General features: G+C 38.8%; 5 protein-coding genes, 4 long non-coding RNA genes and 2 pseudogenes across 13 annotated transcripts; 6 read left to right on the top strand and 5 right to left on the bottom strand.

The window, feature by feature from the left end:
* Nucleotides 1-215: 215 nt before the first annotated feature.
* Nucleotides 216-608, top strand: LOC147484812 (protein ALTERED PHOSPHATE STARVATION RESPONSE 1-like). Its single transcript, XM_086579823.1, has one exon. It carries the CDS (start codon nt 216-218, stop codon nt 606-608), a length of 393 nt encoding a protein of 130 aa, XP_086435949.1.
* A 31817-nt stretch (nt 609-32425) lies between these two features.
* LOC147484811 (uncharacterized) lies at nt 32426-33759 on the bottom strand. The gene is made up of 2 exons (XR_015204878.1): nt 33274-33759; nt 32426-33185 (listed from the first exon to the last, which is right to left on the bottom strand). It is a non-coding gene; the product is annotated as an uncharacterized LOC147484811 (long non-coding RNA).
* A 1697-nt stretch (nt 33760-35456) lies between these two features.
* Nucleotides 35457-134903, top strand: LOC147484804 (uncharacterized). 3 transcript variants are annotated; one of them, XR_015204893.1, is made up of 4 exons: nt 35457-35631; nt 35771-35909; nt 133880-134219; nt 134731-134903. It is a non-coding gene; the product is annotated as an uncharacterized LOC147484804 (long non-coding RNA). The 3 variants fall into 3 exon arrangements; XR_015204894.1 differs by lacking the exon at nt 133880-134219 and having other exon boundaries at nt 35472-35631; XR_015204895.1 differs by lacking the exons at nt 133880-134219; nt 134731-134903 and adding an exon at nt 36250-36401 and having other exon boundaries at nt 35472-35631.
* On the top strand, nt 61863-64540 carry LOC147484810 (protein DETOXIFICATION 25-like; annotated as a pseudogene). The gene is made up of 7 exons (XR_015203945.1): nt 61863-62380; nt 62539-62649; nt 62723-62779; nt 62902-63139; nt 63414-63525; nt 64199-64285; nt 64460-64540. The product of XR_015203945.1 is annotated as a protein DETOXIFICATION 25-like (transcript).
* Nucleotides 95754-98811, top strand: LOC147484809 (uncharacterized). 2 transcript variants are annotated; one of them, XM_086581043.1, is made up of 6 exons: nt 95754-96005; nt 96413-96528; nt 96612-96885; nt 97452-97513; nt 97832-97913; nt 98156-98811. In XM_086581043.1, exons 1-6 carry the CDS (start codon nt 95954-95956, stop codon nt 98269-98271), a joined length of 702 nt encoding a protein of 233 aa, XP_086437169.1. In that variant the 5' UTR covers nt 95754-95953; the 3' UTR covers nt 98272-98811. The 2 variants fall into 2 exon arrangements, with proteins under 2 accessions (XP_086437169.1, XP_086437170.1); XM_086581044.1 differs by lacking the exon at nt 98156-98811 and having other exon boundaries at nt 97452-97536; nt 97832-97915.
* On the top strand, nt 104026-111533 carry LOC147484808 (beta-glucosidase 13-like). Its single transcript, XM_086576392.1, has 13 exons — nt 104026-104289; nt 104408-104477; nt 106134-106192; nt 106309-106384; nt 107019-107096; nt 107187-107274; nt 108500-108752; nt 109124-109239; nt 109549-109766; nt 109885-109916; nt 110008-110110; nt 110243-110351; nt 111195-111533. The coding sequence occupies exons 1-13, from the start codon at nt 104134-104136 to the stop codon at nt 111382-111384; spliced, it is 1548 nt and encodes a 515-aa protein (XP_086432518.1). The 5' UTR covers nt 104026-104133; the 3' UTR covers nt 111385-111533.
* On the bottom strand, nt 111947-113818 carry LOC147484807 (uncharacterized; annotated as a pseudogene).
* Nucleotides 115300-117961, bottom strand: LOC147484806 (uncharacterized). Its single transcript, XR_015205023.1, has 3 exons — nt 117385-117961; nt 116754-116857; nt 115300-115958 (listed from the first exon to the last, which is right to left on the bottom strand). It is a non-coding gene; the product is annotated as an uncharacterized LOC147484806 (long non-coding RNA).
* LOC147484805 (clustered mitochondria protein-like) lies at nt 118007-120225 on the bottom strand. Its single transcript, XM_086576306.1, has 8 exons — nt 120125-120225; nt 119948-119987; nt 119508-119614; nt 119034-119204; nt 118721-118876; nt 118499-118630; nt 118339-118398; nt 118007-118243 (listed from the first exon to the last, which is right to left on the bottom strand). Exons 4-8 carry the CDS (start codon nt 119133-119135, stop codon nt 118007-118009), a joined length of 687 nt encoding a protein of 228 aa, XP_086432432.1. The 5' UTR covers nt 119136-119204; nt 119508-119614; nt 119948-119987; nt 120125-120225.
* A 3085-nt stretch (nt 134904-137988) lies between the features above and the next one.
* Nucleotides 137989-138519, bottom strand: LOC147484803 (uncharacterized). Its single transcript, XM_086579822.1, has one exon. The coding sequence runs from the start codon at nt 138517-138519 to the stop codon at nt 137989-137991; it is 531 nt and encodes a 176-aa protein (XP_086435948.1).
* Nucleotides 138520-138790: 271 nt separating this feature from the next.
* Nucleotides 138791-139476, top strand: LOC147484802 (uncharacterized). Its single transcript, XR_015203533.1, has 3 exons — nt 138791-138958; nt 139039-139095; nt 139255-139476. It is a non-coding gene; the product is annotated as an uncharacterized LOC147484802 (long non-coding RNA).
* The last annotated feature ends 4703 nt before the right edge of the window (nt 139477-144179 follow it).

Genomic DNA, 144179 nt, shown 5'->3' with positions numbered 1-144179 from the left:
CCACACTTTTAAGAAATGTCGCTGATGTTTTGATTTTCTCAAAATTTTCCAACCTGCTCAAAATTTCAGGCTATACTTGATAAGGTTTTATTAAGAGAAAAATTAAAAAAAGGCTATACAGTATACAATATGCAGCTCAGACAACCTAACTGAAAAAAATATTAAATCTGTCCCTTGCTCATGATTTCATTGAACTTGTCTGCCGATTAATAAGAATGTGGAAGTTCGTGCTGAAGTGCCATCAGAAACAGTTCCAAGCTATAATAGAAAGCAAAAGTTGCACTCTCATGGCCAGCACTGCTTCTCAAAGAGGTTCAAGCTCGAGGGCTACTGTGGAACTGGAGTTGGAGCTCTTGAAATGGTGCACCAATTTTAGCAATTGGATAGATACCCAGAAAGCTTATGTCGAGCCCTTAAAGGGGTGGCTTCTTAGGTGCTTGCTACAGGAGCCTGAAGTAATAGCCGACGGGATTGTGCCCTTCTCTCCAGGCAGGGTGGGAGCTCCTCCCATTTTTGTCGTTTGCAATGATTGGTACCATGCAATAGAGAGGCTTGCTGAAACCGAGGTTGAAACTAGTATTCAGGCTCGTAAGCAGCGGTTAATATAAATTTTGCTTATAGGGAACTGTCGAGGAAAGAATGGAAGCGGTACATGCTCGTAAGCAGCGGTTCATATCTAGTGCCCTAACTGATCAAGAAGTCTGTTCTGCACGCATAGAAGAACTGAAAATGCTTTTTAATTACTTAATCAATTAAGAGTGATGATACTTCTTTCTATCAAACACAAGAAGTGGAATGACACTTAGATGACCTCGTCAGTTCCTAAGGAGAATCCAATGGTTTGAGACTGAAGATTTTGAACTGCAGAGTTACCCTCAATATCTGATAACAAGCAAGCATAGCGCACTGAAAAGCACACCCAACTCCCTTCTTGAGAGAGGCCATGCAGAGAAGGCCAAGACCATGTTGCAGAAAGTCCGAGGCACACTTCAAACATGATGTACGGCTAAAATTATAAAGCCATAGGTAGAAGTTGCTTCTGTGTAGGATCATAATGTCTTCATTTGTACATGTAAAGATTATTTTGAGTTAATACAAAGTAAAGAATTTCACTATTTCTGACATACTTTTGAACGTACTTTTTTCAGACTTTGGTTGGACATACTTTTTTCAGACTTTCTAAAATGCATAGATAAAACTAGAGTTATAGTCTGCCACACCTAACAAAAAGGCCTGCAAACAACCCAACTTTTTCCAGACTTTCTAAAATGCATAGATAAAACTTGCTTGCCATTGCATAAAAATCACAAAAGCCAGCACAAAAAACTGAAAGGATATGCAAAATATTATCCATCACTTGCACTTTTTCGTTCCTGTCTGTCGAGGGAGTTTCATGGATAGCTTGTATCGATCTATCTTTTTTGGTTTTTGAAGTTTAAGAACACCACCTCTCTCACAAGTTAAAAGCACCCTAGGTCTTCGGCCACTTTCAACGCTATCTATAACAACCCCAATTTTTAAACAACATAAATTAAATTATTTGATTGAAAATAACAATTATATTATGAAGTCTAGCTTATTCTAGAATTTGTTTAGCTATTGTTGATTTTTAAAAAGAAAAGTTAATGTTTTTACTTGAATTGTTTGTTAGAACTTATGTGGGTATTTTATAATCATTTTGGGCTTGAAAAGATTGTTAAAATGTACCCATTCATATAGGTATGGACCTTGGGTGTTTTTAGACCCATTGGAGGCCCATAGGTTACCTTAAACAGACTTAAAACATGGAATAAAGAAGAGTCTGAATTTTCTTTCTCAGAAAAATATGATTATTCAAAATCAAAACCCTAGCCTCTAATAAAAAGAAGGGGAAGAGGAAGAAAAGAGAAAAAGGGGACGCAAAGTATTGGGCTCACCGCACTATTGATATTCATAGTTGTTTACATCTTGTAGACTTAATAAGGTGAGTTATATTTATTTCTTTTATTGTTTCCATAGAAATATGATATGTTGTTTGTTATGTGTGATCATATGGATTGTATATTAGGAGGATAAAGCCATTAATAAATTGTATAGAGTTTTGTGAAGAAGATGAACAGTTAACAGTAATCACCATTCTAGAAAAGTTGTCTGCGCAGTCTTTTAATTCTGTTCAGATGGAGATCTTTCCGCACGCGGATGTCTCTCAAATTTAATCCATAGTTTCCTGACACATTGTAGTCTGACATATTAAAATTTTAGACAGATCCAACGGTTGGATTTCTGTCGAGGCGCGCATAAGCGTGACACGTCGTAGTGTTTCTACACCAGAAAAACTGCAGTGTGCAGTCTTTTGTTTCTCCTTAGATGGTGTCGTTTCCATACTCGGATTTGTATGAAATTTAATCCATAGTTTCCTGACACATTGTAGTCTGACATATTAAAATTTTAGAAAGATCCAACGGTTGGATTTCTGTCGAGGTGCGCATAAGCATGACAGGTCCTAGTGTTTCTACACCAGAAAAACTGCAGTGTGCAGTCTTTTGTTTCTTCTTAGATGGTGACCTTTCCGTACTCGGATTTGTATGAAATTTAATCTATAGTTTCCTAACACATTTTAGTCTTCCATATTAGATTTTTAGATTTATCTAATGACTTGATATCTGTCGAGGCTTCCATTAGTGGGACTAGTCGTAGTAGAAACTACACCAGAAAACTGATGGGTGCAGTCCTTTGTTTCTGTTTAGATGGAGGTCAACCTATTATCGGATTGACCTCAAATTTAATCCATAGATTCTTGATATCCAGTTAAATGACATATACAAATTTTAGGCAGATCCAATGGTGGGTTGTCTGTCAAGGCACGAATTAACAAGGTTGTTAGAATTAGCTCAAGTTTAAAATAGATATAGTTGGGTGGTTACATGATGGCATTAGATGGTCAGTGGTTATTATACTTTTGATATATTCTTACTATCGTGAAAATATTGGTGTGGAATGAAAATATATCTATATGTTTTATTTTATCGCGTGATTATTAAAATATTTGGAGAATTGGTTAAGAGCTACGTAAGGCTTGATTCTAATCTTAAAAGATTGGATCGTGAGGACCTTATGTATAGGTGCAATCACTATATCTATAATATATATATATTAGTTTGTGTGATAACTATGTGATTGTGTTAGAAAGTACTTGTTGTTTTATACTACATAAATATATATGTGTGAGATAGAAGTTGTATATGAATATAGACTTTAGTATATGTAGATCCGTTTTGGACATTAGTGTGTGTGGACTTGAATTTGGGTTAATGAACTATTTGTTTACAATATTGTATATATGAGTGTGGTTATGTAAATTGTATTTGTTTGATTATAAGTCTGCTTTACATTAAATGATGCTTAAGTGCTTGATTTTGCCTTGACACGAAATGACTCTCTACATGTGTGTCCGTTTTGACATGAGTAATGCTAGTATAATTATAAGTGATAATAATGTTTTAAAAGTGTCACCCACATCTTTAGAACTCTCCATGCCTCGAGGATTTGGTAATGAGATATTATGACTTGTGATGTCATGTGATAGATGGGTATTCATTGAATGTGCCATGAATGACCCGTATTCATTGAATGTGCCATGAATGACCCAATAGTTTGGACTGCCTAGAGAGGAACTAAGGTATTAAGCCTTTGCGGGTTGGTTCGATTCCTTTGAATGTGCGGGAATGTAGGTTTGGGTATTCCTTGAATGTGGCGGGGAATGACTCGGGGCATTCATTGAATGTGCCATGAATGGCCCGTTAGTGTTATGATGGGTATTCCTTGAATGTGGCGGGGGAATGACCCAAGGTATTCATTGAATGTGCCATGAATGACCTCGATATTTTGTTATGCCCAAAGGAGGCTTTGTGATTATGTGTATGGAAAGCCCGTATGGCTATGACTCACAAGTTTCTGAGTTTACAAGATAAAAATATGTTTCTGAGAAGCGATATCCCGCTTGGGGCATATGTCTTGTAGTGGTACTTTCGGTGTGAGTGAGGCACACGGATATGTGTGATTTGGCAAATGTGTGTAGTGCAAATCGTGGAGTAGGAACTAAAGGTTGGGCTGGTCTTTGAATAAATGAGTCAACGAGATAATTAATAAGCAAAGTAAAATATTGATTTTACGTGTGATGGAGTTATTGCATATGATGTATATGATTTCTTATGATAAATGCTTACGTGGTTTGTATGAGTTGATACTCACAAGGGATGAATGTACTCCTTGGTTGTGACTTTTCCTCGCTCTCATAGGTAGGCGAAAGTGATACTAAAGTAAAAGTATATGAATTGTGTAATGTTATGGATATGAAGTGTAACGGTAAATAATATTAGTAAATGATTGTGATTTCTATATGACTGTGAAATGACTATAACTTGATATGTTATTACGAAACTATTAATGACTTGTGATAGTCCGAGATCTATGGTTATGCCTTGAAAACTTTATGACGTAATGATGTCATATGAATGACTACCCTTGATGAAGGTATTATGATAAGTGGTATTCCCCGAATATGCGGGACGAACCAGGTAATATCAATTAGACTTAATTGCCTTAAATGAGGTTTGGTTATGAATGGAATTTTGACTGGCTGAGATAAATCATTTTATTGTGATGTCTAACTCTTTTTTTGCGGGGAGGGTAGGATCTATTAATCTTTTCTGCAGGGACGTAAATATCCTACCCTAAGACGACGTGTTGGCTTAAAGGTAAGGTATACCAAACACATATTTAATTAGGTTGTCATATGTGCATTTAATAAATGGAATGTAAGTGGTATTGTATTGTGAGTTATTTTGGAAAGTTGGAATGACGAGTACTGTTATATGAGATTCTTGGAATTTGTATGTTGGGGGTGAAATCTTACTTGGGAAGAAACTACACGCCGTTTTTGGAAAACGGAACTATATTGTCTTCCAAGTTGAAATTGTTTGAAATGTTACATTTATTCATTTAAAAGATTATTATATATTTTGTTGTTAGTCTACTCATACCAAAAATTCAATTTCTTGACCCATGTTTGCTTTGTTTTGCAACGTGGGTGTGTTCTTAGGAACATAGATGGTGGAGTCTGATGGATAAGGAGACGTGATTTGGGTTGCTCTTGGAGTCTTCTTGTTTAAGATTTTTCAAGAGTGGGTTAGTTTCTTTATAGTTTAATAATGTAATTTAAGGATTTTTTTTCCTTTTCGTTTCTTTTTGATTTCAGTTTTGTATATATATCGTGTTTGATAACAGGGTTTTGGGTTTTGTTTCATCCCGGTTTCGGATAATTAAATATAATTGTTTTAAATATTGTCCGGAAATTTGGGGTGTGACACTATCCGACTTTACAATGATAACAACAAAACCAATTTCTTTCCCTACCTCTCTGCACCAATCAACAAGGTCTTTTTCGATTTTCAAATACACTGTAATCATTTTGTTATAGATTGTATTACATCACCATTCGAAAAAAGCGATATACTAAATTTATAAAAGTGTCTTCAAGTTCTTCTTGTTGCAGTTATGTAAATGTGTTGGTCGATCCGCATAAAACAAAATTAGAGTTTTCTCATTCAGGGCTTTCTTGCTCTTCATTTTTTCGACTCATAATTCAGTTGAAGCAAATACAATGTATTTGGAGATGCACTACTAATAGGATGAGGCTGTTCAAAGTAAAATTTTATCAAAAAAAAAAAAAAAAAAAAAAAATGGTTTAGGTTTCTTATACTCAAGATGCACCCAAAAAAAAATAGCACTTTGTTTAATATTGCAAACAAACTCACATTTTTGTTTGGTGTTTGTATCTGCTTCATTGTAGTAATCCAAAGTATAATAGTCTTCTCGTTCTCCCATTCAAAAAATTTTAAATTTTAAATTTTTTTCTTCATCCTCATTCGGTTGGTATTCATCTTCATTACTTTGGTATGATTGATTCAAATCAAAAGTGGGTGTTTATATGTTTATTGATTAGATAAAAGAATAAGAGGTTATTGGAAAAAAAAAAAAAAAAAAAACCGCGATCTTTTTATTCTGAATCACGTAGAGTAAGTGACTTGTTTTAGTCAATAAATATCTTGGGTACGCCTAATAAAAAAGAAGGGTAATTTAGGAAGCTAAATGTGTCTAAAATCATTTTATTTATTTATTTTAAATTTGGAGTACGGGAGTGTTTTGTTGGGTATGTCCAAGATCACCCATAAAGAAAGCCAAAAAATATAAAAGAAAAAAACCTAGTCTATTACGGCACTATCACACTCTCTCCCACTCTGAACCGCCTTTCTCCTCGTCTCCATCACCAACCACCCAATCACCTCCACCACTGAATCACCTTCCTCGACCGGAGAACCATTTTAGTTAAAGGTTCGATACAGTTTCTCCATCATTCTCTATTATCTTTTGGGGTTTCAACTTTGATTTTGGGCGGGGTTCCAAAACTTGATTAGCAAATGAAATTGGAGGTTTTTTACTTGCTTTATGGCTACACATTTTTCTTTTTCTCCTAACTTTTCCATCATGAGTATGTTTGCAAATTTCTTATAGTATTACTGCAAGGTCCGAATTTTCTTTTAATTTTTTCCCTTCATCCTTCACTTTTTGGGACCTCTAGGGAACTTCCACTTGTCCTGCTCATGTTTTAGCCGCTGATATCAGTATTCCACCCAGGGACGGAGCCAGAAATTTGGGTTGGGGGTATTTCCATCCAATCTAGGTAAGTCATATCAACAATCCGTTCAGTTTATTATTTTCTATACACTCACTTATTAGATTCATATATACTTACTGAATGTTAGTTGTTAATGAATCTTACTTTGGGAGCAATTGTTTGGGATTGCAATAACATCAAATAGGAAGGGAACCAATTATACAATTTAGAACAAGTACGAACCGTACGACACTTGAAGTTCCTATAGGCAGTAGCTTGTATATTTTCATTCAATTAGGGGTTTGTTTTCTGCAATATATCGCAAAGAATGACAGCTTTTGCTAATTAACTTAGTGATTTCCTTAATTGTGGCAGGAATGTGGGGCGATTGAAGGTTATCATTTTAGGTCCTCGTAAGAACCCCATTTTCCATTTAATTTTTTGAGGCTTGTAGATTTATAAATTAGTTGGGTGTTGTATAAGGAACCAAGGCGTAGTGTATGAAGATTGTCACTCCGGCAGTTGGTTTATTTATTGGTGTCCTTTTAGCTGGTAAATATCTTCTTATAGAAGATGATAGTTTCTAGGAGAAAATAAAATGAGTGTTATGCTGTTGATTGCCTTTTTCTGGGTTGATGTTTCCATGCAAATTCTTTGTTGTGACATGATTTAGTTAATTAGATGTCATTGAGTTTGGAACATTTTGTAAATTAAGCATATATATATATTTGTACAAGTACTCTCAATTCCCTTATAAGATTTGGTTGCATTGACATGACTTGCTATAGTTCTTTATAGAAGTCGTTTCATAACTTCTTCTCTTAGCATTTCTTCTTCCTGGATGCTAAGCTTACTTTAGGTGAGGACTCTTGCCACTTGTATTATTTTTTTTTTGAGGAGTTAATCTAGATTTCTAGTAGAAACACTAGGTTTTTATAGAGTTTAAGGTGGTATATATTGTTATGAAAATGATGTTAAATATGCCTTATAAACTTTCACTCAATCTAGACCTCTCCTACCCTTCATTTTGTTACCTACCTGATTACTAATTTTGTTTGGACTATAACATTGTTTCTTAATTTGTCCAATTAAGAGTCAAGAACCACCCAATTGAATGTGAGAGGACATGATGTCTTTAAGAACTTTATTTTTAGTTTGCTTGATGCTAGCAGAGGTTATAGGTGTTTGGGTTGCTAGAAATGTTACTACCACGAGACTATGGTACTAGCGAATCTGAGAGTGTATGGTAGTATATTTTTGTTATGTGGCTATATAAGAAAGCAAATAGGCCATGTGCGAGTCAGCTGGAAAGGAAAGAGAGCGTTGAACAATCAAAATTGAGAGTGAAGCGGTTTTGGAGGTATTCTTGTTTTAGGTTTTCTTCATACTTTCATAATTTTTCTCGTATCACTATATTTTGAATTTGAAAAAATGGTTGTTTTGTACTATGAACTTTGGTGCTTTTATCAATTTGGGCCAAAAACTTTTTTTTTGAGCAAATTGGGCCATGACCTTTCTTTTTTGTATCAGTTTGGGCCACTATCTACCATTCCATTACACATGCTTATGTGGCGTGCGGATGTACATATGTCGACCAAATGCTCATGTGCCACCAAATGCTCACCTAATCACCACATCAAATTTCAAAGTGTTTCAACCTGAAATTTCACCAAGTTTCACAAAAATTTCACCAAATTTCAAAGTGTTTCAAACCTGAAATTTCACAGAAGTTTCACAAAAATTTCACCGAAATTTCAAAGTGTTTCGAACCCAAAATTTCACATAAGTTTCACATAAATTTCACCAAAATTTTAAAGTGTTTCTCCAAATTCAGACAGAAATCCCGAATTCCCAAATTCCCAAATTCTTAAATTAAAAAACCTAATTAAACCCCCAATCCCCAATCCACCAAATGAGAGATAAGGCCCAAACTGTCTCAAGCAAACCTGTAGATGGGTCGCCGACATCTGGTAGTGGGGAAATTCCATCTTTGAGTGTACTGGAAATTCTAGAATACAGATTGCAGATAAGGAAGGACAGTGTGTAAATGATTTGTCTACTCCAGCATCTACATCTGAAGCAGTATTAAGAGCTCCAGATGTTGCTGGGTCTAGTAGAGTTAGAAGAATAATATTGAAGTTTAGCAAGAGCAAGAATTCTAACAATGGAGTGTCCTCTTCGACAACCCAGATTTCAAAAATGGAAGTTGACAATGGTTTTTCTGACGGCCATTTGCATGAGGAGCCCACGACAGATAAAGATTTCTTTGAGAGTTCATCTTCACTGCTTTCTTCTGATCTCACTATGTTATCTGACATCAAAGCCAACTTAATAATAAGTTTTAATGACAAAAGAGAAACGTGTTGTTGATTAAGGAAAGAGACCAGAAAGTGAAAAAGTAGTCTGCTTTGTTGTCACTTTGTTAGTACGAATCTATTTTCTGCCCTTAATAATGTGATTATTTGATTTTTTTTTTTTTTTTTTTTTTTTATTTTTTAAAACTACCAGTTTCCGATTGCATTAACAGATATCAAATAATTCATACAGACGTGACTGAACTTCAGAAAAACCAAGTCCCATAGGGATGGTTAGTACAAACAAAAGGACTATGAAGGGTTGCTGTAGCTGCCATGATATGGGCATGGCTAATCAACTCCCTCGGGCAAAAAACAATTTTGCAGAAACTGAAACTAGCTTTGAGATTAAGGATCTCAAGCAAAAGACCCGCACAACACCAAGACACTTTAGATGAAACTCCATTGAGCTCTTGAACAATGCCCATATTATCTGAACAAACCACCACCTTGCTAACACTTAGCTGACGAGCTTGTTCCAATCCGACTTTTACTGCTTGCAGCTCTACCTCTTCTGCTGATCCTGGCTGAGACGAAGTCTTCCCTACTGAACATAAGCCGGAAGCCCATTTATTTAAAGTGTAGCCTACAAGACGACCGCGGATGAACTAGGGTCGAAACTACCGTCACATGCTAGCATAAAAAGGTCGAAGATGAGAGTCGATATCAAGTATTTCAAACACACGGAGCATGAGCAGAATAAGACACCTTCGTGCTTGTTCCAAAGACCGATCTGGGTTAATGGCTTTATGGCCGGGGATCAAAACCAAAGAATTTCTATCTACCCAAATCATATAGGCGAGAGACGCTAGGATAGATAAGTTAACAATAGTATTATCCTTGGAGGTACATTGAGAGATAACCTTAGTGATCACATCATCATCAACTAAAACTGGCCGATTCGGGATCAAAACGCACGCAGCAAGGGGTGAGGCAAACCAAATTTTATCTAAATAAACACAACTGAAGAGGGCATGCTCAATGCTTTCAGTCGCATGGTGACAACGAGGACAGGTATACACAGGACAAACATGCCGATCAAATAACACTTTCCTAGTGGGCAAAATGCCATTAAGCATTTTCCACAAGAACAGTTTGACTCGATGTGGAATATGAAGTTTCCAAATATAGCACCAAGTATTTTTGGCAATAGATAAAGATCTAAGAGTCCTACCGACCTTAGATTGACTTAAAAACCAACTATATGTCGATGTGACAGTGAAAATACCATTTTTTTCTAAGGTCCAAATGATCTTCTGATCCAAATTTTGTGAAAAAATACGAGTTTTTAGAATCTCATCCCTAACATCTGTAGTGAACATCTCGTTTAACAAGCTAATGTTCCAAACATTTGTAATATTATCAATCAAGTCAGAAACATACCTCACAGCTCTCATAGGATCCGGTTTAGGTCCAAAAGGTTTCTTAAAAGGCATAGAAGGAATCCAATTATCCTCCCAAATATCAATGTTTTGTCCATCTGTTATCCTCCAACAGTGAAGAGAGGAGATGTCATTTCTTACCTTAATGATGTTTTTCCACCACTTCAGGCGAGTTACTTTTCTTGGCTTGCAAAAGGAACCATGTCGAAAAGTACTTATCCTTAATAATTTTAACCCATAACAAGTCCTTCTCGGTCAAAAGTTGCCAACACGAAATAGCTATAAGAGCTTTATTCGTCTACGTAGACCGCTTTAAAACCGACCCCACCCATGCTTTTCTTACTACAACATGCCGACCAATTTAACATATGCAACTTATTACTACCATGTTCATTATGCCCCCACCAAAAATTAGCATTTATCATATCCAGGTTGTGACAAAAAGACTTATTATACAAATTAGTTTGCATAGAGTAAATAGGGATAGCAAACGCGACACTTTTGATGAGAGTACTCCGCCCAGCCATAGACAGAAACTTTGTGTTCCAGTTTTGTATCCTAGATAACACGTTTTTCATAATCCTAGAAGTACTAATATGATTTGGTTTGGCAGGGTTAAAATCAATACCTAAATATGCATTGCTAGTATTTGTTAACGGAATTTTTAAAATCCTAGAGAGGAGCTTCTTATGCTTATGATGCAAGTTATGACTGAACAACAGAGAAGACTTGTTAAAGTTGACCGACTAACCAGACATAGCACAATACTGTTTGATGCCATTTAAAATATGGTGGGCTTCAGCTATGTTAGCACGCATGAAAATGAAACAGTCATCAGCAAACATGAGATGAGTTACAGGTACAGATGATCTAGAAATATGAATGCCATGAATATGCTTGGAAGCTAAAAGAGAAGAAATTTTTCTCGATAAAAACTCAGAACATAAAATGAAGAGAAAAGGGGATAAAGGATCCCCCTGACGAATGCCCCTAGATGCATAAAATTTACCAAAAGATGAACCATTAAGGTTGAGGGAGAAAGAAGTAGAAGTTAAGCAAGTCTCAATCCAATTGATCCATTTTCGACAAAAACCAAATTGCTCTAGCATTTTAAAAACGAAGGGCCATTCCAGCTGATCAAAGGCTTTATGCATATCAAGCTTGATGGCCATACAACCATGAATGCCTTTTTTCCTTTTAAGCTTTTGCAGTAACTCATGTAAAATGATAGTGTTATCAGATATTTGCCTCTGTTTGACAAAGGCAGACTGCATAGGAGAGATTAACTTATCTAATAAAGGCTTAAGCCGATTAGCTAAAATTTTAGAGATAATCTTATATACAATATTACATAGACTAATAGGACGATATGAACTAACTTTGTTAGGATGCGGGATTTTAGGAATCAGCGTGATATTAGTATGATTAAAGGTTTGAATAAGACTGTTATTTTGGAAGAAATCTTGAATAGTATTCATAAGATCAATTTTAATCAAATCCCAGTTATCTTGATAGAATATGGGGGTAAAACCATCAGGTCCAGGAGCTTTACCTGGATCCATAGCAAAAAGAGCGGCATGTATCTCGGATAAAGAAACATCTTGAGTTAACAAATCATTATCCAGGTTAGTTATACGATGATCAATATAAGGAATATTATTAGGAATGGTGGGGCTAGAAGAAGAAAACAGAGTTTGATAAAAATCAACGATGTGGTTACCTATGTCAGTCCTGTTAGTTAACCAATTATCATTTTCATCTTTTAGCATTAGAATCTTATTTTGATTTCGCCTACCATTGGTTATATTGTGAAAAAACTTGGTATTATTATCACCTAAAGAGAGTTTCAGAAACCTGGATTTATCCCTCCAAAAAGCTTCTTGCTTAAGATGAATCTCACTAATTTTGGTTTGTATTTCATATTCCAGAGCAAGAGTGTTATAAGTAGGCGTAGTTAACTGGATTTGACTTAGAGTTTGAAGAAGGTGTTGGATCTCGAAATGAGTTTTACTGAAGTGGTGCTTGTTCCATTTTAAAAGACCAGTTCTGACCGCATTCAAGTTATTGATAAAAGTGTTAGGTGGATTTATAGATAACCAATTCTGTTTGACAATATCTTTATAAGACGGATCATAAGTCCAAGCACTTTGAAAATAAAAAGGTTTCCGCATTTTAGTTTGTTTGGGATTGGAATAAAAAAGGATCATACTATGATCAGAGTGAATAATAGGGTAAGAGAAAATAGAAGCATTAGGAAAAAGATGAAAAGCTGGTTCATTGAAAAAGGCTTTATCAAGCCGCTCTTTTGTTAGACTGAGGAGACTTTGATTATTAGACCAGGTGTAGGTTACTCCCGAAAAACCTATGTCATTGATATTGGCATCATAAACCAAATTTGCGAATTCATTTGAGGTTTTTGTATGTCGAAACGGTTTTCCAAATTTTTCCCAAGGATGGAGCAGTTCGTTAAAATCACCTATCATAAGCCAAGCATCTTGCATAAAGCACTGCTGTGTACGCAGGTGATTCCAAAAAACAAAACGATCACTTGGTTTTGGCGGAGCATAGATAAAAGAGACAAAAATAGTGGGTAGATAATTAGGAAAAGAGATTTCAGCATGAATAATGTGTTGAGAAGAAAAAACAATTTTTAAAATTAGATTTGAAGTCCACAGGAGCCAGAGCCCACCACTTAGACCTATTGCAGGTAGGAAAAATTTATTTGGAAAGGGTAGGTGTTTGGAACGCATTTTACTATCTGTATCCGTCGCTTTAGTTTCCATAATGAAGCAAACATCAAACTTATAGATATTGAATTGTTGCATGATATAGTTAACTGTAGATTGTTTTTTACTCCCTCTACAGTTCCAAGAAGCTATTTTTAGAGAGGGGATGGAGGTGGCCATTTAATATAAGATGATATGTTAAAATGGTTTAGATATACAGAAGCCTGTGTGGGATAAGCAGAGAAATGTGATAATGCGTAGGGAATAGAATCTGGTGTGAGATGTACCTGAGGATTGATGGGGAGTTGCAGTTCAAGGATGCTCGCAGTAGCCAGTTCTTTGCATGCAAAGAAGCAAGATTGCCACAATCAAGTTCATCAACATCACTATCACTGGAGTCGCTTTCCCTAACATAGCATGGTATGTCCACAACCACTTTTGAATTAATGGCATCTTCAGGAGCGAGAAATAGTCTCCTTTTTTTGATCGGAGGAGAGTACTTAGCAACAACTTTGTGATCTTTGCCATCTCGTGGATGCTTACGAGAAGTGAGGGAGTGGAGTGGTGTAGTGGTAACTGAAGTGGAGGAGTTGCTTGTGATGTTGGGAGAGGACATGTTTTTTGGACGTCTTTTAAATAAGCGTAAAGGCTTGGAGGAGGAGATATCGAGGGGCTGGACTTGGGAACTGGGTGAGGCTTGTGTAGATATAAAGTTGTTGTCTGTAGGGAGAGTGTGTGAAAAAGGTCCTTTTGAAAAGGTAAGATTAAGAAAATGGTAGTTATTTATATGCATGGTATTTGTCTGATGTAGTGTTGGCGTGATGATTGGTTCCTGACCAGTATCTACGCAGGTTAGTGGTGTGATGAAAGGTTCCTTACCTTTTGATATTCGTTTTGCTATACAGGATAACTCCTGGATTTCCTCAGGAGCAATGATTCTCTCCTCGGTTACTTCATCAGTTTGCATAGCATCAATCTGTCGAGCCAGGAGATGTACCTCAATATTTTGATCTTCCTCCTGCTCGCCACATGGCAGATCTTCAGGTAAAAGTTGATCAAGTGGTTTAGCTGCAGCCAAATTGTTACACGTTGATACTGCATGAGATAAAACTGCTTCCAAGTGTTCTTCAGAATCCTTAGTTGAAGGAACAAGTGGATTTCCAGATTCAGGTGGCAGTTGATTATGTGACGTAAGCATGTTTTGATTTTCCTTGGATATCAAGGAAGCACCTCCACTTGGCAATTGAATGACCAAGTTATTATCCACTGCTTCAGTCTGGGTAGACTTATCTTGCAGTCGCCTTCTTTGCATCGGTGTATCCTTTTTCAGCTGTTTTGCGACACCACATTTGAGCCAGCTTGTGTACCTTCGTTTGTTGATGAGGTTCTTAGCCCAACTTATTGATTCCTTCGCACTACAAGCTGTTTTCTCATGCCCAAGTCGACCACATTCGTAGCAGAAAGCTTCTAGCCTTTCAATTTTGATTGGAAATGCTTCTATATCATAAGCGTGATCTTGTGCTTCGGCAAATATTGGTAAGGGACGATTGGCTTGTAATATTACTCGCACTCTCATGTAAGCTCCGTCATTATCAAAATACTGTTGGGGATCAACTGATAGAACCTCCCCTATGGACGACCCAATCTGTTTGCCATTTTCTGCGGTAAACCTTTCCAAAGGTAGTTTAAACAGCTGAATCCGGAAGGGCATAACAAAGAAGTTGAGTTTTTCAGGAGGCTTGTCTTGTTCCCATGCTTTGAAGGACATAACATGACCGCCAATAATCCAGGGCCCATGTTCGAGAACATAATCAATCTCCTTCTTTGTGTGGAAATCAAAAAGGAAAAGCCCTGTTTTTACTATACGGAACTGGAAGTTTGAGAAATCCCATTGAAGTTTTAATTGCTGATCAATATATTTCTCAGTAAATGTCCTGTGAGTGATGAGTTTGCCACAAGCTTTAAGCCTCCATAGTTTTACAATAGAATCATCAATAGCGGGGAGCTTTGGTAGCCGTTGCTGCTTGCAAGTAAGATTTAGTGCCGAAGTAAACTCCGGACTCAATTCGTCGATCAAGAACTGACTACCCGAGCTACCTGACTGCGACATCCCCACCAATCACCAGGTATAACCTGAAAGGAAGAGAGGAAATGAAAAACGTAGAAGAAAAACTATAAGGTACAACTGGAAAAGTTAGTATTAGAAGCACATAATACGGGAGATGGAGGAGTGGAACAGATGACTGGAAGAAATCGTTGGTATATAGATGGTATACAAAAGAGAAAAAAGGTTTGATAGAGATAGGTTGGTTGATAGAGAAAATGTAGAATTATAGATTGTGTGCAGAAAGGGAGAGGCAAAAGGGAGAGGGATGGATGTTCTCGAAAAGAGGACGTCTCACTAAGAGGGTGTTTTCTCACTCAGCAGAGGAGGAAGCCATTGTTGGCGCTCACACGGTTTCCTTGTTTAATGTGATTATTTGATTGGTTGGTTTCTTTTGACAAATGATCGGTTGTCAGTGGATTGGACTTTAATGTTTCATTCGATCTAATCTTATAACCCAGATTTCAAAAATGGAAATGAACCGTTTCAGTCTTTTTATGTAGCGGAGCGGATTTGGGCCCATTGGGTCCATGGGTAAGTCCAGCACACATAGGCAGCTGTTTGTAACACATAGGCAGCCGTTTGTACATATAGGCAAATTTTCTAACGGAAATACACCGGTGGCCCAAATTGATACAAAAAAGAAAGGTCATGGTCCAATTTGCTCAAAAAAAAAGTTTTTGGCCCAAATTGATAAAAACAGCAAAGTTCATGGTATAAAACAACCATTTTTTCTTTGAATTTTATCTTATTTAATATTGTGGGATTGTGGCAGTGTCGGGCTAAGGAGGATCTAAGAATGGAGCAAAACATGGAGGTAACTAACCTTTAGGTGTGTTCATGCACACAAAACACACAACTTATATTGTTTTCAAAACTTTGATTCAATGAAGGAGAAAAAGTGTTAAATGGTGTAAGTACCCTCCGTTCTGTACTACACACACGTGTCCATACACCAGGTCGTTCTCCATCAGCTCGTACCACTCTAGCAGAACGTACCAACGACCCAACCCCAGGTCGTCCCAAGCAGCAGTTACGGCCATTTATGGAAGCAAATCATCTAGCGCAATCCTAGAGCTCAGTCAACATACCAATCAATGAGACATTTACTTTGTAACAGCAGGAGATGTCAAATCATTAAGATAGAACAGAATATGGATCTACACTTGATAACGGCCTGGAGCAAATAAGGAAGGTTAGCTCAAACATCTATAAGTAAAGAGAGATGAACTACGTAAGGCTTGATACAAGTATACCCCAAGAAACTTGATACGTAGGAAATTCTTATCCCAAGAAGAGTGTAGCCATTCCCCATCACATAAATCGTCAGGTTGTTGTCCAGTAAACACCAAACCTCTACATTGGCGCCGTTTTCCGGTTCGTTTTTCTTAAGAAAAGAACACACACCCTTTTCTCAAGCCCACGAAGCTGGTAAAAACCACACCTCACTTCAGATGTTAGCAGAACAGATGAAGACACTCCAAGAAGCTTTCATCACCTTGTAGCAAGAAAACCAGATGATGTGCGAGCAGGCCACCTCCAATGCCAACAACGGCACTCCAGACGCAGTAGAGAACAACGCCATCACAGCCCTCACCACCACCACCAATCAAAGGTTAGAAGACTTTGCACAAAAGTTGGAGAAGTCAAACGACAAGACAAGCGCGATCCAGATCGCTCAAAAGATACTCCAGACGTACAAGGCGTCACCATTCACAACGGAGATCAGTCACAAGCAACCGCCTTCAGAGTTCATCCAACCAACGTTTCTGCTGTACGACGGTAGCTCGTGTCCAGGCTAGCACGTAGCTCGTTTCAACTAGACTCTCACACTCTACATCACTCCAGAATATAACTACCTTAAGTGCAAACTCTTTCCAGCCAACCTGAAGGACGGAGCTTTAGAATAGTTCTACATGCTCACCCCGGACTCAATCAGTAATTTCGACAAATTAGCTGAGACGTTAGTAACAGAGTTCGTCCACAACAGGAAGAAACAAGCTGACCTAGACTCCTTGTTTCAACTAAAGTAAGCACATGATGAGATGATCCGCGAGTTCCTAGGACGTTTCAAGAAGGAGCTCCTCTCAATGGAGCCAGGCTTAAAGGACAGCTTTGCAACTTCTGCATTCACCAACACTCTCCTAGATGACTCCGACCTGGCAGGGTCTCTGATGCGCAACAAACCAGAATGCCTAGACGACCTGTACCACAGAATTGACAAAGGCAAAGAAGTTCTCACAGTAAGTGACAAGTGAGAACCCAAAGAAAACAAACACTACTCGGGCAGCAACAACAACAGCAACAACAACAAGGGACCCAGCTCCCATAAGCCCTCTTACACAAAAAGGGAATTCTCGAACTTCTCCAGGACGCCGAGCCAGATCCTGAAGAAGATCTATACATCACCATACTTCAAACCTAACATTAATAAGGTGATCGCCATACCAGAACGTCCATACTTCCATTTTCACAAGCTCCACCACCATGACACCAATGAATGTTAGAGCCTTAAGCACTACCTCCAAGACTTAGTCGAGGAGGGCAAATTGAAAGAGTTCCTGCCATAAAGCGACCTCAGGCATAAGCTGGATGCCAAATGCCATAGAAGCAGGAGCCGCAGCCACGAATGACCTGCTAACAACAGAAGTAGGAGCAGAACGGTTCGACGATCTATATCTCCAGGTCAGTCGAGACAAAACAGGGGACAACACTCCTCCGACAACCATGAGGAAAAAGTAATCAACATGATTCTGATACCTCCAACGACAAAACATCAGGTCGGGAAAAACGCAGAAGGGTAGGAGCGCTTCAGGAGATCTACCATCTCTCCCACAAAGCTGAAGTCATCACTCCTACCAGCTCTCAGTCAACGACCTCCATAACATTCACGGAGGAAGATCTATAAAAGGTGTGCCTATCCCACAATGATGCCCTGGTAGTGCACGTAAAAATCAACGGGTGGACAGTCAAAAGAGTCCTCATCGATCCAGGCAGCTCGTGTGACATACTTTTCTATCAAACATACAAGGACATGCACCTGCCAGACTTGGTGATGATAGAGTCAAATGCACCACTCTATTGGTTCAACGAAGATTGCACAAATACCATTGGAGACGTCATCCTACCAGTCTCTGTTGGCGAAAAAGAGGACATAGTCAAAGCGTCAACACGCTTCAGCATGATTGATGTCAAGTCGGCCTACACTGCCATTCTAGGATGCCGATGGATTCACAAGATCCAAGCAATTCCGTCAACCCTACACTAGGTCCTGCGATTCCTTGGACCCCGAGGCATCATGGAGCTCAGAAGCAACCAACTAGAAGCTCACCGATGCAATCACGTCAGCACAACAACCGCACCCAAGCCTCAGGTAGTCGAAAACAAGGACATCCCAAAGAAGCAAGATCCTCAAGCTTCCAGCCCTCCACCAGCAGCAGCAGACAAGCTCAAAGGGAAACAAGCACAAATTGAACCTGGAGAAAAAGTCAATCTGGGCACAAATGATGACCGAAAGTTTGTCTATGTTGGGGATGATTTAGACCCCAAGCTCAAGGAGCAACTTGTCAAATTTTTATCTCTTAATAAAGATGTTTTTGCTTGATCGTATATCGATATGCCTGGAATCGACCCACAGGTCGCTTGCCACAAATTAAATATCAATCCCAATGTAAAGCCTATCAAGCAACGACCTCGCAAACTGGCTTTCAAATTTCAGAAAGCCATCAATGAAAAGATAGAAAAGCTCAAAAACGTGGGTTTCATTAGAGAAGTCTAATACCCGACCTGGTTAGCCAACATCGTAGCTGTTCCCAAGAAAAATGGCTAGGTACGACTCTGCATAAACTTCACCAACGTCAACAAGCATTGCCCCAAGGACAACTTTCCCCTACCAAGAATTGACATTCTGGTAGATCAAACTTGCGGCCATGAACTCCTTTTATTCATGGACGCATACAGTAGGTACAATCAAATACCACTTGCAGAGGAAGACCAGGAAAAGGCGTCCTTCATAACCGAACAAGGAACGTTCTGCTACAACATCCTACCATTCGGCTTGAAGAACGCAGGCGCGACCTACCAAAGACTCGTCACAAAGATGTTCAAAGACTTTCTAGGCGACACTATGGAGGTCTACATAGATGACATGGTAGTCAAAAGTGAAAAGGCTAAAGATCACATTTCTCACTTACAAGAAGCCTTTGAAAGACTGCGCCAAAACAAAATGAAGCTTCAGGGAAGTTCTTAGGATACTTCGTCTCACAAAGGCGTATCGAAAGCAAACCCAGAACAAATGCGAGCTCTCCTTGAGATGCTAGAACCAACCTCCAAGCAACAAATCTACAAGTTATCTGGCATGGTCTCAGCCCTCAACAGATTCATCTCACGTGCATCTGACAAGTGCAGACCCTTCCTGCAAATATTGAAGAAGGGCGCAGCATTCACATGGATGGACGAATGCCAAGCAGCTTTCAACGACTTGAAAGCTTACCTATCAACTCCTCCCGTCCTGTCCAAACCAATAAAGGAGAGACACTGGGGCTTTACCTTGCAACTACCGACTTTGCTATCAGCTCAGTTCTCTTTCGCGAAGACGAAGGAATCGAAAAGCCAGTCTACTTCACCAGCAAGACATTGGCTGACTCAGAAAAGCATTACTCCCCAATGGAGAAAACAATGTTAGCTTTACTGTACTCAGCTCGGAAGTTCTGACCTTACTTCCAGGCTCACAACATCAAGGTCATCACAGATGTACCCATCAAACAGGTTTTGAGTTCTAGCAACAAAACAACCCGCATGGCCAAATGGGCTGAAGAACTCGAAGAACATCACATCGACTTCGTTCCCAGAACATCTCACAAAGGTCAAGTCGTTGCTGATTTCTTGGCAGATTTCCCCGTCGAAGATGTCAACTGGGAACCCGAGCCAATCACATCATTTCATCAACCATCTACCCCAGATACCTGGCACCTCTATGTAGATGGAGCATGCAACAACAGTGGTAGTGGACTGGGGGCTGTGTTAACTTCACCAGAAGGAACACAGCTACAAAAGTCAATCAAGATTGACTTCGCAACATCCAACAATGAAGAAGAGCACGAAACATTAATCACAGGCCTCTGCACAATAGCTATAAGTCCAAAAGATCAAAGCTCACAATGATTCACAGCTAATCGTCAAGCAACTCACCAAAGAGTATGCCACAAATGGAGCAAACCTGGTCAAATATGCCCAGGTCGTCAATAGCATCGTCAGCTCGTTCAAAACATTCTCATTGGAACACATTCCTCGAGAGGACAACAGACATGTAGACAGCCTGGCCTTCCTAGCCTCGCAAACCCAAGAGGCATGTCTAACCACGGTCTACATTGACATCCTGGAAAGGTCTGCATACCAACAAGAAAGTACCAACAGCCTTACAGATTTTCACCCCTTATCCGAAGAAGAGATCACTCAATCTTGGATAGGCCCATTTCTGCAATTTATCCTACATGGGGAACTCCCAGCAGAAGCAAAGAACGTTCATGCCATAAAATTCCAAGCTCCTAGATACACCGTAATCAACGAACGATTGTTCCGCAAATTCACAGGTGGACCTCACCTAAGGTGCATAACTCCACGTGAAGGCCAACTCATCTTTGACGAGATTCACAAAGGCGAATGTGGCAACCATGCAGGAGCAAGATCTCTGGCTCATAAAGCAATCGCTCAAGGGTATTATTGGCCAGGCATGCACATCGAGACAAAGACATACATTCTCAAATGCCAATAATGTCAAACATTTGAGCACAACCATCTGAGTCTAGCACGAGAGTTGATCAACATAGCCAACCCATGGCCCTTTCATATGTGGGGGCTAGACATCATGGGACTATTCATCCCACAAAAGAAAACATGACTCAAATACGTCCTAGCAGCTACATATTACTTCACCAAATGGGTAGAAGCAATCCCACTAGTCCTAGTCAAAGAGATTCACGTCATCAACTTCATATGGACCAATATCATAACAAGATTTGGTCTCCCCCACACCCTTGTCATGGACAACGAAACTCAATTTGCTTGCTCACAAGTCAAGGCATTTCTACAAAAATGGCGCATTATTCAAGCATTTTCTACACCTAGATATGCACAAAATAATGGTCAAGCAGAGGCTACCAACAAAGCAATCAAGGAGAATCTCCAAAAGAAGTTGGAGAGCAAGAAAAGCCAATGGCCAGAGCAACTCGAGAACATTCTATAAGCTTATAGAACAACAACCAGAGCTAGTACCAATGAATCTCCTTTCACACTTTGCTTCGGAACGGAGCCAGTTATACCATCAGAACTCACAATCACAACCACACGTTTTGACATCTTCGAATCAGGAGATAATAACACCATCTTGGCAAAAGAAATCGATCTCCTAGAAGAGCGAATGGAAACAGCTACAATATCCCTAACTCGGTACCATCAAACAATCCAACAATCTTACAACAAGAAGGTCGTCCCAAGATCTTTCTAAGCTGGTGACTTAGTCCTTAAAAAGACTCTAGCTCCAGCTTGGCTGGACCCAACATGGGAAAGTCCCTATATCGTTGACAAAGTCGGGAAACGGAGCATACTGGATTAAAACTCAACTCGGTGATGTGCTTCCCCGACCTTGGAACACAGCTCTCCTCAAGCGTTTTTATCAATAAAGTTTTCTCCGGACGTATTAGTCAATATGAATAAAACTTCATTAGCATTGTGCGTACAAATGTCATCTTTTGCATTACATGCGTACCACGCAAATTGCACTATGCTACCCAATTTAGGACATCACAATGTCTGGTCGTACATCAAAGACGGAGTCAAGAATGACTCAACTATAATTACCACGCAATGGTAAAAGTATCAACCAATCCAACCCAAGGTCCCCCAAAAGGACCCTAAATCAACTTAACACCAACGCATGGCCAGGGTTAAGCATGATTAAACTGTAAATTCCATGCAATTATCAGTCAAATTCAAACATATGGGACCCCCAAAAGGACCCACAGTCAACTTAAAACCTTTTGAATAAGATTAAGCTTGGCTTAACTGTAACTACCAATCAAAGGCTAGTTATCAGTCAATCGAAGTTCCCCTAAAAGGAACAACCCAATCAAACGACCTAGGTGACAGCAACGATCATCTAACTAGGTCGTGCGCCAAACAATTAGATGATCTACCATAATACAACAAGTTATTAGGACTACCACTATGCAGTACAGGTCGTCATACAATGAATCAAATAGCAATAAAACAATCACATCCACAACAAATTCAAAGACAATATTATGGCAGAACAAGTAAGTAATTTAAATACTTTACTACTTACAAAAAAAAAATTGGATACTAGAGGCCCCTAGGTTATCCTGAGAAAATGACTTCAGCACCCCCATCATCAAAACAATCAAAGTTATCAATATCAGTTATCAGTATCAACTAAAGTAGGTAAAAAACATAGTTCATCACCATTCAAACAAATCAAACACAAAAAGAGAAAAGGTAGAGTTAGAGGACACGAGAAAGATTCTCCACATTCAAAGGCTCCAGTGGACCACCCTCTTCACCAACAGGTCCCCCAAATGAATCACCACTCACATTCACAACTTCTGTGGAGACCTCCTCAGTTGGCTGAAGGACTGGAGCAGCATCAAGGTCGGATGGCAAATCAGGTCGTCTACTAGCATCTGCAATAATACTTTCCATAGCTACTGTTGCAGCCCCACTTTCAATCCGACCTCTTAAGGGTTTTATACTTAAGCTGTAGATCCAGCAACGACCTGCGCATTCATGCACTCACTGATCCAGTTCTGCACCTCCACCTTTGAAGCATCAAGAGAGGGTTGCAACAAGCCCAGACATTTCAGCTCGTTCCACCTCTTGAACAGCGAGCAACTTGTCATAGGCCTCCTTGGCAGCAACCAACTCCATCTTGTATAAGTCGGAGATGAGGGCCATCTCTTTCAACTTCCAGCATAAAGCGACCTAGGATCCACCTCCTCAGCCATCGTCTCCACTGAAGAAGACGATGTAGCCCCATCTCCACTACGAACCCTAGCTTCAACATCATCTCCACTCAAAGTTTTATCTCTCCACTGATTAACATCAACTTCCCCACTCAAACTATCATTAGTAGCAGATATTACGAGTTTTAAAATAAACAAAAAGTCAAACTTTGCAAGATCAAAAGACGCACCTGATACCAAAGATGGGAAAAGTTTTTTCTTTTCTTTTCTTCCTTTCTTTCGCTCTGTTTTTTCTAGATTGAAAAAGAGAGGAGAAGAAACACCTTAGCACGTCAAAACCCCTCAGCTGCCAAAACCTCAAAAGAATACAAAAACATTTCGTGTTCCCACATAACACAATCATTATTCGCCCATACATCACCGTAATTTTGGGCCCACGAATCCAGCCCAACAGTTCTCGCACATTTTTCAGAACTAAACCTACCAGCTGTCCGACACGTGCTTTAAAAACTTTATTTTACCCTTCCTTTGTACATCACAGCTGTTCAAAGAACGGATCAAATAAAGGGGGTTGTGTAAGTACCCTCCATTCTGCACTACACACACGTGTCCATATACCAGATCGTTCTCTATCAGCTCGTACCACTCTAGCAGAATGTACCAACGACCCAACCCCAGGTCGTCCCAAGCAGCAGTTACGGCCATTTATGGAAGCAAATCATCTAGCGCAATCCTGGAGCTCAGTCAACATATCAATCAATGAGACATTTAGTTTGTAATAGCAGGAGTAATGTCAAAATATCAAGATAGCACAGAATATGGATCTACACTTGATAACGGCCTGGAGCAAATAAGAAAGGTCAGCTCAAACATCTATAAGTAGAGAGAGATGAACTACGTAAGGCTTGATTCAAGTTGACCCCAAGAAACTTGATACGTAGGCAACTTTTATCCCAAGAAGAGTGCAGCCATTCTCCATCACATAAATCGTCGGTCATTGTCCAGTAAACACCAAACCTCTACAAATGGTAAGTAATGTGATTAAACTTGAGTGTGCTTGTATGTATGGATTTTGATTTTCTTGTCTTGTATTATTCTTGCTGCATGTCCATCTGTTCTTATGGTAATTTGCCTTGAGCTACACTACCTCGCTGGGTATGTGCATTGCCTCAAAGGCAATACTCTGCCATGATACCTACATGCTTTGAGGGTTGACCACTTGACCTTGTCATACCCAATCTATTTGATACTCCTAGCGACGACGGGGGTGCTCATGGTATAATAAATGGATGTTTTGGTTTGAGTTACTTTCTTTAGATTTTTCAGTTGGCTAGACTTAGTTCTTTAAATGGATGTACTCTATTGTATCTTTTTTTGATACTTTTTAAACTTAATGAAAATGTCAACTGTTACATTTTTTTTTATGGGATAATGTTGCTACCTTTTTCTTTTGTTAGTTCGTTATTCCTTTAAAAAACAAAGAGAAAACCCTTTTGGTTGTCTAACGAATAGTATATTTTTCTACCGATAAACTTACATCAGAAAAGAAGTTGCCAGAGGTCGTGTGTAAATCTAAGTGAAATTTTGTGTCCCGTGTTAGATTTTGTGAAGACGGTTTTAGTCATGAGAAAGTATTATTATGTATTTTTATTTTTTGATAGTTTCAATATGTAACACGAGTTCTTAAGAAATTTTGTAGAGAATGATGTTACTTTTTTTATTATCATAAAGTGAATTGTCTTACTCTTTACTTATATATTTTCCGATGATTATTGATGTCATTATGTTTCTTTTAGGTTAAATTGTTGTATGTGAAGTTTGTGAACTGGAGAAATAGGGACCAGGTGTATATTCGGGGAAAAAATGGAAAAAGAACCAAATAATGGCACAACTTCACATTTTTATCGTCGCCATATTTAATGTACAAGCAAATATAATTTGAAAAGATTAGGTGACTTTTTGTCCCTATTGCAATGTCGACGTTTTAAATCATAATAAAATGTTCTATTTTCCCTTTAGTTTGGGGCTTTGGTTACGAAATCAAACGTTACAAATACTACACATTCCGTGGCAAAAAAGGTTTTGGCGACAATTTAAATGTCGCAATAACAATTGAGATTTCAAATATTTTGGACCTTTAGCGCCGCAAGAAACGTTGCTAATAAGATATAAATGGCAATGATTGTGCTATCATCGCAAGATATATGGAATTTGAGACGCTTTGTAATTAAAAACATAAAAATAATTTGGCGACGAATATACCAAAACTGTGGTTGATTCGGTGATATTAAGTGACATCCAAAAATCGTCGCCAAAAACATTTGCCGACTATATCTTTAGCTACGGTTGTGGGACGCTAAAAAAGACGTCGCTAAAAAACTTTAGCGACGCTTTTCCAACTTTTAGCAACATTTTTTTTGTCGCTAAAAACTCTATTTCTTGTAGAAAATCTATGTATATGACCAAAAGCATGACGAACAAGATGTACCTTAAGAAGCATTTTTATCGGTACATAATGGTGGATGGTTCAACGATGCAAGAGCACGTTAGTGAGTTTCGTTGACGCCTCGTGGATTATTTGAATGTTGGCATGAAGATGGATGATGAGGATTAGCCGGCATGTTTAATATTCTCTTTGCCTGAAAGCTATGAGCATCTAATGACTACATTTATGAACAGAGAACATGTTGATCTTGACGAAGTTCAAAGTGTGCTTCTTTCCTATGAGTTGATGAAGAAGACACGAGTTGAGAATAACATTAATGCAGGACAAGGGCTAGTGGCAAAAGGAAGGTCGTATGAAAAGGCCTCTACAAGCAATGAGAGGTCTAGGTCCAAGTCAAAGAAGCCGTTGAAACATGTGAAGTACTACAATTGCGATGAAAATGGACATTACATAAGTAATTGTCCTCACCCGAAGAAAGATAATAAGAAGAATGGTAAGAAGAAAGGTAAGGCTAATGTTGAGGCAAGTTTTGCTTTGGGCTCTGAAGTGGAAGATGTAAGTCTTTGTGTGTCCACATTGCAAGACTATATGGCAGATCGGTGGATCCTTGATTCCGAGTGTCCTACCATATGTGCCCGAATAGAAAGTGGTTTGCTTCCTATGAGAGCATCGATGGCGGTTCCATTTTGCTGGGTAATGACCATGCGTGTAAGACGGTTGGGATTGGAACTATAGATGTTAAGATGCATGATGGTATTGTGAGGACTTTAAATGATGTAAGACATGTTCCTGAGCTAAAGAAAAATCTTATCTCTCTTGGTACCTTGGATTCCAAAGGCCACAAGTTTGTGGGGGAAGGTGGAGTCCTAAAGATTGTTAGTGGCTCTTTAGTTGTTATGAAGGGTCAAAGACATGGAACCTTGTATACTTTGATGGGTAGTATGGTCTGGCAATGTTGTAGTGGGTGCATGTAGTGATGATTTTGAGTGCACTAAGAAATGGCATATGCGTCTTGGGCATATGAGTGAATGGGGTTTGTCTGAGTTGTGCAAGCGAGGGTTCTTGAAGGACTTGAAGAAGCTAAGCATGGGATTCTGTGAGCACTGTGTCTGTGGGAAGTAGTATCGAGTCAAGTTTAGTTTAAGCAAGCACAAGACGGCGGGCAACCTTGATTATGTGCATACGGATGTGTGGGGACCCTCCAGAGTGGCTTTAAAAGGAGGTACCCGTTATTATGTGTCATTCATTGATGATCATACTAGCTATGTGTGGGTGTATATGATGAAAATGAAAGATGAAGTGTTTGAGATATTTAAGAAGTGGAAGGCAATGGTTGAGAATCGCACAGATAGGAAGGTGAAGACTTTAAGGTTTGACAATGGTACTAAGTAAACCTATGGGCCTTTCCAAGAGTTTTGTGTGCAATAAGGTATTGCTAGACACTGGACAGTCAGGGGCACGCCCCAGCAGAATGGGATGGCAGAGAGAATGAATAGAACCGTGCTTGAAAGAGCGAGATGTTTGTTGTCTAATGCTAGTTTAGACAAAGAGTATTGGGATGCAAGGCCCATGGCCCATGGTTACCTACAGATAATAGGTCACCGCCCAAATTATAGATTGCAAGACGCCTTATGAGGTGTGGTCAGATAACACAACTGATTATAGTATTTTGCGAGTGTTTGGATCAACTGCTTACTACCATGTGAGGGAAAGCAAGCTAGATCCTAGAGCTAAGAAGGCAATATTCTTGGGCTTCACAAATGGGGTAAAGTGATACAGATTGTGGTGTCTGGAAGACCACAAGTTCCTGGTCAGCAGAGATATTACCTTTGATGAGACTTCCGTGTTATCTTTCAGTAAGCCGGAGAAAGCTGGGCAAAATGGTGAGTCTATAGAAATTCAAGCTACTGAGCTTGAGTTGTCTGATGCAGCAGATGACTGGTTGGTTCATGATGAGGTACTAGATCATGGAACCACACAGCAACAGGAAGAAAAGCATGAGCATCCGCAACTTGTAGTGGTTGACCCTAGGCCAAAGAGACAAGTTAAGGAAGTGCACAAGTATGAGCACAATAAGCCGGTGAAACATTATGGTCATGTGGATTTAGTGGCATATGCACTAAATTTTGAAGATGATGAGCCAGATAGCTTCAAGGAAGCTGTTATATATACTCATTACAGAGATTGGTTGGTTGCTATGCAGGAAGAGATGGAATCTCTTAATAAAAATCACACATGGGACCTTATTTTATTGCCAAATGGCAAGAGGACTATCGGCAGTAAATGGGTGTTCAGAAAGAAAGAGGTCTTTCCTGAGTCTGATAGTACTGGGTACAAGGCAAAAGTGGTAGCAAAAGGTTTCTCACAGAAGGAAGGAGTTGACTATATGAGGTATTTTCCCTGGTGGTCAAACATACTTCCATTCGTGTGTTATTGAGTTCATAGTTGCTCACTTCGACTTGGAGTTAGAGTAACTTGATGTGAAAACTGCTTTCTTGCATGGAGACTTGGAGGAAGAGATCTGTATGAGACAACCTGAAGGTTTTGTTGTTGCTAAGAAAGAAGATCATGTGTGCAAGTTGAATCGGTCATTGTATGGTTTAAAGCAATCACCAAGGCAATGGTACAAACATTTTGACATGTTCATGATGCAACATGAGTATACCCAAAGTAAGTATGACTGTTGTGTTTACTTTCATAGGCTTCGTGGTAATGACTTCATCTATCTCTTGTTTTATGTGGATGACATGCTTATTGCTTCCAAAAGCATGGTGGAGATAGACAAGTTGAAATCTCAACTTAGCTCTGAGTTTGAGATAAAGGACTTGGGTGGAGCCAAGAAGATATTGGGCATGGAGATTGACAGAGATAGGAACAAGCGACGGCTAGTTGTATCTCAGAAGAAATACCTTCATAAAGTAATTTCTCGATTTGGTATGAAGAGTGCAAATTCAGTTTCTACTCCTTTGGTTGGGCATTTTAGGCTTTAGCTAAGTTCTCTCCTAGTTCGGTGGAGGAACAAAAGTATATGGCTCATGTTCCTTATGCTAGTGCAGTGGGCAGTTTGATGTATGTTATGGTGTGCACTGCGCCCGGACATTTCCGCAGTAGTCGGTGTGTTGTAAGCAGGTATATGGCAAATCCTGGTAAGCAGCATTGGGAGGTAGTGAAATGGGTATTAAGATACTTGAAAGGTACTTTGGATGTGGGATTAGTTTATGGTGGAGGTACTTGTTATGTCTGTGGTTATGTGGATTCAGATTATGCAGATGATCTAGATAGACGACGATCGACTACTGGTTATGTGTTTATGATGCATGGTGCACCGGTTAGTTGGAGGTCTATGCTACAGGCTATAGTTTCTCTATCTACTACAGAGGCAAAGTATATGGCAGTGGTAGAGGCAGTGAAAGAGGCACTATGGTTTCGAGGTCTTCTAGATGATATGGGTATTGAGCAGAACAATGTTGCTTTGTATTGTGATAGTCAGAGTGCTATTCATTTGGCGAAGAACCTGGTTCATCATGCTCAGACCAAGCATATTGATGCCTGTTATCATTTTGTGCGGAATGTAGTTGAGAATGGTGATGTAGCACTTGAGAAAGTGGGCACCCATGACAATCCTGCTGATATGCTGACGAAGGTTGTCACCAGAGTTAAGTTCGAACACTGTTTGGACTTGCTCCAAATCCTACATGTTTGATTAGAGCCCTTTGTGGGCATGGCCCTTCGGGGCGGTTGACAGCGAGTTCAGGATGTGGTTTGAAGACTAGTGCTTCTTGATGGATGTGTTCGGCTCAGTTTTATGTATTAAAATCTCACCGAGGTGGAGAATGTTGTTTTTTGGCCTGAAAAAGCCCAAGGGTCGCACACCCTCTCCAGTATAAAGAAAGAAGTTAAGTTTTCTATTCCATAACTTAACCAATACTATAACAGAGACAGTGATTGTAAGAGCGCATTCTAAGTGAGTGTTTGAGTGTTCATTCTTTGTGAGTGAATTGAGAGCTCTTGTAATCTGTTACTTTGTGCATCTAGTAAAGCTTGGATCTCGTCGGTGGACGTAGGCACATTGCCGAACCACGTTTATATCCGTGTCTTATGGTTTGTTCTCTTTTACATTAGTCTCTTTACTTTATATGATTGTTAGTTAATATTGAGAAGTGTTGGGATAGTACTTGGAGGGTGTTGAAGTCTTGTCTTAATCGTTTCTTAAAGGGAGGGTGCCTATATTACAAAAAAATAAAATAAAAGCAGAGGATGCACATCTAATCATTGCAGAGCTCCACAAAAGAGAATGTGGAAATCATTTAGCTGGAAGGTCATTGGCAAATAAAATAATGAGGCAAGGATATTTTTGGCCTCAAATGCGAAGAGATTGTCTTTGATACGCAAAAAAAATGTATTCAATGCCAAATGCATGGAAAAGCAATACATATACCAACTGAGGAGTTACATTGGGTATCGAATCCATGGCCTTTTGCGCTATGGGGCATGGATATTGTGGGTCCTCTAGTGCCTGGAAGAGGTAAAAGGCGGTTTATGCTTGCTGTCACAGATTATTTCACCAAGTGAGTAAAAGTTACAGCCCTACAACACATAAAGGAGAAGGTTGTGATAAATTTTCTATTTGAAAGGATAATATGCTGATATGGGTTGCCTTATGCCATCATATCAGATAATGGGCCACAGTTCGTTGGAGAAAAAGTAAAAGCTTCCTTGGAGTCATACAAGGTAAAGCACTTTACATCGGCACCATATTATTCCCAGGTAATGGCCAAGCAGAGGCAACGAATAAAACCATTATGGATAATATAAAGAAAAAGCTAGAAGACAATTATGGTCTCTGGGTGGATGAGTTAAATAGTATTCTATGGGCTTATAGAACTACACCTCGAACCGCCACTAGTGAATCTCCTTTCACGTTAGCTTATGGCATGGAAGCAGTGACTCCATCAGAAATGGTGGTTTCGATATCCAGAACCAAAGTCTTAATGAATGGCCAAAATAATGAAGTAATGGCAGCATAAGTCCTCAATCTGGAGGATATAAGAGATCAAGCAAGATTAAGGATCGATACTTACCATCGGCAGCTCAAGAAAACTTTCAATAAGAAAGTAATTGAAAGAGAGACGTTTTCAGGAAGGTGATTTGGCATTGGAAATGGTCACTCAAGCAACTAAAGAAAAAGGGCAGGCAAGCTGGGAAAGGCCTTACATCATTCATAAGGTAGGAATTAAAGGTGTTTATTACCTAAAAGATGTAGAAGGAGGAATATTACCAAAGCCTCAAAATGTAAGCAATTTGAAAGCATTTTATCAATAAAGATTGTTCTGAGTATTTTGATGTATGTTCAAAATGTACATTCAATAAAGATATTGAAATTTCCAATGACTATTTCTATCTAAATATTACAAATAGTGGTATCCAAAGAATTATATATTGATACCAGGTCAAAGAAAAAATCTTGGTGATCTGGAGGTCCTCACCTCGATACCAGGTCAAAGAAAAAAATCTTGTTCTTGGCAGCAATGTCGAGTTCAGGTCAAACAATCCTGTTCTTGGCAACAATGTCAAAAAATCCTGTTCTTGGCAGCAACGTCGAGTTCAGTTAAAAAAAATTTATTCTTGGCAGCAATGTCGAGTTTAGGTAAAAAAATCTTGTTCTTGGCAGCAATGTCGAGTTCAGGTAAAAAAATCCTGTTCTTGGTAGCAATGTCGAGTTCAGGTAAAAAAATCATGTTCTTGGCAGCAATGTCGAGTTTAGGTAAAAAAATCATGTTTCTTGGCAGCAATGTCGAGTTCAGGTCAAAAATTCATGTTCTTGGCAGCAATGTCGAGTTCAGGTAAAAAAATCTTGTTCTTGGCAGCTATGTCGAGTTCAGGTCAAAAAATCATGTTATGTGCAACAATATCGAGTTCAGGTCAAAGAAAATCCTGCTCTTAGCAGCAATGATCAAGTTCAGGTTAAGGGAATGCAAAGGAGGTGAAGCCAATCAGGAAAGTTGTGTAAATAAAGATGCTCTTAAATATTAAATAAAATCAAAGGTATGTTTTTCAATTGATACTACTTTTGAGTGAGGTAGTATCGGAAATATTGATTGTTTTTAATTTTATGATAAATATAAATTGATACTGCTTTTGAGTGGGGTAGTATCAAAAATATGAATTTCTTTTTAATTTTGTTATAAGTATCAATTGATACTGCTATTGAGTGGGGTAGTATTAAAAATATGAATTTTCTTTTTAAGTTTGCTTATAAGTATAAATTGATACTGCCTTTGAGTAGCTTTTTAATTTTGTTCTAAGTATCAATTGATACTGCTTTTGAGTGGGGTAGTATAAAAAATATGAATTTCTTTTTAATTTTGTTATAAATATCAATTGATACTGCTATTGAGTGGGGTAGTGTCAAAAATATGAATTTTCTTTTTAAGTTTGTTTCTAAGTATAAATTGATACTGTTTTTGAGTAGGGTAGTATCGAAAATATGAATTTTCTTTTATTTTTGTTTCTAAGTATCAAATGATACTACTTCTGAGTGAGGTAGTATCAAAAATATGAATTTCTTTTTAAATTTCGTTCCAAGTAGTGATTGATAAGAGAAGTACGATTGGTACTATGTTTAAGTGAAGTGGTATCGAAATTTGTTGATTTCTTTGGATTTTTTTTTGCTAAGTATAAATTGGTAATACTATTGTGTGGAAGGATATCGAAGAAGGAATGAGTTGAGCAAGCATATTGTAAGTATCGGTGAAGAACAGAAAGTAATTATGTATAAACACTTCATAAAAATTCTAAGTTATTTGATTATAAAGAGAATAATAAATTGTATCGATATTACAACTGATGAGCAAATACAAAAGAAAATCTTTAGCTGTGATATTAGATCAATGCGTATTGGTTGGATCTGAGATGTTACAATTGGATTCGAGAACAACATATATGATGTCAGTCTCCATATCGATTCCCTCGAGGACGGAGGGAGTAAGGATAAGAGCATCAATGTTAGGATTCTCAGCAGTTGCCTTCTCAGGGTTTTCTTTGATAGCATTGACCGTTGGTTGAGTAGCTTCAGTGGCAGCATCATCACCATCTCCGAGATTGTATTGATCTATGAGGTGTTGGGAAGATAACTCCTGAAGCTTCTCATGGTCGTAACGCAATACTCCATGTTGGAGTCTGCCTCGGCCAACTCGGCATCAGCCTGAGCAACTTGAGTTGTCAACTTTGTGGCCTCTTCGCTTTTTTGGCATACTTATCAGCCAAAGTTTGGGAGGAGAGTTGCATGTTGGTCTGCAACTGTGTATTCTCCTCAACAAACTTTTTCAGGTCACTGATAGCAGTCCTTTTAGCTTTCTCGCAAGAGTCCAGCTTAGAGAGGGCAGCGTCCAGCTTCGTGAGGGTCGCAGCATGCTTGGTTTTCTCTTCCTCAAAGGATTCATGAAGTTGTGCTCTATCCCTCTTCAGTTGCTCATTATCTTCCCTCAAATGGCGGAAGTGAGCCAAATCAGCTTCAAACTGGTTCACAATGGCCACTTTGAACTGGTGTCGAAAGTGCAAAAGACAAGTTAATTAATAAGCAAAGATAAAAGTAATAAAAGTAAAGGTAAGGGAAAGAGTATATGCGTACCTTTTCCAGGGAAGTACACATAACTTGGAACCGATCTTGGGCCGAAAGAACGCCCATGGCTGATCGATCTCGGGGGAGGATGGTGTTGACAACCAATGCCTCACCGAGGCCCGGTGTCGGCAGGTCAGAGAAGAGGGAGGCAGAAGTCAAAAAATTTCTTTATTTCTATGTACCAAATTTGGTACGAAGACCTCGGAAGAGGAGGAGGAAGGAATTTTGGTGGATTTGGTGAGAGAATCAGTTGCAAGAGAAGAGAAAGAGTTGGATGGTATTGAAGTGGGTATGTTGGAGGTAGTAATCTTAGCAGATTTTGATTTGTCGACACCAGCCGCTGCCTCGGTGGCGGAGGATGTTTTTCTCTTTTTCTATGGAGGTTGGATCTCGGTGGCCTTTTCTTGGGTAGGAAGAGGAGCTTGAGAAGAGCTACCTCCTGTGGATTTTTTGCTACTTAAGGCTAAATCCAATGGTTTGGTGCACCAAACCACCAAACCACAATAGCACAATAGATACAGTTAGTGGGATAGCGAAATCAAACCCAATGGTTTATTTTTCCAGCGCCAGTGACAATGGCGTGCAACACAAAATATTAAATATCGGTTATTTGTTTCCAACAATAATATTGACTTTTGTTATCCGCCATCAGCAGTGGCGGGCAAAAAAAAAAAAAAACTCGATTTTTTTATACGCCACTCCCACAGGCGTGTAGTTATTTATCTCCCAATATTACCCTTTTAAACAAAAAAACACCCAGAACACAAAAAAAAATAAAAAATAAAAAATAAAAAAAAATAAAAATCACTCTCACTCTCACTCATTCTCACTGTTCAACACCACCACCGCGCGAAAAAAATAGAAATCAAGAAATTGGCGCCAAATTTTGGATTTTTCATCGCCACTTCCCACAAAAATGGCTGGAAAGAAAGAGGGAAGCAAAAAAACTGCCGCAGGTAATTCTACAAGCTTGTTTATAGTACTCTTGTACTTTACACTGTTGTAAATGTGAATAAAGAAATCCCTTTGTTTTGATTTATAGTTGTTTTTGTGATTGCACACCAATTATTTGTTCAATTTCCTTCAAAGCATGTTTTTATGGTACATATAAATGCATGAAAGTTTTTTTTTTTTTTTTTTTTTTTTTTTTTTTTTTCCTGAAAGATGGTACAAATACAACCAAGAGTAGTGCGACATTCACACTATATTTGTTACATGGCTGTGGACATTTCCATTTTTTGAAATGTTTTGATTTATAGTTGTTTTTGTGATTGCACACATTTTTTTTTTCTCTCAGAGACTCAGAGTCTTGAGAAATGGTGATCTGGTTTTGCTTTTATTCCTAATTGGGACGTTCAGTTGTTCATCTGTGAACATTTCCATGTGATATGAAATTATGAACCTAGAACTCAACAATTTTGAACTAGTATTTTGCATATTTGCAAGTGTAGGTGTTTGAGTGTTTCCACCCACTGAAGAAAGGGTGCAAATTTAGCGGACTTCAAATTACCAGGTTTTTGCGTCTCTTTTAAGTAGAATTTCAAGATAACAACACCTTGGAAGTTAGAACATCTGTATCTACACTGAAATCTTTACAGTGTGAAACTGAATGTCGCATAAGCAAAATGGAAGGGAGAAACGTAGATTATATGCAACTTAGTTAGGGTGGTTCGACTAAATTACGCTTTCTCAGGTTTCATTTCTCTTGTATTGGTATTGAATTAACTCCCTCTCTTTTTATCATTGTTACGTCGCAACCTTTGGTTAGAGTATCTTCTTCTCTGCAAATACCATTCATACTGTCATTTAGGCCATATACTGTTCAATTTCGGAGATAGCACATTTTATGGTTATAATACATTGGGGGGAGTGAATTCTTTAGGCCATATAGTTGCGTGTAGGGTGTTAGCCAATCTAGCCATACTCTAAAGATATGGGCAAAGAGTGTTAGGCCTTTTATATATTCAAGTTTTCGAACTTGTTACAATCTGTGTCTCTTATTTGAATCTATCTTGAACCAGGTGCTGCATCGTAGAAAGAATTCTAGCAATGGTTATTCTAGTGGACAAAAATGAAGGGGATGAGATTGACAAAGTCCTCCTCATTGCTAGTCTATACAAGAGAGTGCGTGTTATGATTAGTGTGGTCTAGTTTTGACTTAAAAACTTAAAAAGACTTAAACTTAAAAAGACTTAAAAAGATGTCATACCAACCCTATAAATAATAAGGACGAAACTCGAAACCAATATAACCCCACTGAAGAACAAATAAATAGAAGAAGATATGTTTTTTCTTAAACTACTTTTCAGCTTCTTCATTTTCATATCCTTCTTCTCAACCTTCATAACTTCTCAACTATTATTCCAGGCAAGTATTTGAGAGTCATTTTCCTTTTCCTTTATTAGTATTATATGCTCTAATATGTATGTATTTGAACGAGTTGTACACTTGTACGTGTTGTTTTTATGAATTCTAAATGGGAAAATGATTTGTTTGATGATCATAGGGATTTAACTGGGAGTCTAGTAAGAAAGAAGGGGGATGGTATAATTTTTTAAAAAATTCTATCACTGATATTGCTAGTGTTGGAGTTACTCATGTTTGGCTCCCTCCATCTTCACACTCACGATCAGACGCTCCTCAAGGTACTCCCCAATCTCTACTCTCTATGATATTGAACATTTAAGATTTTATCTTGTACTTCATTTTTACATGCAACATAAGCATCCATGCACATGGAGACACCATCATGTCCAAATGGAGTTTAGCTGTACGTAGAATACTATAGTGTGGTCTAGTTTTGTGTCATACCATCAGTAGAAAGAAAATGCGACACTTAATTTTATTTGTCGTAATGCCATATCATCTAGTTTTGTGTCATATCATAACTTGCACTTAATTTTATTTGTCGTAATGCAAGACCAATTTATTTAGTTTCATATTATAAATTATGTTTGATTTTGGTGTTAATTTATTTCTCACCAGTTATAATGTCCAGCATTTTACACAAATTCAGAAGTAAGGGTACAAAGTCGAAAAAGTCAGGGACACCAAATGTCCCAAATCCAGAAGATGTACGTGTAGGGACTTCTTATTCGAAGTTTGATCCTAGTTCTTATCAACGTGTTGTTGTAGAGGAAAGTACACACATATCCTTTACTCTTCGTGAAGGTGGTGGAACGAAGGAAAAAGTCGGTAAGAAAGGGACTTTGGCCCCTGTTATGGAATGGTTGAGCCAAGTGAACTTTGGAGAATTTCAATTGATGCTTGAGATGTTTGGTTTTGACGCCTTTGCTCAAATTGATATTGAAAAGTCCGATAGACGCAGTTAGTTGAAGCAATTGTAGAGATGGTGGGACTCTACCCACACATTTCATTTTCCATGTGGCGAGATAGGCTTTTACGCCCCTTGATTTCTCAATGCTTACGGGTCATGCGTGTTGGAGAAGGAAAGATTGTAGCTTTTGATTCAAAATATGAGTTATTTGATGAGGTCATCAAATATTTACCTTTTTAACCGAGGATGAGATTTATAGTGGCGATCAAACCTGAATCATTTAGAGATGTATACAACTTTATGCAAAGGTAAGATGGTGTTAATGAAAGAGAAATAGGGTTTCGTGCTTTCATGTTGTATGTTATCGAAATGTATTGTTAGCAAATTCCCACAAAGAAGATTCGGGATATCTAGCTAGTCTTATTCGGATAGATGAGATCGGTAGTTATGATCGGGGAGGAGATGCATATACGCATCTCCGATTATGTCTTTGGACTTGGTATGTCGTTTTGGCATTGGCAATGGTAGTAAAAGGCGTGGTGGGGATGTGGCAAGTCATTGAGGTAGTTAAAGTTATTTATTTTTAAATGGATTTGAATAGTTAGTTATGTGCTAATATATTTGTTTTGTTCAAGATCGGTATTATTCCTATTTTCAAAATGGCATGCACGTTCAATACTTGAAGAGCCGACCAATTTCCCGCTATAAATAATTGGGGTCCAACTTACCGCCATAAGGTTCTGGGTGAAGCCCATTGTAATCTAAGTCTAGTCGCGACGCCAGATAGAGTCTCGTGACTTTCGGAGTTCTATTGTATGGCTACCATGGGTAGATTCCACATGCATACGCATAAATCATCCATATGTTCGGAAAGCATTAGAGTTGACTAGTCGTGATGCATCTTGTTTGGACCGTTAGTAAATGTTTGGTATTTAGGAAAGCGTTGTCGCCGCCAAGTCATTGGCGTTCCTTGATTCCTTGTGATCCCCTTCGATATGAATCTTAACGGATGCCGATCGATATATTGCTCCAATGGTACAACATTGGGGCATTTCGCTGATGCCTTGATTAGACAAAGTTAGTGGCGACAATACATCGACTATTGGGCTCGTGGTCTCGATGGGGATGCTTCTACCCCCAACTTATAGAGGTGAATGTGGACTTTGTTGGTGCATCCGGTCTTAAGGAGGATGTAGGTATCTCACGTACCGATGGGGGCAACTCTTAATCGCCATCATATCCCCATTGTCACAAGTTGAGTCGGTTGTTACTCTGCCCAATTGGGTTATCCCCACATTTTGTCTTAATGGTGAAATCTTTAATTTACGTGTTCCACCAATCGACAAAGATTTTGTAACTCAGTATTTTTAAATACGATTTTTCTATTTAATTAATTAATTAAATTATTTATTTTCAAAATTATTTGGATCGGACTCGGGATATACGTGCCCGGTTTTGGGCGAAGTCATGTTGGTTTTGGGTTTGGGGCCAAAGATATAAACACTTTTTTCTGTAAAAATAGGGTTCATAAAAATAATAAGATATTAAAAAATGGAGGCAGAAGTTCTGGTTTCTTGGAGGAAATGGGCCGGAACAAATGAATTTAGGCTGGAGGATTAGGGAGTTGTTCATGCAGGTGAGTAGCTATTTAGCTATTTCACCGGATTTATGGTTTTCCCTGTATCGGAGTATACCGACTAAGGTTTCGGCCTATTAATACTGTTCGTTATATTGTTGTGTTGGACTTCGTGTTTTTGTATTATTCCACTTTGTTAAATTTCGTTTTCTGTAATTAAACTGTTGAACTCAAGAGAGCGGCAATGGCGGCGTTTGTTATTTATATTGTGGTGTTAGTTGATTAAGGGTGAAGGTTGGGTCGATTGGGTGTTGGGTATGCTGAAGGGTGTGTAGGCGGGTGCTGTTGCAGGTGGAAGAAGGCGTCCATTTTTGAGTTTGAGTTGTGGGAAAACTCAGTTAGGTTGTTTTAGTTTAATTTAAACTATAGTGCTTTCATCTAGATACAAAAATCGATGGGTTCATAGTGATTGTAGTGTGTGTGTGGGTTGTAATGGGAGCTGTCGAAGCTTCGTTAATGGCGGTGGCCGATTCGGTGGTGGGGCTGTTTTTGGTCGATTTTGAATGGGTTGTTGGTGTGGGGATTATGAGTATTGATTGTGGAGGGTTGATGGCAGCTGTTAAAGCTTGGGGAAGCTTTAATGGAGGTCGATTTTTTATTAGATCTAGTTTTGGTGAGGTTGGGACTTGACGGTTTGGGCATTTCGTGTTCATTAATGTTGTTGGGGTTTCTATGAGGAGCAAAACCGATGGGTTGAATTGGATGGCCGATTGGAGGTTGTGGTGGCCGGATTTTGGTGGCTGTTGGTGGAGGGGATGATGAACAGTGTTGGATTTCGGTTTTGGGCCTTGGGCCAAAACCTTAAGTTTTTGCTTTGGGCCGAAATGTTATGTTTTGGTTGGGCCCGTTGGATTTTAAGTTGTTTGGCCGAAATTTCAAGGGTGGCTAGGCCGAAATTTCAGTGGTAGTTTGGGCCGAAATTTCAGTTAATTTTCGGACCACATTAGTTATGTTGGGCCAGTTCTCTTTGTTTTGTTTGGGCCCAAGTTAATTAAGTTTTTGGACCAGTTTAACTTAAGTTTTTGGGACCAGTTCTAATATTAGTCTATGGCGCTTCATTTTGTATTTTTGGATCGAACCACCTGACTGTTTTGGGCCCGCTTCTAATATTGCATTGGACGGACCACCCATTGGACTTAAAATAGATCTACATGGGCCTTCCAATCGCTTAGACTTCCCGTAAGGTTTGAGCCTGGCCACGGTTCCATGATTACGAACCACGAGCCCATGAGCCATACGAGACTCCATGGACCTTAACCACGAATCCACCAACCATTTACCCGCTTTACTTGTCGAAAAAACGACAGTTTGACTTTGACCAGGACCTGTTGACTTTGACCAGGACAGTTTGACTTTGACCAGGACAGTTTGACTTTGACCATGACATGTTGAGTTTGACCTTGACCATGAGGTGTTGACCTTTGACCGTTGACTTTGACTGTTGACCGTTGACTTTGACCGTTGACTGTGAATGTTGACTTTTCCAGTTTTTCATATGTTTGTTTATATGGATATATATAGTAATAAAATAATCTTGTCCTCGATATTGTATAACTTGGTTGGTAAATTATCTAATTTAGATTTGACGCGAAGAGTGTATGAAACATATTGGGCTTTGATTGTGGGTTTTTAATTGTACCACGCTTTATGTGTATATTATATGGACACATATAAGAATAAAATGCCGAAGCTAAGATATATTTGGTGGTCATTATCTAAAGAAAGATTTGACCTTGATGTTGTGTATTTTTGACACGCGTGACGATATTGAGATGTTAGGAGATTATTATATTCCTAATAATGCTATAATAAAATGTATGTGATCACGTTGAAGATTGCGACAAGATATAATATGTTGGGATATGTATATAAATGCAATATCTTGGAGAAAGTTATATAAACGCTCCATTATGATATATATGTGAGATGCTACTATGAGGTAGCATAAGATCGATGAATATTTGTCCACCGATGAGTGTGGCGTTGTCTAATAATATATTGGACGAAAATGAAATTTATGAAAGTACGAGATATAATTGAGATGTTTCTATATATTACGGCTTTTGTGCAATAAGGTAATTGACCACCCGATTGATATAGTGGAATGTTTAGGAGTCATTAAGGTATGACACTCAATAAATTACGAAAATCAAAAATCCTAACCCAGCTACCACAACTCATGTGTTCTACCCTACGCCATGTGGGTGGCCTACGCTTCCCGCAATGAATGGCCTTCGGCCCTCCCTACAGAAATTAATAGTGGCTTTGATTATTCCGTCAAAAAATAGAACGATGATGCTAATATTTTCTCCGAATAGTGGCGCTACTTACATAATTGCTTCCGCGGTGAGGATTTACTCGGTGTGCGGCATCCCGCCGTGGTAGTTACGCATCGAGTTGGTTCATTATGGGGAGGCATGTGGATGTACATGTTCGGCGTTGGGTCATGATTGTGGTAGCCGTGAAAAGGTAAGACATAGATACGACGCGATTTTAGGGACACGCAAAAGAAAGCCCAAAATAATATAATTATGGTAATATGTTGGTTAATGATGTATCTTTAAATAGATGAATGTATATAATATGTTTGGTTGGTTATTTGTTTAATTGAACCTAAGCTACCGATGGAGGAACTACACGCCTTTATTTATTATGAAAGTATAGTTTGTTGTGTGGTTAGGTTAGGCGTTAAGGCCTCGGTGAACCACCGCCTTTAATTATTGTGCTTAAGGTCAATTGACTAGTTGTTGGAAGTTAAAGGAGGGTGGAGGAACCAACCGCCATATGGATTGTGTGTATATTTGTATAATTATATGTTATATTTTGAGAGCTACTCACACCAAAGATTGTTTATAATCTTGCAACCGATTTGTATCATGTTTGTTTATCTGGGGTGTTCATTCAATGAACATAGTTGATAAGTTTTGGACAGTTTAGTGTCAAGAAGGGTTGGTTCGCCAGTTTTGGTTTTCGTTGCATCTCGGATGTGTCTTGTTTTCCGAGGTGATATAGATTTTCACCGAGATAATATTATTTGCATTTTCATTTGTAAATTGTTTTATAATGAAGAGGACTTTGTTTAAGTTAAAATTTTTATTGGTTTTAATTATCCATATTTTAAACCGCTTATGGGCTTTTGGAAGTGGAAGGTCGCGCCCCCGAGATCGAAGAGTCGGGGACAAATAATTTTTTTCGAATCGCATTGGCCGACAGATTTGGTGCCACATCTCCTATTGATGCCAACTTGACACCAATAAGTAAATTAAATACTTTATTTTATTTTATTTTTTGTATCAACATTTAATTTATTTAATTATGGTATCAATTTAGGCAATTGAAGACGATGTTAGAAGACTACATGCATGCCACTTCTATGGCTAGTTTTATTTGCAAAATGAATAGTGGGTTGCACCCTTCTAAGGATGATTTATTGGAATACGCTCGTAAAGGATTGAATAGTCAAAGCATTTCATATTCAAATACCGAAGTAGATCGACTCGATGATCTCCCCACAAGTTCGGACTTGGCCATCTATCTCAAGGGAGGATGTATATATCCCCATTTTGCGGTGAATCACCCGCCCATCCATCGTTACTTTCGAGCTCACAGGGAGAAGAAGGAAGTAGCGCTTATGGTTTCTATTAGTATTCCAAATTAAGCTTGTAAGCCATCCTATCTACTTGGTATTTATTGTCTTCACCGATATACAACAACTAAAGAAAATTTTCCCATCCTTTTATATAAGTTGGTTTGCTAAGAAACATTACCGTTAGTTCTATAATGGTGTCAGAAAAATTTGATCACTGAGAGTCTGAGATAGAACCTTTGATATAATAGAAGCAATTTGATCACTGAAAAATTTGATCACTGAGAGTCAAAGATATTTGCTTATGGGATAAGTATCTAAGTGGGGATCCTTGGGGATTTAGGTCCCACATGTGAAGAATTTTGAGCAGCATTCAGACAAACACCACTATCACCATCATTGCCATGCTTCTCACCTTGTAGATAGATAAAAATTCATAAAATTGTTGTAGAATTCATAAAAATTCTAAATTTGCATAGCCTTTTGATTTCTCAGAGTTTAAACACCGCGATATTGTTGCAGCTTTAAACACCAAATATTGTTCAGATTGTGAAGATGGTTAGTTTAATGGCTTTGGTATGCTTGCGCATCGACAAAGACACTTTCAAAGATGGATGACAAAATGGGGGATGCAGAGTTCGACATTGCCTTTTTCGAGGCCGCCAAAAATGTTAGTGGAAAAACTTTCAACGAAGAAGTCGATAAGTGCATGGCAACCGTAATTATTAGGCAAACCGCAAATTGATATATTCCTTTGACGACCGGTTCACTTTTTTTATATATAAGCTACCGCTGATCAGATCATGCGGAAGATTTCTCAACTCTCACGGCTATCAATGTTGAAGTCCGCTTTCCATCCGTCTCAACTAGCACACCCTCTCTTGAAAGCCTTTGAATGGGAAGCATTGTTTTCATCTCTTCATTGGGTGGGTGGTGGCTCATCAAGGTGTTTTCGATTTATGGAGCGACTAAAGGTTTGTAACACTTGAAATGCTTCAAAGTAACATATTGGAGGGTAGTGTTTTAATTGAATCATATGTCTTGGTTTCGTGGAGCTATAAATCACCTACAAAGAATTTGGCATGTGAGTGGGCAAAAGACAATATCGTAGTAACAAATACAGGTCTTTGGGTATATAAGAACATCGATGGCGGATGATGTACTATTCTTCCCCTTTTCCTTCCTATTAACTTTATTAATTCCACAATTATGTTACTTCATTCTATGTTCCATATCATTGTGACAATACATCATTACTTATTCTAAGTAGGAATTAATGAATATAAGAAACTAGTCGAGTGAATCCTAATTAGCGATAATCACCGGAAAGGATATATGTTAAATCATGATTCTCGGTTGAGCTACATTGGGAAGTCTTAGATTACAAATAGCTTGTATCATGAGTGCATGTAGGTAATGTAGCCCCGCAATTTTTTTCATAGTGCATAATAGCCGGTGTGAGTGTATGTTGGCAAGCCTTTATAAATACTCTCTCAATCATGTATAGCTTTTGAATGTTACTCGCCTCTATGTAAAGTATGTGAACTGCCAAGCATTCACATGGTGTTGAGTGTGGAAGGCATGTGAGGAGACAAACGGATAGTGCGTGTGGAGTAATGGACTGCTGTGGTGATGATCGGTGTGTTGTAGTGACTACTATCGCCGCCTTTGTTGCTCACCTGCTCGCCGGGCCGGAAAAAGCAAGTGCTTCTTGCATTGTCATCTTCATCGCCGGCCGGCCGGGAAAGCAATTAGTTCAAAGCTGATTTCCTTTTGCTACCACCCACCGCTGCTGAAAATAACATCTTTTGTTTATCATTTCTTAGCCATTACTTCTCGTGGAGTCTTAAGGATGCCGCAAAAGCATCAGTGGGGGTGGCCATCTACCTTTGTTTTTATGTTAATTCGATACTTCAAAAGTTCAAACCGTTCCATGAGCTTCTATGTAATTCTTAGAGAATAACAATATTGTTTAGTTGTGTGATCTTTAGGATGATGAGGTGAGATGGATATACAGTTCCTTTCTTACTAGTGAACTTCAATAACAAGATAAAGCGATTTTTCCAATTAATAGGAATTTCATGGTAGGTCTAGAAGATGAGACTTGAAAGGCAATTGACGCCAGATATGTTGAATTTGCGGTTTGCCCCACTACTCCGAAAAGGATATGCAAAAAAAGATGATATCAAGATGGTCATCTCAAGATAAAAAGTGAACCACCATCCCACCAATCCAAAATAAAAGTAAAAGAGTATCAATGCACTCTTTTCACTTGTGTCAAGTTAGTTCAAATGGGTGTGGAACGAATTGAGAAAACTCGCCAAATTGGTCCATTCATGCCTCAGGGTTTTGGTAATAGCTCCTATGGTTTTGTGTCAATATACATCACCGAATCTGATTTCTAGAAAACTCGACATCTTAAACATTATATCCCAAGTCTTGTTGTAGCTCATACCCCTTCCATCATTGCCTGTTTAGTGTTTAGAACTCAATCGCCTGTAAGATTGTGTCAGAAAGGTGATTATCCATAAAGCGCATTTGGAACTTTATACATCAGACCATGTAGAAGTTAAAAATAACATGTAGAAGTTAAAAATGATCGATACCAGTAGAAGTTAAGAACACGAATTAGGCAAAAACACACTGCCAAAAACACAATGATTGTATTTGTACCTAGTCTAGTACATAAAAGTGATAAAACACGGCTTACTTAGTGTAGATAATCGAATTCTTATTTCTAGGGACTTCAAAAAAGACAGGAAGTTAGGGGAAGTTAAAGGCATTCCTTTCCAAAAAAAATGAAATCTTATATGTAGTTCCTTATCTAATCGTTAGAGGGCATGTATTTTCGATTTGTCATCTCAATGAAGTGTGCCTACTACAGAAGCTTACATTGTACCGAACCAAATGCGAGCCAATTCCTAGGACCAAGCTTCTAAGGCCCGTGGATTTTTCACGAAGGACGATTAGTTCAAAGCGGTACCATCCCATAAATGCACGAAAGTAAACGACACGAGTAAATGCACGAAAGTAAACGCAATAATCGAACATATAAGAAATGCACGACATAAAACATATTAATTCGATCACGCCATTCCCATAAATGGTTAATCGACGCTGCTCTAATTCCACATGCTCGTGCCTATTATGCACATATGCCACGCGTTGCAAGACTCTGCGAAATTCAGCTGAATTGGGGTTTCGGTCGAGAACAATTTATGCTATATTAGGATTTTCAAAGTAATCATGGTTAATAATAGGTTCAGAGTCTCCATAAATATAAGCGTTCAAATAGTTATGTCGTTCTTCCTCAACAATCATGTTATGCAAAATAATGCACGCCGACATAACATCATGGAGCACATCTTTGTCCCACAAGCGAGCTTTGCCTCTAACAATTGCAAAACGAGATTGAAGAACCCCAAATGCTCGTTCAACGTCTTTTCTATAAGATTCTTGCATCAGCGTAAAAAATTTATCTCTTCTTGATTTAGGATTCCTTTTCGCCTTCACTAGTGTAGACAACTGAGGATATATACCGTCGCCCAAGTAATAACCGACAAAGATAGTCCTTACCCATGAGAGAATAGTTTGCCGGAGGGTTAAACCTAATGTTAGTTTGTGAAAAAGATTAGAGCCACAAAACATTAACATCATTATTAGTACCGTAAACCAAAGTAAGCATGCCATATCCACATGTCGAAAAGAAGCAAATCGCCTCGAAAGTACAAGAGTTGCCGATCCATGTCGCCCAAGATATCGTCACCGCCCATTCCATTGGACATGCTTGCTAACGCCCAATGCATACAGCCTAGACCGCCAAGCATGCCAAGAAAACCTCTTAACTCAAAGAACAGGGAGTAATCTGCAATGTCTTCTTCATTTTGGAGATCTCGATATTGTGCACCAAATCTCTCCACCACATGTTTGCAAAACATTTTAACAAAGGAGAGTGTTGTTGGAAGCATACGAAAATACCGATCCATTGAATCACCGGGGCTTCCGCTTTGCTAGCATTTGCAACGACACATTATTTTGCCGCGCGACAAAACCGGTTTATTGGTCGCATCATATTTCTTCATCCGTAAATCACTATGTTCCTTAAGACCACTCCTAATCCTTAAGAATAGGTGGATCGCTCATTCTATTGCGCCCAAAAATAAAACTTCATCATATGTGGGATTGACACCTAAATAATCGGCCTTTAAGAGAGCATTTCCGTTGCCCTATTACGTTCCTATAAGCGCGTCCGACGCACCCAATCTGAGAGTTGGTTGATTAGAGTTTTCAATGATATGAGCTGCAGTAACAAGAAGATTCATTTGAATTGAGTCAGTAAATACGGCCGACACTTTTTGTTCATGCATGAAGTGTCTTTCAATACGCCGTCTTCTCTGGGAATCAGAATCATAATCATTATCACTATCAGAATTCATTTTTCTAGTAAATAAATTATGGAATAAAAATTGAAAATAATAAAAGTTGTGTGAGATAGCAAATTGGTTTAATTTCTTACGGAGAGTTATGTTATATATGCTGGTGGAGGGCCAGGAGAGTTATGTTATCTTGCACACACCCCAATAAATAGATTCCATGCATGCATGATTCATTTCAATCTTGCACACACCCCAATAATTTCTTACATAATTCATTACAATCTTGCCCACAACCCAATGACCCTAATCAATAGCGTACACACCACAAGAAAATAAAATCCAATAATTCAATCTGACCCTATAAAAAGACTGTCTTTTCCTCTCTAAAATGCACATTCCCGCAAACATCAGTAATATTTTATTTTTGTCTTATCAATAATACTTCATCTCATCTCTCTTTTCAAGAATAATGTCAAGCGGGGGGATCATCATTTAAGCGTAGATGAAGACACATTATATGCCAAGCATGGTTGGATAATTCAATTGATCCAATTACCTAACAAACCAATCAGGCAACATATTGTGGGATAAAATTAAAGAATAATTTGAGAATCGAGGATGATACGGGTTTTACAGAGGCACTAACTATGAGAAGTGTTACAAGTCGTTGACAACTTATAAATAAAGCGCTTACTTTATTTCGTGGATGTTTGAATCAAGCCAAGATATGAACAGATCGATCAGAACTAATGAAATGGACATTGTAATATATATATATATATATATATATATATATATATATATATATATATATATATATATATATATATATATATATATATATATATGAACTCCACCTTATAAGCGACTCCAAAGTTACTCCACTCATAAAAATGAATTTACAAAATGAACTGAGGACTAATTTTTGTGGATGTGTACATTTCATGATGGAGAACACCCCACCAAAAATCAGCTCAATTGAATATGTCTAACCTTGTCAAAAATTGTATCGAAATTAAAAAATCTGGACGGCTGGATAATTTCATAACTTTCTAAATGATTTTTGATGAGGTTGTACATCTTCAAATGAGCTGATTTTTTGTGAGGATGATCTCTATTGTGTGGAAAACATCTCCACCAAAAATCAGCTTCTAGTTCATTGAGTTAAGTGGTGGAGTTCATTTGGAGTTCTTTTTAGTGGAGTTCATATAACCATCCCCATATATATATATATATATATATATATATATATATATATATATATATATATATATATATATATATATATATAGCTAGAATATAATTGATTAAACTCAAACTAATTTTTTTTTTTTTTTTTCTGACGATGGAGCAAGCAAGGAAGTTATATGTCACGAGGTCTTCATATAATAAACCCTTCAAATTTGATCATGCGTGGTTTATTTTGAAAAACTACCAAAAATGGGCGCGCCATTCAATTCCAACTACACCTGGTTTCTCTCAAGCTAATTTTCATAATGGGTCTCCAGCTCCATTAAACGAACAAGATGGCATGGGGGGAACACCTGATTCTGAAATGCAAATACCTGGTTCATCAAAAAGACCGGATTGTGGAAGAGACAAATCAAAACAAAAAAAAAGAGTTGACAGTGAAAACGAAATTTCTCTCAAAGAATTAACGCGACAATCTCAACGGGCAATGGAGGCCATTGAAGCAGCAACTGACCGTGGGAAAAAATTCTATGAAAGTGAAGCGTCTAATCCTTCAAGGATTAAACTTGCAGAAAAAAAAAGAATTTCGTGAGACATTGGCATGGGAAAAGGAGATCATGAGCACAAATACATCGACTATGACACCTTAAGGAAAAGAATGGTACAAAAACGCAAAGAAACAAATTTTGAAAGATCAAATTCTTCGCAATGCATGGACTCCTTCAAGAAATTTGCACTTTGAAGAATACGGAGAAAGCGATTGATTAATTTGATTAAGAATTTTAAATGTTTCGTATATGCATTTTTAATGTATTTCCTTTTAATTTGTTGTTTTTTTATTTTCAATAAATGTTTTATTTAAATAATTAATTAAGTTGTTGGAAATCGGAATAAATTTAATCTTAAAATTGAAATTATAACAAAGAAATACAACTAAATCAAAAAAAATTAAAAGGGTAGGATATAATGGTAATTGCATAAATTAAGTTATTAAAAAAACAAAAAAATATAGAATTCAATGCTAACCGCCAATGGGAGTGGTGGGTGGAAATATTGATTGAATGGTAACTGCCAGTGGGAGTGGTGTGCAGAGTTATTTGAAAATGAAAATAAATTTCTAACCGCCACTCGCTATGGCGCGTAGAGCTATTTCTTTTTCAGTCATGCCACCGCTATGGCGTACATAGCATACGCTATCGCGTTAAAAGTGACTGAATAAATAGAGAAGTTTATAAAGATAGCGTTGGCGGTATAACGTTTTAACGTACCATTGGATCACATTTTACGTGAAATTTGGTGTTTTGCCGCACCATTGGAGTTAGCCTAAGAAATTTCCTGTAGCAGAAGTCTTTGCCTTGGGAATTCGGGAGGCCATATATATCTGTGTAAAGTAAACAATGGGCGTCAAATACATCCTGAAGAAGGATATAATTGTAAAAATCAGGAATTTCTTGTTTAATTTTGGGAAATAGATCTTCAGTCATAATTAAACCATTAGCTACATAATCTAAATAACATCGAGGGAATATTAAGAGGAAGTTCAGAGGAATAAATTTTTTTTCTAAACATCGTCTCATAAGAACAAGGCTGAAGTGAACCTTGAACAGGCTGGGAGGGAGAAGGATCTCTACCTCGAGTATTGTCGATTTTTACAAAATTGTTTTTCAAAGTATAGAGAGGTGGAAGGTAGTTGGTGATATCTTCAAGAGAAACAGGGAGAGGGTTGCCATATTGATCGGCTCCAGTTTTGGCTTGAATTTCTTCATCGCTGCCTCGAAGAAGTTCCACTACCCTAAGAGAATCTCTACGACTCTGCAACGTAGCAGGTCTCTACACTGAAACAAAGGCAAGGATATGCCAATCAGATAGAAGGTTCGAGATTTGTTTAAAAAAGGAAAAGATAGGTAGAAGTTACTATGTACCTCCAAGATTGAAGATGTGGTGTACCAGAGTAGGTACATCAATAGGCCTCAAAGTCTCCCACTGGCCAGATACGATGATAGGATACTGTGTGGACCCTCATAAATGGTCCACATGGCATTACCTTATCCTCTTCATTTGTGGCCTCGTTGGATCAACTTGTGTAGTGAGACATCCAACTCGATGGAGTGCTTAGCAGCACAATGCCTCTAGGGACCAGTTGGGCATGATCTCTGGAATAACACCCAGACTGGACCCTTCATATTTGCAGGCCTAGCCCTGGTTCGTAGCTAGGACATAGCATGGCATATGGGCCAAGCCTCACTATAAGCCCGTAATCAATTGAAAACAAGGCCCAGCCGGATCTCACATAATCTGGAGATTTTGACTCTATCCAATGTGACTGAAAACTAGGGATAAGGATCTATATCCAGAGATTCTCTATCCAATGTAACTGAAAACTAGGGATAAATATTCATATCCAGAAATTCTCTAGTTTTTCGGATTGTTACATATTGAAGAGTTTTCAACCAATAGAACTACATTGAAAGCTCTATACTCGTAGACTTTCAAAGACTTGATCCTCCTCAATGTAGGCAAACGACCACCTAATTAAAAAGTGGTTCACTCACAACAACTAAAACATTTTTTCTTATACAACAAGTTCAACAAGGTGCGCAAGTTCTAAAATTGTTTTGTAGTAGCGGTGATACTCTCGCAGGTGGTGATATTCAGAAGATGGTGATATTCAGAAGGTCAGTTTTTGTTTTAAGAGTGTCTGGGTAGATCTGTTTTGCTTCAGTTTTTGCCCCGACATCTTTTGGCTCCCCCGTGGAAAAAATCAATCCACGACTAACGTTTCTTCTCTTTTATTATATTGAATATCACGATCAATGACTGCTGGTAGACCCAAAAGAAATCAAAAGGTGGCTGACACTAGTCAGGCTCTAGAAATTGCACAAAACCCCGCCTCCTAATCTTTGAGATAGCGAACACATAGTTGTGGCGACGAGGTTCATGCTCAGAAGAAGTATACGCGTCAGATTCCCCAACAAAATCTGGACGCCCAGCATGAAGAAGAAGATTTGGTGGAGACCCTGCGAATTACTGTTCCAGCAGGGAAACAAGATGCAACTAGGAATACTTGAGTCGTCACACACAGAGATGGATTTGCATCTGCTGGGGCAAGACCATCGATGTTGCCTCAGTGTCTGCAGCAACGCCTTAGGCCTAGGTCGGGGTGCTATTTCCACCCAATCAAGACCATCCATATTGCCTAGGCGTTTGCAAGGCCGCCTTGGGCCTGGATTGGGCCCTCAGGATCTAAGCCACAATGCTCACCCATCTGATGAAGAAACTCTAATGTTTATGTTGCTTAGGCTGACCAGAGAAAACAATCAGCTTAGGAAAAATGACGACAAAAGGCCTAGGGAAGAAAACTTTCAGCAAGAATCTTCCGTACCAAGGGAGAGCAGGTCTCAAAAGAGGATGCATCATCTAATGAGCCACGCCTCCAGCCACACCCAAAACCACAAAACTCCAATTGTGGAGCGTTTAGGTGGTGCTGACGCTGTACTAGGACAAGTTCGTAGCCCACAGTGTCACCGAAGTAGATCAGTGTCAAGACATTCCCAGTACCCCAAGGAACAATCAATGTCAATTTCCAGATATTCCTCTGCGGCTCAAATTGATATGGAGCGTGACATCAACGCAACCCTGTAATCGCAAAGAGGACAATACGGACAATCTGCACCAGGTAATAAGATTTGATCGTAGTCACGGAGGTTCGATTCCCTCGAATCCGGATACAATGGTTCGAGGAACACTCACCGGAGGACTAATGGAGGTTATCGATGGTTGGAGATAGAAGAGGTAGCTAACAGTGGACTAGAAGCCACAGAACCGGAGCCCTCCACAATTCTGTGGGTGGTTACGCTTGAACCAGAGAGCTAAACCCACGCAAGGCTGAAGCAAATTTCAGGCAACATAGGCAAGACTCTGTTGAGCCAGGTTGGATCCCTGAAAGGAGAAACCGTACCCACAGAGTCGGCACGAACAATGTCGCTCTGCAGGAAAATAGTGACAACTTGAATGAGTAGCGAGTCCAAGAACTCATTAGAACTACCATGGATTCCAAAGCTACTTGGGAAGATAAACGACATAAACTGGCAATCAAAGGACCTGAGGAATCTCCTTTTATAAATGAAATCAGAGATTACATTTCCCCTAATTCTTTCAAATAACCTTCAGTTCCAACGTACGATGATGTAGATGGTTGTCCATATGAGCACTTGATGAAGTACAAATCGTCTATGGCTCTTTTTAATAACAATGATGCGTTGATGTGCATAATGCTCTAAGCTACCCTTAGGGGAGAAGCTTTGACAAGGTTTAACGAGCTCCGTCCTCGTTCAATCCATACATTTCTACAGCTCGCCGACAAGTTTTCAAAACATTATCGCATAAACAGAAGACCATAAAAGGTTCGGAACTCTTTTCAACCTCCACATAGAAAAGGAGAAAGCATTCGAGACCTTGTCGAAAACTTCGTGGTGTTGCTGCTCAAGGAGGTCAACAATGTCCCAGATGACATTGTTGCACAAGCTTTCAAAAATGTTCTTCCTTTTGATAAGTCTGGTCTGTACAACTCACTAACTCTGAAGCCTCCAGAAACAGTTCAGGATTTGCTGGTGCGAGCAGAAAGGTATGCTACTATTCAGGAAGATTCAAAGTACAAGCAGCAAAAGGATTTTGCAAGTGATAAAGGAAAACAGAATAATGGCAAATGCCGCAAAAAGATGTAAAGAAGCTTAACAAAGATGCCAAAACTGGTGTCTCACAGAGTCAGAAACAAGATGGCCACCCGAGCAAAGATCTTACTCTTCTAGAGCTTAGTCAGTCTGTCAGAATCGTATGACAAGCTCAAAGGAAAACTCTCCAAGCCATTCCCTATGAAACCTGATACTGAGGGAAGGAGAGATAAGTCAAAGAAATACAAGTATCACAATGATTTCGGCCATACTTTGAATGACTGTTATGCATTCAAGAAGGAGATTTCCAGAATAGCAGATGGGGGACAACCGAAGGAGTATCTAAAGGGTAGTCAAAAGCTGGCTCATGTAAATCTGATCGAGCACGATGTGATAGATGTATGTCATGCTCAGACGGCTGTTTGCTTATCCAACCGTGAAAGAAAATAGAGCATGAAGCGCAAGATTCAAAAAAATTGGTAGTTGGAATCAAGTAAATAGTATCAACTTTAAATCGGGTTCTATCTTGAGACTATTGTAGGAGGAGGACTAACTTTTAACAAGAAGATGATGAGGAGTCTACTATCCACACAATGATGTTTGTGGTGATTAAATCATGGGTTGGCATCCGCCAAAGTCCAAAGAATTCTCGATAGACATCTAAGCTCTGCTCCGCCAAAATCCTATTCTCTGGATGCTATTCTGTCATGAATCTCGATGATGATCTTATTCGTGAAGATGATACTCCAATTATCGGATTTAATGGTGCTCCAGACTAAAAAAGGTTGGTAAAATTAATTTGCCCGATCCATTGAGGGTCCTAAGGTTGTAGGAGTTGACTTTGTTCCGTAGACTCCCCATCCACATATAATGTCATTCTAGGCAGAGATTGGCTTCATGCAATGCATGTAGTGGTGTCCATCTATCACCACTTTGTCAAGCTGTTTTACAGTACTGGTGGGATTCTTTTCTAATCCTACTTCATCTCTAATCTCAATTCTTATCTACTCCACATTCTTATCTCATCCGAACACTTTGAGTCCAATTAGTATTTAACTTCCTTTTATTACTATTATTATTAAACTGCCCCTACGTTTAATTTCAACGGTCTAATCCTAGTATCGCTATTCCGCTGGCACGCATCGTCGAAATCAATTTTCGTATTGTTACGTGATGCGTTCGGTACAGTTTTCGGCAACCAATTTCTTTTGCAATTTTTTTTCTGTGCATCTTTTATTTTTTCTGTGCATTTTTGGCCATCTTTTATTTAACTACATTGCGTCCCGTATATGTTACTTTGACATTTTTTCGTTCCCGATAATTCACGAATTTTTCTCGACTGTCCATTTTCCTATCGTTTACGTCCACACAACACTTTGCTGTACATTCCGCTCATTCTTTTCTTATTCCATTTTTTCCTTGATTTTTCTTCTCTTCTTTGCCATATGAACCCGTTCGCGCATGCCAAAGAGGGCGATGTTCGACCCTACCTACGCGGCAAACGCCCATTAGTAGGGTCTCTATTTTATTCGTTTAATAAACGGGGCTAAAACCCAAGTTGCAATACCATGGATCAATGTATTGGCCCATTAACTCATGTGTCTAAGGCTAAACCGCTTAGCCACATGGCTTGCCACTAATATATGTTAATTTATGCCCAGATTCGTTTCTTATCAAAGAGATAAGTATCGTACTTGAGAGTTATATTCAATCACAATTACTTAAGCTACAAGAAATCTCTACTTCTATATAAATACCAAACTATTTTTCATACAGAACTACGTTCTTGAGACTTAATCCCATCAATAATTTGGGTACGTAGGCAACCGAAAGGTACAAATCTCATCATTCATTCGATCACCATCACTTTTCTCACTACTTTTCTACGATATTCATCTCTTTCGTCACCACTTAGTGTTTTGATCATTTTTTGTCGAAATAGTGGGGAAACACTAGTGGATAGCATCAGAAGAGAAATCAATGACACCTTCTACGCCCTAGGCTAACATGGTGTTCGCTTATGTTGTCAAAGCATTGAGGGTCTAATCACTACTACGTAAAAGCCCATATACCACTGTTATTTACAGTGATAAAAAGTCTTTAGCCACTGTTTTCATACCGTGGTAACAACCACCGTGACAAATACTTCTAACAAAACCGTGGGGAAAAATATCTCTTATATACCACGGTTTTTAGTAAAACAGTGGTATTAGAATTTACAAACCGTGGTTAATAGCCCGGTAAGTCTGCTATATATATTCATGAACCCGTGGGAAATATGATGATATATACCACGGTTGGATACAAACCGTGGGTTATATAAAAAGCGATTATACCTCGGTTCTTATTAAACCGTGGTGTATAGTCATTGCAAACCGTGGGAAATAAATATGATATATACGACGGTTGGATACAAACCGTGGTTTATAGTCTTTTTTTTTTTTTAAATAAAAGCCCCTAATTATTTGATTCTAATCATATTCATTCAACCTGCAACCTTCCCATTTTCACCATATATATCCACACTTCCATTCCAAACGTAGACAAAATATTTCTAGCTTTGGTCATGGATTGTGGCACTTCATTATTATCCGGCAACATTTTTCCCAACACCTTCAATAGCTTGGTAAAACTCGTGTCTGACCACCCACTACTAGCTTTCAAGTTGAACAATTCCACAAGGGATGATAACTTTGTATAGCTTTTGCAACCTTTGTACAAAGGTTTCTCAAAGATCTTCAAGCAATTTACAAAGCTTTTCGGATTCCCTGTGGAAACTCTCATATACATCATTAACCATTCTAACCGTGTCCCCCAAAATCACATGGGGTTTCCATATCAAAGTCTTGACATGGAGGTTCATGCGTGTTGACACCGGGACTTTCCACCGTGAGGCTTTTCCCCATGCCATATCCACGCTTTTGTAACTTTTTTCAAACCAATATGAAACAGATGATCCCTAAATATCGTCAAACTCTGATGCAAGTGGTTCCCACAATTAAAGGCATGGGCATCTTATGAAATTAAGATTATGCGGGCCTGCATGCTCTCCAAAGACATTTTATAAAATACTTGACCCCTTCCTCATTATTCATCAGACGATCCATCCATAGACATCCAAGGCTTATCCATACTCAATGTCGAAAATTCAATACACAAGTACTACATACACATGAAAAATGTGATTAAACAAGATAAAATCACACAATTCATAGATTTTGGCTCAATCGGTGGTTGAAGAAAATAAAACATGCAATATAACCTTGTACTAATCAACCTAAGGTGCCAAAAGTGTAGCGTGGGAATGGATTTAGGCATATGAATGGGGAAATTCCTACTTTCCTTACATGTGCCCGGCCAGCCACCTAGATACTTGGTAGAATAAAATGAAATAGCTAAAGTGTAGCATTAAGATTAGGGTCTTGATATCAAATTCCTAGATCATAATATTCAAGACCTAACTTTGCAAAAGAGACACACACACACAATCAACAAATTGAAAGCTAGTAATCTTTACCGTTGAGTGTTTATCTATTTGTCACCAAATCCGCGATCGATGCCGTTCTCATAATATATCAATCAACAATAAGCAAACTTGCAAACTAATAGTAAAACAACAGGCATAAAAGCTTCTAAAATCAGTTTTATGTAACGAGAACGGTCTCCATCTCTTACTCATTCGGTCAAACACCTTAAGCCACTAACAAAACCGTAAACATGAACATAGGCCCGGACCACTATACAAGCAACTACATGCCATCACTAGGCCAATATATCAATTGACAATAAGCAAACTTGCAAACTAAAAATAAAAATACAGGCATAAGTTTCTAAAACCAGTTTATGTGCGAAAAACAGTCTCCATATCTTATTCTTTTTAGTCAAACACCTTAAGCCACTAAGAAAAATTGCTAACCGGGCCACTATATAGGCAACTACATGTCATCACCCGAGGCCATTACAAGTTTTACGGGCTACTAAAAAGGCAAGTATTCGATTGAAAGCTAAAACCTTGCTAAACCTTTCATTGGACCACATTTTGATGCATCGAGGCGGTGCTATGGAATTTCATATAATTTTGGGACCTCACATGGAATTCAGTGAAAAATATATCCCAAAGCAATTCAGTGAATCATAATTTGAGAATGCAAACACTTGATCAATGCACCTACTATCTTGGGGAAGAAAAGCACTAAACACGGCGAGCAGTATTGTGATACAAAATCTATTCGACTGATTCGCTCAAATCCTTACGGAGTTTTGACAAACGATGAACGATTTTCTTAAGGTGATTCAATTGAAAGTACTAGCCTACTAGGAATAACTTAGTGATTCTAATAGTAGCGAAAGTATATTTACATTCCCCACCCCACCTCTTTACAAGTTTAGTATCAACCAAAGGATTTTTGGTTAGCAAGATCCCCTAACTGTACAAGTTTTATCGGGCTCGATAAGAAGGAAAACAATGTCCGCTTTCATCTATCCTCTCAAAGGCGATTACATAGGCTGATGCATTGTAGACCGATAATGATTCTGAGTAGAACCAAATGAGCACAAAGGTGGAAAATAGACAGAAAAAATGAACCACATAAAGAAAATTATAAATATAAAACAAACATCAACTAAACGGTGAAGAACAATAAGCGGGAAATCTTATCATAGGAGAGTCCTTCCCTATGATAAAAAAGGATTCAAAGTCGAATCAAAATGGGTTAGGATTCGAGCCCCATCAGAGAATAATTGAATAAAAAGAAAATGAAAAGAAGCAAAAGTAAGAGAAAAAGACAAGAAGCATCTATTTACAATGGAAAGCGTCGAGCTGAAATGGCTTATGAATAGAAAGATGAGGAGAGCGAAGAAATGAATTGGAATCGATGGGACCCGCTTTGCCCAGATTATAGGAGGGACAAGCTGATAATAGGTTTAGGGTCAACATCTAAGCGCCGACTAAGTCTCATTCCGTTCGGAAGGCTTGTTCTCGCCCACTGAAGCTTTTGTCCTTCTCTTCTCTTACATGAGCTTGAGAGTGCTAGACTGTTTTCAGGGAAGAGTTGAAGGAAGGGGCAGCTGATGGCAACAGAGGAGATTGAGGGCAAATTCGTTGTAAGTGAAAATCCAATATCTAGTAGGTTAGCTCGAACTACATGTCCCCGGCGAGTCTAACAAAGAGTGATCTGAACGCTAAGCTGTCAAGATTCTTTATCGGATAAATATTTCTCTTAATAGATTGATTCTTGTTCCTCAATCTTGGAGAATGGGTGTTATTAGAATAATATATATGATTATGATTTAAGAAGAAGGATTACTATTGAAGAATACTTTCTCTATCTACTTGCGAGTAATAAGAAAGTGCTTGAACTAAGCACTTTCGACCCTCTCGATCAGTCATGAACTTCTTATAAATCTAAAGGAGCGTGCAAAAAAAAAAGAAAGAAAAAGAAATAAGAGAGAAGAAAAATCATATCATAAGAAAGAGAAGAAATTCAACACAACAAAGGATCACGGTTCACGGTCCATGTCGAGAGCAAAGTCGCTATTACACCATTAGTGCGGTCGCTACTTATCGCAACAAGGAATTTTGACCACAAAAGAACATAACCTATCTACTACTCTGATTTTTTTAAAGTCCCATAACAAGTCTGCAATTTTTACACTAAAATCCCCAAATTTTCGAGTCCAAATTTTGCAAAGAAAAATTTTTTTTTTTTTTTTTGAACCCTATCAACGGCTACCAATGATATAAAAGCAAAAACAATTACTTTACAACCAAAATTGAATTTAAATGGAGGCAAAGAAACAATACCTGATAGCGAAATTGGGGAGAGTCAGAATAAAATCACTACTATTCTGGTTGCTTTCCTGGTGATGCCGATAGAAGAGACTGGATAGAAGTTTAGAAAGTCCGGTTAGAAGTTTAGAGAGTTTTTAGGAAGTTGAAAGACTAAGTTTGGTCACGAGACGGTTTTTGCCCTACTTTCTAATATTAATTTTTTCGGGGTTTTGGTAGACCGACTTTGTCCACGGTATGCTTATTTTTTTTCAGACATTAGCCACCTTTTTGTTCACATTAAGGGTATATGAACATCAAAATACAAATTAGGCGATATTGGTTTGTTCCGTGGTATATGACATACTATATACCACTGTTTCTACGAAGACTAGTGGCTTTGTTTGTACCGAAATTAGAAAAGTTTTTCTTACCGTGGCATATGCCTGTTAGCCTTGTTATTAGAGAAAATGATGGTATATCGCGCTTTGGCCTACCATGGCTAATGAGCATTTATGTAGTAGTGAATCACGGACAACCCAACTCCTATGCCCTATGGTTTCACATAGAGCTCGAGGCTCCGCGACTTGCCCACTCTTTCAAAAGTACACGAGGTCTTAACTAGAAGACACCCTTTTACCGCAGACTCACAAGAGCAAGAATGCAAGAACCGACAAGAAGAAGAAAACAACTTACCAAATCCTGGCAGTTTGATTAATCAGTCGCGATGGATCAACTAGCCCACACTAGATCTATAAGCTCAACCTTCACATCTCCAAGTGCCACAATAGCCTAGTTCAGGCGTTACACTAGGGGTGGGAATTTGGCCACTAACGACCCTAACCCGGCCCGACCGACCCGGACCCTAAGCCATATAAAGCCCTCCGCGAGTTTAGAGGCCGGCGGCCCCTAATAATGCCTTCTAGAAAGGGGCTAGGGCTAAGATTCTAAAACATAGGCCCGACCCTAATTGACCCTCATTAGCCCGACCCTAACAAAGCCCTAAATCCGGCCTAATGGCGTACGTTTCACACTTTCATATAAATACACATACCATAATTGTCCAACTCTTTTTTCAATTAAAATTTGTCCTTTGTAATTTATCATTACACCCCGATTGGTCCTAACTTGTCTTATATAAAACTTATCAACTTAATGCGACTATAGTACTTGAACCTAATTTAATAAAAATAAGACTTTATTCCTTTGATCATCAAGTCAAAGTCCATAACTTATTATTCTCAATTTCTTTTCACTATTTCTTATAAATTATATTTTTATTCACATCCGCCCGAGTCTAAAACTAAAGATTTCCTTCCACACCATTAAAGCAAAATACCGGAAAAACAAAACCAAAAAGCAACCTTTGAAAAATGACATTTGTAATCTCGAACCTTTCTCCATCACTTGTTCAAAGCCAATATTTTCATTTCCATATACAAAGCTTGAATCACTTTTAAAATTAGAAGAAATGTAATATTATTATTTATTTTGAATCTATTATAGAAATAATTTATGATATTACAAATAGTTTAACAACTTCCATGACCACATAACAAAACTATTATGTTTCTTCTTTATATCTATTACTTCTTCCTTTAAAATGATAATATAATTATTTGTCTATGTATTTCAATTTAAAATGTAATTTTAGTGAGGTTTTGAGTACAAGGAAGAACAAATTCGAACTCTCATATGTACTTGATTCATTAGATTGTGGATGTGTATTTTTAAATTTTTGGACTTATCTGAGGATTATTACTAGATTGGTTGGACTTTTGAGTTTGTAGATTATTGTACATTTTTTGTAATATAAATGAGTTTTAAAGCGGATGTAGTAAAAAAAAGAAAATATATAGGCTTCGGCCCTAAAGCCTTTAAAGGGGCTTAGGGTAGGGTAAGGAGCTTGAGGTTTAGACTTGTGACCCGGCCGACCGACCTATCTTGACTTTAAGTCGGGCCGACCATTTTTAATATTTGAAGGGCTTTAAATGTTTAGAGCCGGGCTATCCCGATTGACCCATTGCCCCCTAACGTATTACCACGACCGAAGGCTCTAACAACTCATCCTCAAGATCTAAATGTTACAAATGCAAACGCGAAGTAGATCCAGATATATAGAGATTTTAATATGAAGGCGTTAAATTAGAAATGATCGTCAAAAGGTTTAGAAGAAAATGAACACAACAACTACTTGTAAAACAGAATCGGACAAAGGGAAGCAAATATCAAGGGACGATGCCGATATGATTTTTCCACATTGCAAAAGTCCCCAAATAGGGAAATAAATGTATTCAACGAATCATGGATAATAAATGGCATTCTCATTAGAATCTATCCCTAAAAAATCATTCAAATCAACAAGGTCAATACATTCATCCCGACATTCGGAAAGAGACGATCTAGATCTTGAAATACCTATCATGGGCATAACAAGTGGTCAAGCACGCTAAGACGCGAAGAACAACAAAACATGTTGTCAGGTGACAACATACCTATCATGAATAGATTCCAAGATCATCACGTGTTGATCAAACATGTCAAGAAGATAAAAAGGACAACATCAACCATAAGAAGGCGATGTCGGATAACAAGGTCATGACCTTTTCGACACGACTTGCAACACGACCCTGGCACATGGTTTGAATGCAACAAATCGATATATAAGGTTTAACGAGATCCAGCCCAGAGGAATCACGCCACACGCAGAAACTACTCCCCTATTTGATGGCAGCCCGTTTACGGCCTTGGGTCAAAAGATAGTCGAGGAACAGTGAAATCTATAAGTAAAGACAAGTGGGGCGACCACCGCAAAGAGATGCAGACAGTGAAGTTACTCCTCAAGTTGAAAATCAAGATGCATAAGGAAAGCATTCACAATACAGCAATCAAAGGCATTATCAAAGAAAACAATGAACATTCTGCGGGTGTGGATGAAACTTCGATGGAAGAATCATGCGATGAACGAAGATGTCAAGCTGGCGATTTTCTTTAATGATACAAAATCACGGAATCACTTCACCGCATGAAGTGTATAATCCGCGTAAAACGGTAGAGAACCTACTACGCCTGCGACCAATAGAAATAAAGAACCACGGTCAAAGTTGTACTTGAAGAAATATGGAAAAGTAGATATAGCAACAAAGCTCAAGTTTCACTAATATTTTATACAACTTAAAACTTGGAAGCGAGCGCGTGTCGACATTGAATAATATCGAGCACCTATCCAATCGTCGTAGAGATCGGGTTGTTTCTCCAAAGGAATTGCCAACAATTAGGGGCGATTGCAATCTACGTTTAGCGCCCAAAACTTTCTCTATTTATTGTTGACGATTTCATACCACAAGTGTTACATGAGACAAATGACAAATAAAAAAAAAATGCAAAGGGGCTACAACCAATAACAATGCAGCACACACTTAATTGATGGAAAAACTATAAATAAAGATGTTCCAAGGCGGTTCTCATTTGGCAAATCGAAACCTAAAAAAGTTTTCCTTGGCGGCCATGTTACATGTGATCTGTTCTTAAAGGCAAATGAAGAAAAGTCAAGGTACAATTTTATCATAAGTTTCAAGCTTCAACAACACTTGTATCATTAACTAGAATCGGAGGCGACCCTTAATTTGGCATATTTGTAAATAATGCCGTCACGATCTGGGGGGTGGTGATCGAACTAAGTCTTCTAAACCTATGTCAAAAGTCATGGAGTTTGCGTTGCAACACCTTACTCCATGCATCCAAAGTCATAGAGTTTGTGTTTTGCGACACCTTACTCTATGCATCAAAAAGTCGATGGGTTTCGTTTGCAACACCTTACTCCCGCATCAAAGGCGTGGGGTTTAGATTTGTGACACCTTTCTCCCACATTATCAAAAGGCATTGAATTATCGTTTTGCGACACCTCTCCCATCAAAGTCATAAGTTTGCGTTTTGCAACACCTAACCAGCATCAAAATTAAGGTAGGTTTATGTTTATAACACCTTACTCCCGCGCATCAAAATTGATTGAGATTGTGTTTGTGACACCTTACTGCGCTATGTCGAGTGCGTGGAGTTTGCGTTTCTTAACACCTTACTCCGCGCATCAAAGTCATGGAGTTTGCATTTGCAACACCTTACTCCCGCGTAGTGGAGGCTGTTTACAATGACATCTTACTCCGCGCATCAAAAACCGGTTGTTGTTCTTACAACCGCAACCCTTATGACTCTCTCTTCATATTTGCAACTCCTATTTTCAGACTTCTAGGGGAGGAAGAGGAGTTAGCAGTAGTAGGTGGGAGAATCGCTCTGTGGTTCATTCCTATTATCTACTATTTTGTCTTCAACTTTACCATGCAAATGTACTTACAAAGCCAACTCAAGAATGCAATCATTGGATGGCTATCCACCATGGCTTTTGTACTTCACTTGATTTTGTCCTGGCTCTTTGTCCTCAAACTGAACTTAGGGATTCACGGTGCAATGGGTGCAATGATCATCTCAACTTGGTCAGTGACAATCGGGCAATTGGTTTATGTTATTGGAGGTTGGTGTCCTGGTACATGGACAGGATTCTCCAAAAGTGCCTTTTCTGAGCTCATTCCAGTTGTGAAGCTCTCTTTAACATCCGTGTAATGCTTGGTAAATACTTTACGTCCTATTAACCTATGGCTTCTCTTTATAACCTTTAGACTTTCTTTTTATCTTTTTATCAGTTTCTTGATATATCCACTACTCTGTTTCATGACATATTGATCCATTATATGGTTACAACATTCTCATATTTGAGTTTTGTGCTTTCTTCCTTGTGTAGCTTAGAATTGTGGTACAATGCAGCTCTAGTATTATTGGCCGGTTATATGAAAAATGCCACAGTTTCAATTGCTGCCTTCTCGATCTGGTACAAACTCGTTTTCTCCCCTATTTCTTTCTCTGTCTAAAGTCTTGTACTTACTGAAGCCTTTATCTTGCAGCCTCAACATAGTGGCTTGGCAATTAATGATATTCTTTGGTTTCTTAACTGCATCGTGGTATGTCTTGTCACTATCACTGGTTTCTCTTTTTAAGGAGTTTGGAGACTTAATGAATACTAGCACTAAGCATTATTATGTTCTGATTAAACGCTCACGAGAATTATTTCAATTTGTTGTAGTGTGAGGGTGTCAAATGAATTGGGGAAAGGGGATGCAAAAGCTGCAAAATTTTCTGTTATAGTCATCATGACAACCGTTTAGTGCTTGGAGTGATCTTTACAATTCTGTCTTTGTCTTTTGGCCACGTCTTATCCTATCTATTTACAAGTAGCACAGAGGTGGCGGATGCAGTGTCAAGCCTTTCATTCCTACTGGCTATGTCTGTCTTCCTGAATAGTATTCAACCAGTACTTACAGGTAAATGTTACTTCTCTTGATGTGGAAGTGGTATTTCATGACCTGTTTCTCTGTCGTGGAAGTCCTCAATGTTGCCTCATCTATTGTGCACTTCAATGGATCAAGTTGACTGTCAATCTAAGCCTACATTTCTTTAGGTTACTGCAAGATTTAAAATATAAAATTGCACTATTAAAGATGCATATAGTTGATATTGGCTATTTTGGTTTTACCTTTTTTTTTTTTTTTTCTGTCTAACTTTCTACCTATTGTTTGTTTTTCATATTGTGATCAGGAGTGGCTATTGGTGCTGGTTGGCAAGCTCCGGTTGCCTATGTTAACATTGCGTGTTACTATGCAATAGGAATCCTCTAGGAATCTTGCTTGCCTATGTGGCCCATCTTGAAGTTAGGTAAGAAGCCCCATTATCTTGCTTAACAAACTGTTCCAACTTAGTTGCTTGGTTCAAGTGTTTTGAGGGAGTGTTTTTTGTGTCTTCCTGGGCGGTCCACTCTGAAACCCAGTTACAGTATGTGAACTTTTTCCATACTTTGCATCTACGTGGTGGCTGCAAACTTTGTTGCCACAATTCTACGATCTCTTTGTGGCGCCTCCTGCAAAAAACAGGAAGATCTTCAAATACTAATATCTGACATACCTACATTTCTCTCCGCAACTTCTTGATTTATACTGAGCTGGGCCTTGGATCAACAATTCCTTGCAATAGAAACCCACTCCAGCATAGCTGGTTATGAGCTGAAAACCTTACGAAATCAAAATTGATTATTAGAGTTTCTTCATCATCGTCATCATCACCAGAAATTTATTATCACAAGTTAACACCAATGTCGATTAGTGATAGCACATAGCAGTTTGATGCAGCGATTCTACTGCCCTTCATTTCTACCTTGTTATCTGCTAATATACATCTTCATTTCTAATCTCCCTTCGTCAATGATTCTTGCGTCCAGCCTTCTTTTAGACATGCTCTCAAGTCTCAGCAATAGTCTGTATTTTAACAGGAGAAACTAAATGTGGAAAAGTAAGTCCTTACGCAACTTTTCATCCATGAATTTTCAGGGTATCTGGATTGGAATGATAAGTGGTGTTGCTATCCAAACACTAGTTCTTGTTTTCATGACCTGGAGAACAGATTGGGAGTCACAGGTAATCCAATAATATTAGGGTCAAAATATACTGAACATTAATGTTACCAATGTTAAGGAATGTATGCTGGCATTTTATTCATGGGTGAATTATCCAATAAAGAAATGAGAGAATATTTGAAGTATAATTTTGTTATCTCAAATAAATGATTGCTTACTTCTCTGCTTTTTACAGGTGGAAAAGGCGAGTGCACGCCTCAACAGATGGCTCTTGCCAACTTCGCTAGAGTCAGATGAGACCACTAATCATGAATAAACAAAAACGAGGCTTCATTTTTTTATTTATTTGGTTAGTCCAAATTGAGTGAAAAAGGGAATTTTGGTGTGATTTTTTGAAAAGAAATAGAGTGTTGTGTCACAATGTAAGTCATCTCACATCAATATGGTTTACGTATTGATAAATCAAAGTAGATCATGGAACTGATAAGTGCAATTATAATTACATTACCAAGAAAGATACATACGTAGTTACGTGCGTAGGAACAAAAGGGACTCGGATGTATCGTAACTAATGTTTCGGCAGATGCAATTTCTTCAAATGCAAAAAACATTTTATTACTTCAAACTAGGGGTGTAAAACGGGTTGGGCCAACCCGGCCCTCAAACCATGAAGTCTGTATGATTTGAGGGTAGCCCAGACCTTTTTTTATGTAGTGAGGGGGGCCTATGAGGGGGCCAATGTTAAAAAAAGTTTAGAAGCCTAGCCCTCAGCCCACTCTTTCCTTCTTGAGAGGTCGGGCTAGAGGGCTAGGTGTGAAGCTACGGGTTTGATTACTCTCTTTAAACTATTTGTTTACAATATAATCTTGTTAAATTGATATGGCGATAAATTAATTATCACGTTTAAATAATAGGTTTTCTCGTGGTCGATGTCGATTTTCTCCGCTAATATTGTGCGGAGAATGGGATCCCTTTCTTCCCAAAATCATCTCTTGATTTTGGCTGATGTATTTAATTAATAATTTGGTTAAAATTTGTAAAATAATAAAATTTAAAAGTTCCGTTCTTAGGTTTTCAGTGTCGATGTATTTCATGAATCAATAAGAAATGCATATGAGACCAAAACTATGATGTGGTGTTGTAGGTTGTAGAATAACTTGTGCTTGATTAGTTGAAATTGATTAAAAACTTTATTACTATATACTAAGGATCATATCACATTACTCTAATTTATATTTTATTTTTGCTTATGCATTGAGAAGTAACCCGAGTTCATATCTTATATATAATGGGAAAACTAGCCGCCGTTTATTAGTCTCCGTATTTTTGGTTTTACCCAAACTTTTAAATCAAAAGGGTACCCAAAAATTTCACCCAATTTTTTTTTCTGCCAGTACTATTTCCGAGGGCAAATACGTACTTTTGTTTATTTCCGGTTTTTTAAAAGGACACCCTCTTCACGAAATAAATGTATTAAAGTTTGTTTCAGAACAGTCGCACCGTTTTGCTTATTCTCCCAAAACAAAGTATTAAAGTATTAATAAGGAAAAAAAATTTGTTCGGTGTTAGATAATAGGTAAGTTCTTCTTCTTCTTAGAGCATTTGCAATGCAAGTCATAACTTTCACCCCCTCTATCACCGCCACCTCCTCACTTTTCACCCCCTCTATCACCAACCCGGTGATAAACAAGGTGAAGCTGTGCAATGCAAAGGTGATAAAAACATCTCGGACGGGATGTTAGATTCCGTCTGAGTTTTTATACGAGACGAATGTAACATCCCGCCTCGATATTTTATAACGAGACGGGATAACATCCCGCCCCGATGGCTCAATACCAACAGACGCGAACAGGCTCCATTTTCACTTCATTTCCAGCCAAAATTCGATTTTGTAGCCTCCATTCATTAACCTTTGAACACAAATTTCCATTCATAATGACTTCTCCATCCCCCAACCCATCCCCACCAACCTCACCACATCAAGAGCATTCCCGATGGTTTGAAATGTCAAAATTTCAAAAAAAAAAAAGCAAAAAAGGATCGCCGCCGAGAAATGCAGAATGGGCGAGGAGGACGACTTAAATTGAACTTGGGTTTAATTTTCCGCAGCGTTATTGAAATCGAGGACCACCCACCATTAGCGTCAACATCGGTCCGACACATTAGCAAATCGAAAGTGGCGGAATCTCAAATAAGTTTTTGATTTTTTTTTAAAGTTAATTATTATTATTTATGTTAGTTTATATCAAGTTTGTTGTTGTTTGAATTTGTCGTATTATTTTAGTTTGAATTTGTATTAGTTTATATTAGTTTATTTTAGTTTGAATTTGTCGTGATTATTTTAGTTTGAATTTGTATTAGTTTATATTAGTTTATTTTAGTTTGAATTTGTCATTATTATTTTAGTTTGAATTTGTATTAGTTTATATTAGTTTATTTTAGTTTGAATTTGTCATTATTATTTTAGTTTGAATTTGTATTAGTTTATATTAGTTTATTTTAGTTTGATTTTTGTCGATTATTTTAGTTTGAATTTGTATTAGTTTATATTAGTTTATTTTAGTTTGAATTTGTCGTATTATTTTAGTTTGAATTTGTATTAGTTTATATTAGTTTATTTTAGTTTGAATTTGTCATTATTATTTTAGTTTGAATTTGTATTAGTTTATATTAGTTTATTTTAGTTTGAATTTGTCGTATTATTTTAGTTTGAATTTGTATTAGTTTATATTAGTTTATTTTAGTTTGAATTTTATCGATTAGTGTTTGTTGAATGTAGGAAGTACACTTATGGAAAGTCGTTGTGCACTTTCAAATGTTGTGTCGTGGTGGCGTTGTATGAAATCAAAAACGGATCCTAATTTTGTCACGATTCACCGATATTATATCCGGCCACACCATTTGGGAGTTTTTTAATTGTAATTTGGGACAAAATGATCGGCGTTGTTGTTTGGGATAGTTGAGCGGTGGTGGCCAACTACCCACACATTTCATTTCCCATGGGGTGAGCTTGGGATTACCCTCTTGATTTCACAATGCTCACGGGTATCCCAATTGGTTATGGAGATGCCGTTCCTTTTGATGAAACTTTAGAGGTTTTACTACGGCATGAGTTTCTTTGAATGTTTTGATTTGGTTGAAGATGATGAGCAAGACGAAGTTTTTGAGATTATCGGCCGAAAGCGCTTTTAAGAGAGGAGCTATAAATATGAGTTGGTTCTGGCGAGATATTTGAATAGACTCAAGGAGAAGCCGAAAGACTATCATATTGGTGAGGAGTCGATCCACGAGTATGTATGTGCGTGCCTTCCTCTTCTACTTTGTTGGTGCGGTATTATTTGGATATGCCGATAGTTATTTACGATCGATTGGATGGTCATTGTCCGAGGGCGTAGAGAGGATGTGGGATTATGATGGGGGGTCAATCCATCTTAGCATACCTTTTACCGGGCTAGACCTCGCGAGTTGAGACGAAAAGCCGCTAAAGGCAATTTCCAGCGGCTTTGTTTGGATTATACCGGTAAGTCTTATTTATTAAGTTATTGTTTCATTTCATTTATTTATCTAATTATTAATGTTGACATGTTTATATATATATTGATATTGTATTTTATCTATTGATGACAGTATTGGTGGTAATGAAAGCATTTTCGGTGTGATGCATCTGTGTTGAAGAGGTTGGAAGAGGATGAGACTCATGACTGATTCCACGTATTCAAGCATGGGGGCTTCATCGTAGGCAGAGGGGGTATGGGGACCTAGCACATAATATTCATAACACTCGTCAGCAGATTGAGCTTTTAGGAGCTAGTCGAATTGAGTGGCAACCCTGGGCCGAGTCCTTCATCTTTCAGACCCCTTATGCGGATATTCCAGATGTTCCAGAGAACAGTGAGTACCGTAGACTATCATATATGTGTCATAGAGCAAGGTTTCTTTCTCGCGAATGATACTTATAGGGTCGACCAACGATGGTACCTTGAGGGGACAGATGTTGGCGGCAAGTATCCGGAGAGATTGTTATACCTTACCCACCACCTATGGATATGATGACCTTCCGATATTCTTCCCGCCGTTTCTTTCACACTATAGAGCAAACCCAAATGAGTGGCCGACGATCGCCTTTATTTTTTACGCGCGACTATGACTTATATTGGAAGAGGGTTGGTCGAGGTCTCTCTTGCTAGGTGCGTTATATACCGGCACCAATTTTGAAGGGGTTACTTACGGAGCATTGAGGCCCGACATTCATTTCCCGAGGAGGAGTGGAGTTGCCACGATCCGATCCCGTGGTGTTTCATGATATTCGGGGATGCCGCAAAGAACTCCACGATATTTGATGATGATGACCTTTGGCATTGGAGCATGATTACTTCTCGGGGGCAAGATACGAGAATACCTATTCCACCAGTAGATGCCGCAGATGGTAGCAGATTTGTCAGTACAGTTCGAGCAGTTAGCCGAGGTTAGTATGATTTGAATTTATTTATGATTTGTTATTATTAGTATTCACTATAACCCCTAACTTGCATTTGTTTTGTTAAAACGGGATGAAGTAAGGTCGAGCTCCTTAACTACTCTCTCTCACTTATGCCATGCGGAGTCCTTCATGGAGTCCTCTCGTCGCGCATTTTGAGTACTTACAAGAAGAACGTAATCGAACTTTGGAGCTTCAGAGACGTGTGCAAGAGTTGGAGAATGCTGGAAGTGGAGTACCTCAAGCTCAAGCTCAACCAGAGAGGCGACAACGACGTAGGGGGGAGAGCTCTTCGACAATCGGCCTTTCGTAGGGGAGGAGGTCTCAGATATTTTTGTAGTTTGTAATAACCGTATGCCATTACTTGTCTTATGGCGTTTGGGATTGTTGTTTGTAATGAATTTTTGATTAGCAGGTTTTTCTTTGATGAGTTTTGGATATGAATATGTCATTAAACAAAGGAGGTTATGTCCAATTTTTTAAGAAATTATAAGTTAGTTTTTTACCGAAGTTTCGTGGTTAGACTTGGGTGTTGTTCATGATTGTTGTTTGTCTTCTTTATTATTTTCAAAGTATATTAGCAGGTTTTTATATGAATATGTCAATAAAACAAATGAGGTTATGGCCAAAAAAATTAAAAACTTATAAGTTCGTGATGTTTCCAAAATGGAACATTCGTTTCGCTTCTTCACATTTGTTTCACTCATTTCCTCATCATTGTTGAAATTCCAAAATTTTTAGTTTGGAATATCACTCATTTTGCAGGTGGTTTGGTTCTCGGTTAAAGTTCCTCGACAGAATAGTGTATGGGGATACCGGAGACGGAATGTAACATCCCGCCCGTTTTAGACCGAGACGGAATGTAACATCCCGCCCCGGTTTTAAGCCCTCCTCCCTCGCACATTTTACTATTCCAAACAATGCAATTATGGATGGTGGCCCATTTGGAATTATTGAGGGTACATGGATAGACATTTGGATACAATGTGTTGTCACTTGGAGAGTGAACAAAAATCTAATAAAATGTGTTGTCAATTGGTAAGTGGACCAAAATCAAAGTATCACATGTGACCTTATCATATGTGACCTTACCTTTCATATTTCGTTTTACTCTTCTATCTTTTATATCAAACAAACAACATAGCCATCTTCTTCCCCACAACCAAGCTAAAAATAGGAAAAATGTCTAGAGAAGAAAGAATTACATATAACCAAAGGTTATGGGGAGGATCTAGTAGTAATAGTTCGTCTTCTGGTTTCACCGGGTCGTCTTCTGGTACTTCTGCTGAAGATGACTACATGGAAAGAGTAAGAGATGAGCATAATGATATGATGAGGCGAAGGAGGAGGAGGAGGTTGCAGTTATTATCCACTGCTGGGGCATTAATGACTCAAGCAGCCATTGAAATTGAAGATGTGGATACAGACAAACGCGGTGGATCTGTGCAGGGCAGAGAGTACACGTTTAGAGATGGTGGTGATTTCAGTAAACAAAAGATAATGAGGGATTACTTCACAACACCTTGTAGGTGGCCTCCTCATAAGTTTAGACGAAGATGCAGGGATGACAAGAGAGCTTTTATGTATATGTTGCATACCGTTGCATCATTCGACGATTACTTTAAAGACAAAGGTGGATGGATTGGGTCGGCAAGCAATTTTACGGGTTACAAAAGCGGACTAGCTGCAGTTGCACAATTAGCAACCGGTTGTTCTTCCTCGATTCAACGGATGAGTATTTACAAATTGAGATTCCCACAAAGAAATGTATCTATGAAGCGTTGGTGCAAGGCAATTATCACGGCGTTTGAGGGAAGAGTACTTTGAGACGACTCAACGAAAGCGCATTAATCGCTAGGATATTAGCTGAAAATGCGGTAAAGGGGTTTTCCGTGAATGCTTGGATCAATCGACCGTGATGCAATGGGTGTGGAAGAATTGCCCAAGTGGATGGGCTGGAACACATGTAGGGTACAAGAAGGAACCAACTTTGATATTTGAAGCCGTTGCAGACAAACATTGTTGGATCCGGCATTGCTTCTTCGCCTACCAGTTCGTGATAATGACATTAACGCGGCTTCATCGTTCTCATGTTTTTGAATCATTAGAGCAAGGTGAGGCTCCCCTGTTGTTGCATTTAATGTGAATGGTAATGACTATGATATGGGATATTATCTTGTTGATGGTATTTACCCAAAATGGGGCACATTTGTTCAAGCCATTCGTTATCCAAGAAATAAGCATGAAAAGATCTTTACTCAACGCCAAGAAGCCGCAAGAAAGGATGTTGAAAGGACGCTTGAGTTTTGCGTGCACGATGGCATATTGTTAAGGCTTCCGCGTTGTCATAGTGTTGTTGTTCTTGGAGATATAATGAAGGCATGCATTATAATGCATAATATGATTGTTGAGAATGAACGGAAAGTGGAGTTTGGAATTGGAAAGGTCGAGGAAAGAAACAATACATTCCGCTCTTTTCGTGAAGAAGATGATGGTTTTCATTTTGTCTATCGATGATTGAAGCAAGAAATAAGATCAGAAATGAAGTTACACATACTAATCTTCAAAAGGACTTAGTTGAACATGTTTTTAATTGACCGGCATTGAAGAAACAGCAGATCCGTACCAATTTATGATCCAAATTGGTCGGATCCGGATGAGGGAGAAGGAGGCTAAAAATTAAAATGGAAATGAAAATGTATTTCCTATGTATTTCCTAACGTGAACTATTAAGTTCCAACGTATTTCCTATGTATTTCCTATGTATTTCCTAACGTGAACTATTAAGTTCCAATTATTTCCTATGTATTTCCTAATGTATTTCCTAATGTATTTCCTATGTAGTTCCAATGTATTTAATCAGTTGTATTTTAATGAACTATATTACAATGTATTTTAATTTGATTGGTAATTGTATTTCTATGAAAATAATTATATTGGATGTAACATACATAGTGCATTAATTAAAAAACAGCTTAGATAAAAAATACATAGTTCATTAATTAAAAAATACAATGAAATTAAAATACATAGTGCATTAATTAAAAAAGACAGTGAAATTAAAATACATAGTGTATTAATTAAAATACATAGTGCTTTAATTAAAATAAAATACTAGATAATTAAAATACATAAGCTTAGTTAGAGCTAGAACCACCTCTAGCCCTTCCCCATTCAAAGACGATTTCAGCTTGTTGTTGCTCGATTATAAAAGCGTATCGGGATGGAGGACACTTGTATCGGGTTGCTAAAATCTTAGCTTCATATTGCATCTTTTGAAGCCCATTTTTTTTCCAATTGAACCTGATTTTTTCTCGCTTGAATCTGATTTTTTCTTCTCTTGCCATCACAGTTCTTTGACCATATGCAAGTTCCCTTTCCCTAAGTTCTAAGCATTTTTGTGTTTCATTTGCATCCCGTGCAAATGTATCCTCTAAACGTAAAAGTAACCCTCCAACATACCAAATGATTTTTCTTGGTTCCTTTGGACTTGGCTTTCTTCGATCCAAGAGGACGCTTCCATTTCTTTTGGACGCTCTATTTCTTGAGAACCCTCCAATTCAACTCCACCAACACTTGGTGAATTAGAAGTTGAATCTTCACCATCATTTTTGGCGACCTTTTCCCTTTGTGGGGCGGCTTGACCTTGCCTCAAAAAACGTTATCTCCACTTTGGATTATCCTTGAGTATAACGTGAACAATGATCAAGTGAAAAGCCGATTTTTTCTTGTAGTTGGTACGCCATCCTTGCCTCGACAACTAAAAAAAAATGGTGGTAATTAGACTAAAATAATCACTAGGACTAAGATAATTAAACTGCAATAATAATTAGACTAAGATAATAATTAGACTAAGACTAAAATGGAAATAATAAATACACTAAGATAATTAGACTAAGACGGAAATAATTAGACTAAGACTAAGATAATCAATAAATTCCAAATTGACAACGTTTGTAATTACCCGCTTTCTATTGTTGTACCACTTGCATGTCGAGCCTCCACCGTGATTCACAATTGCAACAAATTTGTTCATCCTTTTTGAAATATATTTCCACCTTCCGCTAATTGAATCGAGACCTATCCGACCCACGTGCTTGATTGAACTTCGTTTGTTACACGATTCCAAAATCCTTTTGCATTTTGGAAAGCACCAACAATAGAGTCTTCACTAATTTTATCCAAGCAAGACATAGAGCTTGATCATCGGACATGCTAAAGTGAGCTCTCATGCTTTTGCTTGAGTGCTACCACTTGCTTGAGATGCTTGAGTTGATGCCATTTGATATTTGGTTTTTTTAAGAACTGATTTTAAAGAAGAATAAATATGATATATGATTGTTGGAAGTGTGAGTTGAAATGAAACAAATGTTGTATATATACCAAAGTTTTTTATTTTGACCGTTTTTTGACCGTTCTGACTTTTTGACCGTTGGTAGCCGTTAGGACTCCGGACGGGATGTTGGATTCCGTCTGGTGAGTTTTGTAATCCAGACGGAATCCAACATCCCGTCCGAAGTTAACAAGTCAGTGATAAACTCGGTGGTTGGTTTCACCTCGTTTTGAACCGGGATAATTATCACCTTCATTATCACCCCTGCATTGCCATGAACAGTTTTGGACCCAAGTAGGTGATAATTATCACTACCCCCTCTCTATCACCTGCATTGCAAATGCTCTTACCGAACAATTGTTCCCCCTCTTCCCATCAAGTTCCAATTTCAATGAAGACTTGCAATTTCCCATTTTAAAACTAATATGTGCACAAGTGAAGATTTCCATTAATTTTTTTTTATTTACTGTTGTTTTCTAAACATTTCAATGGTTTATTTCTATTTCAAATTTGCTTTTAATTTTGCAATTGTTCCAGTTTCATAATAATGCCGCGATTTCAATACTCGCAATCCCGTTTTTAAAGTTCGGGACTCCACGAACATGTATGTATCTTCATCTTTTTTTTTTTTTTCAGATTCTCGCATTCAACCCCCTTCTCGTAAAAGGGCAAATTGGCAGATAAGAACAACCCGACAAACACATGCACCATTTCGGTTGCCAGTTTAACTTTCCAAATTTATTTCAGGAAGAAGGTGAGTGAACTCTTCAGAATTCCTTTGGTAGAATTTTTTTCCTTCTTCAAAAACAGGTGTGTTCCTCTTCTTTTCTCTCTCTTTTTCATCACATGATTATTTATTGTTTCAGAAAACATGTTTAATCACAATTGAATTTTGAGACATATCGTCAATTCATATTTTTTGTATTTATTACTCAATTATGATTATGGACCAAAGAGTCAACAATTTCTTGCTACTTGGGGAACACCGCCATATGAAACTCTCATCTTAAGGTCTCTCGGTTCCACTAATTTGTTTCTTAGTTATTCTCGCGAAATTCTTCACGTGCAACCAATTTTACAATCATAAAAGTAAAGAATCTCGAAAATTCCAATTTTGTCCTTCTTAATACAAATCTCTTGGTTGTAATCGAAATCTTTTTGATTCATTATTTGGTTGAGTTCGTTTTACATTCTGATCACTTAGAGGAATGCATTGATGATGCTCTTACTTCCCCGAATAGTGTTTATTCCTCCGCTAGCTTCAATATTTGATTGTATACAATGATGATTCGTGGTGTCTTCTTAACATTTAGATTTAACCCATGACTACATACTATTAATGTGCTATCTTTACGTGGTCTATAAAAATTTCGGTGGTGATTATTGTGTATTTATTCCTATATGTCTAATTTTAAAACATTTAACCCATGCCTATCACCATAACTAATATAAACAAGTTTTTGGCTCTGCCGATGCAAAAATCCGTTCTTGCATTGCTGGTCCCAATCGGACTAATAGCTTCAATTTTGCTTTGTGAACGATCTTTTTGTTTTAGATCTGTACATGTCATATTTGTAGGGGAGCGATATCCTCATAGGGCATCGCGACTCGCGAGGAGCATAAAACCGAAGATATCGACCTCCAAGCGCACGACTGAACAAATTCCTAGCAGATTACACGTGCGCAAAGATAGATGAATCCAAGGCGACCTCCAAGACCGACTCGCGAAAGCTGCTCGAGTAGGTGGTGCTTAACGAAGATATCTCAAGTCATTTAACACTTTGCCGATACGTAACGCTCGGATAGAAACACACCCGGGGGGTGTAATGATTGCCAAGATCTTAGTGGTAATCTCAACACCGGAAATAGGGACTACCCCGATCTACCCCCAATCATAGCGCAGATCCAATTCAACACTCATCCGCGATCTCCACCCTACATTTGTACAAAAGAATACACGCGGTCGAAGGATCTCCTCTCTCAAAACTCTATAAATACCACCACCGGAACTACGCCGACCTGATTCTTCTCTCCTAGAAAAAAGGAAAACGAGAGAAGATACGAGGAGGCGGTCGGGCTTCACGGCGACCTCGGTCACATCCAAAATCCTAACCCTTCCGCTTCTTCCTAGTTGTAATTAGGAGAAGACCAAAACGCCCTTTACATTGGCGCCGCCCTGTGGTTTCGACATCGAGAACCACCTTAGATCGAGATCATCTCTAATTCTCCACTTACGAAGCATGGTTAGCATCGAAGATCAAGTTGAACCTTGCCCACCGTTAGGAATAACGAATGAGAGCATTTCCTTGCTCGTGGAGGAAAATGCTACGCTACGCTACCAGTGGATAGTTATCAGCAACAACAAGTCGGAAACGGAGCTGAACACAAGATCAATGACGTTAATCGCAAGAAATTTTAACGAAGTTGTCCCAAAGGATTGGCGGACCTCTGGGCGAAGAAGGACTCGACCGCAGATTGTACACAAGATGCTTAAGACGTGATCGCGCAAGATCTCCGTTCACCGCAGAGGTCCTCAAAGAAATCCTTCCACACGACTTTATCCAGCCACGCTTTCCCATGTACGACGATAAAGAAAGACCCCGCCCCGGGTCGATGTGGCTCGCTATATTCAAAGTCCGGCACTTTACAAAATTTCACCCGAAGTTCGATTATCTCCACCGCAGATTATTTCCAGCCAGCTTTTCAAGGATGGCGCCTCGATTGGTTCTTTTCAATCGAGTCCGATTCTATCAACACCTTCGAAAGCAATTTTTTATCGATTTGTTCGCCACCAAGACGCATAATAACAAAGAAGAAGGCGATCTTGATTTCTCGTTTCAATTATCATTCAAGGAGGGCTAAACTATTCGAGAATTCTTAGGGACGGTTCAAGGCCGAATCATTGGCATGGAAAGTGGTTTGAAAGAATCTTTTCGCCATTAATCGCTTTTTCTAATGCTTTGCCGCCGCGTAAAATGTTGACCTTCTTAGGTCGCTGATGAAGGAACGCCAGAGACACCGGTCCGAAGCTCTACGCCGCGGTCGACAAGTACATCAAGTTGCAGAAACCTTAAAACTCCATGGTTTAGAGAGCCACGAGGTCGCCAAAGTCTCGGATCGTTTCCCCACGGGCAAGAAGCGCCAGTCGCTTGCACCAAAGCCATTTCGTGTCCGATCGATAATAACAGAGAGTTTATCGCCCTCACTCGCTCCCCTGGGCCACATACCGATAAGATCAAAGCGCTCATTTTTTCCGCCAACCATCGCAGCCCGCAGATCGACGGGCAAGCCTTTTGTGCATTTCATAAAGCAAAGTGCCATGAAACCGATGCATGCCGGGGCTCAAGCATTATCTCCAAGACCGTGGAAGCCGGTTATATCAAACACTACATTAGCATTCTCGATGGCGAATGCGCCACAAGTTGCGGGCTCGTCGCGGTAACGCAGTCGATCTCCACCCCACCGCCACCGCTAAGGGATATGTGCTCGCCCTCACAGCCGAGGACGCCCTGCGGAGCGTTTCGCCACGAAGAAGAAGGCAAGACTCGTCCGATCGCGGACAATGCTCGCGACTATTCATGTGATTACCTTTCCGGACGATTCCGCGGACTTCTTCCCCCGAGAAAAGACGCCGGGTTGGCGCTTCGTGAAGTCTATCATTTTACTTCACAGCAGCTCACGCCCGCTGGTTCAGTCGCGCAAGCAGCGATATCACTTTCACGAGGCCGAATTTAAGCAAAGTTTGCCTTCCTCATAATGACGATTGGTCGCTCATGTCAAAATCAGCGACCGGATACAAAGGCCCCGACGAGACCCGGCAGTTCCTGTGACATCTTATTCTATCACACCATGCAAGAGATGAACCTCCCCAAGTCCGTTCTCGTTGACCCAATCGCCCCCCTTTACGGGTTCAATGGCTCCAGAGTCCGACCCCATTGGTGACATTATCTTACCAAGATCGGTGGATCTCGAGAGGATAAGATTACCTATAATACTCGGTTCTGCGTTCTCGACAGCAAGTCGCCATACAATGCCATCCTCGGACGACGCTGGATTCATCGATGCAAGCCGCACATGGCCCACTTTACATCAAGTTCTCCCGCTCCCCTGACCTCGAGGCATGATGGAGCTTCGGCAAGCAATCAACTTGAAGCGCACCATTGCAACCAGTCCAATCAACAGATGCACACACCGCCGCGGAATTGCTTCCCACCATACAGAGCCCTCCAGCCTACACAATGGCACGGGACTTAGTCGCAGAAGTCCAACCCCGAACTGCCAAGCGTAACTGGGGCTCTTCCAAAGCAGAAGTTCTCCATCGCCGATACCGCGACTCGCACCTCGAAGTCCTCGAGACGCTTAAGCAGACCTCCAAAGATCGAACCAACGCCGGTACCTTTGTCGCACCTTTGTCGGGTTAAAGTTTTGAGATCGTCCCACCATATCAAGCCGCCATTAATTGTCACCGCAACCGCTCCATCAATGTGCTTGCAGCCAGGGCCCCCTCCCCAGGTCGTGGATACCCCTGGCAGCGTTGCCGAGAAGGTCGCTCCACATTCAGCGACCAGTCAGGTCGTCCCACCAGGTGTTCAGATCTCCTCCGAGAAGCGAAGTCGCTAAGCAAGTTTTCGCATCATCACCGTAAAGCCTCCAAGCGGCGTAAAAGAAAGAGTGAATCTTGGCACCGAAGACGACCCCAAGTTTGTGTATGTAGGGGCTAACCTCGACCCCACACTCAGATCACAACTTGTAAATTTCTTATCTATGAATAAAGATGTTTTTGCTTGGTCGTATATCGATGCGTGCCCGAATCGATCCTAACTTCGCGATGCCACAAATTAAATGTGAACCCCAATGCCGCATCAGTTCGACAACGAATTCGCCGACTATCCCCGCGCTTTCAAAAGCCATCAATGACGAGGTCGAAAAACTCAAGCAAGTCGGTTTCATCGTAAAGGTAGACTACCCCGAGTGGATTGCCAACATTGTCGCCGGCCCCCAAAAAGAATGGCACAGTTCGCTTTATGTGTCGATTTCATTAAATGTCAATCGTGCCAATTTAAAGATAGCTTTCCTTTTGCCTCGCAGATTGACTAACCGGGTCGACCAAACCCGTGGTCATGAACTCCTCTCCTTTATGGATGCGCATACTGGTACAACCAAATCCCACTCGCCCGGCCGAAGATCAAGAGAAGACTTCGCTCATCACGGAACAAGGGATCTATTGTTACAACGCCCTCCCGCTCGGTCTGAAGAACGCTGGAGCCACGTACCAACGCTTAGTCACGGACATGTTCAAAGACATGTTAGGGCGACACCATGGAGGTCTACATTGACATACATGGTGGTCAAAAGCAAAAAAGCCGGGTGATCACCTCACCCACCTCGAACAAGCGTTTCTCCGTGACTACGCCAGACGGGCATGAATGAAGTGAACCCAAAAATGCCTCTTTGGCGCCCCTCGCAAGTTTTTAGGGTATCGTGTCGCAATGGTGGGATCGAGGCCAATCCTCGACCAGATCCGAAGCGTTCTTGGATATGCCCGATCCACGACAAAGAAACAGATACGGTTGTCGAATGGGAATGGCGCCAACCGGTTCATATCAAGGGCCTCGATAAGTGTAGACCGCTCCTACAAATCCTCCTCAAAAAGGCGAGCCGCTTCATGGAGCGATCAATGTCATCATGCATTCGCTACTCTCAAAGAGTATCTCACCACGCCTCCCATCTTAGCCAAGCCAAGATATGGAGAGACACACCGGGCTTTATCCGTCAGATCCGATTTCGCCATCATCGGTTCTCTTTAAAGAGGAGAACAATTCAGAGAAGCCGATCTACTTCACGAGTAAGACACTCACGCCACCGAAAAGAATTACTCCTTCCCGAACGAGCCGCATTTTGCTTTGTCAGATTCCGCGACGGAAATTCAGACCGTACTTTCAAGCACATCCAATTAAAGTTCTCACCGACCTTCCATTGAAGAAAGTCCTTCATAAAGAAAACAAGACTACTCGAATGGCAGTTTGGGCCGAAGAACTCGGAGAACACCACATCGAGTTCGTCCCCCGCGACTTCGTAAAGGTCGTCGTCACGATTTTTCGCAGATTTCCCTACCGAAGACCTTAACCGGGAACAAGAAACTGAGCTCCCAAACACGCAAACGCGAGTCAAATCGCCCTGGTCTCTCTTTGTGGATGGTTCGAGTAACCTCGTGGAAGCGCATCGAGTCGCCTTAGTTTCCCGACGGAAATATGATTGAAAAGTCAGTCCCAGATTGACTTTGCCACTTCCAACAATGAAGCGGAGTAACGAAGCACTAATTGGGGACTAAGGATGGCGCCGCAGCTTCGGGTGTCGAAGAGCTCCAAGTCTTTAGTGACTCGCGAATCGGTCGCTCGCCAGTTGCAAAAGAGTACACTACCCATTTAAGGTAACCTTTCAAAGTATCTTCGTGTCGCTCATCGCTTATTGCCTTCTTTTAAGCAGGTACACATACATCATTTCTTTGCGTGGAGGAGAACCGCCACGCAGATAGCTTTAGCTTTATTTGGCTACCCAAACCCCGAAAGCCGCGCGTTCCCGACAAGTTCTTCATTGAGGTAGTCGAATGACCGCATACCAAGCTTCCACCACACCTTGATGATAAGCGACCTATTTCCTCTCTCCGCCAAATCGGTTGAGCCAAACATGGATGCAGCCCATCATCGATTATATCCAAGACATTTAACGCCCCTCGAGGAGCGTATCAAGTCCCGGCAGTCTCTTTATCAAGCTCGCCGTTATTGTTTAGTCCAAAACAAGTTATTCAGAAACTACCGGTGGCCCACACCTACGATGCATTACCCCGCAATCGTGGTCAATTAATTTTTTGCGTAAATCCACGGCGAGAATGGAAATCACGCGGGCGCCGCCATTAGCTCACAAGGCCATCTCTCAAGGATATTTCGCCCCCGATGCAGATCGATGCTAAAGCATACGCCCTCAAATGTCTCAAATGCCAAACGCTCGCCATTAATATCATCCAACCCGCGAATCGACAAGATAGCGAGCCCGCGGGCTATTTCACATGTGGGCATGGACATTATGGGACCATTCATCCCACGAAGAGTAATCGGCTTCCGCTTTGTCCTAGCCGCCACCGACTACTTCACCAAGTGGGTCGAGGCCATTCCTCAAGACACGCCAAAGAGTCCCATGTCCGCAACTTCATCCGACTCACATTATCACCAGATTTGGGTTACCACATACACCGGTAATGGACAATGGGCCTCAATTCAAAGGCGCGAATACCAAAAGAGTTCCTAGCCAAGTGGAAGATCATTCATGCTAAGTTTCTCTACTCCGCAAAGACGCTTCGAGTAATGGTCAAGGTAGTGCAAGAACAAAGCTATCTTGGAAAATTTGAAGAAAAAAGATTGAGAAGAATAAGAGCCAATGGCCAAATCAGTTGAAAACATCCTATGGGCTCACCGCGACAACAACCGCTTCCAAGATCGGGCGAAGTCGCCATTCTCCTTATGTTATGGGCGTAGCCGTAATTCCCACCGAACCGACAAATACTACAACTCGACGTAACTTGTCGAAGTCAGAGCATAACGATTCGCGGTTATCACGAGACGTCGACCTGCTGGAAGAAAAGCGGGACTTAGCTGCCATCAGAGTCGCCTCTTATCAGCAAACTCTGAAGAACTCCTACAACAAGCGAGTTCATCCTAGGTCTTTTCAACCTGGCGACCTAGTGCTCAAAAAGACGCAGGACGACTCCAAGTTAGCACCCACATGGGAAGGCCCTTACATCGTAGAACGCGCCGTCGGCAATGGAGCATACTGGATACGAACCCAAGAGGGCAAGATGTTGCCTCGACCTTGGAATACTTATCTACTGAAAAAATTTTATCAGTAGCGCCATTCATGTTGTAAATCTTTTGTTTTCATTAATGTAAGACAAGTTTTTGTGCTGACTGATACTATCTACTCCAGTTAGTTGTATTGGTATTACTCATTTGCTACAAAGCCTCTCCAATTTTGTTACGCCGAGGACCTATATTTCTAGGATCGACTACACGAGAACGCTTCTCGCCGAAAGCGCACATGTTTTCTGAGCTCACAGCTACAAAGCCTCTCCAATTCTTGTTACGCCGAGGACCTATATTTCTAGGATCGACTCGGAGAAACTTTCGGAGAACAAAGCCTCTCCAATTCTTGTTACGCCGAGGACCTATATTTCTAGGATCGACTACACGAACGCTCGGCGAGCTCACACAGTGCTACAAAGCCTCTCCAATTTTGTTACGCCGAGGACCTATATTTCTAGGATCGACTACACGAGAACGCCTCACGGCCGAAAGCGCATACGCCTCGAGCTCACCGGTGCTACAAAGCCTCTCCAATTGTTACGCCGAGGACCTATATTTCTAGGATCGACTACACGAGAACGCTCTCGAAAGCGCATTCTCTCAGAGCTCACGGGGCTACAAAGCCTCTCCAATTCTTGTTACGCCGAGGACCTATATTTCTAGGATCGACTACACGAACGCCTCGGCCGAAACGCCTTCACGGGGCTACAAAGCCTCTCTCAATTTTTGTTACGCCGAGGACCTATATTTCTAGGATCGACTACACGAGAACGCCTCAGCCTCATGCCTCGTGAGCCACAGGGCTACAAAGCCTCTCCAATTTTGTTACGCCGAGGACCTATATTTCTAGGATCGATACGAACTGAAAGCACACCGAGAGCTCACGTGCTACATAGCCTCTCCAATTTTGTAACGCCGAGGACCTCGATTTCTAGGATCGACTACACGAGAACGCTTCCTCTGAAAGCGAGCTCCACGTGCTACAAAGCCTCTCCAATTCTTGTTACGCCGAGGACCTATATTTCTAGGATCGACTACACGAGAACGCCTCCGAGGAAAACGCCTCGAGGAGCTTACAGGCTACAAAGCCTCTCCAATTTTGTAACGCCGAGGACCTATATTTCTAGGATCGACTACACGGAGAACGCCTCACGAAAGCGACTCTCGGGAGCTCATGGGCTACTTAGCCTCTCCAATTCTTGTAACGCCGAGGACCTATATTTCTAGGATCGACTAAAGCGAGAACGAGAACGCTCTCTTGAGCTCATCGGCTACATAGCCTCTCCAATTTTGTTACGCCGAGGACCTATATTTCTAGGATCGAGTACCATTTCTCTCGAGCTCACCGGCTACATAGCCTTTGCAAGTCTTGTTACGCCAGCGGCCCTACATTTTAGGATCGACCACACGAGAACGCCTCATCGCAAGAACGCCTCCGGCGCCACAGCATAATGAATCCATGAAGTTCTGTCACATCAACGACCTATATTTCTAGGGTTGACTACTTAACAGACGATATTTATAAGATCAAGATGCTAGTTACACACAAACACACAAGAGCATGCATACACATCCAAAACAACGTTACATGACAAGACGCGCCATCATTAACTACGCCCACCGACCGGCCGGGATTACCCAGAAATCCGTGATCGATGCTCATTACAAAATGCACCAAATCTTGAACCGCCACTTTCGTGGAAACCCATCCTCCGAACAAAAGGCGAATCGCTTTCGTGCAAGCCAAAAACACAACTCTATTGTTTGCTCCCGATAAGAGAGAGGAATGTAGACTATATTCACAACTTACGACCGACAGAGTCGATGATGATCACCTTATCAATTTTCAAGAATGACATGCTTGTCTTCCGGGTCGATAGCAATTAAGTCAAAGAAAGATGTCGAAATGACCTCGCCCGCGGTCATACTTTTCGCCCAGAGCGGCATAGGCGATATACAGCTTCAAGAAGATCGCCTTCTTCTTCGCCACCACCTTCCGACATTTCTTCGCGATAAGCCGCCACAACCGCCCTTTCCTTTCCAAATTCCATATCCGACACCAAGATAAATAAGTTTTCAAAGCTAGTTACGCTCGTACTTGGTGGACATATCATCCAGTTTCTTCTTGTCCACCCCCACGCAGCTCAGATCAACCCCACCTCCACGCGGCGGGTTACCACTAGTCTCGTAACGCCAGACAAAGATCTTTCAAATTTTATCATATACCCGCAAGAAACCGTGATGAACATAGTTAGAACACCGTGACTCGAAGTCGTTGGCAACAAATGCCTTTAAGCTATCAAGAACTCACCAAACAAGCGCCATATCCATCGCCCCCAGTAGTGTCCCCATGTCCTCGCCCTCAACTTCGCTTTATCTCCATCTAGCACAATCCCTCTTCGAACGCCGGGTCGCCATGGGGCCGAGTGAAAGCTACAACCGAAAGCGTTTCACCATCCGCTTTTCCCCGCCTTTCCTGTGTAGTAGAATTCGCCCCCACATCCTTACATGGTGGGACCGAAACTCTCACTTAATCGGGCGACCTTGCCCCCAAATTGTCATGCTACCGACGAGCGACTTCGTTCCCACTCACCGTTGGGCGACCTGAATACAATGCCGCCAACAGGACGACTATCCCTCCTCGGTCGCTTATGACCCTTCGTTTCTCCATCAGCAACCTTTCTCTTCCCCCGATCGCCATGAACATGAGGCTCAAACTCCATTTCCTCCATTGTTAGAGGCGACGTTTCTCTCACAAACGCACGACATCTAGCCATACTAGCCTAGCAGCAAATTTACGACAGCAAAGTTAACACTTACTCTAGGTATTTCTCAAACTGAATAACACGCATAGAGAAGAAGCCACATACCTGATGAACAAGCGGCGACAGAAAAGCACAGGGCAGGAGCAGAGCAAAGATGAGGAAGGAAAGCTTAGGCAAAACAATGACGTAACCTCTTGATGATATGTGAGAAGCGGTTTATATTCCTTAGGAAACGCTCTTTTTTCCTAAGTGCCTCATTATCACCTTTGAGACGCCAAACGCCATCCGCCCCGCCATCATTATGTCCCATGAACCGCTAGTCTCCCTACACGGTCATGCACGAAACGGAACACCGCAGTTGGCGTAATTGAACTGAGTAATTCGACCGTGATCTCGAGCGACTCAGCCGATTCGATGCTCACGCCGCCGGGCCACGACTTCGCAATCTAAAGCACTCCAACAACACGACGCCCCTTCATTTTACCAATCATAAGTAAGGAGGTCGCCACCACAATGGGCCTACCACGCTCCATTCTAAGCCGTGGTCATCCTACATAACTATGAGTGAGCAACCGACTCGCATATACACACAACAACACAACTATCTATCATCGTGATGTAAACAAAGGAAGATCCGTGTAATAGCTTTATCATATAGCTTCAATGTTGAGCCGAAGTTCTTTGAGATTACTCAGAAATCCAACCCGCCCCACACGAAGTTCGCATTACATTCGGCTACCCCAAATCAGCAGGAGACACCCACTTGTTCGGGATTACAAGACATAAACATAAAAGGCGAATCGCCTGTGTTACCCTGTGAAAAACCAGTTTATTGTATCACAAAGATATAAGCCGATAAAAGGCAAAGAACAAATTTTACAACTCCTCATCTCCGCCACATTAACTACTCCTCCACGCCAAACGCTTCATCGACCTCAAAGATTCTCTCCGCCCACAATGATCGCTATGCCATCCAACTCTAAGCTCATCACCGTGATCAGGTGTAACAGCTTCAAATTGAGCCACCACGGCTTTTTTCCTCGCACGCCACGTAAGAGGTAATCGCTTCCACACCGGATCCCCTCGAACCTCCTCCACCGAGGGATCGGGACGCACAAACCGGGCGTGTTCCTCCTTCAAGCCATTGTAATCAGCCTCCGTTCAACGTAAGTCGCGGCCCAGCCGCGGTCATAGGCCCGATTAGCGCCCCGAGCAACCTTCTTGCAAAGGTGCAAGGCATAATCGTTCAACCCTCCAATTTCCACGGTAAATCGCCGACATTATCTTGACTTCTTCTAGCTTTTTGCCTCGCCTCTTCCGGCTCAGATCTTTCAACATCTTGGCTGATTCAACGCTTCATGAGCTCTCTTCAAATCTTCCAATTCTTCAAGGCGCTCCATCTCATGAGGGCCCCCCGACATTTTTCACCTCACCCAATTTCAAAGACTATTTCCTATCCGATTCTCGCGAACCGGGCGATCTCTTTCAACTTCGAATCCACTCACCACCGCGAACATACACATGGTTAGCACAACAACAATTTGCATAAGCAAGCAAGTACTCTCGATGAAGTTATAGACATACCCAAGCATTGCGCGAATTTCCATTCTGCCTCAAGTTGTCACTAACCCCTTCTCATCTAGCTCTCAAGCGGTTGCCATCCGTGAGCTATTTGTTCTAGCAAACAACCCGCTATCTTATCGATCCGGGCGCTAGCCGCTTCGCTTCACAAAGGCCAGGTTGCCCCATTCTCGCCCGCCCAGATAGACAAAATGTCCTTCCAGATCGTCCCGCAGACGCCACCGCTTTCCGGGCCGCCTTTACGTGGAGCTTTGCCCTTTTTTCACCGGATCGATCGCTGGCCCGGGCCGAGGCGACTGACCCCACCTCAAAAGTGGCTAAGTCCATGACCGCCAGTCGGGCCCCACTACGGCGTAGATACCGCGGCCCCAAACCGCCCACCATCGATCCGCCCCGTTAGCACCATCTTCACGAGCATGTCGAGCTATTTTTCGCAGCTCGCCCGCCGTCCCCGCCAGAGACGTCCGTGGCCTCCTCTCCGACTCGCCTCTAGCACGAAAGCAAATAAAACCATCGGCTCCAACTCTACAGAGCCTCGATCGAACCCCATTCAGCCGACCGCCTGATCCTCCAGCCTCCTCGAGGTTCCCCTAACAGGCAGCTTTTTTTACCCCCGCGACCTGACTCCTCTCGTGGTTATCGATCACTTGTACGCTTCTCCATCACCCCTCGCTTTGCTCGATTTAGAGCCCGCCTCCTTTTGCACCTTCCTCTTCTCCCGGATCGAGAGCCCCTCCTTTTCCTCAAAGAAATGAGCAACCTCGGCAACTTCGCTTGTTTTTCAAAGACGAGTCACCGAGCGAATCTTTCTATCTCCCCACGATCGTTCGCCGCTCACACGAAAAACTCGCAGCCAAAGCAAAACAAAGACTGTTAGAGAAATTTATCAAACGCTCAAAAATAACAAATGTAAAAGTGTTCCTACCCAATCGGATATGTTACAAATCCTAGTTCGCAGATACACCCGGGCCACACAAGAATTGCCAACTAGCAACAACGGTCTCTTAGTCCAGCCTCATTGCTTACTCCATCGATCACGCAGAACGCTGGCCGCCATGGTTTGCAAGCTAAAGTTCATGTTCCCCGATCGACGATCACATAGTGCTCCACTATATCCGATACCCCTATATCATATTCCTACTCGCTCGCTCAAGCAGGTCGAACACCTTAAATAATCGCTGTGTGTTACCTAACGAACCGACAGGAGACTTCCAACAAAGCGCCAAGAAGTCGTGATACCGCTTTGAGAACGGTATGTGCATCTCAAGGCCTCACCGCCCTCACAGATTATAACTCCACCGCTCGGGCGGGTTATACTCCTCACTACTTAACATTTTTTTCTGCGTGGCTCAGATATCTCCGTGTCGGGACATTAATCCCATACGCCGCCCTCAGCTCGGGAAAGAGTTAGCAAAGACGACGGTTCACACTTCTAGGGGCATTATCGCTTTTGATGCGAACCTCTCCCTCGACTGACGTGATCGCCACGCCATCTCCTCGACCGAGATCGGGCATTACCCCATCCTATCCTATCTTCTTCTAACTCAACCCCCACGCCCGATATTTCATCGATTCTTCATCCTCAGACTTCCACAACTCAAAGATATCTCTCGGACCTCCTCCGACCGAAAGTATCATCAGAATCAGACATTATAACAACCCTTTTCTATCAAATATTCAGTTCTAAACCCTATAGCCTTACAATAACCTACTTACTTAAAATAACGAGCCGGATAGAGAGGAAAGCAAATGGAAATGGGAAAGATAACAAAGAATAGAGCACTCACGGGAAACCCTAGCCGGGCGCTTTTTTGATGAAGAAGAAGAAAACACGAAATAACTTTTTCAGATTCCAAATCTGATTTTGAATAAACCGCCCGCTCAGTTACCAAGGAGTAATCATTATATCCTACGCTTATAGCCCGCGACACGGTTCCAAGGCATCGCCCTTTTTCAGTTAGCTCCAAGATAACGCGACACGCTTCGCCTTCAACTGCTACGATTCTGTCACGTGCACGTAAGATAAAACTACATTTTTCCCGCCAATTCACCAGGCCACATCATTCAAAAGTGGCGCTTCCACCGGTCCGGTTCATCCCCTATCGTTTCGCCACGCTTCCACTACGCCGTCCGACTTCTTTTTCTCAAGAATAAGGTTCCCCTTACACCAACGCCTCTACCGAGAGGGTCGTGTAGGGAGCCGATATCCTCATAGGCATCGTGACTCGCAGGAGCATAAGTTTAACCAAGATATCGACCTCCAAGACAGACTCGAGAACAAATTCTAGCGTATTACCACACGCAGCGCAAAGATAGATGAATCCAAGGCGACCTCCAAGACCGACTCTGCGAAGTAGCTCGAGTAGGTGGTGCTTAACGAAGATATCTCAAGATTTAACACTTTGCCGGATACGTAACGCTTCGATAGAAACATCGCCCCACCAGGTGTAATGATTGCCAAGATCTTAGTGGTAATCTCAACACCGGAAATAGTGGACTACCGTGATCTACCCCCAATCATAATAACAGATCCAATTCAACACTCATCCGCGATCTCCACCCTACATTTGTACAAAAGAATACACGGTCGAAGGATCTCCTCTCTCAAAACTCTATAAATACCACCCATCGGAACTACGCCAGACTCGATTCTTTTCTCCCCTAGAAAAGGAAAAAACGAGAAGAAGATCGCAGGCAGATTAAGCTCCACAATGACGACCTCGGTCACATCCAAAATCCTAACCCTTCCCGCTCTTCCTAGTTGTAATTAGGAGAAGACCAAAACGCTCCTTTACAATATTTTACATTTGGAAAAGTTATTCTATGTACAACCGATCTAGCTGATGCTATGTGGATACCTGGCACATTATCGTATGGATTCAAGAACTACATTAAATAAAAAATTAAGGTTTAAGAATTTGTTCTCCTCGAAGCGGATATAACAGCAAAGACACTACATTTCAAAAAAATACAATCAAAGTTTGCGCTTACGTTTTGCATCCATGTATTTATAGATAGACTTATATCTTACTTATATTTGTATTTTTATGGATGTGCAGAAATTTGTTCGTTCACTCTACCACCTACATCTTCTTTTGCCTACTTGGCTTCTCGACCATGTTCTAAAGGTATGTAATTAAGTTACTTGGCAACTCCTTAATTGATATTCTAACTTCTCTTTGATTAGTGTAAACGTAAAACTGTTTCAATTGTATTTTTCTCTTTTTAAATGTCCAAGCGGATAAAGCTCCACCATCGTCTTTTATAGCCTTGAAGAATATGTTCATGCTTTCTTTATTTGGGTAGGTTTATACTTTCACGCTAACTTTAATGTATTCAGCCAATATGAAGCAGAGAAAAACTTTTAACTCTATCGAACTTCGGTGCTTCTAAATTTAGGATTACCATTTGCTTGAGCGTGTATGGCATTGCACTGCTTTTACACATCCAAAACGTTGGCGCAGTGGACTGCAAATACTATTCTGTCTTCACCTTTTTAATGGCTGTTTTACTCGGGTTATTCACTTTGATCATTCTTTTGGCTGCCGAGTGATAATTGGAAAATCTTGTACAATATTTTAGGTTGATTGCTAAATAATTGCTCAAGACTTTTGAAAGACATAAGATAGGCCCCATTAATATATTTTGAGTACATGAACTATTCACATCAAGAAATTGAAGAGCATTAGGAGGCGCTGTCTTTAAATAAGGTTATTGTATCAGCAGACAACATAATAGTATACTACAAAGAAAATTATTAATTAGGAGGGAAAAGAACAATATTAAGTTGTCAGATTGCACTCTTTCGGTCTTTACTACAGGCATTAACATTTAAAGTCTAACTAGATTCACTTGCCCCGACTATTTAGCTCGGCATCGAGTAGCTATAGCATAGCCATTTAGAGATTGGTACCCCGTTCTGGATACGCCCATTTTTGTACCAACTGCCCATAAGTTTGTATTAGCTGGGTTTAGTGGCATCTTAAATCACTTACAATTTATTTTTTTAGTTATTATGCGTCAATTAAATGCATCATATTTCTTTCGCCAGGGGGAGAACCTAAACAAAAAATGGTTAAATATCTTTGCCAAATAATGAACCACTTAAAATTAGTTTGGCTGATGGATGTACACTAGCTTCAGCAGTGATACTGAATACTATTCGTGAAGAAGTCACACAAGTTTATGTAGAGCTTGATGCACTTATTATTCTCCCCCTCTTCTTTCAATGAATAAATTCTCACAATATTATTTCGTCTTGGTTATATCTTATATGAATCCATGCAACAATCTCAATTGGAACATATTATTACGCCCCAATTGTGCTTTGTGCAAGCATTTCCAACAGATATAAATGCAAGCATCACCGTGGGAATCCTAGGTTTTCTTGAAATGTTTTAGCACAGAATGCATAATAAAATATAGAATCTTCTTTAGTCAATTTAACCAGTTTTGGTTCACAGAAGAGGAAAGATAAATTAATATGTTGGGGTCTCCAAATCCATAATATGTCGTAGTTTGCATAAGACGATTCTAGACCAAATCATTGACTTTGCTTATTATAACGTCTGAGCCCTCCTTATGTATCCACTTAATAGGTTATTGTTTATGTTGTGCAAAATGCATTCCAATAGCCGTCAAATTCTCATGGCACGCACGTTGTGCGCTTTTAAGCCATAACTTTTGCTGCTTATGAATATTACACTTGATTGTATTCAATATGATTGAATGTGACAATCATTCACCTTGGTACAACAGAATTTACTAAACCCTTTACCATCTGATCAAATTTTAATTAAGAATTTAACTCTGTACAAGACTTTTTTTTTTAATTGATCTATGCAGATTCCCTGCGAAATGTGGACTGACCTCTTTTGGAGTCCAAATTAGTATAGTTCTATTGGCACATCATCTGACCAACTTTCCTGATATTCTCCACGTCTTAACCTCTTCCTTTTCAACTTTGCGCAGTTTGTTCAAAATAAACAGGTCAGTCCGCTTGACTTTTTTTCCCTTAACAATGGATTGCGACTCTGCCAAGTCCAATAGAATCATTTGTGTCGCAGAGTATGGGATATGGATTGTGCTTTCAGACTGAACAAAATGCAAGGAACAGTCTACCATTGCGACGCTTTCATACATATCTCTGTGGATCCATGGCAGTTCCAATATTCTAACACCATCTCAACTATCCGAGTTCACGGACACCATGGCGAAAGCGGGGAACTACAAGTTCACGGTATGATGTGATTAAAAATAACTGCAGCTTCACCCTGAATTCCAGCTCTAGATTTAAGTGATAAAAATCCAAGATACTTGGCGGACAAGTGTTCCAATTTCTTACATGCTAGAAGGGACACAAATGCTTCCACTATGTCATGCCTCATGTACAGAATGTGGACACTTCCCCACTTGCAAGAAAAGGTGGTAGGAGATATTATGGAGGCAACCGGCTTGTTACCGAATTCTTAGACAAGACATGTTGCAATATCTTCGTCTTTGCTCTATCCGAGCTTCTTAGTACCGAAGTGTTCGTTCATGTGCGGTCGGATGGTCGCGCCAAATGGTTTGTCCTTGCGGGACTGACCCGGATCAAAGGCGGCGATGGGAGCTTTCTCATTCTTGAAGTCCAGCGATTTCAGCAGATGTTTAGCCTCGGTTACGATTCGGTTTCATTTTAGATGGGATCTTACATCGACTCTATTAATCATCTGCAAGGATCTACAATACAGCCTCAAAACAAAAGAGTTGTACATTTTTATTATGCTAATCGACTATATTGAAGTTTATTTATTGATTTCTCTGACATGCCCTGCATCTCTTTAGGAACCACCTGAAGAAAAGAAATTCCTCGATGGTACAGCGAAAACAGAAATTAAATTTAAAATTATATATATACATTTATCTAACCTTGCATGCACAGATACACTTTTATTATTCTCAAGCCATTTCTGTTAACATGTTCTGGTTATTTAACAATTGGCCCTTATCTGAATTTTCTGAAGAATTCCTTAATGTAGGTAGTTCTAACTGCACGCCTCACTTTGCCTAGCTCTTTAAGGAGTCTGCGAATTTCAATGACAGAGTATTGACATCAGTGCCAGAGAGATGGAAAGTTGTCTGTGGAAATGGAACAGCGTTCAACTCTTCCAAGGACTTTGATTATGACTCGCCAAGAGACTTTGAAGTCTATGAAATGGACACATCCTCAACGGCTGCAGGTAAATCTGTTTTCACTGAAGCACATTTCGCATATAAAATCACGCTTAATCACAAGAAAAACCAAGATTTTTGCCCTGTTGACGTCCCTGCTCCAAAATATTATCAATGCGATAATGATAGAATGGAAGTAAGTTTAAAAAAGGAACAAATATGGACACCACTGAAGTTAATCTCCAAATACCCTAAGCGTTTTGTTCATGGTTGGTCAAATAGTCGCGCCACTTGGTTCGTTGCAGGACGGCCCGACTAAGCTCGAGGGGAGCTTACTCATTATAGATGTTCACTGATTTCAGCAGATGTTTAACATCTGACGTTAGCTCCTATTAATCACTTCAAGAATCTATAATCCGAGCCTGAAAACAGAAGAGCAGTATATTTGTTTTTTGCTCATAAGCTATTTTTAGGTGCATTCAGTGATTTCGCTAATTCACTGAATTCCTAATTTTTTAGTCTTTGTTTCCAATTTGCAGGCAATCCTTCTTCATAAACAGGTACGCTCCTTTCTATTGTACATTTACCCCATTTTTATTTCCTTTTCATCTTCCATTGAGAATAGACATCTTAAGAATTTACTGCCATAACATATCAGCGGTGGTATATTGTTATACTCTTATTTGATAATTGATTGCTGTCTCAGACCCAACTAACCGTTTTCTTTGTTATAAAAACATGTTTCGCTGTTCTTGGATGGCCTTCGTTCTACAAAGTCACAAGGTCTTCTCAAACAAAAAGGAAAAATAAGTTGAGTTTCAACACATATCGTAGGAACAAAATACACCATACACTATTGTCATATACAATAATTTGTGGTTTTAGTCAAAGTGCTTCACTGATTAACAACGGACTGGTTCAATGAAGTCATTTATATGTGCGCAGCATGCGATTTTTTTACCTATTTTTTGAAACAGGTAATATACACTGGAAGACAAAGGGCTTGAGGCTGTTGGTTCTAGCTGTCAGTTGCTTGACGAGCTCCGCGTCCTCCCAGCAGGCCCCTTTGATTAAGATGTTGTTCTTGATAATTCTAACTTATCTACTACTGGTTCATCTTCTGCGTAAGTCTTTTGAACATTAACTTCATTAGTAGAATTAGTTTTATTTCCACTACATTCACGAAGAGAATCGATATCAGCTTTATCAAACCATGACACTGGATGAAAATAGGAGTCTGAGTTCTTCTTGACTTCCTCTTCAATTGACCTGGGTAGACTTTCTCTATACTTTCGGCCATGCTATTGCACGAACATGTATAAATGTTGCAAATATCGGATAATTCACACTTTGCAATCCATTGTTAGCACAAGGGACAACAACTGCCTTTCTGTTTTGAGTGCTTATTCTTGAGGCTAACCTACGAGTGGGCTTGATAGCTTGGTCTTCGTCTTCCATCACATCTGATGTCTTCTCCGTTATCCTCACATTGAATCCTCTGGGAGTAGCTACAACACAAGTCACTTCATCTGTTATGCCCTCTTTAGTGGTTGGTCCAGTCTTCAAGTTTGATTCCTGATCCTCTGTCTACATGAGAAGAGGCGATTTCTCATCAGGAAGGTTCATTTCAAATGCACAATTCTCTGAGTATATCTGTTTCTATAGAGCTCGGGCTCTTTGCTTTTCAAGATTATGGATGCTAAATCTGCGTTACCAGAAAAACATTTCTCCGATGAAAATTTTATCCAGGGGTCAGTTGGTGTGGTTAAACTTTCTAAGGTAAAACACCTATTATCGCCAATTTTCAATGCACTTTATGCTGCTGATGTTGTGGTTTGAGATTGGGGCATGTAAACGGTAATAGGACTGAATGCTTGAGATGGAATTGACCATGTCGTTATTATTATTGTCCTAAACTTACTATTGTTTTATTATTTATGGTTATTAGATATTTTGTTCTTGGAATTTAATCTGTAATGCAACAGTGATGTTACTAATGTCTACTAGATTTGTTCTGCCATGTAATAGTAATGTGATAGGATTTACATAAATAGTTGTTCTATCAAACAACTAGATTTGTTCTGCCATGTAATAGTGTTTGTTATGATATTGGTAAACAAACACTTTCTTTGAGGGCCCCTCATGATTCAGTTGCAGCTACTGCCTACCATGTAGTATAACCATTGTTGCTTAATACGATGATGCACTTCAGCTGTGCTTTAGATGCTCCCTTTGGCCAAATCCTTTAACTTAGATAATATTGGGGAAATTAGTCCCTTCACTTTGCATTAAAGCTCGTTTCTATCTAGATTCTTTGACTGCAGACAGCTGAAAATTTTGTTCAAAATCATTGTTTGAGTTAATATCATGTTTTTTATTCTTTCATTTTATTATCATGCAGTCTATCTCTGCGCAGGTATGAGTGTTTCCTCTCTGAATAGCTGCTTTCTGGCACACATAATCAGCAATAAATCTGTTTTAACTTATGCCCTTATAGCATGTTCTCGACCTTTTAATTAGAACTTGGGAAGTGACTATCGAATTGCGTAGTTAGTGTCTCCTCAGGTCGTTATAAACGTAATCATCATCATGCCATCAAGATTCAAACTCCATTTCCCATCATCCCATGTAGTACGAGGAGAGCAACACAGTGCCAATATCAAATGTCCACCCACTATCACAGTATTCCCACTTTTCCTCCAGTGCATATATGGACTATACCACGTGTGTGGATTGGATGCTCCTGCTTTGTCTGAATGAATATGAAGGTTCACCAGTCGTGAGGAGCGCTATGAATTTTTTATCCTGGCGTCTATGAAATATTGACAGTTATGAATAAATTTTTCCCATTTCCCCTAGGGAAACATATATATTACATAAAACAAACAAAAAAAAAATGCATATTGCAGTTTTTCCATATGTGAGGAATCATATAGTTTAACCTGATTCATAATCAACTTGCAGTTCAAGCTTTTGTTGGGTGTGTCATGCCTTGGTAGATCAAAGCAAAATGGATAAGAAAAATTAAAAAGATTCAGGAATGAAGGATTAGATACTCATAAATGGCACGAAACCAAACGATTACCAAATAGGGAACACCGCAATGGTATTGTTAATGGAAAAGTTAATATTTTGCCTCCATTCTCTAGACAAAAATGTTCAACGAGACTACCATTTGGCTCAATATTTATATAATTCTATGCATCATTGCCATTGTCCAAAGCTCACCGTCCCATGTCAAGAGATTGTTCAGTAGGTTAGTTAGTACTCAATATCTGAAATCAATCTTTGCATAAAACAACCATTCATCTAATGCAATCAATACACAATGCTCCTTGGAAAACCAAGCCACCACTACCAAGTACAAATCCATGTCGCCAACCAAGTCACAGCGTCACCACCAAATGGCGGTCGACAACGGGTTCAGTGATGGCGGTTACGCTAAAGTTTATTTTGAAACCCATCTTTAACGATACAGGATATTGAGTACTAACTTGAAATATTTGGAATCAGTCCCAGTGATATGCCGCTTCCCCTAGATGTAATTCAACGATGTAGCTAGAATCCATAATTTCGTACTTCTGTGCACCTCCATACAAATGGATTGAAAAAATTCAACCCTCCATCATTTGAATCATTCAATCTTGCCACATAGCCATCTTATCGAAAGCTATTATTTATACATTCAATTCAGTCTACAGATTATATCCGACTTAAATGTAAATGTTTCTAAATTAAAAAAAAAAAAAATGGTTTTTTTTAGCTAGCAACATTTTCTTTCTCTGTCCAACTTACTTACTTATTTAATCAGACCAAAATATTCAAAGACAAAAAAACAATTGCTAATGGATTCGCTAGATCATTTTGAAGACAATAATAAGAAAAAGGTTTTTCTTCTTGCATTTTTCTTTAGATATTTTAATCTTCAGTTAAGAATACGCATTATGTTGCACAACATGATGTAGTATTCTTATATCTTATAGGTAGTACACTCATATGAATCCAACAATGTTCCTCCATCACATATAAATGCTCGACAAGAGAATTACACAACTAGCAGCACAAAGGTGAATTTCCTCAACATAATATCTATTTTTAAGGTAAATAAGTTTGTGGCATATACAATACTAATTACATACTAACTAAATTACAGGCGGTTAAATACATCTTCAAATATATTTATTCGCAGCATGGCAGAGCAGCAAAAATCGTATCAAACAAAAAATAAAACTAAAATATTCAAATGTTTTTTTTCCCCTTAATTAAAGTTTCATTCAGACAAATTTAATATGTAATATTTTACATTATACATAATTCTTCATTCCTAGCACGTGCAACGCACGTGCCCGTTTACTAGTAATTATATAATTAGAATTACCATTTACAAATTAGAATCCAAATAAACCATACTAACTATCGATATCGAGGACGGGTTTCAGACTTAAAAAAACCGATGCCGTAGAAAGGTTTGCATAATTGTATAATCAGAAACAGATTCTCATCGTAATCCTTATTAATACGTATCTCGAGACAACACAGAGAGAGAGAGAGAGGTTGAAGGGGCATGGGGGATTCATACTGGAGATATGGGGCAGGCGCTGGTGTTCCAGAAAGAGGTATATATATATATTGCTCTTCCTTAAACCCTTGTTGGTCGTTTTGGATAATAAAGGTTTTTGTATAGGTGACTTACTAACATATTGTTCACTTGTTGATTATAAGCGACTTACTAAATGCATATTGAAATTAATTTCAACAAAAAAATCAAGTCTTTATCCTTACTAATGAAGTTTTAGTTGCAATATGCACATACAATGTGATGACTTTGTGTGAGTGTTACTTAGTTTTTAAATATGCTATGCCCAATCATAGTGACTCAATCAATGTGGTTTGTTTACTGGTTTTGTTCTGAACTAGTTTGTAATGTGTTCTTTTATAAAGTCCTAGATATATTGTGTACTTGATGGTGTTAGTTTTTGGGTCTTTGTATTGATCTTTTGATTGGTGATTGTAATATTTGCAGATGGTGTTCCCAGAGCTAGTTTTCCTGGTTATGTATCATCTGAAGCTTCTTTCTTATCATCTCATCATTTGGCTAATGATTTGCGAGGGACATCTTCAGATTACTTACAAAAGGATGTAAGCATAGTTCTCTCTCTCTTTCTTACTTGGTTACTGATGATATTATATGGTTATCAACTGAAAATTGGTTTTAATATCAGATCTTGCCATTACGGCCTGGAGCTTACGGCTTAGATACTTTTGCTGGATTAGCCAGTCATACTGCACCAGGATTTAGTGGATTAACATCGGGAGCAAGCTTGAAGGGGTTTCCGAGTCCTCTGGAAGGTCCAGCATTGAGTAGCAGGGGCATTCCAGAATTGCTCAACGAAAGGCCCAGCTCCTTGAGGAAAATTGATAGTGTGTTAGGAGAGGAGTCGAGCATTCTTTTTGTTGATGGGCTTCCAAGCGACTGTACCAGAAGAGAGTTAGCACGTATCCTGTTGAGTTAGCACGTATCAAAACAGGAAAAAATAGAGATGAAAAAAAAACTTACTAGAATACATACATAACTGCCTGCATGGATTTGATAAGTGAGTTTTGCTGTTCAATATGTATGTAGACGTCTAGATGAGATAATACTGGAATCTAAAGGTTGACATTGAGGGAATAATAAACAGGGCTCAACTCAAACCGGTCTAAAGAGACAGATCAGTAAACAGAACAAAGCATTAAATGCCTTTGTTTACCTTCTGTCCAAACTATAGACAACGGCCTCACATTTGCATTTTTGCAACTGGGCATGCCATAGGTTTGATGATATCCTTCCGTGAGGATCATTAGGATATGAGACAGAGGGTTTAGTTTATGTAAAGATTACTACTAACGTCATTGTCAAAAGAAATTAACCCTTACTCGTTTCTTTGTGTGGCTCATGAAGGCTTATTAAAATGGTGCAGGAAAGGCTGTCATAATACCTGACCTTTATGCATGCATGTGTGCTTGCATCTTGTTTTGAAGTATCTATATTTTCCTCTTTTAGTCCTTGACATGTCCTACAGATCTTTTTCGTCCTTTTATCGGTTTTAAAGAACTCAGGCTTGTCCACAAGGAACCCAGACATGTATGTCAATTCACCTTATACAGGTTTCAAATTTATTTTGTGGGAATATTGACTGCTATTAGTACTAATTGTAGTATTACTGTAATTTTAAGTTTAGATGCATGTCTCAATCTGCCATTAGCATGCAAGTAACAAGTCATCTCATTTGAATAAGCATAATCAACACAGTTTCAGCTAGTTTTAGAACTTCAGATATAGCTTGAAGAGAAAATAAATGCAGTGGATGAACCATGTTTCATATATTAGTTTATTTATGTCACCTCCCCTCCCCTCGCATTTGGTAGAATAATTCTTTGTAAAAGTTGGTAATTTATGCAGTCTCGAGACAAGGCGATGGTTCTATGTTTTGTGGAATTTAGTGATGCTAAATGTGCTTTGACAGCCATGGAAGCTCTTCAAGGTATGTATATTCATTTGGTATCACCAGTGATTTGTGATTTACTTCTATTCATGTTTCTGCAACTATGTAAGAATGATTGATGTATATCTGTGCATTTTGTCTTCTCTGTGTCTTTGCTTCACTAGATCTACCCCCATCTGATAAAATGTTACGTGCTATTGCTGTGACTAGTGAAGTGTAATGGTGCAATTTTAGTGGTCACCGGGTCATTTGACTTGTGTTGAATTTGGGGCTTTGTGCAGGTTACAAGTTTGATGAGAAGAAACCAGATGCTCCCATCTTAAAGATCCAATTTGCACAATTTCCATTCTGTCCACCTTCCAGTCGTGATGACCAACGACTTGGTGATCCTCGTTAAGCATATGTCTAGGCTGGTGATCAGTGCCAAGTGGAAACATAGTACCACAAAGCTTTTTTATGTGTCTGTGCATGGTAATTGATTGTTTCGGTTATACTATTAATGGGGACCCGTTCCAGGCAGTTGCTACAACATTTGGGGAGTTTCCAGGATCCTTTTTGGTGGCTGTGGCATAGTTCATCCACGAAGCCGTGTGGTTGTACAACCATTCTGAGTGTAGCTGTTCGACAACAAATATGATGTTAATTTGGCTTACCCTTACCAATTGAGTACTGTATGTAGTTGCCAGCATCAGGAGATAATGACCAATCGAAAATGTGCAGGCTGTATGCCCTTTTTGAAATTAGTTTTGCAGAGAGTATTTTTCACCTGGCCACAGTTTTCTTATAAATTTATTACTGATGCTGAATAATGTTTTCAGTTATTTAGGCGAAGTGTTTGGTTACACAGTTAGTACTTCATACTGTGAGTGATTTGTAGCAATAGTTTGTATGTAAATACCACTTTATTGTATGTAAACATTTTAGTGATTTGTGTTCGTTTGGATAATTGGCACGAATGGTAAAAATACTAAAAGTCGTACCTCCGTCTATGAAGAGACCACTGTCACCAATTCTACCAGGTCTGAGAATAAAAGCGTCACTAGGGATAGAGTCTTGTGCTCCCAACACTTAAGCCTTCTAAATCTAAGAAGTAAAATGGATGATGCTGGACAAAGTGGAATGGAGTTTCAGACCACTTACAGACGTCGTGTCGCCAAATTTTGCATTGCCATTGAAACTGCCGGAACAATAGGAGAGTCTCCAACTGTGACACTCTCTATTGATGTGTTATCCCTGCCCAATCAGTCCTGGAATGCCCTCACCAACAAAAGTGTCCATATTTTCATTGCCGCAACCAATAATCAGAGTGTTGTCCATTGTAACATCTTCCGCACGATCACCAAATTGTAGAACTTCTTGTGCGATGCTCCCTTTCGTATAAGAACCGTCTCCGTAGGACATTTCATACTTGCAATGGTTTTCTGTGTCAGCACTCAGCACGTACATGAACATCAATCATCAAACAGCGGGCATCCTTAAATTCCAAGGGTTCATAGCTTGACGATTTTGCCCAGTCGAAAAGATCAGCTTTGGTTTGGCTGTAACAGCGCTTTCATGGAAGACAGTACTGGAGCCAAGTAAGGCTACTGCCTGTGTCTAGTATCCCATAAGTTCTCATTGGTGGTGTACCGATGTAGTTTTTCATTAAGTACTCTGAATCTGCCGACCCCACTGAAGTTTTGAAGGAGTTAGGAGAAGAAGCTTTGTTTGACAGGATAGCTTGAATATGCTTTCGTGGATCGAGCAAAGGTAGGAAGAACTGATTCTTGAGTTCGATCAGATCTTGTTAAGCTTGGGTTGTAAAATGGTGAGCGAGGAGAGTTGCGGTGAATTATGGGTGATGAGAAACCGGTTGATTTAGAGGATTTTGATGTTGCATGAGAGGATAATAATGCATGGGCAAGAAGAAACGCAGACAAGTAAGATTAGCACGTACTGAGAGGGGTGTTGACGTGTTGTAGCTGCCATTATGTGTGAGAATGAGAGAATGAATGCATTATGCATGGAATTCCCAAATGCATTAAGATCTATTTATAATCAAAATGAAATGCCTTAGCTTTCTTTTGAAAATTGATGATGCTAATGATCAGTTTGTGAGTTGCATACATGTTACGCAATAAAAAGCTATTTGGACTTGGAACTTTCAAATTGTGCTTGATGTTTAGGATTCTAGGAGAAAAAGTGTCTTTCAGCAAAAGCTGAAGAAGAAAGTACAGAAGGGAGTGGTCTAGGGTGAGCAACATGCTGCTCCCCTAGTTCAAGCACAAAATATAACTCCCGACATCCATTAGTTATAATGATAGTGTTATTTTAACAAAATCTAAGAAAAACTTCATATGGAGCTTCCCATTTTCTCAGCCAGTTATGTCGCCCCTCAATGATGATGGTTTCATTGACCGGTTGATCAGCTCCCCTTTTGGCAAGAGCATCTGCAGTGAAGTTTCCTTCTCTCCAAATGGTAGTGATCTTCCACTTGTGTAACTGTTGAGTGCAGTAAATCTATCTTCCCTGTATCTCCCAAGGGACAGTTCCACTTTCAAAAGCCTCTGAGTCCGTCTCAATCCAAATGCTCCTCCATCCTTTAGCAATGGCCAGTTCTATTCCCACGATAATTGCCGTGTTTCCCATAATTCCATGTTACGCTCGAGCTTGATACCACGCACTCATGTCTTACCTACGTAGTCTAAGAGTGTTTCACATCTTCATGCCTTCAGCACCATTGGTCAAAATTGCAAAATTGCAAGACAATGTCTGGGTCTGGTCGACCATTTATGTCAAAATTAAAATTGGCTCTTGAATCTTATCGTCTCTCAATCGGATTTCGATTCGAAATTATTGTTACCGTTTCTCAATTTGATAGTTATGTCATGGTTGGTTGGGTTATGGCTTACTGTGTCTAGTGCAATATTTTGATTACTCTTATATCTTCTGTCACAGATTCTCTTATCATCGCCTAATTCGTGTTTGTCATTTCACCCAATAAATTGTCCATATATACTTTTAGTTCCTCTTATGGAGATTTTAACTATGAACTATGGTCGTGCTTTGAACAAAAGCTTGGTGTCAAATTTATTTGTTTAATTTCTCCAGTCTAAAAAAGTTGTGGAAACCAAATTCAAGTTTATGTAACAAGCAAATTGCAGCAACCATTCGATAAAAAATGTGGTATGGATTGTTCTCACAAGTTCAGCCAAAAAGGCATTGGTTAATTAACTTCACTTGGAACTTCAACAAATCTAGAACAACCATAAATTCCATTTCAATTAAACCAAGAAAATAATCTCAATTTAATTGATGTTGAGATAGATATAAATAGATTTTTTTTGTTTTTTAAATAATTATTCCACCTAAAAAACCCACAAATCAGCCCAATTTTCATTAGAGATTACCAAATGAATGGAGCTTTTCGTCTAATGAGCAGCAAAAAAAAAGTTGGCACTTTAGTTAACTTAAATAGCTACATTTTAGTCCTTTTCTAACACAAAATCAGCAAACATACTAAGTATGATCTTATAGATATAATTTTTTGGCTGTTCAATAACATATATTTTTTTTAAGTTGATTTCCTAATGAAAATTGAAATGGCTTCGGAAGTAGCTTGTAGGGATATATATGTTATATATATTAAAGAAGGATAGACTTAAACTTAGATCGGACAAGTATATATTTCCATACGTATTCATCTTCATCTAATATGTGGGCGGGATCAGAATGCCACATCCGGCCTGCTCGATCAACATGTATATATTTGACCCCTTGAAGGAGCGTGGAATATTTGCTTTTCTGTAAGTTCAAAACCGAAGATACTTCGATAATACGTTATGACATTTTTAATAAAATAATAAGTTATGACTTTGATCGAACAGCATCTCGATTGATGGAATTGTTCCAAAGCATTTCGATTAATTGTCTACGTAGCTGGTTACAATTCTTGTGTTTGAATGGAATATAGAATCACATGGAATAAGTGACAAATTTTATAGATAAAAGTCATAAAACCACACAAATGCATCGCCAGTTTGTATGGTCGGTGAATTTGGTGCTAATGGGATCCACGGGGCATAGCTTCCTAGCTATCAGAGCTATGCACCAAAGCCGCCACGCATGTTTATTATGGTTACGACTTATTGACACACGAACAGTTATTTGTTGGAGGGACAATAGTACGTCCGTACCTTTGTATTTTTTCTCGTTTATATTCCCAATTAAAAACGTGATGTTTTTCTTTTCTATTTTTTTATTTTATTTTTTGAAAGAACGTGATGTTGATCGATGACTGGCGTTTTCTGGTACCTTAAAAAAGTCTCAGTCACAAGTTGCGTAATTGTTTTAGTCATTCTGACGTCCAAGTAGGATTTAGGATCTTCTAGGAGTTGAGAACAAATCTAAACTGCAAACATCACGGCATTAGGAGTGTAAGAAAAAACTATTGACCCATTATCTATTATCTTTTTAATAATTACAATAATAAAATGGATGTTTTAATTCAATATTAATTAGTATTATATATCAAAATAAATTTGGAAATACATAGTAGTATGTTGGTTTGGAGTTTTATGTTTAGGTGTTAGGTTCAACTCCCCACCAAAAAAAAAAAAAAAAAAAAAAAAAAAAAATTATAAAATCTGCACCAACTCATAAAAATAAGATTCTTCCGTTGGGGTGTAGATTCTATGTTCAAACCCGACTAGTCGATCAAACTCCTTCGAAAATAGATTCTTCCAAATGGGGTGTAGATTCATGTTCAAAACCCCAAATATTACATGTCAAAAATAACCCAATCCCCGACCAAGCATAATTTCAAGACTCAAGTTTAATATTTTTGTATTTTGTTTATATTTTCTTTTAATTTTTGTAGAAATTTGGGAGATATGAACACAAACTTATGAGTTCAACATCAATTTCAAGTATTCAAGTTTGAACATTGGGCAAATATCAAAAGTTCAAATTCAACTTTCAAATTTTTGAGAAGATGAATTATTCATCATTGTATTAATTTCGAATTCTTTTAGTTTATATTTTATTGTTTTGTATCATAGATCCCCGCTCCCATATTCATTTTATCATGCTATAGAAAATAATCAATTTATGAATGGTAAATCACGAAAAAAGAAGTTTCAAATTTGCAAATATGGTTTTGGGTTCAAATTCAAGTTTTTTTTATTTTTGTTTATTTTTTTTTCTCTATGTTGTGAATTGGAAATATATTACTTGCAGAATTTGAAAGTTTTTTTTTTTTTTTTTTTTGAAATTTTTTTTAAAATAAAATGATAATTTTCCACCCGACTGAATGACTGACCGAACTTGTAAACCCGTCCGTAGTGTTAAAGTCCAGTAAAAGTCGGTAAATTTGATGAATATAATGTAGAGTAAAAAAGACATGACACTTCAATCGACCCCCACTTTAAAGTAAAATCGGGAACTACCGAGTTTGTATCCCTGGACTTCCACCCTTCAACCCTTCGTAAAACCATTGAATTTGTATCCCACCCACCCCGATCCATCACTATCGACCGTGGGGTTGACCCACCTTACCGAGTATTACAACCCTACATCACCCTCAACCCTTAAGATCCTTCCTCGTGTGGTAGTATTATCTATCATATGTTTAGTCATAGAAAATGTGCCAAATCGCTTATGCCGCGGCATGAGATTTTTAACCCAAAGTCCCAAATTAAGTCTCCCCTATTTTCAACTTTTGACTGCATTCATCTGTTTTCCGTGTTGTTTTTTTGGGTCGAAATCTGTTCTCCGCGTTGCAATCGAGTTTGAATATGACATTTTATATTGATAAATTGATTTAGGTATTAATAGCTAATAACAAAAAGAATAAGTGATATAGCAATACAACCCATGCATATGCTGATATGCTATCTTCATTTGCCATTTTCCGCGTCTATATTTTCTGGCTAATTAAAATTTGTCAAGTGAGATAGCACTATTGCTATGATAACTTAATATATATTCTACGTTATGCTATAATACAATTTTACAAGCAGTTATGTATATTTTTATTTGCTAGCTAGGTATTATAGTTATCACTTATGGTCAACAAACAGTTACGTACGTATTAATTAATATGGTCAATTTGATGTTTGGAACGAGGTAATCTAACTGAAATAACAGTCAGCACCCTCTCCACCAACACGTAAGTATGTTTTTCTAATGGATAATGTTGGGAATTTTTTTAATGGGGGAAATTGGGATGGAACTCTATATATATGTCCGAACATGTAGCGTTTAGGACCCAACCTCAGTCATGGGTATCGCAAAGATAGTTCATTTGGTTTTAGACCTTTTTGTAATGCTTAACACAATATTTGTCAATGAAAAAGCAGATTATAATTCCTCTACATTCAATCGAAGTATTTTCCCGAAAAATTTTACGTTCGGGACAGCTTCTGCTTCTTACCAGGTAGATTATCTAATTTATATGTTCACTTAGAATGTTCGTATGCATGTTGTTGTACCATTTATATGTCTTAATAACTTGTGTTTTTCATCTGTATTTCCTTCTTGTTGGTGATATATAGTATGAAGGTGCATATAATGAAGATGGTAGAGGACCGAGTAACTGGGATACCTTCACTCGTGAACAACCAGGTAACGATCGAAGATGCATGCTACTTTTTCCAAAGCAATACAAACCTTTTCGTACATGTGAGCTCGGTCGCCCGTGGTCTAATTAACTGTTCATGTGTGTGCATATATATGATTTCTTATATATGTATACTAGCATTCATTTGTAGATTTTCAGCTTGAACTTCGCTGTAAAGTTCAATACAAAATTAAACATGCTTATTTTCAGTCTACGTATGTACATAAAAATAATGAATTGAAGAATGATATCGGTGAGAAAATTTCTTTGGTGTCAATTTGGGCCTTGGAACTTGAGGTTGGTGACTATGTCAAAGAGAAGGCGGCCGGAAACTTTTGTTATCAGAAAGATGACCATCACTACTGATATATGCCTATATCATCATAACTTTAGAAGGTAATGAAGTTAATAATGTCTACCAACGACGGACCTGAAAATTCCATTTTTACCAATTAAGACAAATTTTTTACTGAGGAGTTTTGGATTTTTGCCGGACTTATTAGAGGCTGGTTTCTAGGTCGTCGTTGAGTCGTTCAATATGTCCATCGTACTCTTCATTGATTACCACGCAAGTGAGACTTGGACGTTAAACGGTAACATAGACTATCTGTTTGATGTTGCCACCTGCTTCCTGACCATTATCATGTGTCTAAGACTTGCTTTCCAAGATAAGTACACGGAAAACAACAAATCTTTAAGACATGTACTTTACTGGAATTTGGACGTTATATTTTGTAATATTATTTTATTTAAACATTTTAGATTATAGTCATTATCATATTACAAAATATCAGAATATAGATGTTTATCGATATTCAATTTCTGGATATGTATCGTAGATATATCTTCTTCTTTGAAAATATTTGACATTGTTTCACATGTAAATATCGTAGATATATCCAAAATATCGATAAATATTGTAGATATTGTGAATATTTCTTGATATATCATGATACATTATTTATATTTATTTGAAATATAATGGTAAATATTAAATAAAATTGTTATATACACAAAATATCGCCAAATATCTCCAAATATTCCAAAATATAGCAAATATCGCAAATATCGTTTAAATATCATCGATATTTGCAATCGTATATATCTCTAAACATATCGTGATATTTATATATCTTTTTTTTAAAATTTAGATAAATATTCTCAAATATCGTGATATATCGAGATATTTTGTACTATCGTCATTATACCATTTTGTAGGACTTGCTTAGTGCCTACATATGAAACAGTAGCAGGGCCGAACTTGTGGGCTTCGCAAAAATGTAGAATATATACATATAGACTGTTTTATTTTATTTTAATCAAAACTTGATTTTCTGTAAGTATACCAACTACCAAGGTGCCCAAATATAAAAACAATAATTTATCAAAAAAGAGAATCAGTAAATCAGTAATAGCAGTAATTTTATTGTGATTATAACCTTTTGGCTTGGAAGTTCCAATCTTATATAATTATTAAAACTGCAACATTATCTGGTTGCTTTTCCACAAGGCACAATATTTTACTGATCCGTTATCAATCTTAGCAAGTGTATAACCTCAATTAATCCTAGAACGAAATGATCCATTAGGAAAAAACTAAACTACGCCCTTTCCTTTTTATTGATTTTGAGTATTTATTTATTTTTTATATGGCAATACAGAGAAAATAGCAGACGGCAGTGATGGGAAAGTAGCCGATGATCAATTTCATCGATACAAGGTACATATTAAAGATATGGCATGAGCTATCCTGCATTCCTGCTCATTCCAATCATTTTAATCGATTTCGTAATTGATATTTGACTTATTCATTGCCTACGTACGTACTCTTTGTAGGAAGACGTAGCGCTTATGAAGGACATGGGCATGGATGCTTACAGATTCTCCATCTCATGGTCAAGAGTATTACCTAGTAAGCAATCTTTAATTATTTCCTTGATAACAAGTATTGGTCTCAAACAAGCGTGCAATGTTTTCCATCATATTGGGGCATTGGATGTTTGACAATCAACTTACTGACTTTTAGTGACTTACAAGTATTGCAACTTGGTCTTACTCAACTACCCAACCTACTTCAGTGATAAAAGGCATGGTTTCCAAAAAGGGGAAACATCTACCCTGTAATTGTGATGGTTACCCACCGAAATCTAATATAAAGCTTAGTTGATCATAGGTGGTTGTGGTTCCTTGCCAAACTAGCTTAATGTAAAAACTTTGTTATTTTAATCTTCAGTTAATACATTTTATTTTTTTTCCCCGCCTAACACGGTAATTTCCTTAGATACTTGAGAAAACCGAAAAACAATTAGGTTACAAATATTTTCTTTGAAGGTCCTAAAATTCTTTTTTTTTGGGTAAAGAGGTCCTAAAATTCTAATCCGATGCGATGTTACCTATTTAGTTGGTTTGGACTTGGCCACTTGCCCACTTCAGTAACTTGATAAATAATAACAATTTAATAACATTTATTGTATAACCATCCAAGCCATATTGCTATTTAATGAATAATTGCTGATTTATTGGTGAAATGATTTAAATTTTTTTAGATGGAAAGCTAAGTGGAGGAATTAACCAAAAAGCAATACAACATTACAACAACCTCATTAACGAGCTCCTATCTAAGGGTAAATAATTTAATGTCCCTTGTTAATATTTCACTCTCCTCTAAATCTTATCATCTGCTACTTTGAGTAACATTGTTCGTGATGGGGCAGGTTTGCAGCCCTACGTGACTCTGTTTCACTGGGATGTACCACAACACCTTGACGATGAATATGGGGGCTTTCTAAGTTCACGTATTGCGTAAGTGACATTCTCATTATGTTTTTTAGTCGTAACAAGTTTCTTATGATTTTATTTTGTTAACCTTGGGTTTTAATATACCCTCTTTAAACTTTAAACATTGGGGGTCCAGGGTTTTTGTCTCAAGATTTTCCATAATTTATTAGTGATTTGACTGATTTCCTATTTGAAAAAATTTCATTTGCAATATGTTTAATTTTTCAATTGTCTTCTATTGAGAAAATTGACCCGTTCATCAAAGAATAGAAGTTTTGTTTGGGCACTTCTGGGCTTCTCATATATAAGCCCAAAACAGTCTCCGAAGTTGCCGATGTTCTAAAAAAATGTCAGGAGAGTGCCTAGGAGGCAGTGACTATACCGGCTAGGCGTTAGGCGGTTTTTTTCCTAATATATCTTATAAAATACATACATATATTACTAGAAATGAAAAAAATCATTTACCATAACTCAAAAAATAAACATAAACAAATATACTTATTACAAAAAGGCGTAATAGTTTAAGAAGATCGACTTCATATAAAAACATATTCTTTTTTATAGTGACATATAATTTATATTGGGTGTCTTTTAAACTCATTCAAATCTTAAGCCTACATGGGTATTTAATTTGTAACATTTAATCATTCAAAAAAAAAATAAAGCTTGACTAGACCGCCTAGAGACCGATTAGTCCGGCTAGCCCACCTAAACAGTCCGTCTAGACCTGCCTAATCGGTCCACCAATTTTTTAAACGACTTAGGCCTAGGCGAGAAGGGTAGAATTTGAGCTAAATGAGCCGAGCTTTATTATGCTCAAGTTCGACTCATTTATTACACGAGCTTTAAGAGCCGAGCCTAAGCAGCCTGGTTATTTTACACTACAAAGATGTTATTTGAGCTAAACGAGCACGAGTTTTAATTTTAGCTCATCATAATGTGGGGAGTTGAACATAACACCTAAACAAGATAGTCCAAGTTCCGAACCAACATGCTATTATGTGTTTCTTGTACAATTAATATTGAATTAAATATGTATTTATTCATTTTATTATTGTAATTATTAAAAATTTTGCTAAGTAAACATTAATTGGTCTGACCAAATCGAACCTGATTGAACCATTTCAACAAAAAATCGAAAATCGGTTCGATCACTAATTCGGTTTTCAAAACATTGATGGTAGTTGCTCGTATTGACCGTAACACGGCTTCAGTCCAATTCTCTAAGCATGTTTGTATGCATATACAGGCTTGATTTCCAAAATTATGCAGAGCTATGTTATAAGGAATTTGGTGATCGGGTAAAGCACTGGATTACCTTAAATGAGCCTTGGAGCTTCAGCGAACATGGTTACAGCTCAGGCACGCATGCCCCTGGTCGATGTTCTGCACCAATTGGAAATTGCAAAGCAGGAAATTCTGCAACAGAACCATATATTGTAGCTCACAACCTACTTCTTGCTCATGCAGCTGCAGTGAAAATATATAAAGAAAAGTATCAGGTGAAATTAGTTGTGCAAAATCGCATTTTTTATGCAAACAGTTTCTTATCACTTGGGCTGATCATGTGATGGGTATTTGGTCTCTTCTTATTGTATCGTTAATTCGTTATGGATCGAATAAGTATGGTTGTATGCCCTGAGTTGGACTCAGTAAGCCCAATAAAACAACTTAGTGAGCCATGTTGTTGTTTTTCTAGACTTAGAAGTTGGATAATTGCTGGAGCACAATGAGCTTGCTAAATTAATCCTTTCCTGAATGTAACCAAGGACATTCTTAAGCATACTGGCGTACATACATTTAAGCAATCATACAGCAAGATAGTAAGATACATGATTTCGAAAAATCTAATGCGTTGAAGTTGTACGTGCAGGATGTGCAAAAGGGAAAGATTGGAATAACACTAATTTCTCATTGGATGCTCCCTATTTCTGAAACTAGTGATGACATAGATGCTGCTCAACGGGCCATTGATTTCATGCTTGGATGGTAAGTGTTTTTGCATGACTGTTCAAATAGCAACTATTTTTTTGTTGCAGAGGAGTTTATAAAAAAAACAGTCAAGAGTAATCGGTCACATATATATATTTACTAGTATGGTGTAAGTGCTAGTATTTGTTGGGGATAAACTCTTAATTAGAACAAAACTATAGGGGCAAAACAGTCACAGAAAAAGTGACCAAAGGTCACATTTTTATTATTATAAATATACTATTGTAGTACTGTAGATGGAGGTGGAATTTTTAAAATAGTAAAAATATATAGGTCCACTCCAATTTTGTCACTCTTTTTATGTAGGTTTTTGGATCCATTGACCCGTGGCGAATATCCAAAGAGCATGAGGTTACTTGTTGGAAGACGATTACCGAGATTCTCCAAAAGGCAATCTGAAATGGTTAAAGGATCGTATGACTTCATCGGATTGAACTATTATACGACACGATATGCAAAAAATGTTCCCTGTTGTAGTGATATCCCAGCAAGCGTACTTACAGATTCTTATGCTAATCTCAGCTGTAAGATACTTCATGAGTCCCTTGACATTCCACACCATGAACTTGATTATTCTTAGTGTGAAATATGATGTTTTTAGTTCATATGATTTGATGAGACAATATACCTTTTTTTTGGCAGACGTGAGAAACGGAATTCCACTTGGCCCAGTGGTAAGAAGTTTATGACGAACCTCACTAAACATAGTATCATGCATCATTTCAACTTTATATGATATACTAATCATGCTAAATCATCTTACAGGCTGGTTCTTCCTGGTTATATGTGTATCCAAGAGGGATTCTAGATCTCTTACTTTATATCAGGCAAAGATATAACAATCCTACCATCTACATAACTGAAAATGGTATGATCAACTAATTAAGATTATTTTCCATCTTAACTTGTATTTATGATTTGATGATGGTTTAACAAATGTAGGTCACTTGTAGCTAGCTCGGTAATGAATTAAGCATAAAATTTTGGAGCTTTGTTTCAGGTATATCTGAGGTCGATAACAAAGCATTATCTCTTGAGGAAGCATTGGTAGACAATATGAGGAGAGACTACCACCATGACCATCTTTCCTTTGCGCTGAGAGCTATCAAGTGAGTTTTAGATTGGATAAAGGATATTAAAATTTCAAAACAAATCAAGTTCAATTTTGACTGGCTCTCAAGTCTAAGCATGACATATTCAAATTTAACCAATGTAATGTATTGTATGTCTATATTCTTCACTTTCCCTGCATCTCGAAACCTACATGGTGGGAAATTAGAATGCAATTTTGCATTGTAATGTAACTTGCAAGGATCCTTTATCTTGACTGATAGCATGGGTTGGTGGCCATTTTGCTTCTTTGAATACCCCAAAGTTTATGGCCCTAGGCCACTCTACGCGCGTCTCTTCTTGTTTTGTGTTAGATGTTCCATACTCACCCTAGTACTAGTATGATAATATCAGATCATGCTACTGTGTCGGACGCAATGGCGCATGTACTCCACATCACTCAACAAATGGCACGCGTGTTTGGTTCAAGTTCTCAGGACGAGGCTTGTTTAGATTTATGGTTCCAAGGTTCCATATTGGACACATAGAGCCTTGCGCCATAACAAGATCCGGCCTGGGGTTTGGGTTGGGGACGTACACTCCATTCATGGCCAATTAGATTTGAGTTGTAGTCTCAATCTAACACGGGAATAAGACGCAAGCTCACCTTACATTATAGTGGTCTCCCGAAATGAAAATTAAACATGCATGTACATGTAGAAAAGGAAAGTGATGGAACTCAATGGCATCACCAACATATTGCTTCATTTAGAGTGGGGTATTTCACTCTATGAAACTTGTTCACCAGCATATATAGCATTAAAATATATTGCGTTCATTTTATGTTAAAATCTACTCATCCTTTTGCTAATCAAGCTTTGCTTAAACATTGTTTCTTACAGTGAAGGTGTGGATTTAAGAGGATACTTTGCTTGGTCACTTCTGGACAATTTTGAGTGGGAAGCAGGTTACACTATTCGATTTGGATTATACTATGTAGACTACAAAACTTTGGCGAGATACCCGAAGCTATCGTCCCTTTGGTTTAAGGAATTCCTAGCCCCTCCACTGAAGAAACATAGTAATGTTTGATTAATATAAAATTAAATGTATATTCTTTTACTTTTCTCTCAAATTGTCAAACAATGTGTGTTTCATATATTATAAGAAACAATGTACTACTTAATTTGGACGAAGGTGTGTGATTCACTTGCTCAACAAATAAGTCAATTTACTGCTTACATGCCTGAATTTTCCTTTTCTGGATAAGGATATAGCCTTGTTGCTATTGTTACTATCATTAGGAAAGTAGTACATAAACAAACAAAGTACAACTCTACAATCCCACCCGATAAATATAACAACACTGGGAACACAGCGCCAGAGACACACATGCATAATTTGGAGATGGTAGACAATTTTTGAAAAAGAGGATGCTTGAGCACATCAAGTTTGTAATGTTGTAGTTGACTTCTCAAATGATGTATCTCTTGCTTTGTTAAGTCTTCACAATAAAACTTTTTTGCGAGTTTACAAATGTCATCAATGCAGAAAGACTTAAAAGCATCTTTCGGATCCAAAGCGGAATTAAGATAAAGAAGCTCTATTGTTTCTTCTGGAAATATGTTCTTTAATTCCACCAACTGGTAATCTATTACATCATTAAATAACTCGACGCGGTAGTGATGCTCAACTGAAATGTAATCTTTCTACTGGCAAGAACAATCTGTACCCGCCATGTGTCGAGCACCCATATCAGACATACAATGTCATGTTTTTTGCAAAACAAAATCACATCGCTAAGGAAAGCGTCCCAAGAAAATCCTCTTAATTCTTGAAGAAGTGTTTTCATACTGGAGACTAAGCTAATAGCATTTAAAATGTCTTGGAACTTTTCTTGCAGGGTTTTACACAAGACATTAGTAATTCCCATAGTCTTATGCAATAAATGAAAAAGAAAGACAAACTTAAAACTTTTCATTGTAAGAATAGCACCTTTAGCTTCCCCACGCATAGAGTTGTTTGACCCGTTCTTCATGACGCTTTCAAAAACTATACAAATTGAATCAAACATCTCTTTTAGGCTACAAACTGAAGCAAAATGAGAACTCCATCTAGTATCCCTTACTCTTTGCAAAGTAGAAACTTGATTCGCTCCTTTTCCAGTAACAAGTTCACCACTAGCTACCAGCTTATCAATTTCATTTTTCCGAGAATCTTCGAACTCCTGTTTACGCTTAGGCACAACATGAAGATTAACAATGGAAGCCAACTTGGAAAAAAACAACCAAACATTAGAAACATCTTTAGAAGCCGCAACTAGAGCAAGTTGTAGATGATGTGCAAAGCAATGCACATAATATGCATATGAACACTCCTTTAGAAACAATGCCTATAATATATTCCATTGACTACGCATATTGCTAGCACCATCATAACCTTGACCTCTCATATTTATAATATGCAAATTATGGCGAGCAAGGATATTGCATATAGCTTCTTTCAAAGTTAAAGCGCAAGTGTCTTTAACACCAACAATACCAAGAAAATGCTCTCTAACAAAACCACTTCTATCAACAAATCTTATGACAATTGCCATTTGTTCCTTGTTTGAATTATCTTGTGCTTCATCAACAAGGACACAAAATTTTGCATCACCAATTTCTTCACGAATTCTTTTTTTCACTTTATCGGCATAGATATGCAAAAGTGTTTTTTGAATTGAATGTGAGGTATATGTGGCATTTCTCGGAGCATTTTTTAATAATTCTGTAGCCTTGTCATTCAACATCGCTGCAAATCCCAACACTCCCTTGAAATTTCCACAATTTTTTTACTTTTTGGACTCGTCATGGCCTCTAAAATAAATCCCTTGTAGTGCAAGAAATTAAATACACTGAAGAATAGCTTTGACTAAAACGGTTCTTAACAACATCTTCTTTAGATAATGTATTTAACACATTATCTATATGTCGAGAAGGATTCATAAAATTTTCACAAGCTATCATTGCCGACCTATGAGGTGAGCATGAACTTCCTTCATGTTGCAAAAAGGAACACTTCTTTCCATTATTAATCTTCTTCCAACATTTAAAACCTTCAACAGTGAATGTAGGACGCTTTGGTGGATTTGTTTCAAATATAAAACATGGAAAACAATAAGCTCTATCCGTATGGAGTGAGTACTCTAGCCAAGGAAAAAGTGTGAACCAAGAGGAGTTAAACCGGCGAGTTTGCTTTCCGAATATGGTGGATGGATACTCTTTCTCACTGAGTTCAAGTAGCCAACGCCCCTTTCCAAGAAAAGCTCGTCGAACATTATCTTGTTGATTAAACGGGTAATTATATATTGGAGTACGTTTACCCGGATCACGTTCAAATAAAGGTGTGAAGTCAACTTCTTCAACACTAACTCTTTGGGCTTAAGGAGAAGGTTGAACTTGCTCAATTTCAACAACTTGTGAAGGAGATTGGCCATCTCTATCAAGTCTTGAAATATCAAGACTAGATGTAGAAGTTACATCATTTCCCGGGGTGGCTTCTTTGGGTTTAAAGAAGGAAAACATGGTTTTCATTTTCTTACGAGCTTGATGTTTAGACATTCTTACCTAAGATTAATTATAATAATTTCGTAATCATTAGTTTGCTCTATACTAAAAAAATAAATAAAATCACAATAATAACTACAATAATATTCAACTAATTAAATAAGACCAAAAATTAAATGACAATCTAATACTCTAACATAAACTACAAGTTAACAAGGCAATAAGTCAAGTAGTTAAGTAGATAACACATTAGTATTTGAAAATTGAAAAACAAAAACGAAATAAAAAATATAGGCATAATGCAAAACAATTTACCTTAGGTAATGAATAGGGAATAAAATGATAAATGGATTGGGCCTTGGCGGAACTGCGCGGAACTGTGTAAACATAATTTGGGTGAGGACACTTACAATTGACATTATGTCTGAGCAGACACACTGGCAGCCGTTTAAATTTTAAATTGAATGGAACTCCACTCCTATTTGATTTCCAGGCATACCTAAACAATAAACTTTTAAGTATAGCTCCAAATAAAATGTACTTTGAGCCTCTCATCCTAGCAAGTGCACATTGCAAACGACAAAAATAAAAGGTTAGTGCATCAAAAGCATTTATGTAACGCTATTCACTGAAATCAGTATCCAACCGTACCCTTAGGTAAATTGGGCACGCTCGATGAGCCTGAACTGGAGAGGTAGTCTTGAGTAATTGTTTCTATTTAACCGAGGACATTAGCTCTGGTATTTTGCAATGTAGGTTGGCATGATGACATGTGCTGTAGAGCGTAGACAACGAAAATTTTGAATATTTAAAAAAAAAAATGTATTTGTGTATCTCAAATATATGGCGATAATGGTGATATAGTAAGAGAAAAAAAGGCCGAGCTATGATGCCAGAAGAGAAAGGATGAAGCCTTGTGAATTGCATACCGCTTCAAGTTGGGAAATGCTTGGATGTTGGAATAGTGTTCTGTAGTAGAAGCACAAACTTATATATATCGACCATCACAATCCAATATGTTCAATATTTTACTTTGGCAAAGCAACGACACCGATCCTAGATAGAAGAAGGCAAGAAGCACTAAGAGTCATGCAACTAAAATACAAATTGTTGTTTTTGTTCTGTATGCAATAATTTGACAGTTCAATCGTACGATGCAAATTAAATAGTAAGATGAATTTGAGTATTTACATGTGTCACATTAATATTAAAGCAACATCAAAAGTAGATTACATAATAGGTTTTCATGTTTATACAACATAAGTAAAACTCAACCTAAAATTACAAAATTGTTTATACTACTAATTTGTCAGCCTCTTGTAAGGTTTGATAATTTTAAATCAAGTTTTTTAACTTAGTTGCCAATGATGGTCCAAAGTTGTTTGGCTCACGCAGCTTGCTCTTGACCAATGACCATAAAAAAAAAAAAAAAGAGTCCAGATTTAATTTTATAGAAGGAGGAAGAGCATGGTACTAATGAAATTAAATAAAGAAAAGCTTATTAAAAGTTCAAATACAATTAAATGAGTTTGCCTAATGATAGATGCATAAAACAACCCCATTCAGAAGTATGAGCCTTTGCTAATCCCAGTTGGATGGAGATGTAATAATGGCATCTTTGAGGGTTCACTAAGAAAGACTACAAATCAAAGGTGAGAGCTTTTATGGGATTGCGAAATCGTTGGAGGTGTTAACAACTTGCAAAGCCATCCAATTGTAGAATCGAAGTCTATTACCCTGGGGACTTCAAGATAAAGTTTAGTTACTGATCCCATTGAGGTAGCACAGTTTCTAGCTTAGCTTCTGCATTCAATATTACTATAGAAGCTATTGTCTTCCAATAACAGAGACAAGATAAAAAAAAGTTATAGTTTATCCTTTGAATATGCAACTATATATCTCAACAAACACTCAAACTAACTCCATACATCAGCCCAAATATACTAAGAGATTCTTACCTCATACCTTATACATTTCTTTGTCTTGTTTGGAATTATATCCACATTTATATTCCTTCTGACAGTAGCATCGTGAAATAGATATTCCTCTTGAGTTGTTGAGCCAATTTCAATTATGTACGGTATATGACTTATAGAACTATGGCTAGCTAGCATGACCCTGGTAAAAGGGGCAAAAAAAATCAAAGAAGGTAGATTTTACAATATCAAATCACAATCACCTAGAAACACGCCGAATAATAATTATTAGATATATTGATAAAATAAATATCAGCATGTGCACGGTGAAGTATTCGTATCTACAACATCTTGCCTGAGTGATAAAATTACCAAAGAAGCAAAATTCATCTCCTCCAACAAATATAGTGTCCAGAAGTTCAAAAAAATAGGTCCTACTTGGTGAAAATAAAAAGTTATATACCTTGACTATCCGTAGTCATATTATGCTAAAAACTATGTTTGCTCCTCAAAAAGGTTGTTACCGCGTTTAAGGTGAATATATCATAGATATCCTATATATGCAATAACATTTCGTCCATCTTAAAATTGTGAGTTCTGGTTAATCTCTACAAATGACCATGTTATTTATCTTTCGCTACCCATCATTGTCGGGTACAATATTAAACTAATGGTTATGTTTCTTTTCAGGTGTGCAATGTTTTCTCCTATCCTATCTATCAATGGTGTCGCCAGTAACATGTGATGAATTTAAAGGAAATAGAAGAATGCATGCATGCTTTGGACCATACCATTAAAAAAAATCGGTTACCACCCCCTTATATAAATTCAAAATTACGGTGGACGTGGCATTAAATCTACATAAGAATACATACAGTTTTAATAAAAAAACTTTTGAATAAAAAACATTTGAAGCCCTATTTGAAGCTCATATAGTAAACATTCACCTAACTAACCTAAGGATCATCTCAATGTAAATGGGAGAAAAAAAATCTACCTCAGTTTACCTCTCTCCATTTGGACATGAGCTGAGCGACCCAAAAACACAAAAGTGATGACTGCTATAGGAAGATGATGGGAGAAAGTGGTTCCTCTACATACCTGTCAACACGTCATATTGCAGTGATATTATATATCCATTCAATTTTATGGTTATAACCAAGCTACTGTCAGAACCAAAAACGGAATTGATAACCACGAGCTAAATCAAGAACACACCATATTCAATTAGCATGAATTAAGAGCTAACCCAACAATCTAAAGGTTCTGCTAGGAAAAAATTTGAGAGCACAGATTTGAAATGAAGACCATAATCTTTGTAACTATTATAATCATGCTAAAGTAGTGATGTTGTAACCTTAATCCTCCGTATTGTCATATATACTGAAAAATAGCATAACAACCCGATCGTTATGATTTTTTCTATGCAACACAGAAGCTTAAATTTCCAATTGAAACAAACAATATGATAAAATCCACTTATGGGCAAAAAAAAAACCCATAGTTATCATACTTGGATTCCAACACACTTCAAACCACATGCGCATCCAAAGCAACTATCCATTGGTACAAAAGATTAAACAGTAGATGCGTTGCATAAAGTAGGAAGATCTGTATGTAGAACTAACCTTGAGTTCCAAGAGACTACACTTGATAGTGCTTGATCTTTATGAAGAACTAACATTCAGTTCCTAGAACTAACCTTGTCCAAGGGGGGTATGGATTACTTGCGCTTTATTCGCATACTTACTTTAAGTGTGAAACACTTTTTGCTTCAACTTTGGGACGTGGTCATGAAAAATGACGCCTGCTAAACATAATATAAAAAGCAAATCAGCAGACCTATCAACTCATTTAATAGTAGAAAATCTAAGAAAGGTCACATTAGAATTGTATTATAAATCAACATGGAGGTAAAACAAAAAAAAAAGTCCACTAATCTACTTTAAACTTTTAAGCTGCAAAACTAAAATCCGTTGATGGCATGACCCTATTAGTTCTTCATAGATAGTGCTTTGGTGGTATGCTTAATGAGAGGGCTGACTTCAATTTCGTTTTCTGTTTCTTCGAATCCAATGAAGCTAAATCAGTACCCAATCCAGCAGGAGCCTTATCTTCTCGACCTGTGACAGCTCCATTTTTTTTAACATCACCTTGCTTATCCGAAGGACTAGCTGTCTCTTTCTTAGGTTCCTCTGACTCTGCATTGCTTTCGAGAGATTATCGCGGTTACCCCCAGAATTGATGCTATTAAGAATTTGTGAGTGGAGGCACAACTTGAACTGGAACAGGCAGGGAAGGCCCTTTCTTTGCCGCTTTCTTCCTAACCTCTGTTGTCGCACGGGCAACCCATTCATCGACATCCCTACTTCGATTCAGGTTCTCCCCCATTATTGATGTACCAAAGGGTTTGTTGGCTGTTAATCCAGCATTTTCAGACCCTCCAGTTGCAACAACTTGGAAAGCTTGAATCAGCTCCGGATTGGCCTGCTATCCAAAACACATTTCTTCAATACCTCGCATATATTTTCAAAATTTTCATATGAAGCTATCTTATCAAGATAATAATAATCAGCAAGTACCTTCAATATATCAAAAGACTTTTGAGCAGAAGCAACATTGGCTGCTTTCCCTTTTTGCTTCTGTGCAGTTGCTTATATAAGTTAAAACCACCAAGTGAGGGGTGAAACAAACATCTTTTTGTGAATTGACAAACTCCAATATAGCACTTAAAGGTAACACCTGTAACTTTAAGACGTCCTTTGACCTGAAGATCGCGCATCTTAAATGTCTTGATCCAGTTATGAGAATCCCGCGTCCTTGAACCTCTTCACCAAGCTGTTTCACAAGTATGTCGTATGTCTTCTTTTCATGCTACAAACAAAAAACTCCGTATAATTTTACAAGCATTCAATTTCCCGGGCATACTACCCTATACATTAAACAATCCTTACAAAGACTTACATGGAGAGAAAGTTTGAAAGCCCCCATACAACTGAATGCAATGGCCAGAGCAAGATAGCATGCAGCGGTCTGAATATGCTCCTCACCAAGAAGGCGCTCATTCTTTTTTAAGGCTTCTTGCAAATAACGAATAGCTGTATTCATCTTCCTAATGTCCTGGTACATCATAGCAACATTTATGAAAGTTGCAGCCATGTCAGGATGATCAGAACCACATAAATACATAGAATTTGATCTGGTGAGAGAACTATTAACCATTCTTTACAGATAGTCGTACTACCCTATACATGAAACAATCCTTACAAAGACTTACCTGGAGAGAAAGTTTGAAAGCCCCCCATACAATTGAATGCAATGGCCAGAGCATGATAGCATTCAGCGGTCTGAATATGCTCCTCACCAAGAAGGCGCTCATTCTTTTTTAAGGCTTCTTGCAAATAACGAAGAGCTGTATTCATCTTCCCAATGTCCTGGTATATCATAGCTACATTTATGAAAGTTGCAGCCACGTTAGGATGATCGGGACCACATGATAAACTTAGTAGGAGCAATGTTCGGGACATATGCCGTAGAGTGAGCTCCGTTTGGTTCAGACCATGATAGAAGGGAGCCATATTGCCATAGTTGTAACAATGAAAGACACACATACACAAACCAACAATAATCTGATTGAAAGCTAGTATACAACATTAAATAAGGAATCGGAAAACTCTTTGTGTGTTGCTTTATGGAGGAGTTTTCCCTTCTACAACTATAATTATGAGGGTATTGACAGGTTAATTGGTACCTGTGAGCAGTATCTGGGTGGTCCAATCCGAGGTAGCGCTCATTTATGATAAGTTCTTTGTGATGCTACATTATTGCTCCTGCCATGTCTCCACCATTGCAAGGTACCTAATGATAGAAAAATTACATTATCAACACCATGCACATAAAAAAAAATTACAAACACTATAAATACCAGTTCTACTCACTACATTATGTTCTTAGTTCAAAAACCCGTCAATGCAAGAGTCAAACAGAAAAGATAATAAATGGGCAGTCTCTTGCATTGACGATGAGACCTTAGTTTTCAAGGAAAATTCAGAAAAAAATTTATGGTACCACTAAGATAGTCGGTAAGGAAGAACAATAGATGTCTCATCCACCCAACAGATATGTATCACAGAAAAAGAAACCAAGGGATATATAAGAAGGGAGAAAAGTTAATATATAAATGGTAATTACCAGCAGCAATTTGCAACTCTCGATGCATGGGACCAGTAACCTGCACTGCACCCGCGGTCAAACAGAAACACAAAGAAGTTAAATTATTTTATTGGTAGCACTAAAACGCGATGCTTAATATAAAAAGGAAAAAAAGAAATGGAAACCATGAAATGTGGGTATATGGAAAGAGCATACTTGCTGAAGCATGGAAAATGCTTTCGAAAACAAAGTGTAAGCCTTATTAAGCATTCCCTTAAACGATTCCCAAAGCAGAACATAGTATCCACTACCAATTACTACACAAAACAAAAAGAAAATCTCTACGGAAATGAATCGCTCAGAGAGGATGAAACACAAAAAAAAAATACCTCTGCCAACCGAACTTTCCCAGTTTCCACAAGATCCCTAGCTTTTGAACATACAGGCACTGAATGCTTCACCACAGATTGGAGATCAAATATATCTGAAATTTGGAATGGTGTTGCTGTATCAAAATCATATTTGTGTGCTATAACTGTAACGCCCACCTGTTAAGATATGAGCAGCCCACGCTTAGCATATAAACAGTAAAAGCATTTCAAAACTAATACATATGTGCATCTATGCTAAGAAATCTCATTCGGGACAAAGCAGATATAAGAAGTTAAATGATTTACCTCAAAACTATAATGCACAACAACTTGTTGAGATAGTGCGCTTAATCCAAAATATCTCAACAACATATGTTGAAAGGCCAAAAATTTAATAAAAAAATAGAAAAAATTTAGGTAGAAGACCGTACCTTTGCATTTGAAATGAGAAGTTGCAAATTGCACTTGATGAGACATCAATACCCTAGCATAAAAATATCAAGTTGTTTTACAGGTGATGCTACAGACAATATTGTGTTAATTTGAAATGACATATAAGGAAGCCAGGATGACTGATAATGCTATTTACTCCTTCCATGTAGTGTGACACATGAAACCTAGATAACGGTGCATAAAAATAGATAGAAAGACATATGAATGCCAAATTCATAGGACAATACATTATAATACAAAATCCATGGTACTATCCTCAAAATGTAAACCTAATACAACGATTATAGAACAAAAAATATTAAAGTAGAACAAACATAAACATCAAATAAGCATTTAATCAAACAGTTCGTGATTACCAACATAAATTCCAAAAACACCATATACAGAAGGTTACGCAACAATTTGGTGTGTGGGAATTTATTTTTGCCTAAAGTGAACAGTAAAAGTTAAACTGGTGATTACAAAAAAAAAAAAGCTAACGCATTTAACTAACTGAAATGGTCAGTAGTATCTCAACGGCATATGTTGAAAGGCCAAAAATTCAATAAAAAAAATAGAAAAAATTTACGCAGAAGACCATACCTTTGCATTTGAAATAAGAAGTTGCAAATTGCACTTGATGAGACAATAGTACCCTGAAATTGGAACAATCCTTGAAATGAATATTTGAAGTATAAACCGTAAAAAAGGAAAAATCAAAACATAAATTATATGATTATTTATAATTCCCACATGAAATGACCAATTACTCCTAATTAAAGTACTAACTAGTAGTTTTATTTAAGGACAATATAGATACAATATATTAACAAAAACAGAAAAAAACCAAGTTATCTTTGTAAATGGTATTTAGGTGTTTTGATTTAATTATTTATTCATAGGCATTATACGTAAGAAAAAAATCCGGATGAATTTAAGAGGCCACGATCATTATTATAGGATATGCTACTAGTAGAGATTACTACTATTACAGACTTAATCTACGTTTTAAGTTGATCTCAGACTGTGCATGTTGTTATACATCCGTTCCTTCATTCTATACAAGGAACAAAATCACATTTGAACATTAAAAATTGAATATGCAAGAGATGATATCAAATGAAAACCAATTCTTTGATGTTTCTTTCTGAGTACAGAATATGGCGACATTGTGGTTGCAGTTCGCCGCTAGAATTTTGCTTTCAAGGTAGCTACGAACTGATAAAAATTAGATACAAAGGCAATGCAAGTAATATTTTGAATTTCTTTCTGGAGACAGAATTTTTCTGGGTTTGTCATTTTCAATATTGTTGCTGTGTTCTCCCTTTTGTACTATTTATTTATTTATTTTTTAATCGAAATTTTGAGAGCACTTTCCATTCAGTTTTCAAACTCCATCTGTACAGACAAAGAGTTTCAACTTACAAAGTATGATGTTCAAAGAGGGGGAAAAAACCGACTAAATGTCCAACCAATCAATTCCCTATATAAATACTTTGAAACATCCTTAAACGATAGGATCCACTTCGAAAATGACAGACGACATGAATAAAGTAATTATATACCAGGGAAGCTTCATATTACAAATCAATTGGGTATTATCTGTCTGAAAATCCTTCAGTATAGGTACATGGAAATGTAGACATATAATGTGTATTTAACTGTCAGCCCTGGCATACTGAAACAACAACAAAAAATCCATGGTAACCCAAATATCACATCTATAATATGTACAAGCTTTGATATTGCCCAAGAAATACAACCGTGCTTGAAGATTTATACATTAGCTGTCAACTTGTGTGAATTCAAGTGCATTTGCATCTGGATCACGAGTAAAGATTGCAGGCCTTCCTGACTTGCTGAGAGTGTAGGCAATACCTGCAAATAACAAGACACGGGACATAACGACATTGATGAATCTAAGCACTTTCTGTTACTTAACATATTATTATGGAAATCATTTAAGTTACTCAACTTTGCCTCGTCAGCTAAACTGTGATCAAAAGTAAAGCTAAAATAACTGTGAACTTGATCTAGAAGAACTAATGCCAATAACACTTTTTCTATATGATACACACTCTGTATTGCGTTTCTCAATATCGATACAATAACAGTAAAGCACAAGCTGTATGATGAATTCCACTTTCTCATTCACCTACACTCAATCTTCCATTGGAGTAGATGCACACATTACATTACAGTACAATAAGTTGGAAAGTAGTCAATGGCTGCTCCAGCGACCAACGTACAGGATTATCGATTTAGAATGCTACACAACGCTCAAAGCTTATAGTAAAAGATAATATCACCTGTAGATTCTGCCTTTTCAGGTTCCCCACAGCTTAATTGCCAAGTTAGAAACCAAAATATTAATCGCAGTTTCTCTGTTTGTTCATCTATTAAAGCAATGGATAATGATGCTTATAACTCACTATTTTGGATGATCCCAACCAAATCTGACACATTTATGTTTTAAAAGTGACTACAACATGCAATATGCATTTCTCATGCACAGAGTGTAATATAATAAAAAATCTTTGAAGGAAAATAATTAGTTTTGAGAAACAATAAAATCATAATGATATAGCTGATACATGTTGGGTTTGTTGGAACCGTCGAGCTTTGCTCCGGTGTCCGTATACCACACTCACCACGGTTACGATGAAGAGGGCCGCTCATCTATCTATAAAGCTGGCCAGGCCATGATCGATTGAAGAGGGCGCCTGGCTCATCTATGGCCTTCAGCTCATGATTTAATGAAGAGGGCGCTCGCGCTCACCCATAGGCGCGCTCGCGCTCGTGCTCCAGAATTGAGGCCCAAGCCCATTTTACTTCCCCTTTGTCTATGTACACATATATAAAGAAAATAGATTAGGGTTTTGAGGTACAACTTTGAGAGATTCATTTCTAGGGTATTGTGGGAGCTCTGTTGAGCTAGGGTTTGAGTGAGGCCTCTTCTTATTGATTCTTGATCTCTTGTAAACTCTCCAATCTTTGTTATAAAGGAAACTCGGCTCTTGTGTGTGGATGTAGGTAACATTTACCGAACCACCTAAATCTTTGTGTCTCTTTGCATTGTTACTTCCATTATTATTGTTGCTATGAATTGTGATGATATTGTAGTGGTTTTGCTTTGTTGAGGTTGTTGTGATAACTACCAAAGTCTTGGGTGGGTGATTTCCTTGGTGTGAGCTCCAAGTTGAAATCATTGGGATAGAAAGTAACTAGATTGAGGTGTGACTTTCTAGTGAAATCTCCCAACAAAGTGGTATCGAGCATAGGTGAGGAAAGTTTCCACCTTTAGCATTTGAGGCTAGGTGTTTGAGGAAATTCCTCCGAGAGGTTCTCCACCGTAGGTTTTGATTGATGAGAGTCATGACGACCCAAAAAGAAAAGCTATAAGATAGAGAAGTTTGTGGAACAAACTTCGCTATTGGAAGATGCAAATTGAGGATGTTCTCTATCAAAAGGATTTGATGGAAACATTGATATGTGAGAAGCCCGATGAGATTCCACAAGATAAATGGGATTTGCAAGATAGAAAGGCCTTGGCCACAATCCGATTGAGTCTTTTCAAGTCGGTAGCCTTCAATATTAAGACCGAGAAGAGAAGAAGTGAAGTCTCATGGAGGCACTTTACTACGATGTATGAACAACCCCGGCCCTTGAACAAAGTCTATTTGATCACCAAGCTATTTAGTATGAAAATGTTGGAGGGGACCTCCTTCAGGATCACCTAAATGAATTCAACCAAACTAAGGACCAATTGGAGTCGGTTGAGATTACATTTAGTGATGAGGTGCTAGCTTTGGCGATACTTGGACAATTGCCTCCAAGTTGGAATGCGACTACTATGGCGGCTATTAGTGGCTCGGGGAATGACCAAGTTGAAGTTTGAGCACGTTGTTAGTATGGTACTAACCGAGGAAATCGGAGACAGGATTGTCCGTCATCTTCGGGGATCAACTTCGTGGTCGGCATCAAAGCGAAAAAGTAGGGGAAGAAAGTCAAACAGAGTCGTAGTAAGAAGAAGTGGAGTGGGGGAGATCGAAATCTCAAGCCTCCCAATTGCAAAAGCGTTGAACACAAACCTCGAGACATGAGTGAAGTGGTGTGCTATAATTGTGGTAGGCCCGCCACTATAGCCCCAATTGCCGGCACCAAGAAACAACAACAACATTAATAAGAACAAGAAAAGAATCAAGAAGCTAATGTTGTTGAGATGGTAAATGACGCTTTGATATGTTCGATGGAGCACAAGAAGGAGTCTTGGGTACTTGATTCCGGCATCTTTCCATGCTACCTCACATCGAGTTCCTTGAGAACTACTAACGAAGGTGACCTTGGAACGGTCTTTTCGGTGATGACCAACCTTGTGACATTGTCGGCAAGGGGTGATGTGCATATCAAGATGAATGGCTCGTCATGGTTATTGAGGGACGTCGGACATGTTCGGATTTGAGGAAGAATTTGATTTTCGTGGGGCAATTGGCAAGTGAAGGATTTGTTACTGATCTTTACCGGGTGATACTTGGAAGGTCTCGAAGGGTTCATTGATTGTTGCAAATGGTAAGAAAGATGGTACACTCTACATGACTGCACATGGTTGTGAGTCGATTGCCGCGGGCACATGGCAAAGAGGATCGAATGTTTGGCACCGCAGACTTGGTCACATGAGTGAGAAAGGAATGAAAATCCTTCACTCTTACGGTAAACTCCCAAAGTTCTGATCGAAATTGACTTTGAAATTGAGACGTGAAGCGTGTATTTGGAAAGCGAAGCGGGTGAGTTTTAGAGAATGGGTCGACTCGAAAGCTAGAAGGCTTGAGTTGATACATACTGAGATGTCCGGGGGCGCCTAATGTCTCTTCACTTGGCGGAAAGTCATATTTTGTGACTTTCATTGATGACCATACTAGGAAGGTGTGGGTCTATTTCTTGAGACACAAGTCAGAAGTATTTGAAGTGTTCAAGACTTGGAAGGCCATGGTTGAGAATGAGACAAGCTTGAAAGTAAAGAAGCTGAGATCCGACAACGGTGGAGAGTATGAGGATTCAGGTTTTAAAAATCTTGGTCGACAATGGCATCAAGATGGAAAAGACTTTGCCAGGGACACCTCAGCAGAATGGGGTTGCAGAGCGGATGAATAGAACACTGACAGAGAGAGCTAGGTGTATGCGTACACTAGCAGGCTTGCCCAAGCAGTTCTGGGCAGAAAGTGTTAGCACAGCAGCTTACCTGATCAATAGAGGACCATCAGTGCCTTTGGATTTTAAGATTCCAGAGGAAGTGTGGAGCGGGAAGGATGTGAACCTTTCCCATTTGAAGGTGTTTGGTTGTGTGTCCTATGTCCACATTAGTGACCAAGCTAGAAGCAAGCTTGATGCTAAGTCACTAAAGTGCACCTTCATTGGCTATGGCGGTGATGATTTTGGGTATCGTTTTTGGGATGATCAAAATCGGAAAATCATTCGTAGTAGAGATGTTGTGTTTAATGAAAAGGTGATGTACAAGGACAGAGATGAAGCACAAACCAAGGAATCGGGTACAGAGAGAGGCACAGAGTATGTTGAGTTGGAAGACTTCGATGTAAGTCGTGGTATAGTGGGAGCCCCACAGTCAGAGGATGACAGTAGTAGTGACTCAGAGAATAATGAGGATACTACACCACCGAGTCCATCTCCACCTCATGCCCCAAGGAAGACATCCAGGCCACATGTACCGAGTTCGAGATATCCGCCCTCCACCTATGTGAATTACTTGCTACTTACTGATGGTGGCGAGCCTCAATGCTATGATGAAGCATTGGAGGTGAGTGATGCAAGCAAGTGGGAGCTTGCTATGCAAGATGAGATGAAGTCCCTCATCTCTTGTGGCACGTGGGAGTTAGCCAAACTACCCATGGGCAAGAAGGCTCTACAGAACAAATGGGTGTTTAGAGTCAAAGAGGAACATGATGGTTCCCAGAGATACAAGGCAAGGCTAGTAGTCAAGGTTTTTCAGAAAAGCGTGCATTGACTTCACAGAGATATTCTCCCGGTGGTGAAACCGAATACTATTCGGATCGGTGTTGAGTATTGTTGCAAAGTGGAAGATTTATATCTTGAAAGTTGGATGTTAAAACCGCCCTTCCTCCATGGTGACCTAGTTGAGGAAATTTATATGCAGAACCGGAGGGTTTCATCAAGAAGCGGTAAAGAGAATATGGTATGCACGGGGCTCGAGAAAAGAGCTTGTATGGTTTGAAACAAGCCCCCAGGTAAAGGGTACGGGAAGTTTGATAACTTCATGCAAGGAAATGGCTACTATAAGTGCAACGACCATTGTTGCTACTTCAAGAGGTTCGACTCGCCTACATCATCCTGTTGCTATATGTTGATGATATGTTAGTAGCGAGTTCTGATATGTCAGAAATTGGGAGATTGAAAGAGAAGTTAGCAAGTGAGTTCTCTATGAAGGATTTGGGTGCAGCGAAACAGATTCTAGGGATGAGGATCAGAAGAGATAGGCAGAAAGGTATTCTGGAGTTGTCTCAGGCTGAGTATATTGAGAAGGTATTGAAGAGGTTCAGTATGGGTAGTGCGAAACCAGTTTGCACACCTTTGGCAGTCCACTTCAAGTTGTCCAAGGAACACTCTCCCAAGACTGTTGAGGAAAGAAACTTCATGGCCAAGGTACCATCGCCTCTGCCATTGGAAGTCTTATGTATGCCATGGTTTGCACACGTCCGGATATAGCCCAAGCATTAGGTGGGCCGCCGATAGATTTATGTCTAAACGGCAAGCAACATTGGGAAGCCGTGAAGTGGATATTGAGATATCCGAGAGGTACTACGAGAAATGCCTTTGTTATGGAAGGGTGTTGTGAACGCGCAGGGTATGTGGATGCCGATTTTTGCAGGAGAAGTAGATCGCAGAAGAAGCACTCTTGGTTATGTCTTTATGAGGGTGCTACCGCGATGAGTTGGATTTCGATTCTGAGAAGATTGTTGCTTTGTGTACCCGTAAGCGAGTATGTGGCCGTTCTGAGAGGCAAGCAAAGAGATGATCCTGGTTTCTGAGGATTGATGGAAGAGCTTGGGATGAAGCAAGAGAAAGTGTGTTACGGCTGACGGTACCGAGTGCTATACATCTTGCCAAGAATTCCGCCTTTCATTCTAGGACCAAGCACATTGGTCTCCGGTATCATTTTATCCGATCTCGTTGGAGGATGAGGTCTTGGCACTTGAGAAGATCCAAGGGAGTGAGAATCCGGCGGATATGTTGACCAAGACCGCGTTTCATCGAGAAGTTGAAGTTGTGTTCAACCCGGTGGGTCTTCTTGCTTGAAGACCATGATGGATGAGCCGAAAGTGTTTCTTTAGTTTTGGATTTGGATTGAGTTGGTTACAATTGAGATGTGATATGCATGAAGAATCTCGAAGGTTCCAAGTGGGAGATTGTTGGGTTTGTTGGAACCGTCGAGCTTTGCTCCGGTGTCCGTTCACCACCACACTCACCCCGATGAAGATGCGACCACCACGCTTCGTCCATATGGCCTTATATCCGTAACCGCGCTGATGATCGATTGAAGAGGGCTCATATCACATCATGCGGACTTCGCCATGCTCGATGAAGAGGGCCGCCACACCTATTCCATGACGCGCCTCAAGCTCCGCTCGAATTGAGGCCCAAGCCCATTTTACTTCCCCTTTGTCTATGTACACCTATATAAAGGAAATAGATTAGGGTTTTGAAGTACAACTTTGAGAGATTCATTTCTAGGGTATTGTGGGAGCTCTGTTGAGCTAGGGTTTGAGTGAGGCCTCTTCTTATTGATTCTTGATCTCTTGTAAACTCTCCAATCTTTGTTATAAAGGAAACTCGGCTCTTGTGTGTGGATGTAGGTAACATTTACCGAACCACCTAAATCTTTGTGTCTCTTTGCATTGTTACTTCCATTATTATTGTTGCTATGAATTGTGATGATATTGTAGTGGTTTTGCTTTGGTTGAGGTTGTTGTGATAACTACCAAAGTCTTTGGGTGGGTGATTTCCTTGGTGTGATCTCCAAGTTGAAATCATTTGGGATAGAAAGTAGCTAGATTGAGGTGTGACCTTCTAGTGAAATCTCCCAACAAGCATGTTGGTCTCAAGAATATGTATTCTCCTCAACAAACTTTTTCAGTCACCGATAGCAGATCCTTTTAGCTTTTCGCAAGAGTCCGGCTTAGAGAGGAGGGCGCCCGACCGTGAGGGTCGCAAAGATGCTTGGTTTCTCTTCCTCAAAGGATTCATGAAGTTGTGCTCTATCCCTCTTTGGTTGCTCATTATCTTCCCTCAAATGGCGGAAGTGAGCCAAATCAGCTTCAAACCGGTTCACAACGCCACTTTGAACCGGTGTCGAAAGTGCAAAAGACAAGTTAATTAATAAGCAAAGATAAAAGTAATAAAAGTAAAGGTAAGGGGAAAGAGTATATGCATACCTTTTCGGGGAAGTACACATAACTTGGAACCGATCTTGGGCGAAAGAACGCCCATGGCTGATCGATCTCGGGGAGGATGGTGTTGACAACCAATGCCTCACCGAGGCCCGGTGTCGGCAGGTCGAGAAGAAGAGGAGGCGGAAGTCAAAAATTTTCTTTATTTCTATGTACCGATTTGGTGCGAAGACCTCCGAAGAGGAGGAGGAAGGAATTTTGGTGGATTTGGTGAGAGAATCAGTTGCAAGAGAAGAGAAAGAGTTGGATGGTATTGAAGTGGGTATGTTGGAGGTAGTAATCTTAGCAGATTTTGATTTGTCGACACCATTTGCCTCGGTGGCGGAGGATGTTTTTTTCTTTTTCTATGGAGGTTGGATCGGTGGGCCTTTTCTTGGGTAGGAAGAGGAGCTTGAGAAGAGCTACCTCCTCGTGGATTTTGCTACTTAAGGCTAAATCCAATGGTTTGGTGCACCAAAACACCAAACCACAATAGCACAATAGATACGATTAGTGGGATAGCGAAATCAAACCCAATGGTTTATTTTTCCGGCCGCCCGATGACAATGGCGTGCAACACAAAATATTAAATATCGGTTATTTGTTTCCAACAATAATATTGACTTTTGTTATCCGCCATCGTGAGTGGCGGCAAAAAAAAAAAAAAACTCGATTTTTTTATACGCCACTCCCACAAAGTGTAGTTATTTATCTCCCAATATTACCCTTTCAAACAAAAAACACCTAGAAAAAAAAAAAAAACTCTCACTCTCACTCATTCTCACTGTTCAACACCACCACCGCGCGAAAAAAATAGAAATCAAGAAATTGGCGCCAAATTTTGGATTTTTCATCGCCACTTCCCACAAAAATGGCTGGAAAGAAAGAGGGAAGCAAAAAAACTGCCGCAGGTAATTCTACAAGCTTGTTTATAGTACTCTTGTACTTTACACTGTTGTAAATGTGAATAAAGAAATCCCTTTGTTTTGATTTATAGTTGTTTTTGTGATTGCACACCAATTATTTGTTCAATTTCCTTCAAAGCATGTTTTTATGGTACATATAAATGCATGTTTTTTTTTTTTTTTTTTTTTTTTTGAAAAAAGATGGTACAAATACAACCAAGAGTAGTCGCGACATTCACACTATATTTGTTACATGGCTGTGGACATTTCCATTTTTGAAATGTTTTGATTTATAGTTGTTTTTGTGATTGCACACATTTTTTTCTCTCGAGACTTCGAGTCTTGAGAAATGGTGATCCTGGTTTTGCTTTTATTCCTAATTGGGGACGTCAGGTTGTTCATCCGTGAACATTTCCATGTGATATGAAATTATGAACCTAGAACTCAACAATTTTGAACTAGTATTTTGCATATTTGCAAGTGTAGGTGTTTGAGTGTTTCCACCCAATCTTGAAGAAAGGGTGCAAATTTAGCGGACTTCAAATTACCAGGTTTTTTGCGTCTCTTTTAAGTAGAATTTCAAGATAACAACACCTTTGAAGTTGGAACATCTGTATCTACACTGAAATCTTTACAAGATTGTGAAACTGAATGTCGCGATAAGCAAAATGGAAGGGAGAAACGTAGATTATATGCAACTTAGTTAGGGTGGTTCGACTAAATTACGCTTTCTCGGTTTCATTTCTCTTGTATTGGTATTGAATTAACTCCCTCTCTTTTTATCATTGTTACGCCGCAACCTTTGGTTAGAGTATCTTCTTCTCTGCAAATACCATTCATCATGGCATCATTTAGGCCATATAATCGTTCAATTTTCGAGATAGCACATTTTATGGTTATAATACATTGGGGAGTGAATTCTTTAGGCCATATAGTTGCGTGTAGGGTGTTAGCCAATCTAGCCATACTCTAAAGATATGGGCAAAGAGTGTTAGGCCTTTTATATATTCAAGTTTTGAACTTGTTACAATCCAGCGTCTCTTATTTGAATCTATCTTGAACCGTGTCTTTGCATCATAGAAAGAATTCTAGCAATGGTTATTCTAGTGGACAAAAATGAAGTGGGATGAGATTGACAAAGTCCTCCTCATTGCTAGTCTATACAAGAGTGCGTGTTATGATTAGTGTGGTCTGGTTTTGACTTTAAAACTTAAAAAAGACTTAAAAAGACTTAAACTTAAAAAGACTTAAAAGATGTCATACCAACCCTATAAATAATAAGGATCTTCGAAACCAATATAACTTGTTTGAAGAACAAATAAATAGAAGAAGATATGTTTTTTCTTAAACTACTTTTCAGCTTCTTCATTTTCATATCCTTCTTCTCAACCTTCATAACTTCTCAACTATTATTCGGGCAAGTATTTGAGAGTCATTTTCCTTTTCCTTTATTAGTATTATATGCTCTAATATGTATGTATTTGAACGAGTTGTACACTTGTGCGTGTTGTTTTATGAATTCTAAATGGGAAAATGATTTGTTTGATGATCATAGGGATTTAACCGGGAGTCTAGTAAGAAAGAAGGGGATGGTATAATTTTTTTAAAATTCTATCACCGATATTGCTAGTGTTGGAGTTACTCATGTTTGGCTCCCTCCATCTTCACACTCATCAGGCGGCTCCTCAAGGTACTCCCCAATCTCTACTCTCTATGATATTGAACATTTAAGATTTTATCTTGTACTTCATTTTTACATGCAACATAAGCATCCATGCACATGGAGACACCATCATGTCCAAATGGAGTTTAGTCGCACGTAGAATACTATAGTGTGGTCTAGTTTTGTGTCATACCATCAAGAGAAAGAAAATCGACACTTAATTTTATTTGTCGTAATGCCATATCATCTAGTTTTGTGTCATATCATAACTTGCACTTAATTTTATTTGTCGTGAATGCAAGACCAATTTATTTAGTTTCATATTATAAATTATGTTTGATTTTGGTGTTAATTTATTTCTCACAGTTATAATGTCCAAAGATTTTACACAAATTTGAGGTAAAGGGTACAAAGTCGAAAAAAAGTCGAGGGGACACCAAATGTCCCAAATCCGTAAGATGTAATGCGTGTAGGGACTTCTTATTTTGAGTTTGATCCTAGTTCTTATCAGCGTGTTGTTGTTGTAGAGGAAAGTACACACATATCCTTTACTTTTCGTGAAGGTGGTGGAACGAAGGAAAAAGTCGGTAAGAAAGGGACTTTGGCCCCCGTTATGGAATGGTTGAGCCAAGTGAACTTTGGAGAATTTCAATTGATGCTTCGAATGTTGGTTTTGACGCCTTTGCTCAAATTGATATTGAAAAGTCCGATAGACAGGTTAGTTGAAGCAATTGTAGAGAGATGGTGGGACTCTACCCACACATTTCATTTTCCATGTGGCGAGATAGGCTTTACGCCCCTTGATTTCTCAATGCTTACGGGTTGCGTGTTGGAGAAGGAAAGATTGTAGCTTTTGATTCAAAATATGAGTTATTTGATGAACATCAAATATTTACCTTTTTAGCGGAGGATGAGATTTATAGTGGCAGCATCAAACTGAATCATTTAGAGATGTATGACTTATGCAAAGGTAAGATGGTGTTAATGAAAGAGAAATAGGGTTTCGTGCTTTCATGTTGTATGTTATTGGAAATGTATTGTTAGCAAATTCCCACAGCAAGATTCGTTTGGGATATCTAGCTAGTCTTATTCAGATAGATGAGATCGGTAGTTATGACTGGGGAGGAGCTGCATATACTCATCTGATTATGTCTTTGGACTTGGTATGTCGTTTTGGCATTGGCAATGGTAGTAAAGCTGTGGTGGGGATGTAGCAAGTCATTGAGGTAGTTAAAGTTATTTATTTTTTAAATGGATTTGAATAGTTAGTTATGTGCTAATATATTTGTTTTTGTTCAGTACTGGTATTATTCTTATTTTCGAAATGGCATGCACGTTCGAATACTTGAAGAGCCCGACCAATTTCCTGCTATAAATAATTGGGGTCCAACTTACCGTCATAAGGTTGCGGGTGAAGCCCATTGTAATCTAAGTCTAGTCGCGACAGCGAGATAGAGTCTCGTGACTCGGAGTTCTATTGTATGGCTACCATGGGTAGATTCCCACATGCATGCGATAAATCATCCATATGTTCGAAAGCATTAGAGTTGACTAGTCGGCGATGCATCTTGTTTGGACCGTTAGTAAATGTTTGGTATTTAGGAGCGTTGTCGTCGCCAAGTCATTGGCGTTCCTTCAGTTCCTTGTGATCCCCCTTCGCATATGAATCTTAACGGATGCCAGACTGATATATTGCTCCAATGGTACAACATTGGGGGCATTTCTGTTGATGTCTTGATTAGACAGGTTAGTGAGCAGCAATACACTGACTATTGGGCTCGTGTCTCAGTGGGGATGCTTCTACCCCCAACTTATAGAGGTGTGAATGTGGACTTTGTTGGTGCATCTGGTCTTAAGGAGGATGTAGGTATCTCACAGCCGATGGGGGCAACTCTTAATCGCTCATCATATCCCTCATTGTCACAAGTTGAGTCAGTTGTTACTCCTGAAGCCAATTGGGTTATCCCTGTTACTTGTCTTAATGGTGAAATCTTTAATTTACGTGTTCCACCAATTGACAAAGATTTGGTGCCACATCTCCCTATTGATGCCAACTTGACACCAATAAGTAAATTAAATACTTTATTTTATTTTATTTTTTGTATCAACATTTAATTTATTTAATTATGGTATCAATTTAGGCACAGTTGAAGACGATGTTAGAAGACTACATGCATGCCACGGCTTCTATGGCTAGTTTTATTTGCAAAATGAATAGTGGGTTGCACCCTTCTAAGGATGATTTATTGGAATACGCTCGTAAAGAATTGAATAGTCAAAGCATTTCATATTCTGAATACACTGAAGTAGATGCGACTCAGATGATCTCCCCACAAGTTCAGACTTGGCCATCTATCTCAAGGGAGGATGTATATGTCCCTCATTTTGCGGGTGAATCACCTGCTCCATCCATGCGTTACTCGAGCTCACAGGGAGAAGGAAGTAGCAGTTATGGTTTCTATTAGTATTCCAGTCAAGCTTGTAAGCCATCATATCTACTTGGTATTTATTGTCTTGATCTACGATACAACAACTAAAGAAAAATTTTCCCATCCTTTTATATAAGTTGGTTTGCTAAGAAACATTACTGTTAGTTCTATAATGGTGTCAGAAAAATTTGATCACTGAGAGTCTGAGATAGAACCTTTGATATAATAGAATCAATTTGATCACTGAAAAATTTGATCACTGAGAGTCAAAGATATTTGCTTATGCGATAAGTATCTAAGTGGGGATCCTTGGGGGTTTAGGTCCCACATGTGAAGACCCTTTGAGCAGTTACAGCACAAACACCACTATCACCATCATTGCCATGCTTCGCCTTGTAGATAGATAAAAATTCATAAAATTGTTGTAGAATTCATAAAAATTCTAAATTTGCATAGCCTTTGATTTCTGTAGTTTAAACACCAGTATATTGTTGTAGTTTAAACACCAGTATATTGTTCGTATTGTGAAGATGGTTAGTTTAATGGCTTTGGTATGCTTGCAGACGACAAAGACACTTTCAGCATGGATGACAAAATGGGGGATGCAGAGTTCGACATTAAGCCTTTTCTCGAGGCCGTCAAAAATGTTAGTGGAAAAACTTTCAACGAAGAAGCGATAAGTGCATGGCAGTCCAGAATTATTAGGCAAACTGCAAATTGATATATTCCTTGATGACTGGTTCACTTTTTTTTATATATAAGCTAACTGCTGATTGTACTGCGGAAGATTTCTCAACTCTCATGGCTATCAATGTCGAGTCTGCTTTCCATCTGTCTCAACTAGCACACCCTCTCTTGAAAGCCTTTGGAATGGGAAGCATTGTTTTCATCTCTTCTGTTGGGGGTGTGGTGGCTCATCAAGGTGTTTCGATTTATGGAGCGACTAAAGGTTTGTAACACTTGAAATGCTTCAAAGTAACATATTGGAGGGTAGTGTTTTAATTGAATCATATGTCTTGGTTTCAGGAGCTATAAATCACCTTACAAAGAATTTGGCATGTGAGTGGGCAAAAGACAATATCTGTAGTAACAGCGTTGTGCTGTGGTATATAAGAACATCGATGGCGGATGATGTACTATTCTTCCCCCTTTTTCCTTCCTATTAACTTTATTAATTCCACAATTATGTTACTTCATTCTATGTTCCATATCATTGTGACAATACATCATTACTTATTCGGTAGGGAATTAATGAATATAAGAAACTAGTCGAGTGAATCCTAATTAGCGATAATCACCGGAAAGGATATATGTTAAATCATGATTCTGTTGGAGCTACATTGGGAAGTCTTAGATTACAAATAGCTTGTATCATGAGTGCATGTAGGTAATGTAGCCCTGCAATTTTTTTCATAGTGCATAATAGCTGGTGTGAGTGTATGTTGGCAAGCCTTTATAAATACTCTCTCAATCATGTATAGCTTTTGAATGTTACTCTGCCTCTATGTAAAGTATGTGAACTGCCAGTACCACATGGTGTTGAGTGTGGAAGGCATGTGAGGAGACAAAGCGTGATAGTGCGTGTGGAGTAATGGACTGCTGTGGTGATGACTGGTGTGTTGTAGTGACTACTACTGCTGCCTTGTTTACCTGCCGCTTTGGAAAGCAAAATCTTTCTTTGTGCCGCCCACTCACTGCTGCTGCTGCTGGAAAGCAATTAGTTCAAAGCTGATTTCCTTTTGCTACCACCTACTGCTGCTGAAAATAACATCTTTTTGTTTATCATTTCTTAGCCATTACTTCTCAGGGAGTCTTAAGGATGCTGCAAAAAGCATCAGGGGGTGAGGAGGCCATCTACCTTTGTTTTTATGTTAATTCTGATACTTCAAAGTTCAAACCGTTCCATGAGCTTCTATGTAATTCTTAGAGAATAACAATATTGTTTAGTTGTGTGATCTTTAGGATGATGAAGTGAGATGGATATACAGTTTCCTTTCTTACTAGTGAACTTCAATAACAAGATAAAGCAAAGATATTTTCCAATTAATAGGAATTTCATGGTAGGTCTAGAAGATGAGACTTGAAAGGCAATTGACGCTGTATATGTTGAATTTGCAGTTTGCCCCACTACTCTGAAAAGGATATGCAAACAGCATGGGATATCAAGATGGTCATCTCGCAAGATAAAAAAAGTGAACCAGTCATCCGACCAATCCAAAAAATAAAAGTAAAAAGAGTATCAATGCACTCTTTTCACTTGTGTCAAGTTAGTTCAAATGGGTGTGGAACGAATTGAGAAAACTCGCCAAATTGGTCCATTCATGCCTCAGGGTTTTGGTAATAGCTCCTATGGTTTTGTGTCAATATACATCACCGAATCTGATTTCTAGAAAACTCGACATCTTAAACATTATATCCCAAGTCTTGTTATAGCTCATACCCCTTCCATCATTGCCTGTTTAGTGTTTAGAACTCAATCGCCTGTAAGATTGTGTCAGAAAGGTGATTATCCATAAAGCGCATTTGGAACTTTATACATCAGACCATGTAGAAGTTAAAAATAACATGTAGAAGTTAAAAATGATCGATACCAGTAGAAGTTAAGAACACGAATTAGGCAAAAACACACTGCCAAAAACACAATGATTGTATTTGTACCTAGTCTAGTACATAAAAGTGATAAAACACGGCTTACTTAGTGTAGATAATCGGAATTCTTATTTCTAGGGACTTCGAAAAGACAGGGAAGTTAAAGGCATTCCTTTCCAAAAAAAAAATGAAATCTTATATGTAGTTCCTTATCTACTGTTAGAGGGCATGTATTTTCGATTTGTCATCTCAATGAAGTGTGCCTACTACAGGAAGCTTACATTGTACCGGGAACCAAATGCGAGCCAATTCCTAGGACCAAGCTTCTAAGGCCTGTGATTTTTCACGAAGGACGATTAGTTCAAAGCGGTACCATCCCATAAATGCACGAGTAAACGTACACGAGTAAACGCACGAGTAAACGTACACTGGGAACATATAAGAAATGCACGACATAAAAACATCTTAATTCTGATCACGCCATTCCCATAAATGGTTAATCAGACGCTGCTCTAATTCCACATGCTCGTGCCTATTATGCACATATGCCACGCGTTGCAAGACTCTGCGAAATTCAGCTGAATTGGGGTTTCGGTCGAGAACAATTTATGCTATATTAGGATTTTCAAAGTAATCATGGTTAATAATAGGTTCAGAGTCTCCATAAATATAAGTGTTCAAATAGTTATGTCGTTTCTTCCTCAACAATCATGTTATGCAAAATAATGCGCCGACATAACATCATGGAGCACATCTTTGTCCCACAAGCGAAGCTTTGCCTCTAACAATTGCAAAACGAGATTGAAGAACCCCAAATGCTCGTTCAACGCCTTTTTCTATAAGATTCTTGCATCGTACAGTAAAAATTTATTTCTTCTTGATTTAGGATTCCTTTTCGCCTTCACTAGTGTAGACAATCGAGGATATATACCGTCGACCAAGTAATAACCGACAAGATAGTCCTTACCCATGAGAGAATAGTTTGCCGGAGGGTTAAATCTAATGTTAGTTTGTGAAAAGATTAGAGCCACAAAACATTAACATCATTATTAGTACCGGTAAACCAAAGTAAGCATGCCATATCCACATGTCGAAAGAAGCAACCGCCTCGAAAGTACAAGAGTTGCCGATCCATGTCGCCCAAGATATCGTCCCCGCCCATTCCATTGGACATGCTTGCCACGCCCAATGCATACGATCTAGGCGCCAAGCATGCCAGAAAACCTCTTAACTCAAAGAATGGGGAGTAATCTGGCAATGTCTTCTTCATTTGGAGATCTCAGATATTGTGCACCAAATCTCTCCACCACATGTTTGCAAAACATTTTAACAAAGGAGAGTGTTGTTGACTGCACAATACGAAAATACTGATCCATTGAATCAGCTGGGCTTCCGTTTGCTAGCATTTGCAACGCACACATTATTTTGCCGCGTGACGACAAACCGGGTTTATTGGCTGCATCATATTTCTTCATCCAGAAATCACTATGTTCCTTAAGACCACTCCTAATCCTTAAGAATAGGTGACTGCTCATTCTATTGCGCTTCCAAAATAAAACTTCATCATATGTGGGATTGACACCGAAATAATCGGCCTTTAAGAGAGCATTTTCCGTTGCCCTATTACGGTTCCTATAAGCGCGTCCTGGGACAGACCCAATACGGAGAGTTGGTTGATTAGAGTTTTCAATGATATGAGCTGCTGTAACAAGATTCATTTGAATTGCGAGTGCAGCTGCTGTCGACACTTCTTGTTCATGCATGAAGTGTCTTTCAATACGTCGTCTTCTCTGGGAATCAGAATCATAATCATTATCACTATCCACTACACCAAAACAGGATATTAGTAACGTTCATTTTTTTTCATTAGTAACATTTTTAAGCGTAAGAGAGTTCCTCTCACTTTAATACCGCGGAGCAATTATAAAAACTGTTACAATGATTTTCCATTAAAATTGAATTAATTTCTAACGTTTTTGTTTTAATTTTCTTATTTTAAACTTATTCACGCCAAACCCGTGAACATTAAAAACACACAAAAAAAAATTAGAAATTTGGAAAATAGAAGGAAACTTCTAAAAACTTGCGCTCTCTGAGTTTCACGTATCACACCTATGGAAACAAACCATCTTTATATCTCTCAAATTTCTTTCAATCTCTCTCAAATCTGTTTCGTTCTTAAGTTGTTTGCTGCCGCCGCTTGTAAGTATGCCTTCCCCTTCCTCCTCCTTTCAATTACGTAGGGTTTGGTAATTAACTTCTCTCTCTCTCTCTTTCTTCAGTTGGATTAATTGGATTTGCTCGGTTTGTGTCCAAGTTCGATTTAGTTGCTGCAAAAGGTGCGATTTTTTATTTTCATTTGTGCGTGCTGTGCTCTCTATCTTTTAGTCTTCTTGTTTTTCTTTGCAAAGGGATGATTTTTGGGTTACAGTATTGAATTCCTCCAATGGTTTGCTCCTGTGTCAAAACCTTTCCTCTGAATTTAATGTTCACTACAGCATCTGCAATCCGGTCACGCAAAAAGACCAAAAACTCCCTCCAATTCTCCCCGTAGTAGATGCTCGACCACCTCACTATTTTATTGTTCAAGGCTTCGCATTCGAGCCTTCTTCAAGTCCTCCTTACCTCATTGTGGCTGATCCTCAAGTTTGTTCATGAGATTGGAAAATAAAATAGTCTCTTACCATTTAGAAAGTGCAGAGGTTAAAGAGCTTCAAGAACTCAAGGAAGAATCGCGATATTTTGTTCTTATCAACTGCCAAGATCATCACCACCTTCAATTCCAGGTCAAAAGTACTTTAAAGCAATCTTCGTGAGATTCTTTATAATGGTGATAGATACTTGACATTCAATATTGTTTGATGTTTGTTACTTGGTTTTCAATTCATGCATTCTCTTGGGCAATTTAATTGTGGATTGTACTTTGGATTTGTCTAACATTATTCATGCATTCTCTTGGCTGATTTTTGTAATATGTTAGTAGAGTCACTAGTTAAACACTGAACAAGATCCTAGTGAGAGCATTATTAATGCCCGAAAGTCGGTTATTGTAGGCGTCATGTTCCTTCGATGGTCATGAATTAGTTCATCTTCGACAACCTAAAATTGGTTACGAGAATAGACACATTTGGTTTAGAAGAATATCAAAATTGTTTTTAGTTAGCAAACACTCACGCTTTGGCAACCGATTTTGCAAAAGAAAAGCAATTTTTTTTTTTTTATACGATTAGCTTATTCTAGAATGTGAAGTTCAACTGGATTTACTTTGAACTCCTAATTCTCGGAAAATGTTTTTTCCCATGGGGACCCCAAAACCACACATCCAATCTTGTTGTCAATAATTTGGTGAATGGTGAAGGGACATCCACGCTCAATCTACAGCAATTCACGATCAAGGCAGTTGACCAATTTCACGAAAGCAACTCGTGGAGCTTTAAGGGTAATGAAGTTGGTGGCGGTTCGTGAAATGCCACGTGACTTTGGGTCGGGGGGTTTCACAATCCATGAACAATCATTTCTCCGGTGAGCTCGAGATAGCTTCAGCCAGGTGATAGGCAATATGTGGAACTTAGAAACTCCTGGGGCTATGGGTCTTCCACTTGCCCGGGCGACCGGGTCTCTTTAAAGGCTATTGGGCTGCTCGATATATATATCCGATCCTAAGGGTGCTTCTCCCATGCATGAATTTGAACTCTATCCTAGTTTATTTTCTCGCGAACTTGGCATTACCCACTATCTTTTGAACTTAGTGTGAACTCCTAATTTGTGGGTTGTTTCTAGTTGCTTAGATTGATAATTAAGTAGCTAGCCTTGCTTTTTGGACAAAGATAACCTGTCATTTAGGTGTTTAGATAGTTGTTTTCGGTTGAAAAGTAAAGTGCATGTGTAGTTTCGGGACCAAAATCCTTATGCATCCGGTTATTAATCTAAACTTTTAAAATCTATTAATTAGCAAACTAATGTATCTTTAGTTGAAAGGAGAAATGATTATGGAGGCATTTGATCCTTTTCTTTTGCCAACTACACGTTGAAATAGCACCATATTTTGGAATGAATCTGTATTTTCTCACCATCTAGAATGATGTATCCGCTTTGGTTCTTGCTTCGTGTGGTAGATGGTTTTATGTTGCTATGCATTAAGGACTTGGCGTTTGGTTGGTATGTATTGATAGATTTATAAAGAAAGGGAGTGTGAAACGAACGAATGTTGCTAGATTTATTTCAAGTTGGGGAAGGGTAGTTAGGGTATTAAGTAAAATATTGACGTTGGTGTGATGGGGAGAAACGTAACAACGGGGTTTATGTCTAAGAAATCATAAAATGGGGGTTTAGTCTAAACATGTATATAAAATGGGGGTTTAGTCTAATTAGCCCATGAAAGAATGATTAGATACAATTATACAAAGGAATATTGATCTCTCTTTGAAATTGGAACCATATCATGATGTGCAATGAAAAGGACACTTATCTATTTTAATCAGATAAGATTGTTCAAACTTGTTTACATTAAAAAAAAAACAGAACTATCACATTAAAACGTAAGAAATCCCTAACATGCCATGAGCCCAAAGCCCACATCATACTTGCCACAAAAATGCAACCCCTTAAAACACATCCAAAAACGATTGGAAATATACAATATAAAATTCAAAGCCCATTAGAAACTCACGAAATAATTTTGTAACCAAGAAAAAACGCAAATTACATAACAATCGGGCATAAAAATAATTGTTTTGGGTGTTGTTAGTTTCTCTGCTTCAGTTTTTGTTGGTTTAATCGGGCATGTAATGGGTATGCTCTATTAGTACTATTCAATATATGAATACTATGCTATTTGAACTCTTCTTTTGAGTCTCTGGATTGTTTGTGGAAATGCATCTTTGTGGTTATTATCTGTTTACATGTTATTATCGTTGTTTTATCTCTATGGTTTTCAAGTAAAATGATTGTGGTAAGTAAACTAATTGATGGTGTTAAAACTGACTTTGAGAGATCTTTTCTTACATGTCATTATTTGGACAAATATCTTGTCGTCATTGTCACCGATGAACTCGAAAGTGTTTGTATTTTTCTTTAGTGTTTCCTTGTCAAATTTGTTATGGTGGATGGATTGAAATATTGAGTATACTTACCTTAGTGATTTGATACTTTGCCGATATTTCTACGAAAAAAATGATACTCTGCTATTACCTATACTAGACTTGCATATTGAAGGAACTCCCCGATTTGGTATAATGAAGTTAAGTAAATAGTTGTGTCGTCAGATATGTCATATTTGTCATATTGCAAGCTCAAGTCACTTCCATCCTTTTGCCTGTAAACTATTTTTATGTAGATTTTATTTTTATTCTAAACGGTGTAGTGTAAGGAGTTATTTTGGTATGTCTCAACCAATTCCAAAGGATTGGATGAATGAAATTGATGATTTGGGATTGTATACAAGCAAGGGGTGTCTGATTTTATTCAATTTGCTAGTGACAAGGATCCTACATCGACCACGTGTCCTTGCCCTTGTAATAAGTGCCGAAATAGGAAAAGGTTTCCATTTGATATAGTGAGAAAACATTTGATTTTGCATGGTATAGAATCAACATACCGTGTATGGGTTTTACATGGTGAGAACCCATATAAGGATCGAATGGTAGATCAAGATGTAGAAGAAAACGATGAGGCTGAAGGACTCAGAATGGGGAATCTTGTTGACGTTGCTTATGGCATGCATGAAGGGCTAACAGGTGATTTGAATGGAGGCGATGAAAGTGAGGGTGGAGATTTGGAACCACCATATGTTCTTGAACCAGATTTGGGTAAGAGGTATAATGAATATAAACAAAAAGCAGAAGAAAAATTATACCCTTCATGCGAGGCTCCTATAACAACTCTCTCTGCAGTGGTGGACCTACAAAACTTGAAGAAGCAATATAATTGGTCGGGAAAAAACAAGACTGCCGCTCTTGTCCATGTTAAGAAAATGGTTGCCAGAAGGAAACACGTTGCCTTTAAAGTATCCTGTGATGAAGGCAATGTTAAAAGATTTGGGAATGAAAGCCAAGTGTATAGATGCATGCGAAAACAACTGTATGTTATATTGGAAGACTGAAGCTGACTTAACGGTATGTCCTCAATGTGAAACACCTAGATACAAAGTGAAGGAGGGGAAAACGGGGAAGAAAGAAACAAAAGAGGCGAGAAAAGTATTGAGACATTTTCCTTTGATTCCAAGACTAAAGAGGTTGTACACAATACCATGGATAGCGCGTGAAATGACATGGCACGATAGAGCGACACCTTCTTGGAATTATATCATAACCAATCGATTCACCCGATGGAAGACATGTAAAGATGATGGCGGACTTTGCTAAGGAAGGGCGTAATGTTTGGCTTGGGATTGCAACCGATGGATTCAATCCACGTGGAGTTCAATCCATTGGGTTACGATTGTTGGCTTTGTTTACATAGTTCCTTATAATCTCCTCCGTCTTTGTGCATGAAATCTGAGTTCCATATGATGTCATTATTAATACTAGGGGCGAAGGCACCGAAGTCAAAACATTGATGTATTTCTTCAACCACTAGTTGATGAGTTACAATGATTATGGAAAGAAGGGGTGGCAGCTTATGACATGTACAAAAGAGAGCACTTTACTTTTTGGGGCTATGTTGATGTGGGGATTCATGATTTACTGCATTATGATGGTAACTTATCGGGGCCGCTGTGTAACACATGGTTACAAAGCTTGTCCTATTTGTGGTGATGAAACTCCGTCTATACATCTTGGGAATGCAAGGAAGATCGTTTATACAAATTACGGATGTTTCTTAAATCGATCACCCATTTAGGCGGGGCAAGTACTTAGGACTTAAGACAAAAGAGTTAAACCCCTCCACCAAGGTTAAAGGGAGAAGTAATTGAGAAAATGCTAAGTCGCGGTCCATTATGTACCGGTAAATAAGTATTAAAAGGTGTCAAACGGAGTGTAGATGATGTGGATGTGGTTGCTATTGGAGATGATGAAGATGATGAAGATTATGAAGTTACTGAAGCATGGTATAAGAGGTCTATTCTCTTTGAACTGGAATATTGGCCGAAACATAAGACTCGACATGTTATTGATGTGATGCACGATGAGAAGAATGTGGCGTAACACATAATAAAATGCGATTCTTGACAAGAAAGAGAAAACAAAAGATGATCTGGTAGCGCGAGAGGATTTGAAGAAAATGGGGATTCATAGTGGTCAGTGGATGCAAAAGCGGACCCAATCAGGGAGATCCTGTTAAACCAAAGGCTCCATTTGTCTTGAATAAAGATGAGAAACTTGACTTTTGCACAATTTTGAAGAACTTGAAGCTTCCGGGGTTTTCGTCGAATTTAAAAAATGTTGTCACTTTGAGTCCTCCCTGGTTTGCTTACAATGAAATC

The sequence above is a fragment of the Coptis chinensis genome, chromosome 8, assembly GCF_015680905.1.
Source record: "Coptis chinensis isolate HL-2020 chromosome 8, ASM1568090v1, whole genome shotgun sequence".
In the NCBI taxonomy this organism is placed as follows: Eukaryota; Viridiplantae; Streptophyta; class Magnoliopsida; order Ranunculales; family Ranunculaceae; genus Coptis; species Coptis chinensis.
The sequence above is the reverse complement of the archived record's forward strand: the minus strand, read 5'-3'. Positions and strand labels throughout refer to the sequence as shown.

Excerpts from the sequence above, each read along its gene's own strand:
- LOC147484812 (XM_086579823.1), top strand. The coding sequence starts at position 216 with ATGTGGAAGTTCGTGCTGAAGTGCCATCAGAAACAGTTCCAAGCTATA.
- LOC147484809 (XM_086581043.1), top strand. The coding sequence starts at position 95,954 with ATGGGGGATTCATACTGGAGATATGGGGCAGGCGCTGGTGTTCCAGAA. Across the intron at positions 97,514-97,831 it reads TCCACAAGGAACCCAGACAT|TCTCGAGACAAGGCGATGGT; the intron begins GTATGTCAATTC and ends TAATTTATGCAG. Across the intron at positions 97,914-98,155 it reads AGCCATGGAAGCTCTTCAAG|GTTACAAGTTTGATGAGAAG; the intron begins GTATGTATATTC and ends GGCTTTGTGCAG.
- LOC147484808 (XM_086576392.1), top strand. The coding sequence starts at position 104,134 with ATGGGTATCGCAAAGATAGTTCATTTGGTTTTAGACCTTTTTGTAATG. Across the intron at positions 107,097-107,186 it reads TAACGAGCTCCTATCTAAGG|GTTTGCAGCCCTACGTGACT; the intron begins GTAAATAATTTA and ends GTGATGGGGCAG. Across the intron at positions 110,111-110,242 it reads CATCTACATAACTGAAAATG|GTATATCTGAGGTCGATAAC; the intron begins GTATGATCAACT and ends GCTTTGTTTCAG.
- LOC147484805 (XM_086576306.1), bottom strand. The coding sequence starts at position 119,135 with ATGAGCGCCTTCTTGGTGAGGAGCATATTCAGACCGCTGAATGCTATC. Across the intron at positions 118,877-119,033 it reads CTTTCAAACTTTCTCTCCAG|GACATTAGGAAGATGAATAC; the intron begins GTAAGTCTTTGT and ends ATGATGTACCAG. Across the intron at positions 118,399-118,498 it reads AGGACGTCTTAAAGTTACAG|AAGCAAAAAGGGAAAGCAGC; the intron begins GTGTTACCTTTA and ends GCAACTGCACAG.
- LOC147484803 (XM_086579822.1), bottom strand. The coding sequence starts at position 138,519 with ATGCATGAACAAGAAGTGTCGACAGCAGCTGCACTCGCAATTCAAATG.